The sequence below is a fragment of the Aythya fuligula genome, chromosome 17 (genome assembly GCF_009819795.1).
Source record: "Aythya fuligula isolate bAytFul2 chromosome 17, bAytFul2.pri, whole genome shotgun sequence".
Classification (NCBI taxonomy): domain Eukaryota; kingdom Metazoa; phylum Chordata; class Aves; order Anseriformes; family Anatidae; genus Aythya; species Aythya fuligula.
Genome location: NC_045575.1, coordinates 8,556,429 through 8,663,403, shown reverse-complemented (window position 1 = coordinate 8,663,403; position 106,975 = coordinate 8,556,429). Strand labels below are relative to the sequence as shown.

The 106,975-nt window shown below is 37.6% G+C and overlaps 3 protein-coding genes across 4 annotated transcripts in view; 1 reads left to right on the top strand and 2 right to left on the bottom strand.

Moving 5' to 3' along the window:
• RAB36 (RAB36, member RAS oncogene family) overlaps window positions 1–6,901 on the bottom strand; it is a 13,669-nt gene extending 6,768 nt beyond the window's left edge. The window contains exons 1-5 of the mRNA XM_032198685.1: window positions 6,839–6,901; window positions 6,035–6,123; window positions 4,832–4,920; window positions 2,179–2,244; window positions 1,566–1,667 (exon numbers count right to left, since the gene is read on the bottom strand). Of these exons, the coding sequence (XP_032054576.1) occupies window positions 1,566–1,667; window positions 2,179–2,244; window positions 4,832–4,920; window positions 6,035–6,103 (326 nt within the window). The 5' untranslated portion in view covers window positions 6,104–6,123; window positions 6,839–6,901. The remainder of the gene's footprint in view (window positions 1–1,565; window positions 1,668–2,178; window positions 2,245–4,831; window positions 4,921–6,034; window positions 6,124–6,838) is intronic.
• Window positions 6,902–10,144: 3,243 nt separating this feature from the next.
• Window positions 10,145–102,295, top strand: RSPH14 (radial spoke head 14 homolog). The gene is made up of 6 exons (XM_032198916.1): window positions 10,145–10,647; window positions 11,386–11,488; window positions 11,679–11,797; window positions 100,129–100,354; window positions 101,181–101,311; window positions 102,033–102,295. Exons 1-6 carry the CDS (start codon window positions 10,449–10,451, stop codon window positions 102,272–102,274), a joined length of 1,020 nt encoding a protein of 339 aa, XP_032054807.1. The 5' UTR covers window positions 10,145–10,448; the 3' UTR covers window positions 102,275–102,295.
• Window positions 20,656–86,929, bottom strand: GNAZ (G protein subunit alpha z). 2 transcript variants are annotated; one of them, XM_032198915.1, is made up of 3 exons: window positions 86,846–86,929; window positions 61,648–62,915; window positions 20,656–21,271 (listed from the first exon to the last, which is right to left on the bottom strand). In XM_032198915.1, exons 2-3 carry the CDS (start codon window positions 62,368–62,370, stop codon window positions 20,927–20,929), a joined length of 1,068 nt encoding a protein of 355 aa, XP_032054806.1. In that variant the 5' UTR covers window positions 62,371–62,915; window positions 86,846–86,929; the 3' UTR covers window positions 20,656–20,926. The 2 variants fall into 2 exon arrangements, with proteins under 2 accessions (XP_032054806.1, XP_032054805.1); XM_032198914.1 differs by lacking the exon at window positions 86,846–86,929 and adding an exon at window positions 86,257–86,487.
• Window positions 102,296–106,975: the final 4,680 nt, after the last annotated feature.

Genomic DNA, 106,975 nt, shown 5'->3' with positions numbered 1-106,975 from the left:
AAAATGATATATGATATACACTTCTCCCAGCTACTGCCAGTACTACAGTACTGGGTTTTGCTATAGCATAGCAGTACCAGTCATTGGTAGTTGCAATTTTAGCATGTATGAAAACCTCTCAGCTAGAGGGGGCACCAGTGCTTATCATATGTAAATATTTTACCCAGCCACTGAAGAATATGTAGATAAGGCAACCTTCAGTTTGTTCAGCCTGTGAACCTTCTTGCTTCAGCTGACAAAGTACTGATGTTTCAGTGTAGATTGTTAAAGGCACTCAAGTTCCAAAAATCATAGAATTAATTAGGTTGGAAAGCATCTAGTTCCAGCACCGCTGCCATGGGCAGGGACACCTCCCACACCAAGTTGCCCTGGTCTCCATCCAACCTGGCCTTAAACACTTCCAGGGATGAGGCATCCACAACTTCTCTAGGCAACCTGTTCCAGTGCTTCACCACCCTCTGAGTGAAGACTTTCTTCCTAATATCTAATCTAAATTTACCTTCTTTCACTTTAAAACCATTACCCTTTGTCCTATCACCACACTTCCTGACAAATAGTGCCTCCCCAGCTTTCCTGCAGCCCCCTGTATGTACAGGAAGGCCGCTATAGGGCTGCCCTGGAGCCTTCTCTTCTCCAGGTTGAACAACCCCAGCTTTCTCTGCCTGTCTTTGTAGGAGAAGACAGTGCCTGACAGAATTTTCAAAAACACAGTCACAGTGAAATCAGTGGGAAATTGAGTGCTTTCCAATAAATCCCACTAGCCATCTATTTGCGTCTTTAGGCACTGAGATTTCAGAGAAAATGTGTTTCCAAGCAAAAAGGTTTTAAGATTCATGCACTAAAATACTTCATACAGAGCATCTTATTTCTGCTCTACATCACACTACAGAGTAGATTCAGTAACGTTCTTTCCAGAAAAAATATAGCTAGATGCTTAGAATACCAAAGGACGTCCTTAAGCAGAACCAAAGCAGGTAAGAGAAGGCCAGGATTCCCAATAGGCTGATAAACAAAGGTGAAAATCAGAAAGATTTTGGACTCACTTCAGCCTTCTATGTATTAAAGAAAACCACTTATGCTGCCATTAGGAGACAGTGAAGTCAATGGACACATTACAGTTGATTTCAATCGCTGCAGGAATAAACCCTCCCAGTAAAGTCAAGTTCCATGATTGTAATACACACTAAATCCAAAGGACAGAATGGAACAACAATAGCACTTGACAAATTTGTTACAAGAGCTTCTGCTTCTCTTCCAAGAAACTTGAGTAAAAAAGGCAGAACTGTAATGAAATGTAGCAAGACACATAAAATTAATTTTCATTGACAAAACTTTAACATTTTTAAGGCTAAGAGATCCAGGACAGGAGTATATATGTATTTATTTGTTTATTTATTAACTTAAACTCCAAGTCCAGGTAGAGAACCTGTATTTTGCAATGTTGTGTGTTTTGTTTTGTTTTTTTAAATTTTTATTCCATTAGAACCTAATGGAATATAGAGCCTAATTCAAACTCCACCTAGACCGTACGCTATGTGATACTTAACCACAGTGTTTCAACTTACATCTGGAGATTATATGGTATTCCTACTATTTCAAAGCGTTCAATTTCAAAATCCACTCCAATGGTCGCCTTGTAATCTCGGTTAAAATTATCTTTACAAAATCTGCAGTGAAGAAAAAAAGGATGAAAGGATGAAATACTAGCAACACCTGGCTACAAATAGCTGAAAAACTACACTATCTAGGGTAAATTATATGGAAAAGCATGAACTAACTGTGGAATGGCTATATATTGCAGAAGCATACATAAAAGCACTGAGTAACTGATTACCAAAAAGGAAGTAACATTTTGGGTTATAAATACAAAAGGAACATGTGATTAATCGGTAAGATTAAAAACTTACCAAATTCTCTTAGAAACATGGAAGAATTAATTGAAAATATAAACAGCTGGCTCTCATGGTAATAACAAACTACAGAAATTCAGTGCTCTGTTCAATGGACTTGGACACAAAATGCACAAGAGCTACTTTTAGCATCTGGCAAATACTACATTGTATTATATTTGACTGGATACATATTCAGTTCAGAAAACTGAAAGCTTTACTGCTGTTAGTGATGCACTTTGAACTTGTAAAAGAAAAGATGCAAACCATTTGCTGAGATATACTGTACCTGTTTATGAGGCTAGTTTTCCCAACATACAGGTCTCCTACCACAACCACTTTGGATATTTTCAGCCTGTTAGAAATATTTGAAAACACTAAATGCTTTTAGTAGCAATTTCAATGTTCTCACTAAAACAATTCTGACTTAGATCCTTAAATAGCATGTGATGAATACATGCATCTGCAACTCCAGTTTAACTAAATGCCACAGTGCTGCAGCAGAATCTTAAATTGTAAGAAAGAAAAGGTCACAAAACAAAACTCTGGAGAAGAAATAGTCCATTTCTTACTCTGTATGTTGTTTCTTAAATATATTGCTATGGGACAGAAGCTCTTGCAAGTATATACACTTGTCAGTTTGCACACAAGGCCATATAGTATCTATATCTTTATCAGCCCTTTAAAGAGTAGAAGTTTAGACTCTTCTGCCATTAAAATTAATTACAAGTTTCTCATTGACTTTAATAATACAGAATCAAGTCCTAAGTACACAAACAAGAAGTTAGCAATAACAAAATAACTCACTGCAAAATTAGTCTCTTGGGAAAACAAACAAACAAACAAACAAAAAAACACAACAAACCAAAGGCAAGAGCCAATACACTTCCTGACTATATGGAACAATATTAATCTGAAGCTCACTTCATACAAATAATCTTCTTTGTTCTGGGTCCTCCCACAGAATACAGCAGATGGGCTTGAGGTGACTCAACCTGCATTCTTAAAATTGAAATGTAGTGTATCTGTTAGGAGGTACAGGTGGATAAGTGAATGTAATGTTATTTGTTGACTGAAACTTGGATTGACATCTCCCATGCACATGCTACAAAAATGGTTTAAGAGGTTTAATATACTATCGTATTAAGAAATTGCTTTTTAAACAGGGGAATTAATCTTCTATTGAATGCAATGGTGATTTCAAGTTAGTGATTCTAAGCAGTCTAAATCTTGACTGGTGAGCTACACAGCTTATATTTCAGAAAAAAGGAAGGCATGTTTTTGTTCTAGTCAATGCAAATATGGTAGCCACAGGCCCCTAACCTGGTGATGTCTCTGCCTAAATAACTGTTAGTGATACAATACTGAAGAAAATCAACTACCTGAAGGGAAAGGCAAAAAAAAAGCAAGTGATGGTTTGAAGGTATGTGTTCCATTAATACTTTCTAGAAAAGAAAAGAAAACACTCCCTAGATTAGAAATTTTAACACACTGATGGAATATCAAGAGTCTTAAAAATAGCCATTAGCTACTGAATTTCTCAGAGTACCTTTCCAAATGACAAAGAACTATCCCATTACTTGGAATAACGGAAAAGGAAAATAATGGTAATTCCTGACATGTTTCATAATTCCTGTACCAAGTACTCAGTTGTCTGTCCCTTCTACCACCACACCCTTCCAAAAAATAACCTAATAATAATCATATCTAGATTGGAAAAGTGACAGGAAAGTACTTTCATTTTATTCAGAAAGCCAGAATTGAAAGCTTTTTAGTTGTGCTGTACATATACAAAATAAATTAGTTGGTGTTCCAGTTTACTCTGAGGAAAAAAAAAAAAAAACACAAAACTGATACATCTTGGTTATGGAGCAGAAAAAATGCCTTGATTCACTAAAACAAGTCTTGCCAACAGAATCATCATGACACTTGTAACAAATTTAAATGGAAGTAAAACAGTGGCTATGCTTCTAAAAGCTATTAACTCATCGATGTCTCTCAGAGAGACATATTTTGGCTTTTTTTTTCTTAAAAAAAAAAAAAAAAAAAAGTAAAATTAATAGATAGTGAAATGAATAAAAAATTCCATTCAAAGATGGATATCATGACAAGTCTCATGGTAATTAAGAGCTCTAGATTTAAGAGACTAGTGAACTAACTGTCAGTATTCATAGATCTTTCACTTTATGAAAGATCTTTTACACTGGAACACAGAAGCATTTATTACTAAAACATACACTTATGTACTTTAACAGAATAGGAATAATTTCTAACACAGTTTAGCTTTCTTGCCTTGCTTCAGGAATTAAATGAGTACAAGTATCTGTCCTGGGAGAGACATGACATGAGAAAACAAAGAACATGAAAAAGGCATAAAAAAGAAAAATCTATTTTTCAGTGCTATATATTTACTCCAGAATTTGGATCTAGTTTTAAGGAAACATTTAAAGTCAACTTCTCGGCATGTATACTATTAAAAGATTAAAACTAGATCCTTATGGAACAAAACTGCTATGTTTAAATCTGTCCAAAGCCTTTACCAAGTGCTCATTTGGTACACTCCATATGTAGCCTGTTTTCTCTGTTGTTGTCAGTATATCTGCCCTATTCCTTCTAACTGCTCTAGAACTTGCTTTTTGTGCTGACTTGCATAGGCTCAACACTAAACGGTCAGTTAATCGTTCAAACTAAGGGTGCAGCTATTTGTTGCTAAACAACCTGATTTTTTCCAACTCTACTTATTCCAGCAGGAAAAGAATCTTCAAAACTTGTAAAAAGAAGAGGCATTTTATTCATTCACTGTCAAACAGTACAGAACCATCATGGGGACGGTTGCACAGGAGTGAGGAACACGAGGAATCAGGAAAAGCCTATAAAGGAAGAAGGCTATGAAGAGGTTAAAATATGTGCTTCATTGCACGCTTGGTTTCTTACCAACTTACCCAACTGTTCCAGCACTCTGCTGACAAGCAGTTCTGACCTGCGCATGGAAGTGCTCTTTGAACTGCAGACAGGCCTCGGGTGTGTACCACTGAAGACAAGAGAGAACAGTGACTGGGATAAACTACGTGATGTCTACTTTGCAACAAGTCAAATCAGTAAGGAAAAATAGAAAAGGAGATTACTTCAAAGAGCTTGTCAAACACAGAGGTACCAAAGATTAAGAAAAGGGATAGCTTGGGCTAGAAGGCAGTACAGCTGCCTCACAGGTATATTTGTAAAAATTCCTTTGAACAGGTCATTTGACCACCTTTGAGTGTCAGCATCCGAACCCTAGCTAAACTTCCACAGCAAATACATTTGTTCACTACTCTTTAACATAATAACTATTTTAAATTATTCCAATAATCCAAGGCACACAAGAAAAACACAGGTGAGAGAATGGCACAAGCAAATCATTCTTACTGCAAAGTCTTTAAAATCTCTTACTTGTATAAAGAACTGATTTTATTACTAGTTTTCAATTAAACTTAGCAGGTTAAAAATGAGGAAAACAACAGGGATGGTTTTCATAAAACTAAAAGTAAAATATGCAGCTGAGATCAAGCGTGAAAAAAATGCTAATTCCTATTAAAATGATGTTTTGAAAAAAAAAAAAAAAAAGAGAAAACGAAAGTGGTAATACTTTGTCCTTCCCTGTCCTCAACCCTTCTGTTACACTTCAAGTATAAAACTCTTTGGGGGCAAGAATGATCTTTTCTGTCTGTGTTTCTACAGCACATTTGATCTACAGCATGACTAAGGTTCCTGCACACACAGAAAATGAAAATTGCCTCAAATTCTTCAACCAAAAACTCCACATAGATCTAATTAGTCTTTTTTAGCTATGGTTCTCATTTCCTCTCAGTGGAGGAACTTTTTAACCACAGTAATTATTAATGTTTGGCTGAAAGAACAGGTATTATAAGATAACATTTCTGTTGCAAGAGTCACTTTCTGTTGAGGTTAGAGGAAGAAAACATTATTATTAAGTATATTAGCATTGAATGGGAAAATGAGGTCACATTCATCTCTGAAAGAAAACCTTAAAAAATCTGAAATTCTAGAAAAAGGCATCAACTGTAGATTAAAATAAAATACAAGGGAAATATAGTTTAATGTGGGAGGTGCTACAAACTCTGAGCACATGGATAAAGAATGCTTACCTTAGGAAACTGGGAGATTATTCTGTCCCTACTCACTGGGGGAACCATATGCTTTAGGCTGGACTTCATCCTCCAAATTCAGTTCAATCCTACCAGACAGAAAACATGTAAAGAGAAACAAGATGTTTAGAAGTTGTCTTAACAGAGGGAAAACATGATAAAAAAAATTAACCCTCCTTATGGACTCATCATCTTTCTTTCCTTTCAGTACAACTGGCAGCTCTTTGACTTTGTGTTAAAGAAAATTGATTCTCATGTAAAAAGGGCAACTTCTGCGTGCACAACTGCAGTAAGAAGTAGTGGTTTTCTCTAACAACAAAGCACTGCCTAATTCTGCAGTAGGGCAGAGAACTGTATACTTAGTTAAACCTAAGTGCTAGTAGTTTAGTCCCCAAATAATTTTGCAATGTTTAATTTAAAAATCCTGCTCATTATTATTTTAAATGACTCCGCATAAAGCACATTTATTAATGTGAGGGGATATCTGATTTCACTAGGTCAGAAGAGGAAAGGAGGAACAAGGTAGTTGCCGCATTTCTTGGTGTGAAACTTTCATCCAAGATCACCTCAGAAAGAACTACATCAGTAGACAGTCTGACTTGGAAGAGTAACGTTCACACAAAAGCCACAAATGCATGAAGATATCCCACTTGAGACACTGTGTGTTGGTTATGCAATGAAGCCTTTTGGATTGTTAGGGGAGGGGACTTTTAATAAGGTACCAATACCAATTTCTTACTGGCATTCAAAAGCATGTTTCTAATAAGCACATTCATCATGCAGCAAAGCGTAAGGAGGACTCACCGTGCAGCAGCTGATGCCGCAGGATCCCAGCTACACGACCAGCTCAGCCTGCTGCTGCGTGCCCATAGCAACAGGCTGGCAACAGCTCCCTTCCTTCCCTTCTCTCACAGATCGGAAGGCGGGGTTGGAATGGAGTAACTGAACTATACGCAGTTTGTTTTAGAACAAACTGGTCTTAGCGGCCATTCGGATTCCTCTGATCAGAGAGTGCTCCTTAGTAAACTCAACAGTCTCCTCATCCTAATAGCTTCATTTTCTTCTAAGGTAGTTGTATGTCTGCATACATGGAGCAGGACTAACCTAGCAGAGAAGGAACTGAAGGAGTGAGGAACTGTTACAGAGCTAATATTAAGCATAATAGCAATTACAAAGGAATTCCTAAGGGATTTCTTTCAGTATTTCAACTGGATTCCATCTACAGTTTTGAGTCAGGATGCACACACCACCAATGAGCCATCTGGAATTATATAAATGTCTTTCTAGTCATTAGTAATCTTGGTTCTTAACATACTAAACAATAAAAGCAAGAAGTAAGAAATATTACCACTCTTTTGTATTGCCTAAGTATTGTTAATCGACTCATTATTTTAGACTGCATTTAGTATGCTACACTGTAATTTAGGATGTTAAACAATTTTGCTGTTCGTTTCATCGGTATTTAAGCTTCCAGATTTCGGGAAAAAATAAAAGCTCTCATATTCAAAAAAAAATATATATATATATTTTGATAATGCTGGAACAGGCTTGGGCGTCCTAACATCCAGGAAACAAGCCTCTCCTATTCATGCAGCACACTAAAAATTTTAAAGGTCAAATCAGTGTGGACAAGTAATTAAAAAAAAACAACTGTGAAGTATACATAAAAAAAGAAAAAACACTCCTGTTGTTTTACAACCATAAACAAATAATTACGCTCAACAAAATTGCCAGTCCACTATTTAGAATTAATGTTTTATCATCTTTTGCAAGGAATTACTTTGGTAAGGGATCACTTCAGGCACTCATGTGATCTCAACCATACTGAAAACAAACAAAACAAAATACCAGACTTGTAGCTGATGAGTTATTCAGCAAAGAAGGTGGCATTACAGTATTTATTTTAACCATAAATATATAGCTCCAGCCATCATGCTACTTTTGACTCTATAAAACCAGACAGACCTAGATTCTTTTTATGATGTGCTCCTGCCCTTTTGGCAAGATTGAATGATTTCAAGAGAACGTTAATTTCTTAAAATAATAGTTCTTAAAATAAAAAGGAAAACCCTCCCAGCCAGTAAGAACATCACATTGTCACTTGCTTTCTCCATTTTCTCCTAGTTCTGGTTCAATACATTGTAGGCATGTAAAAATCCGTCATACATAGGATGACTCACTGTTTGTCTACTAGAGCTCTTTCACAAACTAAGCTACAAAAAAAAAAAAAAAAATCAATTCAACAGCCACAGTGAATCCAAAGTCCAGGAGGGACTAAGGTAATCAAACAGAAACATTTTAAAATTGAAAGGCCATTTTCACTTACTGATTGTATTTAATCTTTCTCTCATACATTGAATTACCAAACCAACAAGTTAACCACACCATTAGAGGAAAAAGACCAATGATTTAAGAAACACAAAAGTGCTGAAAATACTGACAATTATATGTACTATGATCCAAATTTTCTCTTCTTACACAGCTTGGTCACCTAGGAGCACTGGGAATATGCTGTCTCCATAGCATCATACCCCTTCTTACATCAATGCTGCAGGAACAGTATCAGCTGCAGATTCTGTGAATAGACAAATGATTTGAGAAAGCCTTCAGAAACTGTGTATAATATTAGTTAATGTCATGACCACTAAGATCAGTATACTAAGCTATGGTGAGGGACAAGCCAGGACTCACACCAAGAAGATGAGAACAGAGTTAAAGCAGGGGGACGTGAGAAGTCTTTGATTTTCCCCATCCCTCCTACATTGAGAAAAGTTTACATTCTTCTACTGAAATAGGTTGAACCTTTAAAAATATTTAGTTAGTAAAAGTCAAATCTAGTCTAGGAAAATAAACTCTACTTTAAATAATCTGCTCTAAAACGATACAGAAAAAAATGCATCCTTTCCTGAAGATACTTTAATTTAGTCATACTTTTTCTTCTATGGATTTTGTTCATCACCCAATGACAATCTATTCCTGTGTTTTCTTTTAATCCGGCTGATCTGATTGACTTTGGCTTTGTAAAATCTAGTTTAAGAACTTCGATTATGATAATTGTAACTCAAATATAATGAAAAATATGAGTAACTTCTCTATTTGCAGAGAAATAACCTTTCATAGCACAAGCTGTTCAGTTTATTGCTGATGTCAGGCCACACTGACAACACAGACCACCTCAAAAGCTCTGCTATAAACACTACGATGTGTGCTCCCTGTGTAGTGTCCTATGAACAATACTATTTCACTGAATCGTACTAAAAATTTGACTAAATAACGAATACAGTTATGTGAGCTTACCTAATTGCAATGGAAACCCTTGGTACGCAGTCTAGCTGTTTATAGTACCACACTGTAGAGACTAGGAAAAAAAAAGCTACCCAAAGCTACTACACTCCCCAGCCTCCTTACACCTCATGTCACTAGCCTACTATGTCACCGCCACTAACTTGATTGCCTCTTGTTCAACCTGATTGTTTTCCAGTTTTGTCAAGTGAAAATACTTTATAATCTGTGGACAGGGCACGAACCCCCCCCTCCCGGTTTTGCAGAGGACACGGGTGCGGAGGGACCCCAGAGCACGGCACCACGGCAGCTCCCGCCCCGTTCCGTCACGCTCTCCCGTCCCTCAGGGGCCTGCCGCGCTCCGCAGCAGCCCGCCGCGTCCCACGCTAGCAGAGACCCAGCTTCCTATTCACCAACTACGCTGTTGACGCCACTCATTCGCAACAGCTACCGTAAAACGCGTTATTTACGCTATAGACGCAAGGCCTGAAACGGGAGAGAGAAAGGAGCGCTTGGCTGCGTAGCGTTTATTCACGGAGCAGGGCGTACGCAAACAGCCGGTTGCTGTGGCAACCGGAGCGCGGGCGCGAAAGGCGTTGGAAGGCGCTGAGGCAGCGGGGGGGGGAGATGGGGGCCTTACATTGTGTGGTCTGGGACGGAGGGCCTTTCGTTATTTAGAATTTTGGCTTATTCTTAAGAGAGAGAAGCTGTTGTTAGGTAGGGTTGTGTTTTTTTTTTTTTTTTTTCTTCACCGTGCAGCTGCTTTTTTTTTTTTTTTTTGTAGCTGAGCAGTTTTCAGTATTCAAGGCGACGCGTTTCTGTCAGCGGCCCCGTTCCCTCACCGAGGAAGGCGGCAGTCGCCGGTCCTTTCAGACAGACGTTAACGAATTGCTTTTTTATTCTACGGTATTCAGTAGAAAAAAATCAACCTAAATAAGAAGATTCATCTGACGAACCATTCTAGCCTCTTTCATAGCTTTCTAACAACGAGCATGTACTAAAATTGCACTCTTAGGAGTCAGAACTGCATTCAGTCAGCCGTTGTTTTGGTTCGTTAGCTGTCCTGTCACCAGGTACAGTCACTTTGGAGTATTTTTAGTGATAAGGGGTATCTTTCCCAGGGAAATTAGGGATGGCGAGCACTCGTATCTCAGCGCAGCTTCCCCCAGATATAGACCCCACAAAAGCGCCTATTGCATTTGGAAGGAGGGCCCTTCCTAAACTGAACGAGGAGATCCAATCTCCCGAGCTGCTGACTCAGCAGCGGGCATTGATGGCACTCTGTGATTTGGTCCATGACCCAGAAAAAGTCTACCAGGCAATACAAATAGGTAAGTGGTCTGGTATCGGAAGCTTTGACATGGTGGTGATGGCTGAGGGGAGGGACACTTTACTCTTGTGCCCTATTTTTTTCCTTGCGATATCTTTGATGACAGAAAAAAGCCATGAAAATTTTGGGGGTTTGATCTCTTACTTGTTTTACTTTAAAAGGTAAAGCATGTTATAATACCATCTAACAGCTATTTTAAGAGTATACTCACTTTAGAATTTATCAGATGCTCACTACAGGGTCTATTACTCCCCAAATACAAAAGTAGTGCAGAATCACTGAGCCTTTTTTCTTGTTGTCTTGCTAAATTTTATGATAGATCAAATAAAATAGAAAAAATATTCAGAAAGGGGAAAAAAGTTTTTAGTTATTGTGGAGCAGAGAAAAATTGGTACCCCTCCTCCTTTCCCCCACCCCCAGGTGGTTTGCAGCATTATTCAACACAAAATTAAGTCAATGGGAACTTTCTTCTATCCTCACTAGCTGTCAAATTGCCAGTTATTTGGGGGTAGTTATATACATTTTAATATTAAGATCATTGAGGATTGATGGCATGGCATTTTCACAGTAGGTCTTTAAGTTTCTGCTGTACTTGTAGTGCGACATTGAGAGTTTCACCTGCAGGACAACATGAAATTTCTGATTGCTTGCACTTAAATTGTGAGGTAAAAACAAGTGTTGCTCTTTTAAACTAATGCTGAAGGTAAGAAATACTAAAATCAACTACTGTGTCTCAAAGGATTCGTGGAGAACCTGAAGAATTTGCTACTGCATCATGACAGTACTGTACGACAAAAAACAACAGAAATCTTCTGTATAATGGCAATGCATAATGTCGGCAGGTAGGTATAATTCCAGAATTTACTGAATATTGCGGGATGCAATAAAGTTTCTGTAAGAAATAAAAACAGAATTTCTAATTTTTTTGAAAGATAAGTGCAATGTAAATAAGAGTATTCAATTAACGTTATGCATCTAGTAAATATTTGAGATGTATCTTGCATAGTTAAATCTGTCTTCCAATGCTTGTAGGCAAGGGTTGATACAAAAGGGAGTAATACCTGCCCTCGCTGAGCTCATGGATGATCCAGTAGATATCTGTCGGAAGAACGCACACCAAGTTTTTGAAATGATGGCAAAGTTACATGAAGGTAGGGGATTAATCTGTAATTAATTATGTAAATCAGCAAAGGAGATAGGTAGGTGAATTTAAGTTTTTCTTTTCCAGATTTATTTTACCAGTCAATTGCACTGTGCATTCCACAGATTGTCTATTAATGTCTCTGAGCCCATGCTTGTAGGCAGTGTTTCTTAAATGTACTCTTTGATAATGCTTTTAGGTGGTAAATTAAATAAAAAAGACAAAAAAAATTGGGGATGATTCAGGGAACACTGAAGTTTGTATTTTCCAATATTTTATTCAAATACTGTTTGCCCTTCAGTACCAAAAGCTAGATAATACAGTTAAATGGCTTGAATTGGTAAGATAAAAAATATGATAAATATCACTTAACTTCAAGATGCCAAATTGAGCTAGTCATCCTATACTCCCTGCACAGCAGGAGACAAATCAGCATCTCCAGGGCCAAAAGATTTGACCTATCATAAGTGGTGAGCTTAAGATTACATAAATGGACATCAACAGAGCAGAATTCATTTCCAGTGAGATAAACAGAAGCTAGGTTGATTACATCAGGGTCAGGTGTCTTGTTTTTAAATGCTTCATGCATAGATAAAGGAATTTAAGCTGAGAGTGTATAACTCACCACAAGAATAGGCCATTGTACATGATTATTTTTACCACATACATAGCTTATAGTTTTCTAAATCTTTTGTACACTAGTGGAATTTATGCAGATTTGTTACTTTTATATCCAGATTCTACAGATTCTAAATCTTAGTCTCAAACCTTACTATTCTGGTTGATGGAAATGTTTGTAAATCAGTAGAAGTTACTAAGCATTCATCCATACAGGTTATTACTGCATAATTCAGTTGTAAGCCTTATTGTTCATTCCCTGTTGTCCTGAACTTTCTGCATAGCTCTAACCTTTAGACTACTAGATATCTAGCCACATCTAATGTAGGAGCTTACCACTTGTCTCCTTTTACTGGTGAAAATTTCAGATGTGTGCACAATGTAGAATTTAGAAATTTCACTGTTTGGGAACTGCTGTACAAAAGATTTTTAGATACGAATTTGAGACAAAAATGCAAAGAACAGCTAACGTTCTATGTAAACACCTGCTCACCTTTAGGTTCTTGGACTTAATGGAAAAAGGTTACATTTTAAGTGTCCTTTCCAATAAAGTTTAGTAGTTTTATGCTGACTTTTTGAATGCACTCTGCTGATTTGAGCTGAACGTCTATGGGATGCAAGCTGAAATTTTTATAGCTGGTAGTTGATACTCATTTTAGCAACAGCAAGGGATAAAGAATCATAAACTAATATTTGATCTTTAATCTGTTCTCTAAGTCCACTATTGCAAGTGTATACTAGCAATATTTAAATGCTTACTCTTAGATTTTCAAAAATCTTTTTTTCTTTAGACTAGTATTTCAATTTGAAGCTAGTAAAGTTAAAGACATTCAACACACATTGTAGCATATTTCTAAGTATTTCAATTGCAGCCACTTCAGAATTCAATCTGGACAGAGTGGGAAGACTTTTTTTTTTTAATCCTTTTAAGGATTTACTTTTAATATTTCAATGGAAGTTGAAGGTATTTTAAAGCTTACCTACTTTTATCTATTCTAAAATCTACTATACTTATTATTATATGGAACTATTCATTAAAGATGTCTCAGAATACATTTTTAGCTAATAATTTGATAGTTATCACTTGTCTGAAAGTTTTGGCAGCAATAACAATAACTAGTTTCAGTTCACACTCTGCTGGAATTTTTAAAAGGTAAGATAATGTAGCGTTTCAGACATTAGTATTAATTTAAAGGTTGCAATATAATAGCAGAGTCCTGTTTGAAAATAATAGTCTTTTATGGGGAGACTGCCAGATCAAGCAATTTTTAAGAACAAGGGTTACATAGAAAGTATTTTATTAAAACCATCATTTCTGTTTAGAGATGTATTGTAGCAGTAAGCAATATTCGCTCGTGGTGGTGCCAAAACATAAAACATTGCTTATTAATAATTCTACAGAAATCAATATTTTGTCCAAAGTAGAGGATACATAATGGAGCACCATGCTGCTGCTTAGGGATCAAGAAAAGGTCTACTACCCTTGTTCCATCTTTATCCCTGCAGACATCTGAATATTTCTGCTTAGTTCAGGAGCCACTGACAGGAACTGTCATGGCTATAAAGCACCAGGTTGGTGATAAGGGGGAAAATAAAAGATAATACTGTACAAGGAGGGATCAGGTTGCCTCCTGGAGTGAAAGGATTATCAATCCTGGTGCACTGAGAACTCAGCAAAAGCTGAGAGCCAGCTGCAGCTCTCTCCCCCCTCAGGACATTGCCTTTGGTTGAATGCAAAGGATTCACAGCAGATGAGGTGAGCAGAAGCCTCTGCCACTAAAAGAGCAGCTTCCAAATCCAGTCCCAGTTTAGTACAAGTTGCTTATACAGTTCTGAAGGGCAGATCATTTTCAGTGAGCTTTCTCATGAGCTAAGGCTGATGGCTGTTTCCCTGTTTTGCCTTTCCCACTTCAGGTACTGGTGGCAGATAAGAAGCAGGTTTTTCAAATCAAGTGATCAATAACACAAACCTGTATGAGGGAAGTAGCAAAGAGTAGTTAGTAGTATGAGGAGAAAAAAAAGTATTTAACAAATTTTTGAATTAGTTATTTGGTAAGTTCTGTGCATCAGTGCCTTCATTAAAGTTTCCTTCTAACTGTAAGTAATGAGAGTTGTTACTCTATTAGAAAAAGGTATCTTTGTTTAGAATACATTTATTTTCCTTCATTAATCCTCAGCATTTAGCATAATCCTGATGTATTTGCAGTGCTCATGTACTGCATGTTTATGTGGGCCAATTTATCCCCTATATCCTCCCCACCCCCTTCTATTTATGAAGAAATTTAAAGTGGATGTAGAGGAACTATTTACATCTGTGACGCAGGCAGAACTTTATCTTCTGATCCTGTACTCAAGTCTCTCACCAAATATGATACTGCTCACATTCTCTTTACACTTGAATTATTGCCTTTTTACGTGAAATTCTCTTCCAAAGCTTAGTTTCTTCAGCTGTGAAATGATTGGAAGTTTTGACTATTTACTCTGTCAACTTCTGTGCTACTAAAAGCCTTCAAGACACATTCAGAATATAAGTCCTTGCCTAGATTAAGTTAGTCTTGCATAACATTCTCCAGACCAAGTTCTTATACAATATACTTCGACATTTTTGGAGGGGAAAATAGGAAAAAAAACTGCACTTCTCAGCCTGTCAGCTACATACAGTCTGTAAAATGAGTGGTGTAGATGATAAGCTAGCATGTTGTGTTTGAAAGCATCTCTGATCAGTTACTCTCTACTGGAGATGTTGTTCTGAGGCATGTATTCTTGTTTAGCTAGAAAATATAGAATGTATGCATATGCCTGTATTTTGTACATTAAAAATGTACATGCCTGTGTTTAAGGGGTGGAATATAATTCCTTGAGCAGAATTTTTATTATGAGGTGAAATCACCTACAGATGGTTTCTTACACAAAAAACAGAAACGTGTTTAAATTGCTTCCTGTGCTATGAGGCAATTTGAGGAGTTATCAGGGAGAACAGCAAATATTTTCCGATAGGTAATAAGAGTCATTATTTCTTTATCTGTGCAATATGTCAAATGAATTGCCTCTGCCTGGTAATTCAGCCATCTTCAGCCAGTCTAGAAGCCATCTGGCTTCCTCTCTTTCTATTTACTTCTACACTCACATCTAGGAAGTCTTGTAGCAGCTGGAGGAAGTTAGCAACTAATAAAGCATTCCTCAGCTAAATTTCTGATGCTTCCTACAGCAGAGGAAATTTCCAGAGCCAAAAGTCAGTATGCTCCATAGTAGCTGAAAAGGAACATAAGCTGTACATGCATTTGGCATGGAGTAAATTTGTTTTTGTTTACTGGAAGGTGGTCAATGACTCCAGCTAGCTCTGTGCCAGGCCACCTGGTCTTTCTCCAGATAGGAGTAATTTAGGAAAATGTGGTTATTTTAAGTGAATCCACTTACAGACTACTTATGATTCCTAAATTTAAAAATGTATAGCAGCACCCTCCAATAACAGTGAAATTGTTAAACACCAAAGAATAGAGAAGTACACTAAGACTGGGAAAACACTGAGGGGTAGGGTAGTATTTCCCAAGGAAAGAACAACTTAATGGCAAGAAATAATGGACAGAAAAAAGACAAAAATAAGATACATGTATGTATTCAATAGAGGATGAAAGAAGCAGCAGAACCAGCAGCAACAGAAAATGAAGAACACAGGCGACGAAAGATTACTAGAAAAACTTTCACTCTTTGTAAAAACAGTTAGTTGAGATTTAGCATTGAGTGTTATGCAATGAGTGACCTGGGGAATAACAAAAACAAACAAACAACTGTGGAAAAAAAAAAAGTTATCTTTTGCTCAAGGTGTATTTAATAGTGGAAAAGTTTAATAATTCCTAGCTATGATCTTTTTGTTTTTAAGTGTACTTAACCCTTCCAGGCAGAGATTGAGGTGGGTTGGATGATACAGTGGATTTTTAAAGCTTGTTGGAGCATCCATTTGGGAAGAGCCCAATAGATTAACACTTCTATTTTACTGACCCTCACTGTCTCCACGATTCCACCTTTGTAAAATTATAACCAACCAAATCTGTGGATAAGGACTGTTTAAGGATACCTTTTTAACTTCGAAACCTGTTTTGTTGCATGGAATGCAAATGATAGAAGGACAGATGGCATTCATATTGCAGCAGATGGAACATCTCTTCTGTGAATGTCATCGTTGCCCAGGTGAAGTGAAATCCCAGCTGTATTAATACTTTTTTCAGGTGGCAGTGCACTGCATCACTGATAAACCTGAGAACTGAGGATATAGATGCAAATTTAATTGCATCATTTATCTAGGTGAAAGACTGAGAGCCAAAGGATTTCATTTCAGCACCTGTTCAGTGTACAGACTTTTTATTTTTCAACCTTCCTATACCTCAATTTTTTCTTACATAATGGAAAAAATATTTTTTTGTGTAAAACAGTTTAACATCTTGAATTCTTCAAATAGAAAACAGTAATCAACTCAGAACATCAAAATCAAAAACATCATAGGAATTAAATTATTAGAAAGTTAATAGCTAGCCATTGCTGTTCAGAGAACATGATTAAATGAATTGATTATTTAACTTATTTACTACTTTATTCATCCCCATTCCTATGTTTTTCTTAAACTAAATAGGAACATAACATGCACTGCTTCACTTTTTCTTTTCCCTCCCCAAATAATCTTCATTTAATGATAAATTAAGGACTGACTCTTTTTCTTTAGGAAACATCTTTAGTCCTTCGACAAAATATCCTAGGTTCTCAACTTGTTGTAGGTTGCCTGTGGTACTAATGTTGTAAGGACCTTCTCAACTGAATAAAGATTTTTATACAGAAAAGATCTCTTACCCTCCTCAAAGTTAACTACACTTCAGGTTTTGCTTTTCTTACTAAGCTTTCTTATCTTGAAGACATGCCCTAACAAAGGCCAGCATTTTCTTGTTTTTTCTTTCATCACTCCAAAGTGACCACAGTACCACACAAGCCAGAGGTGAAGGAGACATACCATCCCATAGTCCAAACATTGAGAAAAGGAAGTCCACACTCATTTTATACCTTTTTCACAATTATCTAATGATAGTATATTACACTATAGAAAGCAATTTATACTAGGAACACCACATGAGATCTCAAGTACTTTAACAGTAAACCAATATTAAGGGATTCTAGACTGGCTCTGTGGATTGTACTATCAATTATCATAATTAGCTTTTAGTAAACTCACCAAGTCAAGCAGCCTGACTACAAACACCACAAGCAGGTAATAGCACCTCCTCATTTCCACTAAGAGCTAAATATTCCCTGCCTGACATACCAAACCAAAAGGTTTGGTTTTATACCCCTGAGGTGCAGCCTCATTGGCTCATTTACTTCTGTCCTTCAGGTGTAACTGTTACCAGGGTATGCTTAAAGGAGCTGTATGACTTCAGTACAGGGATAAAATACCTCATTACAAAATCAAATGGATTTTTCCCATTACTGATTACATCTGGACTGAAGACTTTGCAAGTCTTAACCCATGACTTGAGACTCTGAGAACCTTTTTGGTTCCAGTTGCATTCTCTAGTAAGGTTGAAAATGATTACTGCTTGAACCACTGCCTTCAAGTGAATTGTAGTTCTCTTGGCAGTCACAGCTCACCACTAACATAATACTTCATGTCACTTAAAAAAAACCTACTTTGAATTTAGATATCCTCAAACAGTTGAAAAGGAGGATTCTTAAATACAACATGAGAAAGGTTAGGACTTTTTGTTGTGTTTTGTAGAAATGCTGAGAAACAAAGAAATGAAACTATCCAGGCACTGTAAAGTACTTTCAGCTGGTCTCAGAAACCATTAGTGGGGTGAAGGTTTTAAATCAAATTCTGTTTAAACTCCAGGGATATTATTTGCCTAGCACCTTCTAACAAGTGAAGTTAAGCGAATAAAACAAGAAGCCTCCTATAAGAATGATATGCTGTTTCTACAAGAGTTGCAAATTTTCTTACACCCAGACCTTTAAAGATTGCAGTTAGAGGATGTTCTTAAAGAACCTTGTTGATGGAGAATCTGAATTGATGGAGTTTTTAGGAGAACTTCGGTGAAAAACCATCAGTGACCTTATATAAGCACTTTAAAACAAAGTTTTTAAGGGCACAAAAAAAACCCACACAAATACTTCTATGTTTTAAAGCCTATCTTTCAAAAGCATGTGCCAGATGGAAGTTCATATTGGTATTTGGAGACATACAGAGTTCAGTAATACAAAAATGTGGACTTATCATATTTTTCACTTTTTAAATAGAGGTTTAGGAGACCAACTTCATGGACTATTCAAAAATTTATATGCTTATACCTAGACTACTTCTAAGCCCAGAGATTGTGAAAATCATCAGTGCAAAGTGTGTGCTTGTGTAAGGTAATATATGGGTAAGCTTCAGAAGTTTCTTTCCTGTAGCTTCATCTTAATCTTGATCCATGGCTTCTCTCCTAAAATTGCTACTGTCTCCTGAAAGTATCCAACAAGAACAACATGCAGTCAGAATTTGTAAAGATACTAAATGGAAGACATCCCCTAAAACTTTCTGAGTTGCTCAGAATTGAAATTTGCTGAATGTTTGTGAATGAACTGAAGGAAACATTCTAGAGCAAATTAACAAAACTCAGCAGTCTGTCATAGAGGAATCAAAGGTTTGCAAATGTTATCCAATTAAGGAACAGCTGTATAATAACATTAAGTAATGAACACACTATAGACAAGTTTGGTATCGTTTGAATTATTTATTTTTTAAGTGGACAATTTAATTGTTGATGTTATTAACCATTTTGTTTTAAGTTTCTTGGAGCCCTTGGCTGAGATTTCTTGCACTAATCATAGTACATAGGGGGAACAAAAGTAGAAGGATATTTTCCAGTGTGCATGTGTGTCTGTGTCTCTGTGTACGTATGTGCTTTACAATTATCAAACATATATTTACACACCAACTTTACACTGAAGTCTTTAAGAAGTCTTTTCTATGGCAGGGGAAAGAATCAACTGACCAAAGACTTGGGTCTATATGATCCATTTGAGATTTTCCAGTATAGTCCCACAGAGCTTCTTATGCATTCAAACCTTTGCCAGAATGTTACTCCATCCAGTAGTGTTTCTTTATGAGATGAAACCTGGAGCTGAGGAATGCATCTCTTCAGTTTTCTTGACTTCACTAAACTGTAAATAATTTAAATTATTAAATTGAAATATCAAGACATTTAGTTATTGTTCATATCGCTCATCTTTAACCTTCTAATAATACATCACATTTTAAAATAATTAAAAACCCAACAGAAGAAGACTTTGGAGGCTATATACTACACCATATATAGTCACCATGGCTCCTGCTTCTTGGGAAATCTCTTACAATAGTACGATTCCCAGAAGTTATTTGGAGCAGTGAAACAGAATTGTCCGTTGGCAACTTTCACATTCAGCAGTCCAGACACTACAACAATAATTTAAAAAACTGCCTTGTGATTTGTTTTTATTATCTGTATTAAAAAAGGAACACTAACCTACTTCTTAAATATAGTTTGCTTTTTTTTTTTTTTTTGTGAAACACCACAAGATTTGGCAAAAAAAGATGTAAAAGAAGACTGTTTCGATGTATAAAACTCCTTAGCAGTAGAAGAAACACTGACCTTAATTTGGCCTATTCATAGATTCATTTCTTGTAGTTTTGCTGCATATTTTGAAGCCTTAAAGAGCAGAAAGGGCTGATAGTCAGTTTGGAAATCACAGAACAGTTGCACACCAACAATTCCTTTAACAGGCAAGGTGTCCATGATAAAGTAAAGCAGAAGTGTGTACATAGTATATGCTGTGAGTCATGTGCATACATGATGTACGTGTGTTTAGTTTGGCTGTATACCAGCACTGTGGGTGCATGCCCATTCTCTACAACTTTTAAGTAGTATTTTGCTTAAACACTCCTGTTTGTAGCTTCTGATTTGAACTAGTTTTTCTCCCCAACACAACCATTCTGATCCACACCATGCAAATGAGTTCATCTGTCACTCACCAGCTTTATATCTTCACGTCAGTAAAATTTTAGGACAACTGGATGAAGAATTATTTCTTACACAGAACATGATAACACTCCCACTGTAGGAAATGGAATGAAACAAATGGAATAAAAGTGCAGTGACTGTGGTGAAAACATCTCCACAGAGTTAGGCCTCAATCTCTTTTTTTCTTTTTGTTTGGATTTTTGTGTGTGTGTGTGTGGTTTATTTTTCATTTGGGGGGGATTTGTTTGTTTTTTTTTTGTTTGTTTGTTTGTTTTGTGTACGTGTGATTTTTAGAGAGGAGACTCTCACTCTCCAAAAGATATATTTGTGAAAAATAATGTAACAGGCTAAGGGGGCATAAGAGGAACTGTGTACATACATCAGATTTCCCCTTTTTTCTCCTTGGGCTACTAAGCATTGCCCCATTTTTCCCACTAGAAGTGGAAGTGGTTAGCCTCTTTTTTAATCGCTTCGGTAAAACAGATTAAGCCCAAGGATTCTTAGCAGAGGCCAATGTATTTGAGATTGTTCTGAATGATGACATCTGTCACTGCATCAAAGACAAATTGGATGTTACTGGTATCAGTGGCGCAGGTGAAGTGTGAGTAGATCTCCTTGGTCTCCTTGTTACGATTCAAGTCCTCAAACTGGCGCTGGATGTAGACTGCTGCCTCCTCGTAAGTGTTTTGGCCTTTATATTCAGGAAAGCAGACTGTTAAGGGGATACGCCGGATTTTTTCTGCCAGCAGATCTTTCTTGTTCAAAAAAAGGATGAGGGAAGTGTTGATAAACCAATTGTTGTTGCAGATGGAATCAAAGAGACGCAAACTTTCTGCCATTCGACTCTGTAGGAGAGAAAACAAGGTCAATAATAGTCTTTTAGCATAACTGTGGAGAGCACATGGAGTACATTATTATGCCTGCTAATGTGCAAAATCTGCTTATAGAAAGAACTTTGTTCTGTTTGGTGACTGTCCATCTTACCTGAGTGTGAAATTTCAGGAACCTTAATTCATGTATTTTGTTACAATACATTTCACAAGAGACTGACTCTTATTTATTTATTTATTTTAATAAATTACAACTATGAGGGCAAGTCTAACACTAAACATTTTGAAACAGCAAGTGTAACTTGGGAAAAGATGGTTGAGTTCAAAATCAGGTTAGCAATATAAACTTTTTTTTAAAATAAATAAAAGGGATAATTGATTTCTAAGGTTTTCACACTACTGCAAGATTCTGTGGTTGAAGTTTTAAAGACTAAAATACTGTAGCACAATTATAACACTACATCATTACATGTGTGGATTAGCACACTGTACACACTCCAACGTTTTCCTGGTCTCACTTCTCCCCATTGTATAATAGTAGACTTGGAAAGGTACACGAGAAAAGGAACCACATTCTAGTGTGTTGAGGAAACTTGTATGTTGTATAATTAAAGGTAAAAGCTGAAGTTGGCCGGACGTGTTTAACATCTCTCTGTCTGCTGCCCTGAACAAGCATTTCTATTGATGACCAAATGTAGAATGACCAACACAGTTGCATATTTGGAAGTAGCAATTCAATGCTGCTCTAAACTGAAAGCAGAAATTGCTGGAAATCATCGGCCGTTTTGGTACTTCCTGAGCGCTGCTCCTGCCAGTACTGCTGGTGCAGGTGGAGCTGTCCATGGTACCCTGTGCTCTCGGAAGGCTTAGGTTACTGGGAACAGAACGTTTTGAAAAGAATTTGAGCTGAATAAAATAAAGATTGTTGTATTGTCAAAAGTAAATACAGAAATATCTCAATCAAGCATTTTTGCTAAAGGTCGATGTTTTTCAGCGTGTTCCAATACTTAGTCAGATATTTGTCTACATGAAACATTTCTAAGGCATGCACTCATATTTTCTCTCTGAAGGAAAGCTATTACAATTAAACAATAAGATTTCATTTCAATCTTTTTCAATATCCAGCAATAGTTTTTCTTAATAAAACTATACACTGGAATAAGTGGTCCTTTATTCTCTCCCAGTTCAGCTTTGTTCCTGTACTGCTGAAAGTAGGAAAAGGCTGTATTCATGAAAGGGCTTAAAATATATATATATATATGTATTTTTTTTCTGTACAGCAAATGCATTAGGAAAAAAGTATAGAAACAAATATACACAAAACAACGTATTTTAGTAAATCACTCACACTGTCCTGGTTACAAATCAGAATAATCCCTTCTGCCTAGCAATAACATTTGATCACATTAAAGAATATCCTTCTGGAGTTTATTATTGTTCCACAAAAACAAAATATGAAGACTAAGTAAAATAACCATTGTATATTTCTTGGGGATTAGCATATCTAAAACGACTAAATGACTTGACAGAACAATTCCCTTTACCCTTTACAGTGCTTCAGCCTGAATCATAAATGAAAATGGTTTCCATGGGTAGGTCGTTACACTGTTACGTGGAAGCTTATTCCTTTTTCTGTGACATTTCCATAAAAACAGAAGACTTGAATAAAAAAATTATAGTAATTACTTTTGCTTTTCTCAGTTACACTCATTTTTATACTAAAGAAATGTGTAATTAATGTTTATTTGATACACTTCCAAACAAGCTTAAAATTCTCTCTTAAGCCCATTATAAAGGGCTTAAATAGCTTAAGGACACACAAGTTTGTCCAAAAACAAAACAAACTGAGAGGGCATCGTAGGTACAGCAAAGGCAAAGGGTCTTCATTTTGATAACTTAGTTATCCTTGTGAATTAAAGTCTGGGAGGGAGAGGCAGTTTAGCTTTTATGCTAGCCTTAGATTTTCCCTGAGAGACTACAGCTCAGATGTAACACCATGAATATTAAGCTAGTATATTTTTGTTGTGTTTACAGGCCTCACAGATTTATATTCATGGCAATTCAAGCAATGCAACAGTGACCAGGCTATATGTTTCACATTTGGGGATTTGATTGTGATTAGATATGTTATCTTTTTTCCTTTTTCTAATAAACACGTGCATTTAAGAATAAATTGCTACAGTAAGTATGATAAAGAACTGTAATAGTGCAATAAGGTACAATTTAAGAAACTATTACAGAAATTATATAGATTCTGAAGGTATTACAGGTTCTGAGATGTAGATAATAGGCTGAAAATTTGCATTCTTTCAGTAACATGTGTTTAATTTCTTCTTTTTATTTAACTAGAATTGTTGATCTGTTTGCCAGTTATTCACTTCTTGAAAGTTTAGGTCAACTAATTTTTCAGCTTGATGATATGCTGTTAGTTATTTTAAACTCCATGGGCCATTTTCATATCAGTTACCAAAGTGTGAGTTATACATTTTCAACATTCCCTTCTTAAAAATAAAAATATCAAAATAAATTTAAAAAAGCTATAAACATCTATGAATTTACTGACTTCAGAGGAGTCATCAGAGGAAGAGCAACTGTCTGCTTTCAAACTTTTTATATAGGGATATGCTTTGCCATCTGAAAGTAGGAGCAGATGATTTGATATTTCTTATTTAAGTAGGAGAAAAATAATACTGCAAATGTCTAGTAAAAATCCTAGAAATTACTGAAACCTGATTTCCCAGTTTTTCCACAAGGCATAATGTTTATACAGAACTTATATTTTTCAAAGAAGTGCAGTTTCTTGAAAACAAACAAAAAGCCTGGAATCAACTCAAGCCTAACAGTTTTACTGTGGTCAAAAGTATTTTGGATTGGCAGAAACAGAGCACTGTAGGGTTCTTCAAAGGATCATGTATAGCATGTTATTCCTAACATTTTTTTATTATTCTTTAGTCTTTTTCTCAGACCCTCTCCATTCCTATCTGCTGACTGATCTTTCAACAAACAAAATACATTAATCAAAAGCTACTAATAGGTAGACACAGAAAATTTTCTTAGAATCACATAGATTTTTAGCTGAATTCCTCAAAGCACAGAAGCAGTATTAACTTAAGACTGATCAACTGGTGAACCACAGACACATTTCAGTCTGTGGAATGTTTTAGTGTCCGGTTTTCAAGCCCTTCTCACGCATCTGTCATGGACATGGTCTGTCATACATGCCCAGATCTTGGCATTAATTTTGGAAACTGTTGCCAGATCAATCTCATTCCACAGGAAGTAACTTGTTTTCAGAAATCCCTCTTGTAACAAACAACAGAAGAAAAATTAATTTGACTTCTTGCATTTATCCCTGATATAAAATACAAGCATTCTTCCCAACTGAAATAGAACACTATTTGCTTTTTGATGGACTTCTATGCTCAGTATTCTTTTATGACACTGATGCAAAGAACATAATTTTTACAGAAGTTCACAACACTACTTGCATTCATCTATCTTTGTATTTATTGTATTTCCTGCAAATAAGAAGACTGAATTGGGCAGGCTAGAAAACAGCTATGCATTTTATCACTCTTTTATATAAACACATTATGTCAGATATATTAGTCAAGTACATTTAGAGAATCAACATGGTTTCTTTTTTATACTTTACTAACAGAAACCAGTGAAAATAAGGAATCAGAGCCAATACACAGAATTATTTGCAGATTTGTATTGTGCATAACGTAATGTATTCCTCCTACCAAATAAATGTGCAGTAGCATACAGTGGCTGTGTTCCGCACTGTGCCAACAGATACGATACTTTGAATGTTTGCATAGTTTGGATACTGGTTTTAAAACCTCTGTAACACTTCACTAAATTCTACCATTCCCACCTGTTCTTCTGCAGTAATTGACTCTTTTGTTCTCTTCTAATGTCGATCTATGATTTACTGTTTAACCGGTATGAGCTGCCCATTCCCCCATTCCATACAGATTATTCTCCAGGTATTACATTTCGTTGTATATTCAATATGTTTTGTTTCTAAGGGAAGACAGGCTTTGTGATAAAAAAAAAAAAAAAGTTTATTTTGTTTACAAGATTATTAGCAAATATATGTGTGTTCCATTTGTCTGTCTTGTGCTTGGGGGGATGAAAACAATCTAGTCTCCATGTATTTTCGTTGTTGTCTGACTGGGAAGTATTGTGGCCATTATTTCTGTTCAGAAATTTGGAGGTGAGAGGCAGATTTTGGCTTTTAATAGAAGAAAGAGTATGTTTGCCTGAAAAGAGAAATGACCAATTAAAAACATATAGTTGCTGAAACACGAGCAGACTGTTTTATCTAAGCTTTACATGTTATCTCTTTCTTATACTTTGCTCATTTTATTTCTGTTACTATTTCTTGTCATTTGCTGTGGATCAACTTGGTCAGAACCACTTCCTCTATTCTCCAAGTTCCATGAAGACATTGATTTAGTGATTTTAATGAATAATTCTGTGTTTATAGATGAAACCAAGGACTTTTGTCAGTTTCTGGTTATTTTAAAAGCCCCAGGAACACACGGGGCATCCTATGATGGCTGACACTGCCACAGCAACAGAGTGTAGCCATGTCAAAGCCTAGATCACAAGTCTTTTAAGACGTACAGAAATGTAAGCAAAATTATACAATATCTACATTTTCTTTTTGTTTGCTTCTTCTTTTGTAAAGGTGGGATCATCTGACACTTGAATCTACTTTATATACAGACAGATCTATAGATGTAAAAATGTAACTTAAAAAATCTGTTTGAGGGTTTGTGCTTTACTTTCCACCATGCAAATCATGACACAACACATAATCCACAAAAACATCACAGCTATTTCCAAATAATCATGTGTTTTTTTTTTTTTTACTTTCCTGAATCTGTATGTGATAAAACCTTACAAGAATTTTTTAGCTCACTTGAAATGCTTTTGCTACTAATTGCCTGGGGAAAAAAATGTTTTAGAGCTAGTGTAGGTTTTTGGCAATCTCTCAGAACATTCATGCCAGCAGGATATTACATTTTAAGAGGTTTGTGTTTATTAATTTATTTTGTAGTGAATCATAATACTTAATCTTTACTAACAAGTCTTCTGTTGGAGTTCAAGGACAAAATTAGAATTAAAACTCTTCCATGAATTGTAAAGTGTAACAAATGCTTGCAAGGGCACCGACAGGTTTAAGCTACTGTAAACCTGATGATCTTTTGATCACGTAATAGTGATGTCATTAGAAAAAAGAGCAGTATATGTTAGAATGCATTAAAGAATGTGCATATGCATAAGAAGAGAGAAGCTGAATTTATAGACGTTTCGCTTTATCTCCTGTGAATTTTTTTGCATAGACTTATCTGAGCTATAAAATCTTGTTAATAAAGGTAAGAGTGCATCAATATTAGCCAGAATGCATTAGTAAGAGAGGTGAAAAGAAAGGAAAATTCTGGTTGCTGAAAAGACAACAAAACATGAAAGTGGTAATAACCACTTCCGGCCTTGCACATTCAACCTTAATTTGCACATGGATTTTGCAGAGCCGGACATTGTAATTATTAAAGGTGAGAATTTTTTCACAACTCGCATACAAAAATATTTTAACTATAGATTAAACGCTGAGTGTTCTTACTGTTCTTCAGTTTGTCCCCTCTCTGCATAAAATACTCATGCCCTCATGCCCTTGTCCCTGGTAGAGTAACTATCTCACCAGTGAGGTGAATGCTTACTTTTATCTCTCTTCTTGGAGACTACATTCCAAAGCATATCATCCACTCTACTCCCTTTTTCTGATTTGAGAAATGCTTGCTTAGTAGCATCAGTGTGTACAATTCCAGAAAATTCATACCAGAATTTCTGTTTGAAGAGTATGCAATGTAAATTAAGCAGACCACAAAGGCAGACATAGAACTAGATATGGAAATGATTTCAGGGAACTAGATGTTTCAGAGAGAGGGAATAATGTAAACAAATACAGTTCAAAAGATGGAAAGGATAAAGAGGGAGCTACAAAGAACTGGACCAGAGATAAGGACAGATGTAAGGATATTAGATAATTTGTAAAGACCTACAAAATTATTTTGCAAATTTTGATAGCTAGTGGGTACACATAAAGAGATTCTAGCAACAAAGACGGGGTGTCTCAATCGGAGTTTTGGAAAAGAAAAATATTATCTTGTTGAAATTTGACTTTTTAGGGTGTTAGGAAGCTGCTTATAAATAAGAGAAACCAGAAGGAGAGAAGAGTTGAAACGTAACTAAGAAAACATTGAGGATTACTCAGATACAAGTTGATCAAAAATGCATCCCTACAGTGAGGAGCAGTGTAGGGAAGCTTAAAACGAGATTTCACATACATTTGCTGTAGCAGTAGCAGGAGTTCAAATAATCCTACCCCACCAGCCTATTTTTCTGTGTATGCTGCTCTGTTTTGCATAATTCCTGGCAGAGCCACTGAGGGAGTCCGCTCATGCAATTTACTGGAACAAAGAAAAGTCCAACAACAACAAAAAATATATATAACAGTTACACTCTCTTTAATTCACAGCTTTTGCAAGAAAAAAGCACCTAGCAGTCTATCTTGTTCCCAACAGCCTTTAGAGAAATAGTCTTGCACATACCTTTGTTACACTAAGCTGATATCCTGTCCAAATGACTAAAATGTCTCATCAAAATGGTAACTACCCTGTGTCAGCAGAGCCTTTGTCAGAATTTAGCTGTGTGTACTCAAGGTCAGCTCTGCCACAGAGCAGCTTTGTAACCTTCGAAAAGAGCTGTAAGACTTGTTGGAAGCCTTCACTTTTATCCTGCAGCTACTTTGAAGCTGAAGCGCTCAACCTTAGTCTTTGCCTGAGTTATGTTGCTGCTGTGTCTATACCTGACTGTGTCCCTCACTGATTCCCATGTGACTTTCTGGCTTGATTCCAGACCTGCCTCATTGCTTTGGAGTTATCTAGCAATCTGGACTGTTGGATGAATCTGATACTTCTGATGGACCTGCTCTGCTCCTCTTTGGGTACTGGTAGATTGCATTGTTCGTCAGAGGTTACTGCCTGCCTTCCTGTCACCCTTGGCTCATCTTCCCTATTCGAGGAGCTCATTCTTGCTGCTTCTTTAGACCCTTCTATGCTTCAGATTTTGTTTAACATCCTGTCTAAGGAAGAAGAATGCTTATTAGAGCTGGCTACACAATATTAAGACTAGAAGACAGGGGCTTAGTGGCTTTTTTAATTCAAACTTAAGTTTAATAAACCTAAAAGAGTGTTAAGATCTGACTAATTCCAAGGGAGACCACCTGATTCATAGAACCTTTCTGTTCTACAGTACTAAATTTGCAATTCAAACAATCCTTCTGCTCCCCTACAAGAAGGGTATATCCTTAATTCCTCGTATTTACCTGAATGTCCTTGTGAACACACACACACACAGCCACTTACTAAATGTAATTATATTTCTCAAGTGCAACCATAGTGGCTAGAACAAAGCTGAGAAGTGAATAAGCAGAGGCTCTTACTAACATCATGCCTGAAATTACTTTCCAGCTAAACTGATGATGAACCACTTTATAGATTTTTCAAATGGACCTAGAAGTGCAGCACTTGCAGGGCAAGCAGGCGATCAGGCCCAGTCAGCATGGGTTTATGAAAGGCAGGTCCTGCTTGACGAATCTGATCTCCTTCTATGACAAAGTGACGTGCTGGGTGGATGAGGGAAAGGCTGTGGATGTGGTCTACCTTGACTTCAGCAAGGCTTTTGACACCGTCTCCCACAGCATTCTCCTCAAGAAACTGGCTGCCCTAGGCTTGGACTGGCGCACGCTTCGTTGGGTTAGAAACTGGCTGGATAGCCGGGCCCAAAGAGTCGTGGTGAATGGAGCCAAGTCCAGTTGGAGGCCAGTCACTAGTGGCGTCCCCCAGGGCTCGGTGCTGGGGCCGGTCCTCTTTAATATCTTCATCGATGATCTGGACGAGGGCATTGAGTGCACCCTCAGTAAGTTTGCAGATGACACCAAGCTATGCGCATGTGTCGATCTGCTTGAGGGTAGGAAAGCTCTGCAGGAGGATCTGGATAGGCTGCACCGATGGGCTGAGGTCAACTGCATGAAGTTCAACAAGGCCAAGTGCCGGGTCCTGCACCTGGGGCGCAACAACCCCAAGCAGAGCTACAGGCTGGGAGAGGAATGGTTGGAGAGCTGCCAGGCAGAGAAGGACCTGGGAGTGATGGTGGATAGTCGGCTGAATATGAGCCAGCAGTGTGCTCAGGTGGCCAAGAAGGCCAACGGCATCCTGGCTTGTATCAGGAACAGTGTGACCAGCAGGGCTAGGGAGGTGATCGTCCCCCTGTACTCAGCTCTGGTGAGGCCGCACCTCGAGTACTGTGTTCAGTTTTGGGCCCCTCGCTACAAGAAGGACATCGAGGTGCTTGAGCGGGTGCAGAGAAGGGCGACGAAGCTGGTGAGGGGCCTGGAGAACAAGTCCTACGAGGAGCAGCTGAGGGAGCTGGGCTTGTTCAGCCTGGAGAAGAGGAGGCTCAGGGGCGACCTTATCGCTCTCTATAGGTACCTCAAGGGAGGCTGTAGCGAGGTGGGGGTTGGCCTGTTCTCCCACGTGCCTAGTGACAGGACGAGGGGGAATGGGCTTAAGTTGAGCCAGGGGAGTTTTAGGTTAGATGTTAGGAAGAACTTCTTCACTGAAAGGGTTGTGAGGCATTGGAACAGGCTGCCCAGGGAGGTGGTGGAGTCACCATCCCTGGAAGTCTTCAAACGACGTTTAGATGTAGAGCTTAGGGATATGGTTTAGTGGGGACTGTTAGCGTTAGGTCAGAGGTTGGACTCGATGATCTTGAGGTCTCTTCCAACCTAGAAATTCTGTGAAATTCTGTGTGATTAAAAGTAATTTAAAGACAGGGAAGATGAATAATTTTTCATCAACATGAGTTCTAACAGTAAAACACCAGAGGCAGCAGCCATTATCAAGGAAGGTAAAAACTCACAGTAAAGAACCTTAGCTGAAGGTTTTTCTTAATATCACAGGAGAAAAGGCAAGGCTAATTTGGTTAGCAATGCAACAATGTTTTTGGACAATTAGAAGAATGTAGTACATTTATGAGGAAAGGAAAATTAGCAGCAACTCAAAAATTATGTGAAACCATCTAAATATGTATTGTTACTGAGGATAAAACTATTCGTAAAGGTAACAGGATTTGGGGTCAGGATTCAGACAGGACAGAATATCACAAAATTCTAGAACGAATCTCTAATAATCTTGGGAGGAAGATGGTTGCCAAGTTGTGGGAGTTGCTGAAGCAATAAAATTCAGCTGCATTGTTCTGGGCAATTAAACAATAAATTGCTGAAAGTGCAGTAGAATTTGTGTGGAATACTGAAACATCACTCAACCATTACTGTAATTAGGTCAGATAGTGTAAAAGTCTACGGTACAGAGAAATCAAAGTCAGCTGACACGTTTTAGGTAAGGGCAGTGATTAATGAATATATATCCCTCCCAAATTTGAAAACCAAATTTCTAGAATTTTAACAGTAAAACAGATTAGCCAGAACTGTGGTTACGATAATAGGATTTGTATTTTGTTATGATAATAACCTTAATCAATGCTGACAAACTTACTCAATGGAAATTGAATTTAAAGATGTGGCATTGGTAAAGCACCTTCTGCGCATAACTGGTTTTCAGTAAACTGTCTGTCCTGCTTTCAAAGGCAAAATGATTGTAACAGTTAACATTTTTTCCAAAAAGGAAAAGTGGAGGACATTAGTCTGAGGTGGCAAATACAAAATCCGTTTTGAAACCGAAGTACCAGGTAACTCACAGAATTTAGGTGTTAAACTTGTTGTGAATCCACTAAAATTCCTTATATAATCCACTATAATTCCGTATTGAATAATAAGGAATTGGTGAAGTAGATCTCTATTCACCTGCTAGATATTTCTTACAAGCAGGAGTTATTTTTCTAAAAAATTATTCAGTATTATGTAATATGAGCAAATGGATATACTAAATGCTGAACTGCAGGAAAATGCTTAAACACTAGAAGATGAAGTTAGACTACTGCTGTCTACCCGTTAACATGGAAACATAGTTTGATTTCACTTTCCAAGTGCAATTAAATGACAAACAAGTAAATACAAAGCTAACAGAAAACAGTATTCATGGCAGTACAAGGCCTTTATAAATTTTAAGTGCTGGCTTATGATTTGTGTAGTGCACCTATCACATTTCAAAGGGCAATGCATGACATGGCTCTTTGTTATAGTCAGATGACATCTTGATGCATCTGGAAATCTTAAGTAGGAAGTGAAATATCAACAGTTCTAAGATGAAGGCTGAAGCAACCGATCCTAAAGATAAGTGATATATCCACTCACGTACGCAACAATAGGTATTTCTAGTTTTGACAATATTGCAAAACTGCGTATTACAGGAAAGGGAACTTGAGAGGATTATAGCTTATGACCATTACAAAAATAGAATAAATTACTGTACTACTCCCAGTGGATTTATGAAAAAATTCTGTTAGTGTGGAGGGAAAATAATGGTTTAAAAATGGGTTTTTCTTCTCTGCAATGTCTTGACCAGTTCAGGAATCCAGAGGGGAGCAAATACCTAGGTGATTAGAAAAAAGTGCGCTCCTATAATTTCAAAATTACACACACGATAAGCAAGATAATGCCAATGTCTTTTCCAGACGGCCTTGTTGGGGTCTAATTGCAAACTTTTCTCCAAGCATGAGAACAAGAAATTGACTGCTTAAGGGGAAGAATGTGCTAAGGAACAGATGGCTACTTCTGTTCTTCCAATAGTTTCCAAACATACAAAATGTCCCTGGTCATCCTCTGGAACAGGTGTGCTTTGCAGCAAAGAGTTGTCCAGAACAACTAAGAGTTTGCAATAGGGAAGACCCTGTTACCAAAATAGCAAGTAATTAGAAAAAAAAAAAAAAAAACAAAAAAAAACACTTGGTAAATAGACACTAACTGTAATATAGCATCTCCTCAAAGCTTTCGTATGAAAGCTTTCCGGTCAGAGCTCAGGGAGAGAGAGACTTGAATTAAAAGGCTATTGTATGATTCATCTTTTGCAATAGCACATAGGATCAAGTAGCTATGGGTCTAAAATGGGGAAAGATGATAATTTTGTGAATTACAAAGAATTATTACTTTCTTGGAGTAATCAAAAGGAAAAAACTATGTTTCTGTTGGCAAAAAGTAAATAGACTTAATCCACCTCACTCTCTAAATCTCTCGAATCAAGAAATGAGGAACCTCACTGAGGTATGATAAAAGTAGAGTAAAACTCTTTCTAGCTTTGGCATCTCCCATGATGGAGAAGGTAACCAGGAGGGGTTTGCCTAGATGGAAGTGTTTTGCCTTTCTAAATCCTTACTTTCCAATCCTAGGATCCCAAACCTTTTCTGGAAAATGTAGGGAATTCTAAAATTTCAAAATTAGAAAGTGTGACTTAGAACGGCTAAATCCCACTGCAAATGTATTAAGACATGTTCAGTTGCTTACTTAGCAGCTTAGCTTACTGTACGAGCAAACTCATTATTCCATCACCAAAGCAATATGTTACATCAGTCTAAAACCCTGCTGGAAATCCTGACTGGTTATGTGGTAAATAAAGCAGGAATGACGTCAGGATTGCTATTTCAGTAGTAATCTGCCATGTCAGCACAGCTAATTACTATATGTCAAAGGCATATATACATGCGTATGCTTCCTATTTCTGTCCTTCCTATCGGAATTCTTTTCAGTGTCATGCATGTATGAGCCATGTGAAGTGCAGTAAGGTAGAAAACTAATACGACATTTTATTTGTATATGTATACTTTATGCCACTGCAAAACAGGGAGATTGTGGGATGATAAAAGAGAGATATATGTTAGAGGAATTTCTACTACCAAATGAGCTGAGAAACTCCTGCATTTTATGAATTGCAGTCCTGAAGGAATCTTGTGTGATTTTGGATGTGGAGAAATACATTTATACAGTGAGAACAAAAAATGCCCTCACTCAGTGTGTTTGAAATGAACTTATCTCTATTTATTTTTTTTTTATAAAAGAAATCCAACCTCAAATCAGGAGGAAAAAATGTAGTTGCCAACAAAACGTGAACTACGAAATTAATTCCTCATTATTTTAAAGAAAATGTCCTGTAATTGTTTCTCTCTACAGATTGTACATGAAAATCTAGAACAAGTGGAGAAGGCAATAGGTAATATTTGATGCCTCTTTTTTCCAAAGGAGGAGAAAGCAAAAGAAACCTGACCAAGTAGTACCTCAGCATACTGTCTCATTTGATGATTTCCTGTTGGTTATTACAACTGTCATTACAGAAAACTGCAGATGATAACAGAATCTGGCAGTATGAAGGAGAAGTGCATTGGGACCTTTAGTCTTGGCTACTGTATAGGATGACAATGAAAACATTATGAATATTTTACTGCATATGATCTCTGTGACTTGAAAAGAATTATAGTGTTACTAAGGCTTACTATGGACTGGACTAAACAAAACAGATTTAATTGGGATAATTATTTTAACGGTTCTGAACATTTATCATGGAAAATTAATTTTTTCAGCCTTTCAGGTGTGCAGTTAATAGCAAGTCACACCTCTAAGCGTGCATGATAAGCTAAGCATTGTTACATAGTAGTTACATATTGGTGCCAACAAGTGGGATAAACTCCTCTTTAATACTATCTATCAAAACTGTTTTATATTCCTATACCAGGAATAATACAGATTTGTTAATCCTAGTAAGTACAGTCTGACAATATGAATATGATATGAATATGCTGAGTGCCTGAACTGAGGAAGATGTTTGATTAAATTTCGTGACAGGTGGATTAGATTTTGAGCTGGTGGATTTCCAAGCAATCGAACAGGACAACAGGTGTTTGTGCTAGGACTTATAGACTAAAGGGATCCTAAAGAAAGGATATGGAAACGTCTTAGAAGAATAGATGAAAAAGTGACTGAGTTCAAGGATCAAAAAGGGTGAGGTGCTTCATCATTTAACAGAGGCATTAAAAGATGCAAATAAAGGCTAGTTCAGAAAGTCTGGCCAAGGTTGGAATGGGGCAGTATAAAAGTGAAGAAATACATGTAGATTGAGCTATTGCTTGTGACTAGCTGTACATATCTTCTAAGCAAGCTGAAGTATGGCAAAAATATATTTGGAAATGAAAAAATGTAATATTTGTCACTTCTTTTGGAAGAATGCAAGTCCAAAGAAAAACTACATAAAAAGGTATGCTCAGGATAATGGAAATACGGGCAGTCAATATTGGTCCTGTGCCTGGTAGATCCAAAACATAAATCAATATTTCTGGAAAGGATTAACGAGGATAGAATGGCAAAAGAAAGTCACAAAAGACACAACAGGCCAAAATATTAAAACCTGCACATTACATAGATATTGTCCAGCTAAGGTAGCACTGCCAGGGCTATAGTGAAAGTACACAAGCTAAATTGTATCATGGAACATATCCCTTTTCACAGGACTTCATTTAATCATCAGTCAGCTGGTAGTTTCTTTTTTCTCCTTAAATGAAAGCTTGCAATGTTTCAGTTGCTCAGCAAACGATTGTTAACACTCTTCACCTCCTCAAAGGTCAACAAAGCTTTACATTACATAAGCGCCTTGACATTAAGAGTTATGAAACCTTGCACTATATTTCTCTGTGTATTATTTTGGGGGGCAAAAAGTTTTATGAGAGCAAACATGCCATAAAAGGAACATAAAAATAAGACTTCAGCATTTTTGAGTTAAGATTTCCTGAGTACAAACTAAGCTAGTTCTTCTTAATACCACAGTTCCTGAAAATAGATGTAAAGCAGCATGAAGATCCATACTTTAATTGTAAACATATGCATGTTTTACCCTTAGATTGCATTTGAGAGAGAGAGAGAGCATTTTTATTAGAGGACAGATTTTTTTTTTATATATTCTTGGTAATATGTTTCAATTGATTTCAAAGTTTACTTATTGTTTTTTGAATTTGGGGGCTGAGGGGGTGGGGGTGTTGTTTGCTTGCGTTTGGTGTTTTTTCTCTTTCTGGCCTTTAGATTATGCTTGACCTGAGGACGAAAGGAATGCTTCAAGTACATATTCAACATAGCTGAAATGTTGCTCTGTTTTGCACATAAAGTGGCCCATGACTTTAGCTGTCCTTATTTGAGACTTTTAAGCTTAAATATCTTAGCCCTCTGTGCCTAAGCAGTAAGTAACTTAACGCTGCACTGACCTACACGGAGAGGCTGAGGGAACTGCTGCTAGTTAGGCTGGCAGAGAGGAGGGTAAGGGTTGATATAATAATAAGAAAAAAATATCCACAATTACTTGAAGCATAGTTGAAAAGATGATGAAGATAAACTCTTCTCAGCAGTATCACATTAAATACTAAGTGGCAATGAATGTTAATTGCAGCTTGGGAGGTTCAGATTAGACATCAGAGGAAAAATAACATCACTGGAAGTTTTGTGAAATCTCCATTTATTGAGCTTTTCCTCACCTGAGCAGATAAAGGTATAGCTGGCCTGATTTACTGTTGGCAATAGTTCAGCTTCAGTTGGGATGTTATACATGACCTTCAGAGATCACATCTGGCTAATCTTTCTATAGTGCCATAAATTATAAAGGATGGAAAGGAAATGGTCAAAGAATGGAGTTATGGCCTTTCTGGAATACCCATTCTTGATTGCTTTCTGTTCTTTCAAGTTCCCTGGACATTAGAGCAGCCCTAGGGTCTGTCACCCAGACAACTGTTTGCCTTAATAGAAGTGGATCAATATCTTACATACATAAGAGTAAATTCAGATTTTTTCTGAAATGAGAAAAATTCATTTTTTTTTTGGCATGAAGTATGCACTAGTAAGCTTAATAACTTGGTGAAACAGAAGGACAGATTGAAAAATCTGGTGTCTGTGAATGCCCTTTCTCTGGATAAAGAAAAAAAATAAAAAGGTTTTAAGTATGGCACATCAGTAACAAGGCTCCAACCTAAGAGAGAAAGAAAAGAGGACTTCTCGAGTAAGTAGGTTTTCATTTCAACACAGTCAACCTAGCTTTAAAAGGTTGAATCCTCCAGGATTCTCTGGATACTCAGGAAAACTGATAGATGTGAATGAGAAGAGGGATCATTTGTAGCAACAGAATTAGAAAACATACGGAAAAAGAGCAAGAACTATTACAAGTACAGAATGGCTATCATATGAAAAAAGTACATATATTGTTCAGCATAGAAAAAGAAGTAGCTGACAATACAATAGAGCTCATCAAATTGTGAATGGCACAGAAGGGGTAGGTCGTGAATGATTTTTGCACCATTTCTTACAATGCAAACAAGAAACATCAAATTCAATTATCTGACAGCAGATAAATATTCTTTCCATGCAGGGCATAATTAATGTAAAACTGTATCATGAGATTCTAGAGAATAATAATAATAGTAATAGTCATAAAAGTGTAATTGAGTTCAAAAGGCAATTAAATTAAAGAGCAGTTGAGCAGAAAGATCTTGACGTAATCCTTAGTTCAGTTTTCTGGTAGGATATATAGCAGGAGATATCGGCGTATGCTTGATCTGTTCCCATATTCTTTCCCAAAGATCCCCTGTTGCCCACAGTTGGACACTATTACACAGATACTTGCTGTGACTCAGTACAACTGTTTTGTATGTCATGACTGAATGAATAGCTCATCAGCTGTTACATTCCATATTGGTGAACACTTCTCCTTTACATAACCAATGTAAAATTGCTGCAGTTCTTCAGCAATTTTTCCTTTCCCTTTAGTCATGTCCAGCTTCAAAAACTGTTTGTTTGTTTTACAAACTTTGCCATCATTTGAAGCAGTGAGTGTTTCTCACCAAAAATGTTGACAAAGGGTCTTGGAATTAGAGGTTCTCTAGTTACTGGCATTGCCTGAAACCAGAGCATAATGCATGATAGGAAGATGATGAGAGAAATCTTTTTAGAGAAAAACACCACCACCGGAAGAAAACTGGCCCATATTAAGGTTGAACAATAATAAACATTAAAAGCAGCCTGTGATGTGATAAAAAAGGTGAATGAGTATTTATACTGAGAATATCACGGGGGGGGGGGGAGGGAGGAATGAATAGTCACAAAACCTGAGACTATTTCTGAGATTGTGTGACATCTGGAGAAGAACACTGTCTGCCGTCACAGCTTAAACAGATGAAATTCTTGCAGGAGCACCAGCTTGCGTTTCATTGCGTATTTGAAGATATTTTAGGCAGGATGCTTATAGAGTTTGGTGCAGCTGGAGCTCACGTGAGAACAATTGGCTATCTTCTCTTTTTATCCCACCTATGTTGCAAGATTAGCATAGCATTCTACAGGAGTAAGATCTTTTAGCAGCCTTGCCTACAATTCCAACAGTTCTTGCCATCATGCTGATCTTGAGGTTGCCTCCTACTAACCTAGAAGATACAAAAGACTGTAGGGCACATAAGTCAGTGTTCAGAGTCAAGAATGAAGAAGAAACAGAGGAATAAAACTAAACGAAAAACTGCAGAGCAACTTCAAAGAGAGCGTCTTTATGCAAAAAGGGCAAAGATCAGACCCAGATAAAGTGAGAGGAGCACTCAGGAGTGCAAAAGCTGCATGTGTTGTGCAGCATGAAGAAAGAATCTTGTCTTCACTTGCAGTAAATTCTTCTGGTTTTATGCAATGCAGCTTTACTGGAGTTTATATCAAATCACTTGCAAGAGATGATTTCCATGAAGTTACTAGAGTAAATGGAGAAGTTGATAGATTGAAACAACGCTTCTCCCATATTTGTAGTGGAAGTTTCAGACTGCTGGGCTGCAAAGAGGTATAAACAACTTTGGTTGACCAAGACTGAATTAAAAAAAAAAAAGCAGTTAAATGATACAAATCTACTTTGATGGTATAAATTGCTATTGCTAAAGTTGTTCAGAAAAAAAAAAAAAAAGACGAAATTTGATGTGGATGTGGAATTTGTTTAGCCTTTTTTTGGGATCATCTCTTCCACTTCTTGTAGACCTTGAGACTGATCCACAGACTCTTTAATCAGACCATGTTTCTGATCTCTAATGGTCCAATGCTAGGCTTCCCAGGTGTCTCAGTTCTTCTTTTAAGCAATTTCCACATAACTATAGTCACCTCATTCTCATAGGCAAAGTTGCAGTGATCATATATTACATAAAATATAGTTCAGCTTATCAAAAAAAATCTAAACAAGCATCAGCTTTTTCAGCCTTTTAGTGCTGATTTTACAATGCTGGCTGTGTGATCTGCAGTGACTTACCTTTACTTTCAAGTTTGACAAAGGTATAGGGACCAGCTCTATTGACATGAGCTTCCTTCCCTCCTTTCATCATTTGCCTGAAACACTGACACTAATACGAATCTTTTCTTGGCTTGCAGACTCTGAGGGTTATGAAATTCAATGCTAGGAGAGTTCATATTGTTCCTTTACTAGGTTTTCCTTGAAAACAAATTAGCCAGCGATCTATAGCAAAGGAAGGACAGATGCTGCACTATGCTATATGCCTGTGGCTTATTTATTAGGAAATGAATCCCAAGGAAGTACGAAAAAATAAAAACAGAAACCCTGTCTGTCTCTAGGTCAAGGGCCTACATGGGAAATTCAAACCTGATTCCCCAGAAGAAATTACCTACAAATTTTACCTGGGTATTCACCCAGCAGAGGATTAGCTACAGTAACATCTGAGTTATCAGGCCACCTCCCTTTTTTTGATGCCATTTCATGATATGCAAATTTTATGAAATTCAGCTGAATTGAGCAATGAAATAATCATATCTACAGATCTTTTTTTTTTTTCACCTGCCAAATGGGAGAGATTCACTGTTACCATCTGTCTAACAGATTTTGAGTCTGCAAAATAGGTGGAAAGGCTGTATCTGTTAAAGGGAACGGCTGAAAGAGTCTGTTTTTGTTTACAGTTATGCTGCTGTAAATTTAGAGCAATTCTAGTGATGTTACCAGAGCACTGTGAAATTGTAAACATCAGAACATGGATCTGTATCGTACCAACAGTTGTATTATGGATCTACAAATCACAGTGGTTTCTCTGGTTCATTTACAGTCACCATAACATATACTATAAGTATATTGGAAAGAAAAGTATAATTTTAAAGAATATTAAAAAATTCTATCATAATGACAGTTCATGAATGAAATGCAAATATATAAAAACTAATGTTAGGCAGCAAATTTAAAATGTGGCCCCTGCCTCCATTTCCATGGAAATTTTATTGTAAACAAGTCCTTGTAACAGAGTAAGTTTACAGTCATGTTAGAAATCTGTCTACTAGCTATTCAACAACACATCGTCTAGTCCAAGTTAGCAGAAGAAAAACTGCAGTAGATTTCAATAGAATGTAACAGAAAACAATGCAGTAGATTTCTCTTAACACCGGCTTAGCTTTAAACACTGAATCAAGCTCAAGATTCTCAGTGTTGTTAGGTTTTTCAAGAGAGAGTAAGAAATGAACTTGCCAGGAACTAGTGACCACCACAAAACAAATACACAGAAGTATACAATATGCCACAAAGAGAGAATGAGACAAAACGAATTACACATGACATACCACTGATGTTTCTTTGATGTGTTTCTAAAAGTAGTTACAATTTCATTAAGAACCTATTTATTTACCAGAACTTACTAGAGAATGTAAGTCAAGAAGGTTCTAAGCTAGAAGAACATCAAAGCTGCAAACTTAAATGCTCAAACATCAAATGCTGAAACCACGGCTGCCTATATAATGTTATTCATGGAACTCACATGTTAAATCAACACATACTTTTTTCTTCATGCGCCAGTCAATATTTTCCTTTACTGTCACTACTCAATTTATGGACTAATGCTTTACTATAAAATTACTATTTACAAGCTGCTGAAAAGGCAGAATTACTAGTTTCTTCTCAAGCTTATAATTATCGTATCTGAGTATTTTATTGGCTATATTTGTTTTCCCAGCATGTTGTCGGATGAAGAGGTACTGCTACCAGCAACTTATAAATGGGAAACAACACAATGAGAAATTAGTTAGAAGGAACCCAGTAATTCTAGGTACCCAGTGTAGCTACTTAGGACCTATTTTTTCAGCACATGTATTTATTTAGCAGTTTTAATGGGTTTTTGAAGTTGACACTGAACTGGTGTAACAGCTCTGAGTAATTGGACCTACTACAAATCAAATCACAAGGTTTCAGATTACGTCCCTTAGAGAAAAGTAAGGAAGAACACGGGACTACCTATGGAAATTTTCATTTAAGAAACTGATTAGGAACCAAGAAGGACCACAGACACACATAGGAATCTAGTATAGTTACTCAGAATAGTATTCAACTCCTTTAATCACATGAACAGTCTATTTTCCTATAATTCTATGTTTCATTTGTTTCACATTTTCCTCTCTCTGAAGCAGATGATGGCAGTGTTCCTACGGTTGACAGTCTTATTTATCACATAAGTCCTCGTTAATCATAGAAAAATCATTATATTCATTGAACAAGGCCAGAAAACCCATGGAAAAAAAAAACAAAACACATCACTACAGTCTGAATCAAAATATACAGAATCGAGACATTCAAAATAAGGTTAAACCAACAATATTCTGTCATTTATTCACTGAAAATCCAATTTAAACTAGCGATGCTCACAAACTTTACAACTGATGTCACCCCCCCTTTTAACATATACCTTATTAAAAAAAATAAACTAATGACATATTTTGTTGCTGTGAATTGAACAAAACCTCTGCTACTTCTAGAGCCAGTCTGTCCAATACCTTTGGCATCCTAGGGCATAAGTAGTTATTTTTGCCATTTCAAGTGCATGGTAGAATCCTCAAAAGACATTCACTTTTGACAGGCAAATTTGTGAATTTGTAAAGAAGTAAATAAGTACATGCAGAACAAAAGACTGCGACAGTTTTTTCAATAAGTCAAGGTTTATCTGATCTAATTCAAAGCAAGAACACCAGACATCTTTAAATACTTTGTTGAAGCAGAACAAATTCTTCTTGTTTAGAAAGTAAAGGACGTGCCATGGACCATCATTTTTCTAGGTCTCATTAAACTTTAGTGTGGAATCTGCTATAATACGTGCCTACTTTATGCTACTCAGCTTAAAGAAGCTTCTAGAAAAGCACCGACACTCCTTTTAGTCCTTGATTCCAAAGAAATGGTTTACAGGAAGGCTTACAATCACCCTGTCTCCAGAGAGAGCAATGGTACAAGAACATCTCTGCATATTTCATTACCAAAAAAAACACTCTTAATTTTTTCATACTGTATCTTACGGAAGACCAGTCATTTAACCAGTGAAGTGGACCTCACGGGATGAGCACTGATTTGCATCTAGATCTGAAACAAACATTTGGATGGCAATTACGCAATCTTTGTTTAGGCAGAACCTAAAGCTCCAGTATCACCAATCAGGCTCCCAAGACTGAAACTTTGTACTTTTCTTTTTCTTTTTCTTTTTTTTTTTTTAATTTACACAAGGGTAATTCTCAAAAATTTGATTTCTTCAAGTGCTCTCTTCACTTATTCACATCATCAGCATTTTTGTCAATGCACTTTTCTATTTTAAATATTCATGTTTTGAGGAAGGAATAGAATGATTTGAATACAGAATGGCTTTTGTGTTCTTAGAACAAGGTGACATTTCTTTGATTCACTATGGCCTTTTTTATGCTAAATTTTCTCTTGAGCAGAATAGCAGTGGTAACATTTTAGAACAGCTGCCTTGCTTCTTTTTACCCAGGAGTAAACTGAGCAAATTCCTTTTTACCTCCACCCTACTTTTATTTAACTCTCACCTCAAAGAGAATTTGTTGAAGGACTTCTTTACAACCATCATGTAACAGTGTGCGGCTGAAATCTCATCTCAGACTGGACCACTGGATATTCTGGGGAATTTAATGCCCAAATGTGGAAGACCCACTCTAGACACTGTATCCCATGGATTAGCCAATGTAGCAGGTAGTACCAGGAGAAAATTCTAGTAATTTCTATGTTCTACTCTGCTGTTACTACTGTGTCTATTTGTTGGGGACAGGCACGGTTTTGGGTTTGTCCATTTTTTAATAGATGCCCTCATCTTTTGCATTATTTGTGGGGGGAGGTGAGAGGGTGGTATCTAATAGTTGCTGAAGTGTTCAGCTTATTTTGTGACCACATAGATTGGAAATGTGAGCACTCTGTATTATATAGTTTCTCTCTTCCCTCTACTAGTAGAGGGAAGGTGTAATTACACTCAGGGTAGTAACAGCTCTAGTCCTGACTGCAGATTAAAACAGCAAGAGCTGTTTAAACAAGATAACAGGATGAAGGTGAAAATATAATTTAAGCCTCTAATATTTTTATAAAATGGATTTTTTCAGCTTGGCTGAGTAAAGACTAAATAGTTATTTTCCACTGTATACTACTTTTTTTTTTTTTCTTTTTTTCTTTTTTTTTCATTTTGCAGTTAACTTACTACATCATTTGCTCTCTTGGAATTGCAGAGAGGTATTAACCCAGTAATCTACATCTAAACATCCCCAGAAGCAAATATACTTCCTATATTTCCATGTCCCACTCACAAACCAGTATTTAAATTTAAATAGTGTTTGTTGGATACATTCTGCGTTTTCTTCTAACCTTTTTCATTTTATTCTGTGATACTGTTCTTCATCTTGTAATCTTTGGAGATGAAATTCATTACCCTAGCATGGAAATACAGATACACAACATTCACATTCTCAGTGCAGAAATCGTATAGCTACAATCACAGCTGCTCCTTAGCAAGGGCACATGACTTTGATTCAACATCCTCATTTTCATAGCATGATAAAAAAATAATCTTGCATTGCAAGGGTACTGGCAAAATTCTGTGGATGAATGTTTAGTGTTAGGCCAGTTGCTGACCAATGACAACGTGTAATGATGCAGCTCCCTGGTAAAGTGCACATCGCCATAAAGCTTGAAAAGGAATTACCCTACTTGTGATTCAACAAGGCACTGTTGAATGGCCTTCCATTGTGCCATCACATCTGCTTGTGATGTCACATTGTAAGTGAGATCATTAATCTGAGCCAGCAAAAAATAGCTCGTTTTAGAGAATGTGAGTGAACAGCACAGGAAAAAAAAGAAAAAGAAAAAAAAGATAAAAGGGGTTTTGAACTCGAACTTAGTCTTGTTGCCAAGGCTCTGCTAACATTGAGCTACTGCTAAGCAATGCACGAAGCAGATTGCTACGTAGTAGAATTAACAAGGGATTCAAATCAGGTCTCTGCTATTTTGTACAGTGAGGAGATAACAGCATTATGTAAATAGTCAGCAGAGCACAGAAAAAAAAAATCTCACCTTTCCTCTCTTCTACCCACACAACCAACAGGATTTCTTCATACTCTGAAAATAAATCCTGGTGAAGAAACAGCCTGCATTTCTATTTTTCCTTGCACAAAAAGAAAGTATCTATTCAAGAACTCCAAGGTGGTCTCCTGAGATCCCCTAGCAGTGGCTGTATGCTCTCGCTGCCAGGGACACACTTCTCTTCCCTTCTCCCTGCCCGCAGTATTCAACATCTACCAGCTCTGTATAATGCAGCCTGCTGCAGTCAGGCAGATTTTGGGTTTCCTCGTTTTAGTAATTCTGTTGTAATATTTGAGAGAGGTTATGGAATGACTGTATACCTCAGTGCACAGACGAATGAAACAAAAATTAAGACAAGGTTGAAAAAAATGAAAACTAAACTTAGTTATTTTCTTGTTTTCTTTATCTTGACTTGTAGTATTCAAATATAGGGTTTTGCCTGATACTTTTCCACAATCTCTACTTACATTCAAAGTCTTTGCAACAGTTGCACAGTACTTAACAGTGCTTGTTATTGTGACAGTTGATTTTATTCTATGACACCTTCAAGTCATGCTGATGCTACTATAAGCAATGAAATTGGTTCATCAGAATCTGTGAACATGAACACCTTTTAAAATATATTTGAAAATAACATTTTAGAACATGCTAATAGAATTATCTCCAGAAGAATACTGCAGAATTCCAAACTATTCAATTAAATTTTAAAATATCACTTTTGTAAAGTTTCCAATTTCTTTCACTTATTGCAAATAGAACATCTGATATGAAAGGCAATTAAAATTTCACCCCCTCAAAAAGACTCCCATTTGAACTGTGAGTACATTTAAAGTACTGAAATAGCCATAAAACCTCAACATTCTTTTAATCATATAAAATATAACTGGAAGCAGGAAATACATGTATTTATCTATATTTTTATTCATGACTCTTACTCAGAGTACCTATTTTGGTTATTTTATTCATTACAGGGAGAACTGAATCCTAAGCACTACTGAAATCATCCTAATAGAATAAATGGGCATCCTAGAAGGTCAGCTTTTCTGATTAAAAATACAAGTCAAAATCCTTCAGTGGCCACTGCATGCCCAGATTCCACTATGATAATTTGACCCTTGAGGAGAACGGAACACTGTATTTAACATAAAGACAATTACTAAAAAAGTATGCGGAGAACAGACAGACATTATTGAGGTATACACCTCACTATTAAAATATTTGCTATGTAGAGACTTAATATAAAAAACAAACAAACAAACAAAAAACTCAAAACTAAATACTTTGGTATGTCAAAATAACAGCATTGTCACTTCCAGCTGTAGATGTCAAGAATATTGTACTGACGTGTACATGAAGTTACTCTCAAAAACTCAAAGCATAAAACAGATGACCAGTGCATAACAATTAAGAGCTGTCAAAATGTTCGTTAGTCTTTACGTATAAAACCAGCATGTTTTTTAGTATGTTTAACAGTAAAAAATTTTTGAAAGACATTTGGAAAGAAAGTAACATACCACGCTGTTAAAGCTATTATCTCAGCTCTGTGTGTAACAAATATCCTGAGACATTTTTATGATGCAAAAAGTGTTTAAATAAATATCTCTTTCAAGAAGCTTTCTTTTTATAAACCATACATCTGTAGCTGAGAAAAGCAAGATAGATCAAGGAAGATTAAGCCACTGACGCAAGATGATAGAACAATCAAGAAAACAGCTGAGATGATGGTTTTATAACACAGAAAAGAAACATTATAATACAGAGAAGTTTAAAAACTCATACAATCAGTACAGATAAGGTATTTTGACATATATCCTTTCATATACAATTCTGTATTGTAATGTTGCAACTCTGGACTCAGCTCTGGGAGCTGGGGTCTGTAATGTAAATATACGATATAAATGCCAACAGTGAATTAAGAGCATCTCACCAGTAGGAACTTTAAGACTTAAGCCAAACTATGCTTTGTTTATAGATCTGGTGAACACAGAAGATGTCAGAATTATGTTAATATCTACTTAATCTAACATTTTTTTGTGTTGTTCTGTTTAGCAACCCAAAGTTAAATCAACAAAGTCAGCAGGCAGAACAGGACACAAACACAGAGAAAAAACAAACAAACAAACAAAACTATTAGAGATAAGATACTTTGAGTAAACTTATTTGAGGATTTATAGAGCAACAGCTAGGTTGCTTATTCTGGAAGGTGCATTTCCAAGTGTCAATCGTATTACACAGCTGTTTTCAAAAGTGTTTTTTTTTTGTAGTTTTAAACATTATCCTCTGTGTAATCAGAGATACTGCATGGCCTAATCATCAGCTACATGGGGATGATGACAGAAATAACTGCTTTACATTTACATCTTTACTTTAAAGAACAGTAGGGATATTTTATCTCTAGGACCTATTTTCTAGGGAAACCCTTTTTGTTTCCAGTTTCTACTTTTGGATCATAGAATTACAGAACGGTTTGAGTTAGAAGGGACCTCAAAGATACCTAATTCCAAAACCCCAGCCATGGGCAGGGACACCTCCCACTAGACCAGGCTGCTCAAAGATAACTAACTGTGCAATTTCCCTGTTGTTCAGAGGAGGATCATGATCTTAATAGGGAAGCAGTAGAAGAAAAAGAAGCATTTGTCAAGCTGTTTCAAAATCACTGATTGTTTCATAATGAACATGCCCTAGAATCTTAAAAGAATTACCTATATTTATGGCAAAATGAAAAGGCAACTGGCAAAAGCCTTCAGGGGAGAGAGGATTATAATTTTTCTAAAATCTTCAGATTAAGTTTGATTTGTAACTGACTGAAACACTATTCGTAAAATCCACATTCAGAACAGTTTTCAACCAAATCTGACTAACCGCTCATAGTTACCTTCCAGAGAAGCAAGATGCTATCAGCTTTGAAGTAAATCCTATCCCACAAAAAAATATGGGACAGAACTCTTTTCAGCATAAATACAATTGCGTAAATGCTAAAATCAGACTATGCATGAATCTTACAGCCTTTGACGCAAACTTGAAAACACGTGAGCTAACTTTAATAAATAATACTTTAAAATGGGAGAAAATTAAAGCAAGAATCAAGATTCACATAAAGACTTTATGTGTGGGCAAAGAGTTCAGATACCAGGCAATGAGCAGTGGGAAAATATAAGCAGTCTACTATAGGGGTAACAAACAAGTTCAATGCATAATCGTTTTGGGGAGCCACAACTGTATCTTTACTTGATAGCTTCACTTTGCTTGGCACCACATCGCTGTATAACTGATGCACTCTTGGCAGGAACTATCATCCTTCTACATCCACTAAAAATAAAGTGATATAATGATAATGTTCAAGATTAGGGATTAATTCAGTGAAATGAAAGCAATCATATTGAAGAGCAAGATTGGCTTTTCCCAGTTTGATAGATAAATCAATTTTTATCTTCATAATTTCTTAGCCATCCAATACATTTTCCCCGATATCTTTATTTTTGATAAATGCTTATGACCTTATGACACACTAATGCTTTTGGTTATTACTTCCTTTATTGTAAGGATTTGATACTGTTATATAAACACGGCAGTTTTTCCTCTTAGTTTAATCACTTGAACAAGCGACAACGAACTGGGAATTGTAAGGTGCATGACATGAAATACATCTCGAACCATCATCCTGGATAAATGCATGATAGCTAATAAATGGAAGTTAGAAGAAGTGGGACATTATACTGGGTTTTTACCGTTAGCTGGATGAAAATGTATATTCTCAAAGGATTTTCTAAAGGAGATGCTGATTTCTCCAGTGAAAATGCTGCATAGTATTCTCTAATGAGGCTTTTAAAGTGAGTTGTTATTGTCCTCTCCTAATCAGTCTCTTATAGAGAAACAAATGAATTCCTTCTTTCTATGGGCATTATTTTATATAGAAATCAGGCAAGACTTGCAGGACCTATAGTAGGAAAGCCTCCCAAGGTATTATTATATAATATTATGTTATTTCTCATGAATAGATGGGCAGCAAAACAGACTGACAAATCATGTCATTCTAACTGAAGGCATCAGCCCACGTCACTAATCAGTAAGCAAGAAAACTGATACGTCATATTATGGCTGTTGTAAATTTCTTTACAAACTATTGGATTTTTTTAAAGTTCATTTTAAAAGCATTAACACATTGGAAAGGGACTCAATTACCATGACAATCGGTTGTCCAAAAGAAAAAAACAAATTTCAATAAGAGAAATGTACATGAGAATTAGCAACTGAAATTAGCCATATACTTTGAAATTCCAGTTTGATTTAAAAATCAAGCTTTTTTGTCAAAGAACATTTACATTTGCATAATATGAAAGTTAAAAATCTGATTACTTTAAATAAAATTTGAAGACGTTAACATCAGGCATGCCTTATAAGAAGGTGATGTTTTAGAATGTGCTATGTAATACAACATCTGAAAAACTGGAAAAGCTTTGTGTAATGGACTGCACAGAAATTGACTGTTTTAGAAGTTTGTTGTGTTCATGAAAACTGTTCATAAAACCACTAATCTATGATGCATAATATGCAGATGACCAAAAAGTAAAGAATTCTCTACACAGAAATGATTACATTGTAAATTGGTAGTCTTATTCCAACGTGCTTTCCTGTGAATCTGTTTTTTGTGCTTCCAAAGTAGAGCAATCTTGCATTTAGGTTATCTGTTCTCTTTGTAAATACATTTACAGGTGATAGCTCTGGTGTTTCCTCTAGAATTATGTGACAGCTGAATTTCTCTTTCAATTTTTTGTAAACCCTGCCTCTGCTTAAACCATTCTGCTACAAGTCTGCACCCTCTTACGTTGTACAAGAGCTTCCCTATCTATATCGTTCTTAGGTGCATTTGCTTGATATATAGAACTAGTTCCTAAACAGTAAAGTCATCTTTATGAATCAGAAAGCAAAGTCTTCCAAAAAGGTATCATCCAGGATCCATGTAACAATGAAGGAAACAATTGAGGAAGTGCAGGATTAGTAAGGAGAATGAACACCATTAACATGTAGCAATTAGCAAATGATGTATAAATATTAATTGCAGGAAAGCAAAACAAACAAAATACGGATCCTGGCTTTGCTCATATTAAGTTCACTGGTAATAGTATTCTCATTCACTTTATTTGAAAAATATTGTTATTAAAATTATGTCACCATCTGCAGCCCAATCCGCTGGAATTCTATAGCATTTATCTTATTCCTCAGTAAAACAAAGACTTCAAATATTTAACCACATATATGATAGTGTAAAAATAATAATTTTCATAATCTAATTTTATATTTTGCAGAACTGTTTTCTACACCATTCTTACTTACACTATTGCTAATCTATTTGTACTAATAAAACTAGCTGATTGTTCTAGTATGTCCGTTGGGCATTTATGACATTCAGTATTTCCTACAATTTGTTTTACTTCTGTCAAGCACAAGCTTTTTATTCCTTATCCTTGAACTGTTCTAGCATCTTCTAAGATAATGAATAATTCACTGTGATAAACATAACATAAAAAAGAGCACCAAAAAGCAGCTGCTAATAAATACTGGAGTGATGGAGAGGGCAAGAATAAGAGTAAGAATTAAAGTTAACCACATTCTACCATGTATCCATGATCTTTCATACTTGAAGAAAATATAACAAATCAACTGAGGACCTAATTCCTGTCACAAATAATTTAAGAATTCTAATATATAAAGCGATCCTATTTAGAGACAAAATTATTCATGTCCTAGTGGCCTATTCTCTGACTTCTGCAGAAGAAAAAAAATGTAGAAGGTAACATTAATACTTAACCATTTGCTAACAATGCCCCAAATAGCTCATAAAAATCTAGCATTCTGTCCAAAGTCAGATACAGACGTTTGTGATGTCTTCCTTGTAACAACAGTATCGATTTCCTACTTTTATTACCCAGATACACATACAACATATCTTACAGCAAGGTTTAGTTATGTAGGATGACTTCAGCTGCTCTAACGGTTGATATATCAAAATATTCATCTGAGTCATCTACCCTTTGATTTTTCTCTCATTGCTTCTGAACATGTGATCCTATTGCATGCCTTACACAGATCTGGACTCCTCTATGAGGAAAAAATCAAAAGAAATGCTATTTCAATCTGGAATTTATCTAACCTACGCTCTAGCTTTTTGTACTTCTTTTTTATTGAGGCTTTTGCCTTTTTTGTTGGTCCTTCAGATTGCTAAGTACCTGATTAGTATACGAGTTTGTTTTTGTTTGTTTGTTTTTTGCTAAACAAAACAAATTAACCTTTTGAAATGCTTTAAGTCTCAGTCTGGATTTCTGGATAGCAATGAAGCAATGACAGCCAGATGCTCTGCGGCACAGTGCCTCCAGGATATTTTAGACACAGCCACATTACATTTAGTTTTGTCAGCCTTGGATTTTTTTTTCCTTTAACTTTCAGAATCCAGTTAATTTTGATTGTTTTCCTTATTGCAAGTATGTTTTGTTGTTGTTGATTTTAAATTTTTAATAACTGCGTTCCTTTTAAATATGAAGAACAGAAAAGGCACAGTGCAAACTGCCATCAGAACCACTGCCAGAATTCATGCTATTTGACTATACCTAATATTAAAAGGCATTATAAAATTTAGTCTATTCTGGTAAGTGCAATGACATCCCTAGCCAATGTGATCAAGGCACTACTGCATAAACGTTTACAGCAATGAAATTCGAACTGATTTTGGCAAACATGAATGGAAAGAAGCTCTCATTGCAGTGTCACAGTTGCTGTGAGAAAGCTCAGCTTGCTAGAAGCAGTGCTAGCTTTGGCAGGACCCAGCTGAAGCAAAACTCATTGTCGACTGATATGACACTCTACCATGCCATGTTGCCAGGGAAACAGCAGAAGAAGAGAACATAAGGTTGTTAAACTGGAGGGGTTCTGAAAAAAATGCTCAGAGCCAGGCTGTCCTGAAGTAGATGTGGCATACCTATGAGATACCATGTTATTCTATAAAATTAGTTTAGTCATAAGCATTCTCCTCCAAACTAATGGATGGCTTGATGGATTCTTGCTTCTAAAAATGCCACTTCTGTTACATGGATTTTATGCTAACTAGTGTTAAACTATTATCAATAGTTTGTTTCTACTGATGATAAATGGTTGGTGGTTGGTTCCTATTTATAAATTACAATATGACCAATCAGTAAGTAATGAGAAAAAGCACAGAAACTGGACTGTGTATTTAGAAAGCAAGTTGTTTCAACCAGTTTAATAATAGAAAGAAAGGACAGCATCAAGATCAAATAGCTAAAAAATTAGTGACAGGAGTTTGAGAACTGAATTAATTGGAGGAGTTATTCATTGTCTGCTAATTTTGAAGTATAATCAGGGGACACTGTCATTGGTTGACAGGTTTGAAATTCAACTAAGCCTATTAATAGCTATAAAAAAAATGAATTTTGATGCTCAAAAGTCTGTCCCGAGAATCAGGCTTAAGTCTTGGCAATGCACAATAAACATACATATATATCTCCATGGAATATACATATGCTGTCTCATCCATTACTTGTCATGAGAAAGAAAAGAACAGTCATCGAATGACAAAGATCTGTCTAACCTCAAATCCAATCTGCGGTGAGACAGTAGATAGTTGATGGTTAAGAAACAAAAAACAAAAACAAAAACAAAAAAAAAACAGACACCACCACGATGAAGAGGAGAGAAAGAGCAGTCTTATGGTGCTCCACAGGACAACAACGGTCAGTGACTGGTCCATGGACAACGTTGCCCTGACAAGATGGTTCATTTGGCCCACAACTCCTCCACCCCAAGTCATTCTGGTGGTGGCAGCAGTCTGCTGCCATCAACTCTCTTATTCTGTAGTCAGTCAGCTGTGCAGGCAGGGTACCATGCACAAACAGAATGCCTGTGCTTCAAGTGTCCAGTAAAGCCAGTCACTGCTGAGAACACACAGGGCTTACTACAAATACACACTCAAGGCCTTCAGCACACCCAGAAGTGTGATCTCTGAGAAGAAAGGAAGGATGCTGACTGGCTGCTGCTACTCCCAACAAATAAATATAAAAAATAAAAGCACATCTGACATGGCTAGAAAGTATTGTACATGCTGATATATAGTGGAGAATCCTTTAGATAAGTATTTTAAAATAGAACACAAATACATATTCCATAGCAGGGAAATACTGTAATAAAAAAGACTGAAGATACGTAAGATTTTGTAAGAATAAGTATAATTCTCTCCTATTATTACTACTACAATAATAAATTTTCAGAAAAAAAAATAGATTTAAGTTGGGTTGATCAAATATCCAGGAACCTCCCTCTTGACAAAGTTCGTCCTAGTATTAAGGTTAGTATTCTTATAAACTCTTATTTGATTATATTCCCCTAAAAACAAAGGTCACTTAATACTAGGATCTCTTCCTTTTTTATTTTTTTTATTTTTTTTAAATAAACCATATTTCTGTTGCTTTTCTCACCACAAAGTGAAAAGCTAGAAATGTATTTAATACCTTTAAGAAATAACAACGTGAAATTCCAAGTCTATGCACCAAAGCCGTGGCAGATAGCTGACACTCGGTTCCACATAAAGAAAACCCAAAAGAACTATGAAAACCAGAGAAGTGGATACAGAAAAACAAACCATTACTTGTGCAAGGCACGTCACCAGGGATGATAGTCATACCCGAGATAAGTATCCAAGGATCTAGTCCTCCAGCATGAGAACAAATGAAATTTCCTATTAAAGGATAGCATAGCAGAATAAATATCAGAACTACTACTGAAAATATCAGTAGCAGGTCAGACTAAACAGCAGCTTTTTTATGTCCTTTAGAAATATATTAAATAGCGTAAATTGCTGAGCATCTACTGCTCCTCTACTGCCTCCTCCTCTGAAGGAGTTGTCCATCAAATCCTGCTCCTCCCATCTCTAATCAGTTGTTCACTCACAACAAACCTTTCATTCTGTAGCAGCCTAGTTTCTTATGGAAAGACTTTGTCAAAATCCTTTTTGCAAGGTAAAATACAGTCAGCATCTGGATTCACTTCCCTGCATGCTTCTTGATCCACCCCCTCATCTCCATCCCCCCAAAGAAACCAAACCCCAGAAAACAAAGAAACGACCACACACAATCAACTCTAGAAGGTATGATTTCACTTTGTATGAGCCATGTTGTTTTATTCCCACTATGTTTTTGTTTTTTTCCTCATGTACTTGCATATCCTAGTCAACGTTACTAGTTTCTCCCAGTTTTTGTCCTCTGCAGGTAGACTAGCAACAAAAGCTATTCATGAAAGCTATTTTAAGCACTGTTACAAGGAATGCGATGTTAGTAGTAATACCTTCAAGATGATTAAGTATTTGCTACACGCCTTGTAATGCTTTTCAAAGAACGGGCACTTACTATTTATAGATTTCACACATGATTTTGTCTTCTCTATCATTTAACTTGTTACTAATCCTATCAAACCTTGTAGGGTTTTTAGTATTCAAGACCACTTCTTATTTTCTTGTCAGACAATTTTCATAGTTAAAGCTTGTCAACTGTTTTCCAAGTTCTTCTGTTACCAGCTTCCAAAGTAGATAGTTTAGTAAGCGAATGGCACAGGGCAGACGTGCCCCTTTGGTGGCAAGAACAGTGAGTACTGTAGCAATTTGGGAGTAAAATTTCAGATCAACCTTTTCCCCTGTCCCCCATACTCCCTAAAGAATGAGCAACTCCACTAAACAATGGCAATGGCAACAAGAAGAGTTCTCTCCACCACACTCCATTTCAGGAAGCAGTGCCTTCCTACACTCACAGCTCCAGGAGCTGTATCTAACGTCTCTGTTATCCTTGTAAGTTACAGAGCCTTTCAAATTCACACATCTGCAATAATACATGTAAGCTAGTTCACGTTATTTATATATTTTGTTACCAGCTAAGGCCAGCTGTCTACCAAGTCAACAAGGATTTCAGAAACCCTGTTAAATGTATTGGAAATACATACTGGAGAAGTGTTCTAACATCCTGGAGGATTTTTGGATTGTCATCCCAACAGTACAGAAAATTCAGGTGTATGCAAAGTTACACTTCTACTACTAGAAAAAAAAAAAGATGATAGAAGAATATATTTACCCAAAATGAGATTTTTTTAATAAAAGAACAAAATTCAACCAAATCCACCACACCAAAACTCATTGCAAAGTTGCACAAACAGTAGGGATCCTCCTTGTTTGTTCTGGTCTCTGCTAGTTTTTAAGGCTTATTGGACTTCAGGGAATAGCAGAGTTGCTTCTTTTCCAGATCAAGATGAATTTTTTTCTTTTCTCTTAAAGTACTTAGTTCCTGTGATTATTAAGTAGACATCATGTAGTATTATGAAAATATACAAGTGCTTCTCTGCCCACTTGAAAACTACTGCACATATGCTCTGAAAGGTTTGGTCATGATTGGCATGTATGCACATATGTTCTGAAAGGTTTGGTTATGATTGGCATGTATATCCCACAGTCCTTAATAGTTGTTGAATTTCTTACTGTTCAAGAGGTTCCACAAGGACAGTTAAATAATATTTTATTAAAAATCACTTATTAAAAAGCAAAATCTTGAGAGTTTCATAGCAAATAGCCATCTTTACATAGGAGAAACCTTTATTGCTCTGGTAAACTCTCCTTCTACCTCCTATATTTGCTTTATGACATATGCCCTAACTTCACTTATTTTCTATGAGAAAGTGTTTTGGAAGATCTTGACTTTCCAACACAGTTGATCAAGGCTGAAAAAAATCAGTTCCTTTCCTCCACAAGTTAATTTCTTATAGATGAGATGCTGTCAAGATCATACAATCACTTTCTCTAGCTGTGAAACAGGAGGTGCTTTCTGTTCATACTGACTAAACTAACCAGACAGCGGCATTGGCTTTTCTACCGACTCATTACAATTCTGCAAGTGCTTGGCAGGTGTCTCTTTGTTCAGGCACACTACTCTAGTGGATAGTTTAACTCTCATTACAAAAAAATTATCTGCACACTAGATTAATAGGCATTACTGAAATCAGCGTTCTGTTGGGTTGTTGGGTGGGGTTTTTTTTGTTTGTTTGTTTTTGTTTTGTTTGCTTTTTTTTTTTTTTCCTTTTATAGTTTGGGGGGTGGTAATGTTACAGAACAGTGTATTCTATTCTTTACTTAGGTTCTTTTTATTTACCTGACAGTATCCATATCTCTCCACCTCCACAACTCTGAGCTTGAAGCCCATAGAATACTTAGGATAATTCTGTCCTGTGTGTCCATATGATTTTCAGTTACATTATTCAGCATAATTAATCTTCAGACTTGCAATAATATATAGTAGAAAGCATTGCAAATTAGATCTTAAGTGATCATTCTTTTACGTATTTTCAATAGCTTACTGATATTTACATATTTTAGAATATATATGCTTGATAGAAGCCTTCAAGCTAGAGTCTTGAAGATATCTGTGTAAACTTAAACTTTATAAAGAAAAATATATATTGCTTTCAGACTGAAAAAAAGGCAAGGCTACAATTCCATTTGCAATGCTGAAAGATTACACATATGAATGCTGAAGTCATCTAGGCTTCACTCCCACGCAAAATTCTCCATGAAACATCTTGAAATGGAAATGCTTTGCAAAACCAAGAACACCTGAGCAGTTTAAGTCAATCTTTTTTCTCAGGTTCCCAAGAGACTTACTTTGTCAGAAAGATGTTTCACTTAAATCAACATTTGCCAATATGGATTTTTACCACTGATAAAGAATGCTATTAACATACATATGGCCTTTATCACAATTCCTTCTCAGTGTGTTCAAACAATTGGCCTATGACAGAAGACCTTCCAAGCAAATTACCACCAGATACTTGAAAGGCTCCATTATGATCCCAAAGATTTGGTTTGCATATAAAGATTTGGTTTGCATAAGGCCTGCTGCAGTCTGAACTATTTGCTGCAGTATTTTGTCATCTTTCATCTGCATTCATCTTCTTTTGAAGATGCTACACTAAAAATGTAACCTCAAAAAAGGCTAAAGTGTCATTTTTCCACTCACATGCAATGGCTGTAAGAAAGGGAATAAAAATTAACTAAACCTTAAGTTATTTGCAAGCATTTTTAACATTGATATTTTTAAAGTTACTGAATTACTGCCATTTTCAGAAAAAGGAGACATACGTGCATCATGTGAGTCTTGTAGAACTACTGATCTCAGGAATTAAGTCATGCATTCGTATTTAACTTATTCATTATTTACTTTATTACTGTACTTTTGAAGAATCTTTATTATCTAGAATGCTGTTGCAGCTATACACTGTACAAGGAAATTGAAAAGTATCCATCGTATGTAGTAGATATGCAACACATCTGAGTGCACACAGATGGAGACTTTCAAAGAAACTGCAAAACTACTTTTTATGGTGAGAGGCAGGTGTAGTAACATGAGAGAGTAAAGATTATTTAACATTCTCTAGCATCACATTAACTTAAGGAGAAAAGTTTGAATAAAGATGAGACGGATATTAACAGGAAACTCCTCCTAGGCACAGGATTCAAAGGGTAAAAGCGAAAAGATCACTTGAAAAGTCTAACAAGCAGATGGTGGATGCTAACATTATCAAAGGCCAGAGGTGACATCTTACTATAGAATAAAAGATGGAATAGGTCAAGCAGCTGTTAAGGACCTTGGAAATTAAGACATGTAATGTGTTTGATATAATGTGGTAGAAATTAGTGTGGGGATATAAAAAGCCCTTAAGGCAACCTTCTCAGAGTGCTCGTCAGGAATAATAACTTTGTTATGAAAAAAAAAAAAAAAGAAAGAAAGAAAGAAAAGCATTCCAAACATATTCTACAAACCAATTTTGCAATCATGTCAAAAAGAGACAGCACCTGTACCTGGTTGAGTCGTATTAGGTATGTGCACAGAAAGATAAAACTATGCTTGCTGCATGTTAGGCAGGAAAGCACATGTAAGATTGTGGGATTGAAAATGGACACAAATCAGGTTTGCAGATAACCACAGATAAACAGGAAAATACTGTTATTCTGGTGAAGAAAAAAAAAAAAAAAGAAGGGTTCTGTCTTCCACTCATTTTTTTGTCCTCACCCCCCCAATTTTTAACATATTTCTTAATCATTATTTCAACACATCTTCAAAGACAAGGCTTGTGTATAGGTTTTATCCAATTCTGTCAGCAGGAAACATGGAAGATACTGTATTCTTATAGATTGTTTGCTTAATTGTCACAGTAAGTTATGTTTGACAGTGGATAAGTTTCATTTAATAGTTCTCTTCACCATAGTTACTACACTAGGAAGCATTTTAGGAACTCAGCAACCCTATTATTTGTAGGTCTTCTTTTCATGAGTCTCCATACAGCAGTTCAAGTGATCTGTCAGTGTAGGTTCTCTTTTAGTTTAGCTATCAGAGCTGTTTAACGCTATTGTGTATTCAGCACACCTAGAACATGCAGTGCTCTCTCAACAAAGAAGTTATGGTTGTGTTTGGATTTAAAAAAAACAAAACACCACCACCACCACACAAAAACACATAACTACAGCACAGAAAGATGGGCCAAACATAGTTTTTTTTTTAACACTCCCCCCCCCCCCTTTTTTTTTTTTTGTTTTTAAATGAGTACATAGTCAAGATCATCCTGAAATGCTGTTAGTAGCCCTCCTCCTCTTTGCCACTTAAGTGGGAGTTTCAGGAAGACAACTGTTCTCACATTTTTCATCCGTGCTCTTATTTCTCCGCAGATCAAAAATGTCTGTAGATTTTTATTTGTTTTTGTATCAGCAAATACTTGCACAGCAGTTACGGACACATAAGAGCTGAGAGACAATATAATTCTGAATTTCATAATTCAGTACTGCTATAAGTAGCAGCAACAAAAAACATCAGATTGTAGAAAAAGAATTTAAAAAAAATCATAGATGAGCTCTCCAGGCTTTCGGAATATATTGATTTTTCTCCCCACAGTCTACTTCTTTTTGATTTTTAAATCTGAAATGCAAGGCAGGAAGAGTCTGAAGAATTGCAAAAAGCCAACATTGCCCTAGTCAGTGTCTAGATTTAAATAAGAGATGTTTTTCTCAGCCCCTCTGAAAATGAATAGAAAGAATTAGGGGCAATGTTTCTCATGTCAAGAGGAGGTTACCAAACAAAAAATCAGATACAGTGATCTGTTATGAGGCAGTGTCAGTACCAAGACAAGGATGCACAGCCAATGAAGCACATGTCTGCATGTAGGACAGCAAATGGTGAATCAGTTCGTACAGTACAGAGAAGGAGATGGAAGTGCAGTGGATTAGCAGAGGAAAAAAAAAAGCAGTACAGAATAAAAGAATTAGGAAATACTACATACAGGATAAGCTATACTAACAAAAGCAAACAAGAAGAAGCTAATTCAAGCAAAGCTGACAAGGAATTTGTAGAAATTCTTCACACACACACCAAAAATTTGCAAAAGTCACTTACGGAATTAAATATTCATTGAATAGGCTCAGACACATGGACACAATGATGGAAGTACAACAGAAATCTAGACAAACCTGAGAATGCCACTCAAAATTAGTTAACCTTCTTCTCGCTAAAGTAATTTTCTTTGATCTGATATTTCTCAGGGCCTTTTATTTTAGTCGTATGATGTATACGTGGAGTTGAAGATGACTGAATCCCCTAATCTATTAAATATTATTTCAGATCTAGCTTTAAAATAAAAACTTAGCAGGATTCCAGTTCCTCTTTACATCAAAGTCGCATGCAATCAAGGCTCTTAACAGCAGTCAGTACAAACTGAATCATAAGAAAAGCTCAAAAAGAGTACCAGAAATGAATATCTAAATTCCAGATACTGACATTGGTCTTATTCATCTCTCTGGATTCAGTGCATTTACTACTAACATAACCCAGTGGAAAATCTGGGATATGATATTTCATTTACAAGTCAAATTCTATGATTAAAACATAATAAGATTAATTTATTTTCTAGCCACTAGTTTGGGATGTCTGTACACCTTGCTGAGATGCAAATACCAACATGTCTATATACTTCAAAAGGCATAAAACCTGAATGATTAGCCACATAACACTCGTAAGATAATTGTTTTTCCATATCTGATTGCCTTCATTAGTTTAACTACAGATCTGCCCTGTCACACTCATTAGGAATTATTCCTTCCTACATTCCTCCCAGAGCACTATCAAAAGACGCTGTTGATCACAGCGTAGTAGTCAAAAACATTACTGTGACTAACAAACTAAATATTAGAACTTGTCTTAGAGATGAAGAGGAAGAAGAGGTTATCTGTATTTAAATTCAGTTTCCCTTTAATAGCGGTTGAGCCTATGGGTACAGAATAAGGTGTTTTATAAAGGAGAACTTCTTAGTCTTTAATTTGAGAATTCCCAAAAATTCAGTCTGGCACATTTTCCCCCAGTCTAAGTGTTTCTCAGGCCTGCTATTCATGGATACCAGCAAACTGTAGCATTGGTCAGCAGAACGTGAACTCGAGAGTGCCTGCAGTGCTCTCTGCAAAGCAGAAGTTACTACAGCGTACAAATCCAAACTGATCCTGGCATCGGAACGTCCCAGGCATGCTCCCCAAGGCAGGCAGATAGACAATCTACTGTGTAAGCAGTGACCACAACCAAGACTGTTACGAGTAGTATTACGCCTCCACACAACTGAAACTACATTGCCTATTTATTTTCAAAGCATTCTTTTTTATTTCCCCTTGAGTTTTCATAGGCATTTAAGTAACAGACCTCAGAACAGAAGCATTTGAAGTTACTCATATCAGAGACACATTTCTCCCTCAGAAAAGTTGTTACATTGTAGTACTGACAGATTTTGTTCTTTCCCTGCAGACTGGAAGATGAGTGTTATGTAATCCTGCACAATGTTTAATTTAATGACTGTACATTTTTACTTAACATGTAGATATGTGAAGTTGCTGGAATATTCAGATACTTGCAGTTGAATGCTCAAAACGGAATATATAAAGCAGACTGTTTTACCTAGAGTAAGCCAAATTGAGCATCCAAATGCTAGGTTAGGTTCTCAGTAAATATTCTACCTTCAGATTTAGAAGCATTATTTGCCATTTTTTCTGGAAAGGAAACATGAAATCGTAAAAGTTACATCCTGTGCCAAATAGCATTTAGATGTGATGTCTGGTGCTAAGTCTAGAATACATTTTAATCATGAATAAAAGAGTTTCACATTAGTGCAGTTCTCCCCTTCTCACCCTTAATTCATCAAGAGGATTGTTGTGCACGTTTCTATTCTGGATAAGTATGATGGCTTAATGTGTTTGCAAACAATTGGACTTCGCTTGCTATTCTAAATCACGAGTTTGGGAAATTGGGGGGGGAAGTACATGGCATCTTCGGATGTTTCCATGATAGCTTATTTTCTTACCAAGAAGAGAAGGTCAACTATTATCTTAAATATGAAGGTGCCCGTTTTTCTTCCACAGCATAATTTTTATTCACTAAAATGTTTCTGTTTCCTATTCTAAGTCTATTCATAGGTACAAACATTTTCTCTGGTAAGATAGAATGTTAACTAGGAGCTCATAACGAGCATTCCATTTGCAATAAATTGGAAACATTTGGTCAAAATTCAGCTTAGGCAAATGTTCTTGACAATAATATTTTTTTCCTTGAAGAATCATAGAAAGTGCATGCAAAAGGGATTCAACCATATAAGGCAAGCTTGTAAAACAAAAGGATTATTTCTGGAAACTATTCTGTAGTCTTGGTTCAAACCTAAGTATAATTGCTTCTCAAACTTATCACTTAGCTCCTTTTAAATAAGAAAAAAAAAAACTCTGTAAAAAAAACTATATTAGCAACCAGAAACTGGCAACCTAAAACCTTGACAACGGAGTTAGAAGTACAAATGGATTGAAATAATTTCACATCATTGTATGAATAATTATAATAGATTGTATAAAATGATACTTTAACAATCAATTTCCTATGTGCATGGGATGTGCAGGGAATAGCTTTATGTATTATCTTCAGTGATCTTCTCATTTTATGCTGGTTTGGGGGGAAGGAATTGGTATGTAGAACCCAGATCTTGAACAGACAAGACTTCACAGAAGAGTAAAAATAAGCAAACAACTTTTTAAGTTAACTTTTTGCTTTTACAGTACAGATTTTAATTCTTCCTAAGGGCGGCTATTTTCAAATGCAAATAGAGCATGTTTAGGAACCACAAGATGATAAAAATCATTCTATGTTTCTAGCTAATAAACTCCCATCTCTTAAGCACATTTTACAAGGCTGTCAAACAAGAGTTTAAATAAAACCCTGTGAAGTTCAACTCAACCAAAGTAAATGTGATAGCAAATATGTAGCTGCGTACATGTAAGTGTGCTTAAATATTTCCATAGTTACTGTATTTGCATGCTGTGCAAACCAGAGACTAACAATAGCATTAAAGGGGAATTAAACAGAAGTAGTTATTCATTGGACAAGGCAAATCAGCCATATAGACAAAAGCAAAGAACATTTTATATTTAAGGTTCCATTTTAATTAAAAGCTGTATTTGATTTAAAAAAAAAAAAAAAAAAAAAAAAAACTAATTTCATGTTATCCCAAATCCTGATAAAAATCCTAGAGACAAAAAGAAAAAAAAAAGAAACAAGTTTCACTATTTTAGATTCAAGGTTTCCTAGGACTCACAAAACAATGCCCAAATTAATCATCCTGTACACAAGGATATACACTGTCATAAGTGATATTTGAAATAATGCTTAACCAGATAAACTTGAACATATAGCAAAAAGCACAAACCAAAAATTTCTGCTGTCATTTGAGGAGCACCTCAATAATAACATCAAACAATTACATTTTTAAAACCTATCCAATTGGGATAACTGTCTAAACAAAGGGAAGAGTCCGAACACTGGGGAGGGAGAACGGAAAAGATATATCAAGGGAATAAGGAGCAGAAGATGCACTTACTGTTTGGTTATCTTCATACAGCTTCAAGTCATATCCACTCAGCTCCACACAGAAAATTATTGCTGTAACCCCCTCAAAACAGTGGATCCATTTTTTGCGTTCAGATCTCTGTCCACCCACATCCACCATTTTGAAAGTCAGCTCTTTGAAGGTGAACTTATTTTCTACAATCCCCGTGGTCATGTCCCGAGAGCGCAGAATGTCTTCCACTGTAGGGATGTAGTCCAGTGCTGCGATCCTTTCTAGGTCATTTAAGTAGTATGCAGCATTATCCTCTAGGTGGTACTCGTTGGAGCGACAGAAGCACTCCTGCACACCAGGGTCTGCCCAGAGCCGTTTCATGACTCCCAGAAGCTCAGGAGTAATCTCGCCCTTGCTCTCAGCTGGGCCCGTCAGGGCAAAGAGCTGTACAGCATCATATGCTCTGTCAGGATTGTGAAATTCTATCTTAAGGGTGGCTAGAGCCCGAATGATGCGTGTGAGGGAGTCAATTGCATTATAGATAATCAGAGGTTTGTATTCCTTGCAAGCCTCCAAGTTAAAGCCACCACTGTGAATGATTTTCATCTGCTTTACAATAGTACTCTTCCCAGAATTGCTGGTACCCAGGAGAAGGAGCTTGATCTCTCTTCGTTGTCGCTGACTTTCAGAGCGCAGGTGGCGGTCAATCCTCCGGGACCGCCGCGCTGCCTCTTTCTCCTCAGAGCTTTGCCTACATCCCATGGTATAGCAGGCTGTTACAGAAGGGAAGGGCCAGAGATTGTCTCAGTTTCTTCAAGTCTCCGTGAAAGATCTGTGGTGTCTTCCAGCTCTCGTGCCAGGTACACCTTGTACAGAAAAAATCCAATACCTACTGGTCCAAGAGGCCTGTACCACCTAATTCAGTTCCAGCAGGGATGCAAACATGTGTAGATAAGCAACCACAGAAATAGTCTCTTCAGTAGATCTCATGGCACTCCCCTTTCCAGTGCATAAACAGTGGCACATTCCTGTTACTGAAGGGACACTTCCCTTTGCCACAGTTTGGCTAGGTCCATCCAATATTCTTTTCTGTTCTGCATAATTATTTTGCTGCCTTCTGTCCAAAGGTAAGGAGCCGCACTTTCACCTTCTCTGCTCTAGCCCTCGTCTCCTAATTGTATTTTCTGGTTGCTGTGGTGATGCTGCTAGATAGCGCTGACGCTCTTTTCAGTGGTGCTGTACTTTTGTTTCTCTTCCTCCACTTCTTCAGCTGATCCAGTTCAGCTCAGTAAATCTATGCTTTCCACCTGCCAAACAATGAGGGGAAAAAATGAATGAAGTGAGCGACTTTGCTTCCTTGCTACTGTTTCCCAAACAGAAACTACAGATGGAAAAATACGTAAAGAAAAGCAAAAAATCAAAACCCCAGCAAAAATGTAGTGACAGCTGAAACTTGCAGACCTAAGAAAATGTGGTTTCTGAACAATAGTAAATCAAATCTCGTTTTCAAGCCTTCTGCGTTTTATTATCTAAACCTACGTGAAAACAAACAGTGCTGAGCTGTGTCCCAATTTCTCCCTCAGCAAGAGTTTATGGCAGTGCTTTTCCTGCACAGTCCTGTTCTGACTGGTTTTCCTGAAGTAGAAAAATGAAACAGTCACAACTACTTTTCCCAGTCTCTCTATTTATATCAATATCTTGTACTCAGATGTCCTCCTGAGTTTTCTTTCATCTTTTCCGTTTTGTTTGCACTGAACATTTGAGTAACTAAATTAGGAAGCAAAATGAGGTGATTAAGTTTGCTTCATGATTTTGTGAGAGCTACTGATCTTTGCAGAATTCCACAACATATCTTCCTTCCCCCGGACACTGGTACAGTTAAATATACTGCCTGCACCTTACATAATCAATCAAGTGATATACTACTATGACAAACTTTGTAAGTTTCTTCCCATAGCGATAGTGTTATTAGGCCTCTTCTCCTCCATTTTTACTACACAAGTTCTGAGAGGTAGCGAAAGTGAACAATGACCAGAAGGCAAAAGGTTCATACAAAAAGCACAGAAAATGCCATCCAAAGCAAGAGGTGAAAGCTTTGCAGTGATTTTTAGAGCAATTATTATTTCCCAAATTAGGGTTTAAGCCTACTAGTTAGAGCTCTGCGAAAGGCAACAGCAGGAAGCAGTTACCTCTCACAGAGGGAAAACACATTGCTAACAGCTGATTGGTGACAACTTGCCTCTTTTCTAGTAAGGGCTTGCTGCTCCCACTGAGCTCTGAGCATGCTGGGTACCAGAAGTCACAGCTTCCAGCTCCTCATCATATGCTGACCTCAGCCCACTTTGGCACCTATCCTGCTGTCTGCTTGCTTGCATCTGGAGGGTCTTCAGTGGTTTTCATTCTTGTTTTTTTCCCCAAACTAGACTGCATGCCATTGGCATACCCTCAGAGTAGGTTTTGACCCCTTTCTTAACTCTACTAAAGGCATATAATTTCCATGACATTTTAATAAGACTGTCTCTCAAATTCCCTTTTAAATGTTGCCCTAGAAACTCTTCAGAGGTTTTTCCTGCATTAACTTACTAGCATTTCAACGTAAATGGGACAAAGCATCAAAATCCATACTGAAAAGGATGATTCCACACTGACAGGAAAGGGAGAGAATGATCCAGGCCAGATTATTTAATATCTAGCTTTCATGAGGAAAAAAAAAAAAAAACAAACAAACAAAAAAAAAAAACTACTTGCTTTGTTTTGTTTGTCACTTACCTTGCTTTTACTTTCTTAAGCATAATGACAGCATTTTTAGTGGGCAAAAGATATTTCAGCACTCAAAAATAATCATGTGTAGTTAAGTATTTGCAGTGGAGCACTGGATTTAACAATGTGTTTTTCCTTTTCTGACATCAGTTACATTGTGGGATAAGATTCACTTTTATAGATATACCTTCTATCTGCCAGCCTGATGTATCTCATTCCTAATTGGCCACACTGCCGTAGTTGGGAGGAAAAAAATAAAAACACACACGACTTCTATTTCAATATAATGTACATTAATTAAAACACAGTTTTATAGCACATGCCTTGTAGGATACTGTTTCACTATTGGGAATTTCAATTCTGCATTTATCTTGCCAAAAATCAGCCATGAATTTCAGCAAGATCTTGCTTTACCCTTCCCAGAAGTGCCACCATAGTAGAGGAGTTATACCAAATAATAGTTCAAGCTAGATTTAAATGATATTACTCAAGATACAGTACAACAGAAGAGCTTCTTCAGGGCAAGAGGGGAAGGGGGCTTCACAGAAATAGATAAGGACAATTACATCAGCTGCAGTCTGAAGAAGGGTTGTATAGTTGAAAGAGAGAATAAAGCTCAGCTGTTTTAGTTTCCTAGCATCTTAAATTTTCATGAAAAAACATATTTCTTTGAACATTTATAGAGGGAGGGGGGTGGAAGAGTGGAGGTAGTCAATTATATATCTAGAATTCCACTCCTCGGGTAGTAGGAACAAGTGTAATGATCTCAGGCTACCCCATTTAACAAAAGGTATTACTATTCTTCTGCCATTTATGCATTAAATCATTGTCACAGTTGGGCTATCCTAATCTTAGTTTCTGTCTTTTGCATAGCTTTCTCCCTAGAGATTTTTAAACTTACTGATCTCTTCTAGTTTATGATGGGCTGGCACGTGGCAAAGTAGAGTCCACGCATCTGTTTTCAGATCTAAGTCCTCACAGCTATGCGTTCCTGGGGTCTACAGTTCCGTAACAGCATCTTGGCACCTGGCAGGTTCTCCCAACACGATGCATCCCTTTTCAGCAGTTTTCAATACATATATGATGTGAAGCATGTGCGTACAAAAGGACAAGCAAAACAATCATCGTTAATTCCTTTGCATCAAAGTGAAAGGTGTAAAGACTGGGCAGCTTCAATGGCTGAGTTTTATGGATTTGGTCCTGAAGTTTCTTGAGACATTAGCCTGGGACAGTTGAGCTTGCTATCATTCACTCTTAAATACTTTCACTGATTCTATATTTATCTTTAAATCCCTTCCTAACTCTAACCCTGCTTAAGGCAGATATATAGTTGAACCAGTGTAGACCTGGATAAAACTCATGACTACCAGGATTAGTCAGCACAGGTCAGAATGAATTGGTACCATTGTACTGAGAAGAGCATTATATTGAAAAAGGTTAATAGAACTCGAGTAAAAAAAAAAAAAAAAAAAAGAACATAAGAAAATCTTCTTCCTTGCTGCCTTCCTACGAGGTTTCTTTTAATTTCCATGGTCTAACACCTGCCTGCAAATACATCCCAAATCCATGTGCATAAAATCAGTTATGCTACAACAAGCCTTTTACAGCAGCCAACTCCAAAAATGAACCATGACAATCTTAATCTCAGTTGTTCTAAACTAGCTGTCCAATCTATACATAAGGTTACCTCCACATGACAGTTCAGAGTGCTTGTATATGAACCACAGTGCATGGGCAGACTTGTAATTTAAGCATTTTGGGTACCTTCAATTTAAAGAGGTTTAAGTCTTTTGCTCTAAATGCAATACCACCTGATCTAAAATGCTACAAGTCTTAATATCAGCTATGGTTATTTAACTAGTTATAAAATTTACTTTTCTTTGCACTTCAGAATGAAATTAACATATGAAGAACTTGTTCATAACCACATGGTGTTACATATCATTTATTTTATTTGGCATTAATAAATAAGCAATAACAGAAAAAGATAGAGTAGCACCTCCTTACTGTAGGGACACCCTGGAGTATGTAAACATTGTGTAAAACAGTTTCACAGTACTCAGTTTCCATTTTCTTTACTTCTAGTCACTCCCATCACATATATTCCCATGATTTTTGGTCACTGTGTCAAGTAGGAATACAGTGAGGTGATTACTAAGAAACAGTATCACTGCTCCTGTTTTACAAGGCAATAATACAGTTAACTACAGTAAGAATATTAAGCTTTCCCACTGGCACTGAACAGCATCTTCCACATTCATAGTTGCTACTTCATGAAATTTTTCTTTTTTTTTTTTCTTCTTTTTAAATAAACTATTTTGTAAACTGCATTTATTGTTCTGGCTACATGCAGATTAACTTTATTTTAACAGTTTTGCTATTTCTTGGAATACACTTGTAATACAGGAAAATAAGTAGCCTAGATTTTGTTCTGTTTTAAATCATATTTCATATTAAAAATGCAAGTGTTTAATGGCTTTAAGTTCCTGATTACATAAAAGCCTTTTCGGTTACTTTAATGGAAAGTGATATTGTCTCCTTTCACAGTGCACACATCTGTCTAAATTTACTTTAAAAACCTTTAATCTTTGAATGACCACATTGTGCTGTATATGAGCATCTAAACCAACATATATGCCTTTCACTGACAAAACATATTTGTTCAATCTGATGATATATGTGGGCTACCTTGTCATAGCTTAATGGGTATCTCTTCCCACAAGAGAAAATTAACACGCCCTAGACTAACAGGGATTTATTTCAGTTAGTAAAGTTCATTTTTGAGTGGGAACACTACTCGAGCAGAATTCTGCACTGGTCAATTATATAAATCTATTGAAACCCATTTAACCAAACAGACTAGCATGTACTTCTGTCCATACTTTCATAGACAATAAAGCAGGCATTATTGCTGCTTTCATACCCAGTTTTCCTCTTTTTCCCCCCATCCATCACTTCTGTCTTGCTCAAATTGTGTTTGCAGCCCTAACCCTTATCTCTTCCCTCAGTGTGTTCCAGAGTAATTGGGAGGAATGGCACCAAAACTACAGCAAGTTGTGAGAACTTCCCTAAGGAAAGAGCCAAGTACTGTCTCTTGTTGTGTTAGCTACTAGCACATTAGTAGACTGTCAAGCTACCCTGAAAGATGCCCCTTCCCCAGGATTTTATTGAAAGGAAGCGGCTCCTAGGCTTAGGATAATGCCAGTGGCTGTTACTATCGTAGTCCATATAGAGACTGCACACAGTATGCAGCTAGCAGCAGGAATTTCAGAGGGCATTACAGACATAAAACTATATTCTCTCAAACATAACCAGTACCAGTAGTCTAATAGTTTAGCTTTACACCACCGTCCCTCCATACACACATACAGAGTGTGTGGAGGTAATCTTATTCAGCTTTTTGCAATACAACGAACCTAGTAAAACAGATAATGCATAAGGTTTTTCCCAGTAATACATAATTTAATAAAGTGAATTGAAATTCAGAAAATTGTGGCAAAACTTTCCATAGCCATTTTAGTTATAATTGCCAGCCATCTTTTTTTTAAATTCAGCACCTTAATACAGGTGTTTCAGAATGTATGCTACCAGAGCAAAGAGAAAAAAGAAAAAAACGTAGCCAAGCTATACTTTCGTAGTTTATTGGTTCTTACTGCTTCTTCTTTATCTACACTCAGAAGATGGATTGGTTTAAACAACATACTGCACTGGAAGTTTGGAGGTAGCAGACCTCCCTGTTTGAGCACTTACCCATTTAAAAGCAAATGCAGGCAAATCTAGCAAAAAGTAGCACAGCGCATATTTAAGACTTACAAGTGTAAGCTAACCCAATGTAATCAGTTTCTAATGATTTCACACATCCTCAGAGGATTCCAGCACATTAACAAAACCTTATTTTTACTTGTTTTACTTTCAATCACTTTTTGCACTATTAAGGAAAGAATAAGACATGAGTTTGATATACAGGGAAATACTCAAGGTAGTTCACAGAGGAAGAAGCCAAGAGTTCTATTAAGTAGGCATCACTTCGATAGGAACCGAAGCTAACAAAAAATGGCAAAGTCAAATCAGAATTTTAAATCCAGAACAGATGTCCAGACACTCATGCAGTACAAATTTAGAGTTGAAATAATTTCACAGAAGTTAGTTTACTATTTAATGTAAGTAATTCAAGTCTGTTTATTTCAGAATAAAGTTGCTTTTTTACAGCAGCCACAAACTTTACTAACATTATCCTTCAACTACTTTTGAAGTCTAGAAGAAGAAAGGAGAAAAGCTAAATGAACAAAAATACAGATTTTTTTTCTTTGTGAATCCTCTTATTTGACAATGCAACTTTTTGCAGTTGGCAAAATAAATAAATATTTGCAGATCTCTACCCTTAAATAATTATGAAAAATTCTTATTTAAAGGAAAATGGCTTGGGCACTTCTGGATAGAGTGCCTGGGAAAAAAAAAATAATTGTTTTGTCTGTGCTGAAGAAGTTGAGAACTTCTCTTTAAAACCCTTCTAAGCCTCCAAACTTTGAGCCAGGAATATCACATTACAGAAGTTGAGCTCTGTGGTGTGGTTGTGTCTTTGCTATTCTCACAAAGCAGGAAGTTAGAGACCTTCCAAAATTTTAGTTTTAGCTGGATTAGATTCATTTCCAAATAGAACATGTACAACAAGAGAAATTGGACTAGACAGTCTAGATGTTTATGAAAAAAATGAGAGAAGATGAAGGGAAAAGACTTTATAGTAAGGAAAATCAGAAATATTTCTTATCCACTAGAATGTCTTTGACTCCAGAGCCAAGAGCATAAACCAGTCCGATCACGTACTTCTTGCCTGCAAGTATTTGTGAAAATCCCTGATGCTCTATCTTTCCACACAAAGGTAACATCCTATTATTAACAATATTCACCTTTTCCTTTGAATCCAAGAGTTTCAAACTGAAACTGAGCTGTACAGATATCAGGCTGTCATCTTGTGGTAGAATCTAGTTTAGCTTTATTGGAGAAAATCCTTTGTGAAATTTAAGATATCTTAGAAGAATATTAAGGATTAATATTCAAGTACCAAAAGTTATATGTATTAGTTACAGCAAAAGTTTTAATTACATATTCATACATTATAGTGCCATCCAAAACAGAGGTTGGATCGGATCTAATGATCTAACAAGAGAACGCAGCAGAGAAAGCTGTCGTCTTTATAGTTTGTTACTGCAGTTAAAATGCATATCCAATTAGTCAAATGACTGAAGAAAGAAGTTACAGTCACGATTTAATTAACCCTATGTCAAGCTGGACTACTGAGTTCTACCTTCTTTTGCCATGGTGGCTCTTTGTGCTGTTCATTCACTCAAGTCTATCTTTTCAAAGGTCGTAGCTTGTGATTTTTGTTTCTTTAGATGCCCAACTAGAGGTACTGCTTGTGATCAGAAAATGCAACTCTAATAGTAGCTGTTTTTAATATATACGAACATATTAAACAAAGTCATCTTTTTTCACTTGATCCATCATGATCTCTAAGAAATTGAGCCTCATCTCCCTACTACCTTCCAACAGCAGGAACTACTGCTTACAGTTCTCATCTGCTAATTCTCATTGCGATTTTATATAAATACTCAGACCTTCTAGAATTGCCACCTGGGCATACATATCAGAAGGAAGTTTTGCAGGGTACTCGCAGAGAACCCAGAGTAAGTGAGTACTCCATGCAGTCCTTGTATACCTATCAGTATGTAGGCTTCACTGATAGAATATAGCATCTCACTGAAGAAAATCTATTATATATTTGTAAGCATAAACATCCCATCTTTCTCTTTAGTTTGGGAAACATCCTACGTTCTTCAGCAGTATCCAAATACAAGTTATGCTAGTCAATGGTGTCCACTAGCTAACCATATCAATCCCATCAAAGTTTAGCATGTAGTCTCCATCCAAGTTTTAGAGAAACATGAGTTGATACTGAAAACAAAGTATACTCTATAAACCAAGTATTCAACCCCTATTTTTACAAGGCTAGATTGTAATCTGTAGTTAACGGCATTCACGTTTGCACCAGTGCAGCTAAGATCAAGATCACATTAGAGTACAAGTACTAGTTAGTTATTTTGCCTGATAACTACACATACCTCGTTTCCTTCAGGACATGGGAAATAAATCACATAAAGCATTAATACCAAAAATACTATCACCACCTGGTAGGTATTTTAAGTCATGACCTGTTTTAGCAAGTCCAAACAACCCCAAACTAGTGTGAAAAAGAGAGAAGCAGCGTCAACACAACCAGTATGTAACACCAGCTGCTTCTTGGACAGAGCCAAAAATACAACAGTTCTGTTCTGAGTTGCGTTGATGAAAGTACTGGTGTCAGTGACTGTGTACAGAATCTCCTGTGCTTCATAGTGATTTAACTAAGACCAGACTCTCCCACAGCAGTCATTTTAGAATTGACCTTTAGACTTCCATAAAGAATGAAATATTACAAGAATATTACAGTGTGTCTAACAGTGGGTGTGCAGGAAATGCTGGCTGCTAGACAAGGGAGAGAAGAAACAACACACATGGCAGCTGCTTTAGGGACATACAAACATCAGGCCCATTTAAAAATTTGTAACACAGCAACAAATGAAAAGCAGCATCCACTCAGTGCTAGCATCAGTGTTTTGTAAGCAGCTCAGGTGATGACAGCAGCATAGGTCATGGCTTCATGAGAGTTCTTATGTAGTTTTTATCATCTGTGTTATTGTAGTGGAGGTGGGCTATTCATGAACTAAGACTCATACACCACTGGAAAAGGGGGTTGAGGTTTAGGAGTCTTACAGAGCTTAAGTGGATGACTTTATTACATTAAAAAAAAGTAAACATTTAGTTTGGTCATGAATGCAGTAGCAAGTTTGCTATTACTTGCTCAACCTTACTGCATGCAATAACTTCTGAAAGCAGGGGGAAATTGTGTTAGAGCAGGAGAAAATTAGAGGGATTTGAAACAAGATTACAATATAACCTTGTAAAAGGAAGTTTCTCTGCCTGTGCATAAGAGGCCACATAAGAGAGCAAAAACATGTTTGTAATAAACTGTTCCAATGACAAATGCAACCTAGCAAGAGGTCAAAATCAGAATCTAGAATTTAGTAGGAATCTGAGAGCCTGGGTACATATAACAGTGTCCTGAAAAGAAGGGGGCTTTGTTTGTTTTAGAAGTTATAGGATTTAAACAGCCAGCGAAGAGTCAAAGATTGAAGCTCTAGTCCAAGCAAGAGGCAAGGAAAAGGTGCTCCAGTAAATAGGAGCCATGGAAACAACAGATGAATTTTATCTGTCGTGATGATTAGGAAAGTATCTTTGATAACACCATACAGGAGAAAAAAAAAATCACAGTTGTGCTTGTACGTTTAAGAGAAAGAAACCAGACAAGAGGCAAAGATTAAGGCAAAGAATGGGAGAGAATGTCACAGAAGCCAAGAAAGATGTATAGGGCAAACTGAAAAAAATATATAAACACATAAGCCAAGAAACTTCCATGTCTATGAAAAGAACAGGGAAGGAATAGGAAGAGAAGGAAAGGCATGCTGAGAGGAATGGATGGATACATCTTACTATGTCATATTAGACAAAATCAGGAGGAATTCGTACAGTAAAGAAAAAAAGCTGGTAGACAAGGATTGACTCAGAACTTGTAAAGATGGATCTGCACGTATGGAATTTAATTACACTAGAAAAATAAAAGGAGGAAAGAATGAATCTACAGTGGAAAGAGTCATTTGGGTCATCAGCTTTCTGCCAGAATGGTTTAGCTGGAAGAAAAGCCATTGCCAAGAGTGAGTAAAGGCTGGAGGTAGACATTGCAATGAGAGACAGAGCAAAGTTTTGGAAGGAGGAAAGTGAAATAAGAAAGTTTCAGTAGAAGCAATCACCAATGAATTCACAAAAAGGCTGTGTGAAAGCATGGGATGAATGGACTGGAAATGTGATAGTTAAAGTTGGGAACCAAGCAACAGAGAATGAGTAATGTTTCACAGAAGTGGAAAAAAAAAAAAACAAACAAAAAACAGACATAGGTTGAATGAGTATGCAGGAGCAGCAAACTATCAACAAGTGCTGAAGTCGAAAAAGGAATATTGGAAATACGAGAACAGCATACGGGAGTTCAGAGAGAGCTTAAAAAGCATGAGAAGAAAGAGCAACGCGATACAAGAAGGGCAAAGAGCTGATCCAAATGGAAAGGAGTAGAAGAGGAAAGCAAGACCACAAAAGAATAAAGCCAATCATTGTCATGATGATCTCTGATTTAGGGAAGAACGTAAAGTAAACCTGAGAAACATGCTGAAGCTATCATCCTCACAGCAAGACATAACATTGCGTAAAAGTGCTGTTCTTCACACAACAGGAGAAAGAAAGGAAGAAACGGTGCAAATATCAGCATAAGGGACAGGGCTGTTATCAACAATCAATTTGGTGGGTAGGTTAGAGAGTCATTTCCAGCCTTGTGCCACATATGATGTTAATCGTATGAGCTATATCAGAAGGGAATTGTCGATTTCCTAGGTTCCATCTTAACAATTCAAATTAAACATGAGTTTATCCTCAGAAGGGGAGATAAGGCATGGAAGAAGTATTAGATCACAGCCCAGGACAACAACAACAACAAACACATGGCATGCGCACACACACACCAGGCTAAACAGAATCCACTGTTCTATAAAATGTGACTCATGGGAAAGGACTCGTATGCTACCAAGCACGGATTACAGCTGCAGCCTACGCATGGTCTCATTCTGCTTCTCTTTTGAAATTCAGAAGCTTTGACAGCATTACAATCCTGCTGCATGCAAGAGCTTCAGCAGATACACCTCAGAGAGCTGAGCCCTTACCATAGTTACGCTCCCTCTAATCCAAAGGAGCTTTTATTTATTTAAAACAAGCTGAATGAAGTTGTCCATGATCTGGGTGCAAAACAATTTCATATCAAACACAATCTAAAAAGCAGATGTACTTCTACATCACAAAACATACATGTAGCTCTGCAACCAGAAGTGTTTAACATATCAGTACAGCATCACACAACAGCCAATTAGCTCCTGGTTTAAAAATCTAAGCTAGTTGTTTTTGTACATTTTGCTTTGTCATCTAGATGCATAACGTTTTATGTATAAGGTAGTACTACAAATGAGTTTAGCCTTGAATGATGAAGGACAGTGAGCACTCTTATGGCTTAAATTCAGTGCAAACAACTCTAGCAATACTCTTAGCACATTTTTCACAGCTCATCCCCTGAAGAGATGTAAATTTCTTAAATATGTTAGGGATTTTTTCCATGTTCAACCTCATTTTTTCTACTAAGATCAAGAATATTCCTAGTTAGCACTAAATGAGGTTGCAATAAGAGCTGGAGGAACTCTGTTTAAGTAGTTGTGCTGCAATGGCAGCCTAAAATAAGCAATACTTCAGAGTGGGAACATTCCCATTTCTTCCTCAGCAGAAAAAAATACCACTGCTATTGTATAAGGGAAAAATAAGAATGAAGTGCTATGGTTATGATCTACCAACCATGAAAGGAAGGATTTTAGTTGACTTCCGTGGGCATCGATACGAGTCTGTACCTTGCTTTCACCAACAGGACAGAAGTAAATGTGTTGCTTTGTATTTTAAAATATTGCTGGCAGGTTACTTAAATGCTAGCAATGAAGGGAGTTTTACTGATGAAAAATTACTATTTAGTGCATGATTCACACTCTTCTTGTGTATGAATATCCACAGCTTAAGTTTTTTTTTTTTTTAAGAATAGATATGAACAGTCAAACTTTCAGCTCCAGCTTTCTATATGATCTCATCATTTACTGTATTATTAGGAGATACAAAGCATGATCAGTATCATCGCATTTTAAGATTCATTTCTATCTACATGCACATGTTCCAAGCCTAGATTCTGTTGGTATGTATTCTGTAACATTTGTTCTTTTAAGATTGACTAGGCCTGAACAAATCTGACCGTAGAGAGTTTGGTCATTAGATGACAAAAACACTCAGGATACTTTCACACATTCTTAGGGCTATACACACTTAATCGCAATAACACTGATCACTTTCATGTAATTCCAAGAATAAGATTTTTGTCTATAACTAAAATAAGAGAGTAGATATTGTCTATTAGTTAATGTTCAGTACTTTTAAACTCCATAGGTAGCGAAATGAACTGCTAAGTCTAGTCATCGTATCATAGAATCAGAGAACAGCTTGGGATGGAAGGGACCTTAAAAACCACCTAGTGCCAACCCCCTGCCATGGGCAGGGATGCCACCCACTAGATCACGTTGTCCAGGGTCTCGTCCAACCTGGCCTCGAATACCTCCAGGGATAGGGCAGCCACAGATTCTCTGGGCAGCCTGTGCCAGTGCCTCACTGCCCTCTGAGTGAAGCATTTCCTCCTAAGCCTATCTTCTGAGGAAGCTTGCATGGACTCGTTATCTGGGTAGTTGTAGCAATTTAGGAGTGCCATGGTTTAGATTTGGCTGTACAATGCTGTCTTTTTCAGCCTCAAGCAAGCCTATAAATACATGTAGTTACTTTTCCCCAAACCTTAAAACATACAGTGGATTTTGGTTCATCTCTAACAACAGAAAAAGAAAACATATTATCACATTTTTTCCTCGACCATACATTTTGTTATTCTTCACCTGTGCACTGGTAACTGGACTACTACTATTAGTAGTAGCAATTTTAGTTCTAGACTTTGTGACACAGGATTATTTTGGTGTTTTAGTAACATGAAATAAGAGTGGTAATTACTACTGCTACTCAAGTTTGAGTTGTACATGAGCATGTTTTCAGCATTCAGATATTTTTCCCCTGTTACAGTTTGCTTTTGTTCTGTCTGAAAATCATCTCTCACTTGTTGTACAAGTTGTCCTATGTTGAGGTCAGAAAAGTTTCCTTTTGTCTCACACCTCAACCAGCATTATCTCCTTGTCTTCAAAGGTACTTAGTTATCTCACCATTTTGTGATCCTTATTTCATTCATTTTGTCTAAAATAAGCTCTTGAATCAAGTACTAAGAACTGATCTACTGCTACATTTAACAATCATAAGGACTAATTTATAGTTTTTTTCCTGCATTTAGCATTATGAAGAGCTTAAGTAAGAGTTTCACAAGCCAGACAAAGACATGACTGTAAGCACACAGTACCAGTCTTAACAGCAAGATTTCAAATGGTTGTTCTTCTTGCTCTTTATGCTCATTGACATCTCTTTTTGACTCAAATAGCTGTGATACTACCTAAAATTATCTTAAAGCTGAAAGGTGCTAATCTAGCCTTTATTCATTATTCAGCAATAAATCCTTAGGTTTTTCAATTCTCATTTCTGGTATTAGTAGTAGGCATAGTAGGTCAAAACAGTACAGAAACTATTGCAGCAAGATGGATTCCAGCTTCCAAATTCACTTTAAACCCTCAAAACAAGTTTACCCTCTAGGGGACAATACACACAATGGATAACAGAGTAATAGTTTGTCTTAAAAACTTTGGTCTCAGAGCTATCCTTGTATTCTTCCAGCATTCAGATTACTCAGCTAGGGGCAGGGTGGGGAGGTTGTCTGCATTTACAGTTGTTTGTTCTCAGCTACCCCTGGTTACATATCACACCAGTTCTTGCCTGATAACCACCCATAGCCTTTCAGGGTAATTGTATTTAAAAGTAAGAACATAGATTGCAGTATGCTGTGGTTCATTTACAGCACATCTCAAGACTTTTAAGTTGAGATATTGAAGCCAGTATCATAACTAGGAAAAGATGAATACTGCCTTTTGATGCCTTCAGTGACTCTTAAACAGCTTTTGCACCTTTATCGTTGCAAGACTAAAAATTCCTCACACAATTGTTCTTACAAGTAATAAGTCCTTATGTAATATCAACCCAAAAAGCTCAAAGTATTCTAGAAAACAAGAAATATAAAATTTCTTACCCCTCAGCACAAGGAAAATACCTCATCAGGCATTTTCCTACCTCCTCCAAAGGCAGACAAATGAAAGAAATAGCTAAACACTTCACCCACCTTAAAGCAATTGGAATTTTATTTCAAGCTCTACCAGCTGGCAGCAATCCCATTAAGAGGCAGTGCCACTGAAATCACACCCACTAGCAGTCTCCTCCCAAGCTATCTTTTGCACCAAGTACTTCAGGAGGAAAACTACAAACAATTTGAGTCATGCCTTTGCCTACTGAAGGTTCCACACATTAGGGAAATATCCACTATAAGTTTTAAATACTTTTCACAGAATCACAGAATTTCTAGGTTGGAAGAGACCTCAAGATCATCGAGTCCAATCTCTGACCTAATGCTAGCAGTCCCCACTAAACCATATCCCTAAGCTTGTTGTTTTAGAGACACAGGAATGGCATAGAAGTAACAGAACAAGACAGTAGATCACAGAATCACAAAACTGAAGGGGTTAGAAGGGACCTCGAAAGATCATCGGATCCAACCCCCTTGCCAAAGCAGGTTCCTTAGAGCAGGCTGCCCAGGTAGACATCCAGATGGGCCTTAAATATCTCCAGAGAAGGAGACTCCACAACCTCCCTGCGCAGCCTGTTCCAGTGATCCGTCACCCTCAGCGTGAAGAAGTTCTTTCGCATGTTGGTGCAGAACTTCCTGTGCTCTATCTTGTGACCATTACTCCTTGTCCTGACCCCACAAACCACTGAAAAGAGGTTGGCCAAATCCCTCTGTCTCCCACACCTCAGGTATTTACGTGTGTCATCAAAATACAGATTTTGTCACCTTGTCTTTCTGGAGATGTTTTTTGTCAGTCCTTAAGAAGGAGGTACAAGTTTTTCTCATATCTGCCATGAGGTAGTGTAAATGGGTGCTCTGGATACGAATAGCTTTAGCTGTCCCTTCACATTTTTTGTGTTGGTTGCAGAGTAGGGTTTGTCCATTAAGGTGAAATACTGTTTTCTGAAATCTTTTAAATATGAACTTTGTACTGCTTGTATTCTCTAGATCTCCACCTGCCTCTGGCCAATTCTAATACAAGCTGGAGAATTTATTTGTAGAAAAAAAATAGTATTCATAGGGATTTTATAACTAGATAATTCTGAAATACCATTTTAAGTTATATTTAAAAAAATACGGAATCTATAATTGATGATTCTGACAAAATAGATGCAGACACCAAGTGAACCAGGTGATGAGGTTGATGGCTCTTAATCTAACTCCATCAGATCTGTCTTCTTCACAACTTACGTAAAGACAGATAATAAACAACATGTCTAAAAAAATTCCATTTGCACATCAAGGACATGAAACTGTTGGAGAGTGTCCAGAGGAGGGCTACGAAGATGGTGAAAGGCCTTGAGGGGAAGACGTACGAGGAACGGCTGAGGTCACTGGGCCTGTTCAGCCTGGAGAAGAGGAGGCTGAGGGGAGACCTCATCACAGTCTACAACTTCCTCGCAAGGGGTTGTCAAGAGGCAGGAGACCTTTTCTCCATTAACACCAGTGACAGGACCCGCGGGAACGGGGTTAAGCTGAGGCAGGGGAAATTTAGGCTGGACGTCAGGAGGGGGTTCTTCACAGAGAGGGTGGTTGCACACTGGAACAGGCTCCCCAGGGAAGTGGTCACTGCACCGAGCCTGTCTGAATTTAAGAAGAGATTGGACTGTGAACTTAGGCACATGGTCTGAACTTTTGGGTAGACCTGTGCGGTGTCAAGAGTTGGACTTGATGATCCTTAAGGGTCCCTTCCAACTCAGGATATTCTATGATTCTATGATCATATTTCATTGCTGAATATGAACAGTGCCATTATAGATTGACAGCATTCCATCTGGCCTCCTTTACATAAACATTTACAAGCACTTTATTATTTTCTTGAATTGACTTGTTTATGTAAGCTTTCAATGAGTTCTGTGAATAATTCTTGACTGATAAATCATGAGAACATTAAGCATCCAGAAACCAAAATAACAGTCATATAGATAAGCTTGGATTAATCACAGACTACCTATACATGGAGACAAGCAACACCAAGAGTAAGATACTGTCCAAGAATACCAAAATGATATGTTTGATCAAAACAGTATGTTTGAAATTCTCTCTGATAATATTATCATGTTTCACCATAAAGTAGATAAAAACAGATTAATTTGGGGGAACTGTACACATTCTATGTATCACATTTACTCTGACATACAAATCAAATACAAGCATATACAAAGTTCAAATTTTATTTTTAAAAATACTTTTCAAAATAATTAAAATATTTGCCCAGTTTAAATCTGTATTATTTTGCTGACCATGTAACATGAGATGCCTTTAATGGCATTTTTATTAGTTGTGATCAGAGGACTGTTATTCAACAAGAATTTGACAGCAGGAGGAAGGAAAACACCTCAATTATTTTACCCCAAAGTTATTTTCAGTGAGGACTAACAAGTCATACCCCAGCAAGAGTTCTTACATTCATTCAGATTTTAAATCAAATTTAGCCTTTCTTTGTTCTGACAGCCAAACTTATCATTTGTCTCCAGTCAGCTCATTTGGTAAGCTTATTCAGGATAACACAGGGAGGCATCCCTAGCGTAATAAAAGCTCTCTAGTTCAGAATTACAGGCTGAGTATGGAATGAGAACTGCATAGGTTTTCATGGGCTTTCCTGTGCTTTCCCACTAATGGGAAAGAACAAGAACTCTTGCTTTTTCAGTTGGCCACTGCCCTGATAATATCAACCAAAATTATTTTTAAGCATTTAAATACAAATGTTTTCATGAACAGGGTGTTTTTTCTTTCGTTTTGTTTTCCTTTATTTCAAAGGTAGTCCTATAGATGATACTGGGTAATTGTTAATTGCTTGTCCATCTTAGAGGCGTTTTTTTGTGGGGTACTATAAACTTCCATTTAGTCAGCCTTTTCCATTTGATTCTTATGTAAGACTGGTGGAAAAGTACAGAAGCAATATAGACCATAGGGTCATGGAAGAGCACTTTGCAGTCTTTGTACTCACTTGAATGTGACTTGCATGAAATTCTCCCAGAATAAAATAACGTTATTAGTAGAATCATTCTAAGAGTTTGGTAAGAAGGAAGATGATTGTTCTGCTCACTGAGAAGTTCACCTATCATTTGTTAATTAACTTCATAGTATAATTCTAGAGTTCCATGTAATTGTGTGTCCAACTTTCCTTTTAAAGTATATTTTTGATATAATAGGCACTACACATTTCTTTCAGATCAGTTCTTACAAAAAATATCCTGCCTAAATAATTTCTGAATTAGGATATTGCAGTATTTTCTATTCGGCATTCACTGTTTGCCAGGATCAGAAGACATGACTGGAAAAGCAATATGAATTAGTCAAAAATACAGAGAATCTCAGGTAGTTCTAGTCCAGTATGCTTAGTTTAAGATATGAATTTGGGAAAATGTTTTTTCATGATCCAACCTTCATTTTAGAGCTGTCTGTACCTCAGCATGAATTAGAAGTTTCCAGGTATGATCCCATGAGGCCATGATAGCAGTGGCTGTTCTTGGTTTCCTTGGCTGCAGAAGTGAGAAGAAGTGAAGAGTTGCTAGGCCAACAACACGACATGGAGAGACACTTTTCTTGTCACAGACCACGGGAATATTCTCTGTCAGCATTTAATTTTCCCATTTAATAACCCACTTGCACTGGCAGAGAACAGGACTGTATCAGAACCAATAAACTGAGTTCTTTTTCTCAGTGGTAGGCTATTACTTCACCACTGTTTTAACTTCTGTTACATAGAATTGCTCAGGATGGCAGTGTATAATCAGTCCTCTTTGCAAAAATGGAGAGTTGTCATTTGCAGTGTTAAGACAGAGATTCCTACTTCTTGTTGATGCTAATGCCTGATATTTTCATGTTTTTAGACCACTATATATTTAATCGACCTGTGGAATCAAAGACTATTGTACTGATATAGGAACTGTGCATTTCAGTCTAAAATCTGACCATATTTGAAACAACAAACAATCTCTAATCCCTTGAATTAATACATTGTTAAAATTAGCATCCAAGTATTTTTTCCCATAACTTACAAAAATTGTAGAAAGGCTTCAGTATTCTGTGTGTTTTTGTGAACACACTTGCAAAGAAAACAAACTTTATACATACGTAATCACAGTCATGAGGCAAAGTTCAGATCTGCTTCTGGGAACATTCACAGCAGAGGACTTATGCACATCAAGTCAGGGAATGGAAACAATATGATAATAGAACAATTGTTCAAATTTGAAGTAAGCTAAACTTAGAATTTGAAATACCATCATAAATGTCACTGAATTACAAATTAAGGTAAGTTTATCTGTTCACGGACATAAATGGATTGAAAAGGAGGTAAAAACATGTCTCTGAAATTACTGTTTAAGGAAAGAGTCTACCATTACTGAGCAATACAAAATGAAAGCACAATACCTTCTTACCAATTGTAAAAATATAAAAATATCTGCCAGTTACAAAATGGCTTCTATTTTAGCTCTCTGACTCTGCCAAAATTAAAAGACCAGGCACTGAAAGGCATCTTGAGAGAAAATCTTCCTACCAAGAGCCAGTTGCAGTAAAGGTATTTTGAAGGACACTGTCAACTCACTAGCAATACAGGGAGATGCTCTAGTGCAACAGAATTTATTCTTGTATATTTTAGTTTAGAATGGATTTGATTAATATCATATGCATTACTTTACATATAGATTTTATTTATTTACAATAAATAAAAAAGTCATAAGTGATATCAGTTTAAATCTTCTGCCAGAGCATAAATACTGGGGACAGTCAACAGCTGGTATACTTTCTTTCCTTATCCAGTCAGAAAAATAAGTCTAATTTACATATACGTGTAAATGGTTATTATATACCTCTATCCAAATAAAATAATATTTTGTTTATACATATGAAATATTCAAATTTTATGCCTTGGGCTGATAGGTACCCAGAGGAAAAAAAATGTAATAAAAAAAAAAAACAGCAAAACAGTGACATGAACTGTATTATTTTCAACAAGACATCCCCTGCATAATACTTAAGTATTCTCCTGAATCATATGTGTATTTCTCTTTTAAAGGAAGAGATATAATAACCAGGTACTTACCCTATCCAAACAGCAAGCCCTCTCAGAGCTAAACATCCAGCTGTGTTTCTGTTACCATGCCATGACACTTTCATCTGAATTGATTACAATACAGTTTCATTGTGTTTTTTCTTTTCACAACACAACTGTGTCAACTGTGTTTGTGCATCAACATTTGATATGCTGTCTGTATTTGTGTGACTGTGTTTGGGGAAGATAAAGGTAGTTATCCCAAATTGTCTCAATAAGGTTGGAAAATACAGAAAGCAGGCATGCAAAATAAGGGTTGAAACACATTGGGAACGCATGCTACAATTACTACCCATAGTAGTAGGAAAAAATGGATAAAAGACCTGTGTTACTATACTATTTGAGCGGAGTCCTTCCTCCACAGTAAAATGGCATTATTAAGATATGGTTAGAGGAAGAAAATAGTCTGCTAGCCTAGGTACTATCAAATAAAACAGGGTTGTTAGGTAGGGGTGGGAGTACTACTATGTTATTAAATATTTGTGATAAAACACGAAAATGTCATCATAATTACATAGTTAAAATTGGTTAATGCAATACAATATAGACAATAAGAGTGGCACTCATCTGTCCAGATTGAGCATATGCACGTAGGTGGCTACCTCTCAGCTAGTCCCGCTGCTTCTTTTGTAGCCAGTGGGACAAACGGTCATTTCTAGAGGTCAGTTCATCTCAGTCTAAGATAGTGATCGAAATATAGTTTGGTAAATTGCACTGTACAAATCTGGTTTTTTGCTCCACCAACTCTATGGAAAGCTTTACCAACAACCCATACGTACATGACCCATTGTAAGTATCTAAGTGGTATCTAAGTGGGATATCTAAGATATCTAAGTTGGAATCCTTCCAACTGCAAAGTCCAGGGAATTACTATTGCATAAATCCACTGTAAAAAAATTTTAGATTAACAAGTTGTAGTTCATAAGAAATGATTATCTACTTTCTGGTTATTATTGTTCTTTTTTGCATCTCACAACTTTACATGTATGCTAATCTCATTCTATTTTGAATGGACATATAAAGACAAGTTTTGTTTGTCCCCCCACTGTATGAACCAGCTTTTTTAATTGCATACACTTAATGGTTTTCAGGTGTGCAAAATACACAGAGAAAATAATTTGTTAACTTTCCTATATGCACAGCAATATAACAGTATAATGAATACTTAGACTTTGAATTTGTTTTTTCAAATTTGCCTCTTTATGTCTTTCTATTGGCCAACATCATCACTAGTATTTTCACAGGCTATTTCTGTAGCATGGAATTGTCTGGAAATGTTATCACACTTGTCTTTTTGATGTGATGACTTAGCAATCCAGACCAGAAACAGGCTTCTGGTGTAAGGGGCTTAGAGAGAAAACAAGGGCAGAGGAAAATAGGATTTGTTGGATAAAACTGTGTTCTCTAAATATACATTACATGTCCAATGCTAGATAATAAAATGGGATTCTGGGGAGAGCTGAGTTTCTGCTGAACGATAGATAATGTTGTAAGCTACAGAAGTCTAAAAAAAAAAAAAAAAAAAAAAAAAGAAAAAAAGGAAATTGTTGCCTTCTGAAATTTTTCCTTTTTTTTTTTTTTCTTCTAGTTATGATTTTATTTTTTTATTTTTTTTTTGATAGTAACAAATGTCTGGAGCCTAGGTAACTTAGAAATGATGGCCATTCAATAATCTATTCCTTCCATCCTATTTCACCAATGCCTATCAGTGTTAATGAAAAGCAACAGTTGAGAGAGAAGCCTATTTTCTCTCTAGCTTTCATTCAAGGGTTAAATTATGTTCTTGATTACACTGGCATAAAGCTAGGATGACTTCAATTGCTAATTTGTGGCAATTCTAGATTTAATAGGAGAATAAATAAGAGATGAATTTCACTATCTCGTTCTGTGTATTCCATGGACCTGAAATTGCAAGGGGACTTTGAGAAGGGAGTCAATTCTATTTGTGTTGAATCACTCTGTTTTTTCCCTTTTGTTATTTTGAAACCATTTTTTTTATTTTGTTGAAATTTGGACTTCTTAATCATTATGCATAGATTCTGTAAAGTTTAATAAAAACACGAACTTTGAATATAACATAATTGTAAATCAAATTCTCCTCCCAGGCAGACTGGAGCGAATCTATTGTGACTAATAATGGATGTGAGTTTACTCTGGATACCTTGGGGATCACAAGAAACATAATTTAATCTTGGTTTTTAAATAAAAATACAATTTATCTCACGAAGTATAAATAATATTACATCTAATTATGCCAGTATTTTCATTTTGAAGGGTTTTGGTTTAAGAGTTATCTTAGATAAAATAAAATAGTTAACTGCTCCTGTAGTAGGCTGTTACTGCTGGAGGTGGGTAACGTCAGCATTACCAGCATTTATGGGAGGCCAGTGTTTTAGCAATGACCCTACAATTTTCTCAGTTACAAGAACATGATTAATAATCATTGATAATTTATAAATTAAAGCTTGTGATGCCCGTAAAGAGTTACAGAATTTGTCATTGAGACCATGACCTCACTGAAGTCTGCTACAAAACTATTCAACATTGTTGATCCTAGAGGGCATGGGAGAATCTGATTGGTGAATGTGTGCTCGTATTGAGCCTGGGCTCTGTCCCACTGACATTAGTGACAAAACTTCCAATGACTCTCATGAAAGCAGGACCAAACCTTTACAGAGTTACTCAGATTCAGTTCTTATTTCCAGTTACAAATATCTGGAGAATATCTTCTGAAATAAGTAGAATTATGGTGATTTAGCCGAAAAGAATAGAGGGCATTTTTCTTTAATTCAGGAGAAAAGGGGAGACACAATTCCTTTATATTGCCTCACCACTACATGTCATCCAAGTCTCTATCTGCTGTCAAAATCATTATCTGCTTAGGTTGGAGAGGAAGAGCTGACTTCACCATTGAAGGATTTAAGCTGTTATTGGCTACTGAATTTTCTGTTATCCTTATCCCTCTGCTTATCCCCTTCCCCACATCGCAGCAGGTAGATTCCTTAAGAAGAAGGGAGAAATTACTGTCTTCTGCTTCTGCCTTGATTTCTTAAAATGTAATATACCTTATTCCATTACTATGTAATCCAAACTGAGACAACCAGAACACTTTCACTTCAGTCCTCCAGCACTACCTGGTTGGTTATTTTTAGATTATCATAGTTAAATTCAAACCCAAGGCATGTAGCTGAAACACTGAGTAGCACCAAAAGCTTCCAAAATCTGACTTCAAAGCAACAATGCCTCCGGAAGAGTCCTCCAGTTTGGTCCACCAGTGGCCAGCACAGTGCCAAGACCATACTCCTCAGATGGAGGTGGCACATTCTTTATGTAGCAGAGTTTATTCACCTCCGTAAGGCCCATTGCCAAAACAAAATCTCTGTGGCCTTACATGGATTTCATCTGCCTTTTTTCTTTCTGTGTGCATGCATATGCAGGCAAAATGGGGTTCTTTGAAAATGCAAATCAGTGCTTTTGTAATGGGAGATACAAGATTTTATTCTAAATACTCCATATAGCTAAGATGTTCTCTTGATTTCACTCATCACTGGCTTGCTGAAGACTAGAACTTCATCCTTCTGTACACAGAGGCCTAGCCTGTAATAATGTCCTTTACCCAAGGACAGGGATCTGTGCTTCTGGGCAACAGCTTCCAACCAAACGATTTGATGGAGACAGACAAGTTAACAGCAAAAACCTCTCTGTTCTGCAGAGCTGCATCCCTGTACCTGTATCTTGTCAGTTAGCAAATACGTGCCCTGTTGAAAAGCCACCGCTTCTGCCTATAACAGCACTTAAGGCATCAACTTGGACTTCAGATGTCTCCCTCCACAAAGTCAGCCACAATTTTCCCTAAGGAAGCACAAAATACATGCTCATTTTTACTCCTTTATGATCCACAAGTAAGCATTCACGATACTTGTGGCTTTCTACCTGACCTGCTGCTGTAACCTTTGCAGGAGAAATTCTGACGGCCGCCCGAAGGGTGTGACCCACAGTGGCGCGAAACGTGGAACCCAAATAAAAAACAAATGGTGGGCACGACAGTATGGGCGAGTATAGAGATATAAAGAAATGCTGAATGGCAATCCAGCGAGTTTTTCACCAATCTTGCACAGGAAAACGTTGCTCAGATCGGTCAGTAGCCTCCAGAGCAAACACTGCGAGAACACGTTACCGGCAGTTCTGCAGTGGAACAGCCAAACCCGGAGCAGATCAGCGGCAGTACCAGAGACGAAGCGGCCGCCCGCTTGCTGTCGGTCAGCAGACTGACACCGAGCTGCTGGCTCTGCGTGCATCCCTCGCTTACCCAAAACGCAGAAGGGAACGTACCAAAAAAAAACTTGCGCTTGGCAGCTGCGGCTGGAGCCGTCCACAGGTGCAGGTTAACGGGCTGCAACCTCGCCCTGCTCGGCACGGGGGGCGCAGGACGGAGGCAGAGCTTTGGCCCCCCCCGAGCATCCTCTCGGCGCCCGCCGGGGCCGTCCTCGGCAGCTGCCGGCGGAGGTTCCCGGGGGCTGCCAGCGGCCCTGGAGCTAGGGCAGGGCGACGGCAGCTCTGCGGGGAAGGGAGCGGGCTGCAGCGGCAGCAGCCACCGAGGGGAGGCCGGTACCCCCGGAGAAGGTCATCGGGCCGGACCCGCCGCCCCAGCCATCCCTCGCCGCCTCCCCGCGCTGCGCCTTCCCCCGCGGGAGCCCCCGCGCCTTTCGGAGCCGCCCGGAGCGGGAGGCTCGGAGCAGCGACCTGCCGGGGAGGGCAAGGGGACCGCGGCCGCTCGCGCACCCACCTCGCCGCTCCTCTCCTCGCCTCTCCTTCGCCTCTCCTCGCCTGGCCGCCGCTCAGTCCATCGGGGCGGGCGCTCGCCCCCGCCGCCGCCTCCCCGGCCCCCCGCACATCCGCGGCCGCAGACGCTACCCCCGCGGCCCGAGCAGGAGGCAGAGCCAGCGCCTCCCCGCTTTCCTCCAGGAACACAACATCCAAAAGCCTCCTTTTTTTTTTTTTTTTTTTTTTTCCTCTCTCTCCGCCCTTTCCCCCCCCCAAAATGCGGCAGCGGGCGCGCTCGCCGTGCCCCGGCGGCAGGCAGGAGGCGCTCGGGGCTGGGGGCGCGGAGAGGGGGGGAGAGGAGGAGCCGGGGGCGGCGAGCACCCGTTGCCGTGGCAACGGCGGGGCCCCGCGGGCGGCTCCCGGGGCGGGGGCGCGCGTCCGGCAGCGCGCGTACCCGCGGGGGGCGAGCACCCGGCGCCGCGGGGCCCGTCCCTGCTCTCCTCCCGGCCCCAGCACCGGGCAGGGGGCTCCGTGCGCGTCCCGCACCGCGCGGTGCGGCGTTTCCAGGTAGCGCTGACCACCCTCTTCCTCCTCCTCCTCCGCGGATTTACCCTCTTCGCGTCCTGCGTCGTTTTCACCTGGCGTCTTTCTCCTCCGAGCCGCCTTGCCACGCTGGCTGCGCTGCGGAGCCTGCAGCCCCGGCCACGCAGCGATGATGCCTCCCTGCCCCGCCAGTTTCATAACCGCGATTTATTGCTGATGCATTTCTGCTGGAGACGGCAACGAAGGCGCTCAGGCATAGGTGGAATGCAGGCATTTTTTCCACGAGTCTAACGCAGTGCAGAAAGCATCCGATTCCTGTCAATGAGACCACTTGCAGTGCTGAGATTATCAGGAATTATAACAATGAAATGTTTTAGTGTAAAACACAAGGTACCAACGTTATTTTTCTTGCACAGAAATAAGAGCTAGGAATTGGTGTACCGTGTGGTTCCTAGAGGTAACACATCTGAGGTCTTGTTCACACCATGCGAGTACCCCACAGGCAAAGTTTGTCTGGTGAACTCCTAGCATTCCGAAAAGAAATGTCATACACGTAACTGGCCTTGTTTTCTCAGCAAAATGGCAGTGTTCAAATCATAAATGCACCCCATCTTCCATCTTAAAAAAAAAAAAAAAAAAAAAAAGAGGTAATAGATCATCCTTTCATCTCTACAACTTAATTTTGAAATTTTAGCTTCTGATACCTCACAATGTATCTACATCCTTTGACACTTTCATACGATCAGGCAGCGGTCAGTTACGTTCCAAGAGCGCTTTGTGTCCCAAAGGCGCTCTTTGCTTGCAGGTGCGTAAAGCCCTGACATAGTTCCGTTGGCAAGGGAATGGAACAGAGCAGCACATCTGTGGTAGCTGAGTAGTCTAGATAATAGGATGAAAGAACAATAACAAGGTGTACAGGTTTAATCTGCTCCTCCATAAAGAAGAAGTAGTTACTATAGAAACTGTCGCATTACGTGTATCTTCAGTAGAGTACTTCATATCTGAGAAAAGCATCTTCCACACATTTACCAACTTCAGTAGAAAAATCAGCATCAACTGCCATCATCCTGGGTAGGACGATCTTCATTCACATGCTCTCTAGAGCTTTCAGCACTTTCAGTATTTTTGACTGATACAACAAAATGCTTGCTATCTTGCAGTTTTGTGGGAGGCACTTAACAGTAGATCAGGTGTTGTACGGGAAGGATCATCAGCATGCAGCATGCAAGTAACGGGGTGGGTTGTCCTCTGAGAAGTTGGGGGGTTTTATTTCAACACCACAGTACGGGAGCTTGCTGTTCATTAATGGCAGAGTTAAAACCCAACTCATCCAAAAAACAAAGCAGCAGATCTGTCTGTTTTCTTCAACGGCACCTTGTCCTGCACCCAGAACTTCTCACTCGGGGCCTTTCAGCTCATAGTGATTGCACTACATGTTGCTGAGCCCCCAGAGGAACTTGAAGGGAAATATATGGCTCAAAATAGCGTACATCCCAATGTCAGATGGGGTGTCAAAACATATTTCTTTAGCTCAGTGCTCTAAATGGTATTTTTCTACATAGACAGCCTGAAGATATACACATATATACTGAAAATTAATAGTTTATGTTACCTTTTTTGCCTGGAAGTAGTGATTTGTCTAGTAGTTTGAAGAAACAGTGATGAGCTGACAGGATCTCTGCTCTCTCTTCCATGTCAGGCAGGTCGCACATTTTTTGCTGTTTTAGAGCAGGTTTTAATGTGAAGGGAGCAGCATTTGGCTGTTGGTGTGCAGCTTCTAGCACACAGCCTACTGGAACCCCCAGCTGCACAAGGATCACTCAGCCTGCCAGTGCAGCTCATTGACCAAAAGCCAAGTCCTTGCCTGTTTACTGTTGCTTTCTGGTTGGGATCAATCAAAATAGATGCATTCGCACACCCTTAGTTTGAAGACAATAGTGCTAGAACAGAAACGTGCTCTTAAGTGCAAAATCCCATAGGGATTTTTCTAATCAATTACCCTTATTATACCATGACAACATCAAAATATTTATAAGCACACATACAATGTTCTTGGTGAATGTACATCTCCAAATGATAGAGGGAAAACTGAGAGGCCACATCTGGTCTGTAATGAAAATATAATAAAAGACGTTTTCTATTTCATTCAATCTTCTACCAAACACCCTCTTTTTAACAAGCAATTGTATATCTGGGTTAGATATTTATAGGCAGGTCTGTGATTCTCTTTGAGCATGAAGAACTGAACAGAACGTTTAGAGAAGAATAAAAAGTCTATATTTTTATTTTTAACCCTTTTTCTCACCTGGAAGATGTTAAAATAGCATCAAGTGAAGATGACTGGAACCTGGTATTTATAAATATCTGGCAAATTGTTGCTTTGTACCAGTGGCTGTGAGATGGGGTGAAAAAATCATGAATGCACCTTCCAGGAGGTGGTATCAGCCTGAACACCTTTCACTTTATCACTTAGGATGAAAATTCACTTTCTACCAGGTTTTCGCATTTTTATCTTGTTCTCATATCCTTCAGGTAGCAGAGGGCTTCACTTCGTATCAACCGTTTAATCTTCCTATCTCCTTCATGCGAGATACTTGAGAATGTGAGCCCAGATAATGGATTACAGCTGACACCACAAACAACTAAAGAGAAGGACTTCCTTAGTTTTCCAACAGACAAAAAATAAATAAAAAAGAAAAACCAACCAAACCCTCAAAATGTAAGTGCCTCTACATTCTTTCATGGCTTTATTATACCTACTGTATCTGCAGTTCACAGTCATGGGCTTGGCTGCTGAATCAGCACTTGCCACTGAAGCCAAGTCTAGAAAAAAAAGCATTAAATCCAGCAGCTGGTGGACAGCTGCTTGGAGGCTTGCCTAGAGCCCTGAAAGATATGCTGGCTTTCCTGTGCGCTTAACTTCACAGCAGTCCTCGCTTCTCATAAGCTTTGTGCTGGGTACGTGGGCCCTGACTCCTTCAGAACCTCCACGTGAAGAAGGCTACAGAGATACCATGAAGAAGATGGAGTTAAGAAAAAAATATATATATTCTTTCCTCATTCTTTGTTATCAAGGGTAAGGGAAGGGGGTGTGGAACACAACATCTCAAACTTTAACCCCAAAAGAAATAGGTGATCATTTAGTACAGCACAGAATGAAAGATCAGTGAAATGCAAACGGCTGACAAAATCACTTGAGATTGAAACATACGGATCCTTAGGGAATTGCACCCAAGGAGATGCAATTAAAGAATGCCAGAAATTATTTTAGCAAAGACATTTTCAACAGAAGAAAAAACTTTTTTTGAAACTAAATCTTTTAAAACAAAAAATACCAGCCTCAGATGTCCTATTAAAGTGCTCTGAGCAACAGGCTCTAGGTTACTCTTGGGATACCTTTTTCCCTCCTCCAATCTTCCTGATTGAAGGTTTTCCACTTCGCATGAATGATTAAATATTCATTGAAGCAGTGAGTTGAAAGTAGGTCTCTCCCACCTGAGGTTACAGGCAGGCATTTGGGTTTTGTTTATTTTTACAATAATAAACAAATAAAAAGAGGCAATGTCTTGATTTTTCTTAATTTTTTTAATTTTAATTTTCTTAATTTTTCTTCACTGATGTTTTTGCCCCTACTTGAAAAAGCATCAAACTGGGGCCTTAAAATAACTGTTTATATATATTTTAATAGATACTTAGAAAAATAATTTTAATCCAATTTCATATTTCTTTATATCCTTTACAGATGATAATTTTACTTCATGTAGGAGCCACGAGCTGTAGCTACAATTTCAGCAGGCACTATTTTTTTTTACAATTGCATTTCCTTATAATATCTGATTAACAGGAAAAAGAAGTTGGTAGTTTAAGAACTTAAGAAGTTGGTAGTCAGGTTTAAGTAATGGAATTTAAATAATTGTACACTTTCTCCATGTTAGGTCATGGCTAATTTTGTATCTCTGTAAAGATACCACATACATACCCCACCGGTGGTCACTGGCAGAGATGCACAAAGCGGTGCTTTCAGCTGGCTGTAACTGCTCACTGCCCCTCCTGAAGCAGTTCCAGAGGGGGGTGAAAAACTGCAAGGCCAGTTCAGTCTAGGACTACGTTGGTGATAAACTAATAGAGAAATGAGTAAATGTGACTTCTGATTTTTGTGATTTGCCACTCCTACTTTAAAAGAGAGCTCTTGCACTCTCACGGGCACACACAAGATCGATCCAACAAACAAATGGCAGTGACTCAGGAAGCAATTCGGCCTCCAGACATGTCTCTGGGACAGGTCCAGACACAAGACTCTGGGACTACTTTCAGCTTTCAAGGATATCCCATCTGCCTCGTGCTGCACCTTAGAAACGTCCCAGTGTCCTGCTGGCCTTATGTCATACCCGACAGTCACAGACAGATGCCTCAGGTACCCAAGGATGGTTGAATTGGTGTTAGATGCCTACGTCTGGCCACTGGAACCCCTTACTGACTAACTGGGCAATTGAGCCAGCACAGTGGGCAAAGCACATTGTGCTAACTTCGCCTGAACTGACTAAATCGATAAACACCCCAGCACATCTTTCAGTTAACATAGCTTTCAGAGTTACTTGTCTCAGTGCTGGTTTTAAAAAGATTATATTAAAATGGCAGTAATTTCATCAGCTGAGTAAATAGCTGCTGGTATCTCTTATAACTGCTGCAAATACGACTGTCTCTGCTTCTGGTCGTAATGTTTTGAATACACTGTATGTAATGTTCTTAAATATAAGCACATCAGTAGCACTACCCAAGTGCATACCTTTTAATCTGGCATGTTTCCAGAAGCTAGACCTAGTATTTTAGTCTGGGTTAAGTAACAGATTCATTTCACTGTTGTTGCTTGGGTCCTACTGCCCTTGGTTGTTTTACAAATACATGATAAGAAGGTCATTTTACAGGAACACCTTTATGCGTTCACTTGGAGATCTTCATTCAGGAAAACATCTCTAGGCAGAAAGTGTATTTACTGTTAAGTCATGTTCCTATTTGTGACAGACTCCTTTCAGCCAACATCTGTGATTCACAGCTTGCTGGAGGAATCGGGCTCTCAACCCAAGAGCATCCTTTACTGGGGATCACTTCAAAGCACAAATCACCCCCAGAGCAGCTCATACCTTGGTACTCAATTAAGACTTAAGAATTTTTCATTGCCAGAACTAAAATATGCACTAAAAAACTGGAAAGCCCTATTGTAGAACCTCACCCAGAATGGAAGAAATTTTCATTGAGCAGTGTAAGTAGTTTTCCTTAAGAATGTGGCTTTCCGCAGAAAAAGTGGAATCTGCAAGGCAGCAGGCCTGTGTGGGAAGCGGAGCGTTATCTGCCTTTCCATGCAGCTCCACTCATGTCGTGCAGCCATCTGGGCCTACCGGTCTAATGGAGATGCATTTCCTCCAGCTTCATTTTGAACAAAATTGCCAAGCCAGACCATTTGAAGTATAAAAGGATTTCACCCGCCTACAGTACTGCATTCTTCTTTTCCTAGAGATTTTATCAGTTTTAACCATTCAATTGAGCTCTTCTGGGCACAACTGCATGCAGTGTGAACTGTAGGATAAAATTAACTTATTGCAGCTTTGCCAGCATGCTAGATCAGGAAACACAACCAGTGGGTTTGTCAGTGCTACAATTTCACCTGTTTATTCTTTGAAATTCTCTACCAAGAGATTTTTAAATGTAGCAAAAAAAAAAAAAAGTTGAAGAAAATAGACCAAAAAAATGGAAGAAAATTATAACAATGAAGAAAATGGAAAAAAGGAAGTCCATACAGTAGTGCAGAATACAAGCTCCACAGATATAGCCTTACAGAAACAGAAATTTATGATAGTTAACAAAATTATTTCTTGAATTTTATTAATATTGCTTTAGTCTTTCAGCCTTCTGTCTGAAAAGAGAAGACAGTGTGTTGTTTGTTTGTTTAAAAAACAATAACTATTCTCTCAGCAGAAGTTCTGAAAATTGAAATCTTGCAGCTGTGTATTTCTCTTGCCTTAAAGCCTTGTAAGACAGTTAGCCTTAAAGGTTTTACACTGGTAGAAAGGGTTTTAAACTACAGTCCACCAAAGAGCAACCTTCCAAGCTCTCAGGAAGCATTAGATGCCACAATAACACGACCAACACCAAGACCTGCTGTGGCCCTGAGGAAGCCACCTGCCTGCGCACTGCTCCCCGCTGGCCAGCCAGCCTCGGTCCCAGGCAGCCTCCCCGTCTCCCTCCACAGCAACAGGGGCAGCCCAAGGGTCAGAACAGGCAGGGCGTCAGCAGCTTGTGTCTGTCCTCTGGCCACAAGACTCTGGCTGGGGAGCCACAAGAGCACTTTGGGACAGTGACACTAAACCGGATCTTTGTTATTTCTCAGCTCTTCAACCTGAAGAATTAAACAGCTTTTGGCCTCTTTCCTTCCCACCCACTCCTTTTGCCCCGTCCATAACCCATTTGGGAAATGAGCTGTCTCTCACATTTCTTTACAAGCCTCTACAATGCAGCAGACCTTCCTTCTCCATAGGAATCTCTAAAGCTTACTACAATGTAAGTAATAATCACATGAACATTTGTCAAACTGATAGTTGTGCTCACATACAGTATCAATTTTTCTGTGACTGAAACTTGCTATAGTAATTGTTAACGCTTTCTGCACTCTTGGTATATGTGATTGGTATTAAGCATAAAATCTGATATTTAAGTTAGTGCTTGCAGATGTGCCAGTCCGGGTTACCTTCTGAACATATTGACTATGTCATATGTACTAAATCTACTGTTTTCTGTGAATGATTGAATTCATAGCCAGCATTTGTGGGAGCAGTGAATTCAGCAGTCTCTTATGGTAAGAGGCTGCACTGGTCCCTTTGGTCTTATTCTATCGCTTCATGTCTTCATTCCTAACCAAAAGACAAAAAAGGAGAAATTTTCATTTGGAAAATGCGAAATTGGGTAGGAATTCATGGCTAAGGCTCAGCTTTCTGAGAGTAGTTATCTCAGGGCTTTAATTTTCTCTCTCAGTAATTGATCTGAGGACTCTGGAGCAAGTAGTACATATGTCAGACTGTTTTCCTTCCCTCTTGCATTTTGGCAATGTCTTCCCTGTGGAGGAAATTAATAAATTTCAGGATGACATTTCCTTCTTTATCCAAAAGAACACAGGAAAAAAAATCCTCTGGGTTATTTTCCGTCTTTACTTTTAACAATTTATAAAAATCTCTCTGAACAAAGGAAATATACTTTACCAGAGAAAGAAAATATGAGAAATTTCCTCATTTGTGTCATTGATACGCATTGTGATCAGTTGAGCCCGTGTGTGCATATGCATTCGCACACCTGAGTATATCAGATGATCATGAATATAAGTTACAAACTAAGAAAACAAAAGATTAATTTTATGGGAGGTGCAAACAGCTAGAGTTCTGATGGAGGAAAAAAAACCCTGTAGGAAATATCAACGCTTGTACTCCAACATGCAAGAATATGCAACAATTATAGCTAGAAAAATCTTTATAAGCCAGCATTGGTTCTATTTTACCATCATTTTGACTCTTTGCTTTCTTTTATATGGTAATGAATACAGTTTTATTAAAAGAAGGAAAAGTTGCTTTCATTTTAGACACTACCTTCTGATGCCGTGCGAATGACCAGCAATCCACATGTGTATCATGGATTATTCACTACTACAACAGAGAGCATATTTCATAACTACCACCGCATTGGTTTTGGTGATTTTTACTACAGGAGAGGCTGACAACCATCAGAAGTAGGGTACTTGTCTTAGTCAATTATTGATTTTACCCTGTAGGTAATTCTTGTACAAAATCAGAATCCAATATTTATTTTTCAGTTTGGAAGCTGTCTCTATGTGAAACACAGTCAACTCTGTCTAATTCATTCCCAGGACTTCCAGAGGTACTCTGACAAAGACGCTCTGTAGACCAGAATCTCCAAGTTATTTAGATACTAATCTTCTCATGGGGCATAAATGATTTAGGTGGTTAAGCCCATTGCTTTCAAGCAGAATGGCACAGGCAGTCTTATTTAGTACCAAAATGAAAAATATATATATGTTTTTTAAAAAGATATCTGTTTCTTGGATTTCTAAATTATAGCAGCAAAGCTAGTGCAGTTATATTAGCTGTATGTTCTATGTTAATTATTGTCAGTGCTGCTTTGATATAACAATTTCACACATACTAAAGCAAAGTTTCTAAAAACAGAAACAAGATAGCACAGGAGTCTCTTTATTCATTGCTGAGAATTACTTACCACTTATTTATCAGACCAATCTTATCTATTTCTTGTTGCTGCTTGAAAGAGGTTTTTCAAGGACCCTGCTGACATTTTAATATTTTTATAACTTTTTTTTTTCTTTTTTTTTAAATGTTTTTCATACACATCGCATCCCCAAATCCTCAGTACTGGAAAAATTCTCAGTAGCTCCAACAAGAGCAGATCCCATAATGCTTACTATGGTTATACAGCTATTTACGCAGTTACATCGCTATTGCATTTTTAGTTAGAATATGACAGACACTATTATCGAGGTTGTGATTTTATATCTGGTATGTCCCTAGGGCTGCTATAAGATAAATGCATTTAGCTGATGCACAGATGTGAAATAGTTTGAAATAGAAATGCTTACTATTTCTAGTCAGATCCCAGTATTTGCAGTATTTTCCTCAGGTCTCTAATGCCCAAGTAGCTCTTCAGTTTATTTAAATAGGGACTTTCCACCTCTCAGTCCTTGATGAGAGATGATTCTTTGCCTCCAGGCACAGGCGTCCTTTGGGACACTACTGTTTATTCCTGTTTAACTTATTACTGAAAGACAGAGAATTATTATTGCAAAGAAAAGGAAAATATTCTGTCTTTCAAAGATACCAACAGAGTTTTCATCTTTAATTGGAAGATTTGATAAGGCTGATGGGGTGCAGGCAGATAAGTTTTATTTCTTTTATTGTGGTCTGTCTCCTGCTCCAAACATACTGGAAAGAAAATTTTCAAATATTATCATATTTAATGTATTCCCTGACACAGCGTTAATGCGTGAAACACTGCAACTCAACATGCTGAATCTTATCATTAAGTTAGCTACTACAGGGTTCTCAAACTATGCTCTTGTGACTGGTGACTCAGAAGTCTTCTCAGGGAGTCTAAAGAATAAGATATTTTTTCAATTTAAACAGTAATGAGCAAGGAGTTATTAAGGAAGGTAAGCCGGGGAGGGATCTGCTGCTATCCTCTTGGCACTCAGAAAGGCAACATTGTTCAATGTATATCATGTATGCTAGCACTCATTAATTCAATAAACACATTGTTACCTCTAAAACCGTGCTGAACTATTGCAGCAAGAGAGCCGCTAGGTGTAAGAATTTTGTCAGGATCATTTGGCTACTTGCAGCTCGTGAGCTCCCACACTGGGATTTCACAGCTGCTGTGCACTGGACGCGTTGCTGGCACACCAGGATGCAGGGCAGCGTTGTTCACTCCAGCTGTGCCTGGCTCTGCTTTTCTTCTCATTTTCTGCCTCTTCCTATGCTGAACCATTTTAGATAGTTTCTGAAGGTCTCAAAGAGACCTCTGAGGAATTAACAAAACATTCACATTATATAGAATCTGTGTTTACATACAATTTCACTATGTGGTGCTACACTGTACATCTCTCTCTGGCTATGCTTCTTATTAAAACATTTAAAGGACTTTGATTTGAAAACTGACATTTGTACTGAAAAGAATGTGTAATGTGATTTAAGTGCTCTATGTAATTGAAAAACAACACACCACTGTTATATGCTATAAAGGACTTCTTTGTTTTCTACAAAATTTGATTTGTTTACTTGCCCTGCAGCCATACTGAGAGAACAGAATAAATGGCAACACCTCTTTAGGTCTATTTGAAAAAAGAGTCAGGAAAAGGAGAATGAGAGTGGCCAAAGGGCTATGAGGAAGAAGAGATGAGTGCTGAGATAAAAAGCAGCCCAAAGGAAGATTACAAGGTCTCAGAGAACGAGATCAATAATGGTGTTAACAATGGAGCTGCAAATACAACTATTTGCATTTTGAAAACTTTTTTTCCCTCCTGCTTCACTATGTCCAGAGTATCTGGAACACTCTCTGCACAGATAAAGCACCTCTGAAAGGACAGCATTTCAATGAAAAGTCAAGACCCTGAGGATGCCAGAATAGTACGTGACTACTGGAAACATCAGCTTACCTTCCCTGCCCATTGCTTGTTCTGTAAGAAGCAAGGATCTAATTTACAAGCAACACTCAAACAACTCTCCACTAATTCTGTCTCCTCCCTTTTCCTTTTCACCTCCCTAGACCTTTCACCATTTGGTTCCCTTGAGAAAACCATGACGAATTTCCACCTGGAAATTTCAGTCTCACTGTTAGGTAGTCTCTCTCTTTTTTTTTTTTTTTTTTTTTTTTTCTGTTGTTGATGGCCCTTCCTCTCCACCCTCTTTCTCTTTACACATCGAGACATTTGACAAGGTCAAACAATCCATCTTAGTTTCTATATTTATATCTGGGAAGCTCCCTCCAGTAGTACAATAGCATTTTGGATAGGACAGTTTGACAAAAACTGTAGATAGGAAAGATGGCCTGGTTAAAAAAAAAAAAAGAGAGAGAGAGAGAGCAATTTAAAAAAAATGAAAACAGCCTGAGTGTTCATACAAAATAAGCATCCACTAGATACATAGGGATTTCTGACCACAGAAAAAAAGCTTAGACAATGCTCTGTACATTATTTTGCCAGCTTATGGGAACAGAAAGACATAAAGTGTCTTTGTTATATATTTGGTACTCGAGAATGCAGTGCAATAGCAAAGGCTAGCACCAAAAGAAGCCGTGAATTGTAAATGCAATGAATGAGAGATGGCTGAGTCAAAGAAAGTCAATAAACATTAAATGGAAGGAATAAACTCAAGGGCCAATGAAAGCAGGCCTGTTTAGTTGAATATATTAATTGAACATATTAGAAGACAAGTGAAAGACACAGACACAAAGATGTGAAACCAGAACATTGAATACTTACAGAGAACATGCTGAAATAGCAATCAAGGGAATTGAAAAAAGTCTGCAAGGAAGGCCTGTAAAAGAGGGAAGTGCAGGAAATAATAAAATAAAATAAAATAAAATAAAATAAAATAAAATAAAATAAAATAAAATAAAATAAAATAAAATAAAATAAAATAAAATAAAATAAAATAAAATAAAATAAAATAAAATAAAATAAAATAAAAATAAAAATAAAAAGATGATGGATTAAAAAAAAGAAAAGCCTATTAAATATTTGAAACCAAATGGAAAAATAGTGATGGGAACCTCTCTAGGAAAGAAAAAAAGTGTATCTACAAGCATGAGAACAGTCAAAAATGCTACAGCAATAGTAGAAACAGAAAGGCAACGGTTTCTTTTGACTCAAGGTGGAATGCTGACTACTCTGTGTGAGAGCTAGCATTGGCTTATGAAATGATATGATGAAACTTGTTGTGTGACACTATCTCAAAGCAGACTGCTGTCATGTGAATTACAGCTACCCAAAGCTCTGGAGGAGCATGGAGTTTAAACTTCCATTCTTTGTCACTGCTATTTACATTTACATTCAGCATGTTAAATTATATGGAAAGAATGAAATTAATGTCAAATCGTCCAGATGCAGTCTGGATTTGAAAATATCACAGGTTATCTGGAAAGCACCTACACAAAAAATCAGTCACTGAAAGGAGGGAATGTCATCTTATAACCACCCCCAGCCCTTCTATACCTATAGCGTATAATCCGAACACCTATAATCCTTGTCAGGGGAGTTAATGAGAAGTGATGGAGTGAGCTGTGCAATCTTTGCTTCCTTTTCAGGGACCTCCCTTGGAGTCTCCTGCCAGAGCAACAGTGCAGGTTTCCTTTACCACATCTTGTATGGGGACAGTGTGAATTGCCCCTTGAGAATATTCTTCTTTTTGTACCTCTATGGAAAATAAATATACAGTTGGGTTTTTCTACTATGAAAATGCAACTCCCCTCTAGTGATACACAGAGACACAGCTTCAAAGACAGTGTTTTTTTCCCCACTTTCCTTCCACGCTGTTTTTTCTGGTACACAGAAAAATCCTTATTTTTAAAACATTGATAGCTTCAAGAGTGAGTTGTCTGAATCTGTTTTTCCTTATTTATCTGAATTCTCACAGGAAGTGACCACCAAAGGTACTGCAGATGGTAAAAGCTGTAATAGTACCAGCCCTGGGCATTTCTTTGCATTGGCATTAGAAAAATGGATCCTAATAAGTTAGTAACATAAGATATTATTCAGTGTCATCAAAACCTCAGAAATATGTACAACAGAATAACCTCTAGATTAGGTCAAGAATCATGTTTTTCACCTGGCTGTCAAGTTGAGGGATTTCTCCAGTGCACTACAAAAGGCCATTAAGATCTTTTTCCCACTCATCCTTTTATCTCTAACCGGGAAGATTCATTTGAAAACACCTTGATGACGCTTACTCACAAAACTTCCTTATCTAACTGCATGTGAATCACTTCAAAAGGAGACACATTCTGTTGGTAACCAAAGAAGCAGCCTTAGCAACAAGACAGCTGGAGAATTTTGTTTTCAGAGAGTTGCTTGTGGACAGTATGTTCTGCTTTCTGCTTCCCCATGGCACTGCTCCTTCAGTGTTGACTTAGTATTGTGTAAGAGTCAGTCACTAGTTCATAGCAAAGACATCACTTGCAGTGCAGATGACGATCATTTTACCTTTGATGCTGTTCCCTTTACGAAATAGTGCATATGTACTGACTGATGGAAAGCTCAGTATGTGATTTTCCCCCATAACAGAATTACCACAAAGAAATGTGCGAGGAAGCTGATGGTTTCCAAAACCTGTCTTCCCCTGCAGAAACCATAGTGAAGAATTGTATCAAAGTATTAGCTCTAAAGGTTCACATCTCAGCCTGTCAGCATCTGTTGTTGTTGAGAATAGTTGTATATAAGGTGTGTATAACAGTTGTACGTAAGGTGCCTTACATCTATCTTCTTAGCAGGAATGATTCTGGGAAAAATGTTATGGTGGGGAGAACTGGAAACACAGAGCAATTGGGGGTGTTACTTGGGCTGATGTCTTCACAGAACCGTTGGGGAAGCTCACTGTGGAAGCAATGCTAAGACGGCATTCATGAACAGTCTGGTGTTGTAATAGTTTCCATGTCCCAGTCCCACATCTGTGTAAGGAAATGAGTTATCATATACATTTTGATCCTATTAAAAAATTCAAAGTACAGGCAGAAATAGAAAATGCACTCACACTTTCACCCGTGTCTCTTGTATCTCCTCCTGCAGGGGCTGCTGACATACTGCGTGCTGGTTTGATTCCCTTACTTATGTTCAAACTGAAGTCTGAGTTGAATGAAATCCAGGAGCTAATCCTAGATACACTCTCCAACTGTCTACGTGTGGAGGCTTCTGAAGCTCTATCAAGTGGTGCCATTACCATCCTGAAGGAAAAGCTCACACATTCATCAGTGACCATCAGAAGCAAAGCAGCTCAGGTCCTTTTAGAAATTGGGTAAAAGAAATCTATCTATAACACTTAAGCCCAAGAAAATGCTAATGAACTCAATCAAGTCTATTAATGTACAGTGGCTATTCCACTATACATTGAAGCTGCTATATTTCACAAGGAAAATAATATCAGCCTGTATGCACACACAGGTTGAAGACCTCTAAAAATTCTAACTGCTACAAATCACTGAGGAAAGTAGAGGCTGATAAGTTGTTCCTTTTCCTCCTATTTTTCTTTTGTATTGTTTGTCTTGTGGGCCATATTAAACATTTCCCACATGTAAGAAGCTGGAAAGAAAGAGACAGAATTGACCTGAAAGAATGATTCCTTGCAGACCCCTAATAGAGCAGTTGGTTTGAATCTGTTTGGGGTTCAACAAACTGGTTTCTAACTAAATTGCCATTAGGAGAACCAGCACACTTCTTCCTACATCCTGTTCCTTGCTGCTGGCAGTCTCCAGCATATCACAGGAAGTAAAAAGAGAAAAATCCAAACATCACCTAAAAATAGCCTAAAAATTATTAAGCCCACACACATAGGTTAATATGATAATAATTGGTATTTTATCAGCAAGTAGACTTACTAGACACCAGGCATAAACAGATGTTCCCTCTCTTTTCTTTGCGTCTGGGTAGTGGTGCTTCCAACAGTCTAACAGTCAGAACATTTAGACTCCAAAGAGAACAGAGAGGAGAGGAGGACTGTGTCAGCACCACCGTCATGAAACAAAGGAGCGCTGTAGGGAGCCAGACATGGGGAGAAGCTGTGGGTAGTTGCATGTTTAGCAGACACAGTTAAAGAAAGCATCTTAACCATCTTTTCTGCACAGTACCCATCCAGAGGGAAAAATTGTGGTAGGTGAAGTTATTCCTGTGCTGGTGAGCCTGTTAGAAGACACAGATTCTGAAGTCCAAGCTAGCGCAACAGGAGCGCTGATGTTTGCTACCATTAAACCTCAGGGTAAGAGAAAGAGGCAGTTCTGTTGGATGCTGTTCGGAAATCCAATTTTAAGGCAACTTAATACCTGTGCCCCTGTTCTCTTCCCCCCCAAATCCTCTGTTTCTAGTAGCATAAAAGCTGTGCCAGAAATTGTAAGATCAGGACATTTCATAGGCAGTTTCTCACAGCTAAGAGAGGAGTGAATATTAATAAGGCTGGTGGTTCTCTCAAGTAAGTTACAAGACACTGAAAATACTAACTGCTGAATTTTCAGTGTGATGAGTGAATAATTAGATATAAAAGACTCTTAATAACAGTAGTTGTATTCCAATCCTCCTCTGCAACTGTCCCCCCTGTCTTCCAAAGACAACACAGGCATCGATCTCAGTGTTTGAAGTGTCTTTAAAAATAGAGGAATGGAGGATGTTCTTAAGGGCATTTAATCCCCCCCCAAAAAAACAGCTTATCCTATCACTTGGTGTCTCACACCTTCTCAGATAGTTTGTTGCAAATGAAATAATAATGTGCAAGGCAGAAAAAGTCAACTAAGATCATTTTTCTTAAAAATAAAAGCTAGCTGGCAGCTAGCTTTGGTTTTCAAGAGAAAAGCGTGTCCTATGTCTTCACACTGCACAGTCTGGGTGTTCAGAGCTGTAACTGGGCAGGGAGTCAAAAGAAAAAAATCAAAATCTTGTTGATTTCATGCAATAACACATTTTAAAGCAAGTTTATTTTTCCACAGGGAGATTCTCAGCCCTAGGTGCTGAAGCCATTCCACCTTTACTGAAGTTGGTTGCTGGGGAAACCAGCAAAGCCCGTCTGAGCGCAATCAAAACCCTCACCATGCTGGCTGAGCTACCAGAGGGCCGCAGGAAACTCCTAGATCATACAGACACGTTTCAGCAGTGTCTGAATGATCCCCGTGAGGCAGTGAGAAGAGCTGCCGAAATTGCCATCCGTGTCATCAAATGGAAACCTTTCTGAAGATGTGATGTTTCATAGAGATCTATTGCCCTCTGTTGTTGTCTTGCTGTAAAAGTTGCATGATTATATTCGACCTTCAAAAACAAAACTCTTTCTCAGTTACTCAAAAACAGTTCCTCCTGAAAAGTCATTTGTCAACTGTTTCACATCTGTCTTACAGGTCACAAGCAGAGCGATGGGGAAAAAGGAAAGGTAGCAAGTCTAGAACTCTCTACCAGGAGTTATTTCCTGAGATACCAAGTTTTTTCTGTCATACAAGAAACTGGTCCTTTGTGTAGTCTTCGTATTCTCGCTTTTTGCTGTTTCTTTTTTAATCGCAGTCTGTCAGACACCAATCAATAACTAATTATATTAGAAAGAAAGGTTCATAATTAACCTCTCCAGCAATCTTGGCTGTGCTGGGAAATTGACCTAGCAAAAAGCATTTACATGAGTTTTGTTGCAAACATATGTTGAACACAGGATTAGAACCATTTAGAGCATCATCATTGAAAAAATCAATGGCAATGTCATAGAAAAGCTTCCCCTAGGGAAGTCTGAGGCTTTCCCAGCCTGAAGCATAGCCAAATTCTTTTCAGCACCATTCTAACAAATTCTGTCACTGACAAGACTTGCCAGCAATGAGTCTGGTGCAGGGCCTCAGTGTTCCGTGCTAAGAGCACCTCCACCCATCCCTCCCTGCGATGAGGTTTATCCATGGGATGCTCCAACGCCCCCAGCTGACAGCAGCCACCACTGCACCTCAGTGGCCCCTTCTGAGCCCCCTCTTGCTGTGTGCCTGCAGCCCCTCCCTCAGCCTTAGCTCCAGCCACGGCCCAGGTTCTTAACCTGCTGGGGATCTCAGCAGACAGCCCTTCCCATTCCGTATGTTTGGTGCCAGGCTCGGGGTCACCACGTGCAGTTATCCACACTTACACTAAGGAGAAAATAAACCAGCAAGGCTTTACTGGGGTAGCCCTTGGAAAGCCTGGCTGGGGAACCCAGTGCCTCCAACATAAGAGGGATCAGCCCCAATCTGAAGTTTGTTAGATTATGGAACAAACATGCCTTTGCATTTGGCTATTACTTGCTATTTTGTACTTTCGTAGAGCTGTGGTCTATCCTTTGCATTAAAAAATAATAATAATAATAAATAAAATTAAAAAAAAAAATCAACAAATATAATGAAAATGGAGGTGTTCTGCCAGAATGGAAGAATTTTGCTGTTGTGGCTCATTTTGAGGGGAGATGGAGAGTTTGAGAGGAAAACCAATACTAATATTATGGTCTAGTCCAACAGAAGTTGGACAAGACAGTTTCCAGAGGTCCCTTCCAGCCCACAGTATTCTATGATTAATGGCTGTCTAAACAAAGAGATGAGGAGATAAACAAAACAGAGAACTGAAAATGTCACTCCCCTAGTTGAAAAAAAAATGCTTTTTTCTCCCTTTTTTTTTTTCTAATGAATTTTACTTCACAGAATTTAATATAACTTCGAAAGTTCAAGCTGTCTGAAACAAGCCTATCCAAGAAGACATAAATTGCCCGAAGGAAATAAGGTAGTTTCTGATTTTGGAGCTGAAGAGCAGATGAAACGGAAGTTCAGTAATATTTTGCTCACTGTGTAGTCAAGGCAGGTCACTACTGATACTGTAAATTCCTCTGTCTGCAGTTGCTAGTGTGTAATTTAAAAGTCATCAAGAGAAGGCCTGGGTGAAGAAATGAAGCACGTTTGCAGGACAATTCCTGGCCATTAGAAGTGCCCACAGCAGCCGTCATGGTGCAGGTGACTCAGCTTCACAAGAAATCCCATTTATTTTCACTCAGGTATTTGCTCCCACATGGTGTTCTTCTAGACAGAAGTTGTAGTTAAACAGAAGCTGCATGTTGGTTACACAGCGGTTATCCGTCAGGGCAGCTTTTTTACTGCAGAAACCCAGTGTCCCACTGCAAACTGAAAAGTGTAAGCTTATTCTAGCAACTGCAGGCGTGATTAAAGTTAAAAGGTTTCTCTTCCATAGCTTAATCAGAAGAAGACTTCCCTGCCCTATAAAGATGTGATTTAAAAGCATTGAGTCAGTTGGTTTTGTTTCCTCTGGCCAGGGTCTTGAAGGAACTCTGCCTTTTCAGCACACTTAACGTGCACAACAGACATAAGGCACTCACGTGTAACACATATCAATGCCTGAGTGCATCCAGTTCGATAAGTGCGAGTCAGAAGTCTCACCTACACTTACAGAACTGCAGTAGGAAAAGACAGTAATGATCATTTTGGCTCAGTTTCAAACATCTGTCACAGCCTTTGCCCTGATAAATCAGGTATTGCATTTCAATGAGTTAGGAGAATAATTAGCTTGTTCAGATGTAGAAATAAGACCATTCAGACTGAACTGATCTGACAAGAAAATTAGCCGACTTGGACCTTAAGCACTGCACTCTGAACATCTGCCTCATCATTGCTTTAGAGACAACATAAACAGTTTCCAAATCAGGTTCTAACATGGTATCTGCGTTCTTGTCTTACACACATGCACAGTACAAAAATGGAGCAAAGCCTTAACTGAGCTCTGAAGTACGGACGCTAGTATATTTCTCAATCTCCCTGTTAAGATGGAAGATAAGATCAGAGCCCTGAGACAGTAGTGGAGAAATCAAAGCAATCAGGAAAAAGTCCTTGAAAAAGTTTTTACAAATAGAGAAGATACTGGTGAAAAACTGAATGAGCTAGGTTGACCCAAAATTTATATGAAATAGAAAAGCAGTGGCATGAACAGAAATTATAGGGTAAAAAGAATTAGGTAGAAAATACACAGAACAATCCCAGATTTTTTAGGTTTGGAATTCTCGGTATTTTATTCTCCATTGTTAAACTTTGATTCTCTAACTTAGCATATAATCACTTAATGAATTTTCATACCTAAAAAGAAAAGAAAGTCCTTATGAGGAAGGATTTGCCGTCTCGTCTGAGATACACAAAGTCTTGAAACAAAGGAGAACAAGATGTATGAAGTTATACTAATGCTGATTTATAGGTTAACCCAAGATATCCTCTGACCCTAGCAATATTTTGATTTCTGTCAGTTATTACTTAATTGCTGAGTACCACGTTGCCCTTAAGACAGTGAACAAAATGAAAAATGCATCCTAGAATTCTAGTACTGACATTCCGATAAAACGAAGAGACCCCCTGTAATAGCAAGTCCAGGGGCAGGAACAGGTAAAGTTTATATGCCCTAGGAAATTCCCCAACAAGGCAATGACACTGATATTACGTGATTCTAAATGGACAGCTTGGAGAACTGAGGGTGTTCTATGAGCATTCTCTCCTTTCTCAAATGAGGACATGCTTTCCATCCTGCACTCCATGATTCTACATCATGGATTTAGCCCTAGACACGTGCTTATGTCAACACACAGCTGAGGAGTAGCGCCAGTTCTGGAATACAGTGTGTACAGGGAGTGCCAGGGCTGTCCACAGCTATCTTCCCACTTTGGAATGAGAGACAAACAGCCCTTAATGTTTGAGGCTGGGCAATTAGCACTCTAGGTGTCAGTAAAACAATCAGGTGGATCAAAGAAACACAGCAGAATGACAGACAAGTGCTTCCCCTTGGACTGACTTAGCTTCCAGTTAATTATACTCAGTAATAAAGCTGCAATAAACTTCATCACAAAAATGCTAAATATCCTTCTGTATTGCTTAATACATGCTTAAATTAACATACTAGTTAATGTGCCTGGGATCTGGCATTATCCCATACTATAATTAAATTGTTTCAAAAGAAATGCTGTGTGTAGAGAACATCTGCCTTTAGCACTACATGCTCTACTAACAGTGTTCTACGCTATGACAACATAAGCACCTCAGCAGATTTTAACATCAATGGAAAACAATTAGTCTTTTTGGTTCGAAGCCAACAACAATTAAGGTCCCGATAAAATTAATGTGGTCCTGGGTCAATACTGGAATTAATTCACTTACATTCTACACAGATGAAGATTTCAAGTCAGCTGCCCAACAGTTCTGTGATACCAGGAGGAGAACATGGGAGTTCCCAGGAGTTTGTGGGGAAGCAAGACCCTCATATATACCAGCCTGGTGTGCAACATTCCTCACAGGTAGAGCTCATTTTGGATGCAAAGTTTATCATTTTTTCCCTATAAGTTTCCAGAACGTTAAGAATATCATACCTTTCTTCTCGCAACTACAGATTCATTTCCCTGTCCCCATTTGTTTTCAAAAGTCCAGGACCTAGAAACCATTCTGTTCTCATATAAATCCTGCTTTGGGAAATAGCAGCTTTTAATCTCTTCATGTTCCAAAGGGAGTGTTTTTGCTTGCCAGAACTATATTTTATATTAAAAAAAAAAAAAAAAAAATTCAAATTAAAAATGCATAGAAGTGAGAGATTTGTCTAAAGAGTCCAGGTAAGTCAAATTTGGCTGTTTATTACATTAAACCAGAAGGGCAGAATGTGTTTTCTCTGACTATATGCAAAACTCATGTGCTGAAAAATTCGAGTCCAGGATCTATTTCTATCAAAATTTGTAAACTCGAGTGAGTGAAAAATGATTATAAATAGTTTGCTTTAAATGTAACTTGAATAAAAGTTTCTAGTCATAAGCTCCAACATTGTAAGTACAAATGCTACACGGAGTAAGGATGAGTTCACGCTTACCTGAGCTTGAAGTTCTCCCAAGCACCCTAAGGAGAGCAGGGGA

Excerpts from the sequence above, each read along its gene's own strand:
- RSPH14 (XM_032198916.1), top strand. The coding sequence starts at position 10,449 with ATGGCGAGCACTCGTATCTCAGCGCAGCTTCCCCCAGATATAGACCCC. Across the intron at positions 10,648-11,385 it reads CTACCAGGCAATACAAATAG|GATTCGTGGAGAACCTGAAG; the intron begins GTAAGTGGTCTG and ends TGTGTCTCAAAG. Across the intron at positions 101,312-102,032 it reads TGCTACCATTAAACCTCAGG|GGAGATTCTCAGCCCTAGGT; the intron begins GTAAGAGAAAGA and ends ATTTTTCCACAG.
- GNAZ (XM_032198915.1), bottom strand. The coding sequence starts at position 62,370 with ATGGGATGTAGGCAAAGCTCTGAGGAGAAAGAGGCAGCGCGGCGGTCC. Across the intron at positions 21,272-61,647 it reads TGTATGAAGATAACCAAACA|AGTCGAATGGCAGAAAGTTT; the intron begins GTAAGTGCATCT and ends TCTCTCCTACAG.